At 37.9% G+C, this 143,572-nt stretch overlaps 8 protein-coding genes and 1 pseudogene across 13 annotated transcripts; 4 read left to right on the top strand and 5 right to left on the bottom strand.

Moving 5' to 3' along the window:
- Window positions 1-4,929: 4,929 nt before the first annotated feature.
- On the bottom strand, window positions 4,930-18,743 carry LOC113670490 (uncharacterized). The gene is given in 14 exon segments (XM_089209051.1): window positions 4,930-6,160; window positions 7,035-7,844; window positions 8,270-8,519; window positions 8,862-8,973; window positions 9,952-10,690; window positions 11,741-12,165; window positions 12,792-12,907; window positions 12,909-13,308; window positions 13,632-13,728; window positions 14,535-14,812; window positions 14,900-14,983; window positions 16,439-16,619; window positions 17,370-17,512; window positions 18,595-18,743. Coding segments are annotated over 12 exon segments (3,399 nt in total). The 5' UTR covers window positions 16,491-16,619; window positions 17,370-17,512; window positions 18,595-18,743; the 3' UTR covers window positions 4,930-6,124.
- Window positions 18,744-22,824: 4,081 nt separating this feature from the next.
- On the top strand, window positions 22,825-26,428 carry LOC113670488 (RAD52 motif-containing protein 1). The gene is made up of 6 exons (XM_089209163.1): window positions 22,825-22,995; window positions 23,075-23,153; window positions 23,272-23,399; window positions 23,916-24,038; window positions 24,794-24,944; window positions 25,965-26,428. The coding sequence occupies exons 1-6, from the start codon at window positions 22,849-22,851 to the stop codon at window positions 26,273-26,275; spliced, it is 939 nt and encodes a 312-aa protein (XP_089065289.1). The 5' UTR covers window positions 22,825-22,848; the 3' UTR covers window positions 26,276-26,428.
- Window positions 26,429-27,001: 573 nt separating this feature from the next.
- On the bottom strand, window positions 27,002-31,503 carry LOC113670491 (uncharacterized). Its single transcript, XM_027186638.2, has 6 exons — window positions 31,356-31,503; window positions 30,480-30,575; window positions 29,981-30,106; window positions 29,501-29,555; window positions 29,081-29,179; window positions 27,002-28,229 (listed from the first exon to the last, which is right to left on the bottom strand). The coding sequence occupies exons 1-6, from the start codon at window positions 31,455-31,457 to the stop codon at window positions 27,631-27,633; spliced, it is 1,077 nt and encodes a 358-aa protein (XP_027042439.2). The 5' UTR covers window positions 31,458-31,503; the 3' UTR covers window positions 27,002-27,630.
- On the top strand, window positions 31,468-55,854 carry LOC113670483 (WD repeat-containing protein 35-like). 2 transcript variants are annotated; one of them, XM_089209030.1, is made up of 40 exons: window positions 31,468-31,625; window positions 31,743-31,860; window positions 32,324-32,398; window positions 32,778-32,870; window positions 33,514-33,615; window positions 34,004-34,164; window positions 34,587-34,651; window positions 34,829-34,929; window positions 35,648-35,748; window positions 36,589-36,633; window positions 37,045-37,170; window positions 37,650-37,742; window positions 38,130-38,222; window positions 38,884-38,944; window positions 39,798-39,939; window positions 41,089-41,130; window positions 41,854-41,923; window positions 42,190-42,243; window positions 42,865-42,974; window positions 43,416-43,464; window positions 43,607-43,702; window positions 44,585-44,653; window positions 45,336-45,416; window positions 45,561-45,608; window positions 45,766-45,854; window positions 46,516-46,633; window positions 47,425-47,510; window positions 47,640-47,719; window positions 48,302-48,501; window positions 48,619-48,681; window positions 49,399-49,562; window positions 49,790-49,838; window positions 50,250-50,324; window positions 50,770-50,847; window positions 51,202-51,291; window positions 51,895-51,963; window positions 52,044-52,148; window positions 53,341-53,426; window positions 53,949-54,017; window positions 54,521-55,854. In XM_089209030.1, the coding sequence occupies exons 1-40, from the start codon at window positions 31,602-31,604 to the stop codon at window positions 54,684-54,686; spliced, it is 3,606 nt and encodes a 1,201-aa protein (XP_089065156.1). In that variant the 5' UTR covers window positions 31,468-31,601; the 3' UTR covers window positions 54,687-55,854. The 2 variants fall into 2 exon arrangements, with proteins under 2 accessions (XP_089065156.1, XP_089065168.1); XM_089209042.1 differs by lacking the exon at window positions 41,089-41,130.
- Window positions 55,855-59,648: 3,794 nt separating this feature from the next.
- On the top strand, window positions 59,649-67,752 carry LOC113670485 (uncharacterized). 5 transcript variants are annotated; one of them, XM_027186627.2, is made up of 4 exons: window positions 62,268-62,366; window positions 62,633-62,692; window positions 63,518-63,645; window positions 65,577-67,752. In XM_027186627.2, the coding sequence occupies exons 3-4, from the start codon at window positions 63,537-63,539 to the stop codon at window positions 66,995-66,997; spliced, it is 1,530 nt and encodes a 509-aa protein (XP_027042428.2). In that variant the 5' UTR covers window positions 62,268-62,366; window positions 62,633-62,692; window positions 63,518-63,536; the 3' UTR covers window positions 66,998-67,752. The 5 variants fall into 5 exon arrangements, with proteins under 5 accessions (XP_027042430.2, XP_089065183.1, XP_027042428.2 ...); XM_027186630.2 differs by having other exon boundaries at window positions 62,633-63,282; XM_027186629.2 differs by lacking the exons at window positions 62,268-62,366; window positions 62,633-62,692 and adding an exon at window positions 59,649-59,757.
- Window positions 67,753-69,372: 1,620 nt separating this feature from the next.
- On the top strand, window positions 69,373-114,180 carry LOC113670487 (serine/threonine-protein kinase atr). The gene is made up of 70 exons (XM_089208907.1): window positions 69,373-69,583; window positions 70,080-70,171; window positions 70,776-70,964; window positions 71,286-71,389; window positions 71,912-71,978; window positions 72,619-72,725; window positions 72,986-73,062; window positions 73,559-73,673; window positions 74,259-74,401; window positions 74,823-75,042; window positions 75,613-75,756; window positions 76,037-76,108; window positions 76,520-76,569; window positions 77,189-77,360; window positions 77,600-77,720; window positions 78,820-79,241; window positions 79,987-80,275; window positions 80,841-81,078; window positions 82,363-82,621; window positions 83,367-83,561; window positions 84,541-84,735; window positions 86,395-86,571; window positions 87,656-88,243; window positions 88,737-88,805; window positions 89,860-89,948; window positions 90,520-90,568; window positions 91,259-91,345; window positions 91,775-91,842; window positions 92,522-92,593; window positions 92,872-92,989; window positions 93,115-93,168; window positions 93,490-93,573; window positions 93,808-93,877; window positions 94,229-94,366; window positions 95,485-95,537; window positions 95,851-96,073; window positions 96,710-96,783; window positions 97,178-97,254; window positions 97,966-98,056; window positions 98,240-98,302; window positions 98,692-98,807; window positions 99,221-99,338; window positions 100,218-100,282; window positions 100,966-101,028; window positions 101,316-101,415; window positions 102,201-102,244; window positions 102,683-102,749; window positions 103,452-103,526; window positions 103,945-104,060; window positions 104,347-104,474; window positions 105,088-105,149; window positions 105,324-105,434; window positions 105,897-105,965; window positions 106,521-106,573; window positions 106,919-106,952; window positions 107,618-107,745; window positions 108,052-108,181; window positions 108,406-108,495; window positions 108,906-108,959; window positions 109,212-109,265; window positions 109,846-109,934; window positions 110,360-110,428; window positions 110,925-110,963; window positions 111,069-111,125; window positions 111,233-111,386; window positions 112,246-112,311; window positions 112,466-112,551; window positions 112,894-113,008; window positions 113,361-113,468; window positions 113,787-114,180. Exons 1-70 carry the CDS (start codon window positions 69,504-69,506, stop codon window positions 113,844-113,846), a joined length of 8,115 nt encoding a protein of 2,704 aa, XP_089065033.1. The 5' UTR covers window positions 69,373-69,503; the 3' UTR covers window positions 113,847-114,180.
- Window positions 114,181-116,209: 2,029 nt separating this feature from the next.
- On the bottom strand, window positions 116,210-117,324 carry LOC113670486 (trace amine-associated receptor 7b). The gene is given in 2 exon segments (XM_089209157.1): window positions 116,210-116,367; window positions 116,370-117,324. Coding segments are annotated over 2 exon segments (993 nt in total). The 3' UTR covers window positions 116,210-116,329.
- Window positions 117,325-118,948: 1,624 nt separating this feature from the next.
- Window positions 118,949-119,955, bottom strand: LOC149053253 (beta-1 adrenergic receptor-like; annotated as a pseudogene).
- A 1,558-nt stretch (window positions 119,956-121,513) lies between these two features.
- LOC149053252 (beta-1 adrenergic receptor-like) lies at window positions 121,514-125,162 on the bottom strand. Its single transcript, XM_089182689.1, has one exon. It carries the CDS (start codon window positions 125,160-125,162, stop codon window positions 124,164-124,166), a length of 999 nt encoding a protein of 332 aa, XP_089038815.1. The 3' UTR covers window positions 121,514-124,163.
- Window positions 125,163-143,572: the final 18,410 nt, after the last annotated feature.

Here is a 143,572-nt window from a genome sequence, read left to right as displayed (position 1 = left end):
ACCGTGGAAAACTTCGAAGGTGACGTTTCAAGCGTTGACTCTTCGTCAGAGCAAAACTTTTGCCTTTGTTTTATTCAGTTAATTTCCCCAGTTTGTCTCAAGCTAAAGGTCAAATGGCTGAACTACAAGCTAAAACAAATGGCAGACCAAGGGGAAGGATTAGTAATCTCGTCTTGGGCAGGTGAGCCTGACAGGGTCGCCTTAACTTCTGAAGCCGATAGTTAACATGGAACTTTAATATTATAGTGGAAAAATGTATTTACAGAGGGGAGGGTCTCTAATTACTTTAATCTTTAATTTCTGAGATTCTAATCAGATACAGTTGGATACACATTTTACTTTTAGTGGTGCTAGAACTGAAATTGTAGCGATGTTGACATATATTCTTAGGGATGTGGTGTTTATCTAAATCAAAAATTTTTGGAGGCGAAAAAACTACACAGTCTGGGATGGAGTTATGAAATGTAAAGGTTAAACACTTGACTAAAAAGACGCTCTTTAACTATTCATTTCGTGGGAAATTTCAAAATACCTGGTTCTCTTTCAATCCCTCAGCAAAATTTTTGACATAAACTGTATTCCCCTCGTTACGATACGGTCCTACAGTTATGAACGCAACTAAAGTGTGTGTGAATATCTCGATAATTTATTTCCTCTTGGTGATAAATACTATAATAGATATAATAACTGCACAAAAACAACAATTGCAATCCATACATTTTAACGAGGAACATTTTTCATCACCAGAAAGCTCAATTGATGTGGTTGTAATAACTATATCCTAGGTAATCAGGGTCAAACCTTTATTTACATAGAAAACAAGATTAAAGGACTGAAGCGCTCCACTGTAAGGGCAGCTACTACCGAGTATTTTCAATGGGGTAAGAGGTAAATTAGAATTATTCAGCATTATAACGTATTTAGTGGCAAACGTGGCCAATAGTAAGTAAATATTGCAAATTTGGGAGGGGGGGGAGCATCTATACTTTGTTTTCTCTTTTTCGGCAAAATATTTTTTGACATTTCGAAAATAGAATTTAATGTTTTATATCAAAATTCTTACCAAACCACGAAAACTCGATAGCAATTTATCGTGACAAAGCTTATACAAATGTAAAAAGCTATGTTTTATCTAAAGCTTACGTTTTCAGCTAAGTATATAGTCACGTGAGAAAATAATCCTAAAAATGTCGCAGTTTTCTTTACTGGTTGCCATCTGATTCTTCGTGAAGTTCTTGCCGGCTATAGCTATACCTGCCGAAAATCGTTCCTTTAGCCTGTAAAACAAAACATCAAAACGGTGCAATTAGAACACATACGAAAATAAATAAACAAGAATTTCAAAGAGGCATATTAAAGAGATGATTTTAGGTCTAGTGATTGGAATTGAGGATGCCACTTAGGAGGGAGGAAACCCAGAACTGTGGGAAAAACACTCAAAGAAAATAGCTCAGAAAAAACAAGTAGCGAAATCAAACTCAGCCCACATAAGACGCAAGGTGCAGGAAAATAAACTGGACCAAAGAGGCGCAAGTCCTTTCACCACTAAACCTTCCATGTTTCCGATGAACATGAAGTCGTTTCGATACAAGGGAGTTCGGACACCTCTCAATTTAACCATGTAAAACAATGCTCCACTGACGATGAACGTTTGTGTAGATAAAAATAGTCTACCTTGATACGTATTAAAAAAACCAGATATTTTAATATCTAATTTGTTGTTCAAACACTTTCTTCGATCTTTTCACAAAAAAGAGAGCATAAATCCTTAGTAACACTGTTGTGACTTATTATACCATCGTGAAATGCATTGGGATGAAAAAGTCAGAGAGTGAAATTCGCAGCCTAATTTATGACTCCGCACGACTTATGAAATGATAGTATTATAGTAGACTTAAAGTTACCAAAGACACTGGCATGTCGTGCCAGCAAGGAATTAGCGCGTTTGGTTCGTTACCACTGTTAAATATAAGCACGATCAAATAACTAACCATCCCAGTGACCCGAAAATAAGCAACAGTTCCTTGGTAGCCCCCTAGGTCATAGTTAGTGCCTTACGCAAAAAAACATGCGGTTTTTGAACTGCGCTATGGATAGTAATTGATATGGATAATTGATCGATATCTTTTCAAGTTGAAAAGCGCGTGATTTTTGCTTTTTCTCTTCTTACCTTGTATGGGTTGAAGACTGACATAGTGTACCTCATGAATATGTCCCAGTACTAGAGGCTTGCTTTCGTCAACAGGAGAATGTGGCCTGATGACTACATCATTGTGTAGACTGCTGACCACGTGAATGCACGTTTCAAAGCAATTCGCTGCTGCACAGAGAATAAGGTGATCTCCCCAAGCGCCATCATGTTCCACATATGTTAGGTAATCATCCCATGTTTCATGGCCATGGACAAAGTGACACAGATCTGTTCCATCCGCCTGTAAGAAGAAACAATTAAAGACGTAATTAAGACTTGAGTTCCAAATAGCATAAGGACGGGGCTAGACACAACTGAAGGGAATTTGGACCACAAAATGAACTTCCTTACAATTGAAAAGGCAAACAGTAAAAATTAAAACAAAGATCACGTGTCATACTGTTGGGTATCTGGATCGACAGCTGCAGTATCAACGTGATCTAGAGCATATTCGGCGACAAGCAGACGCGCGACGAGCGTTCATATAAATACCGTCACGCTTCTAGGAAATGATTGTCTTAAGATAGGTGACCATACTAGTCAAATGTCAACCAATTTCTTAATAAAACAATGTAAAATTGTGTGTTAGAGGAACATCATTTAGTCCGATTTAAACTGACAGTAGGTAACTGATTCTAAAAGTAATATTTTTTTAGGCGCGCAACTCACATAACTTAGGACACGCACACGCACACGCACACGCACACGCACACGCACACGCACACGCACACGCACACGCTTCTGTAGAGAGTTTTTATTAAGTTGGTTGAGAATATGGAAGAGAACGTCTGGTCCTCTCGTTCTTATGACAGGGAGAAGGCACTGAAATCCACGATAAGAGCTCTCAACGCATCTTGTATAGGGTAAAATATAACTGTATTTTTGAAGTCTAGGAGAAGACAACTCATCGGAAACGTGACTCTCTCCAACTATGAGTGTATGTGATCACAGAAAAATTGTCAGGCCAACGTGAAAAAAATGCTTGAAGGTATCTAGATATTAAGTGTGAAGAGGACTAGTGTCCCAGCGAGGTGTAGCAGCATTTCATAAAACGGAGAGAGAAATAAAAAGGTAAAGTTGGGGTCTGTACTCAAGCCATGATGGTGCCTTCCCCCCTCCCCCACTCAGCTGGAGTTTATCTCGGTTTCCAGTTAGCATAAAGCGAATGGGAGTGTTACAATTTCTCCTTGGATGGGATGCTAGTCCATCACAAGTTTACCCCCCCCCCTTCCTACCCTTGCATTTCATCAGGCTTCCCTAGCATTTCGCCAGTACCCATTTATACTCCTGGGTGGGGAGGGGGTGAGAGTAGAGTGTCTTTCGTAGGAATCAGCCTGGTCTCTAACCTGGGCCTTGGAGTCAAACGCACTGACCATAAGTCAAGCCATTGAACTGGTGAAAAAACTACTGATATTCTCTTTACGTATGAGGCTCATTGTAACTTACCAATTTTGGGTTTTCCCTAAGGTACTGAACTAAAGATTGTCTCAACTGGCCATTTTCGATTTTGATTCCTTTGACGGTTTCTAGTTGTTCTGACAGGGCATGGAACATGCAGTTTCCTGACTCTTGATTGTCAGAAATTCTGAAGCCCTTATCTGATGCAATCTTCGTTAACTCTTCTGTCAAGTTAGTGTTGCTGTTGACCTTGCTTGCAAGGAAGTGCATCTGCTGAAGATCCTGAATGATTCGCTCAAACGGCCCTAGCAGAGAAATAATTTGAGGTGGGTTTCATTGAATCATACAATGTAGTTCAAATAAAAGGTTTCACTTAAGAAAAAATCCATCAAATTTTAGACCGAATTTTGAGTTTAACATGATAAGTTTTTGTTTTTTTCCCCACTGGGATCTCTTTCGGCATCGGCATCGCAAGCTAAGTGAAACTTTAATATGATGTGGCTCGGCAACGAGTTTTCTGTCAGTGAAGCAATAACTACCCAAATTAAGGTTGCGAAGGAGATTAATCCAGTCGAGATCTCTGATTTCGTATCCATGTGGCATGCTAGCCTCAAATGAACGAGATCTTTCCCTATTACTAGGGTCATGCACGGAAAAATAATTAATGAGGACATAAATTGATCCAAAACTTTGCCGACGGGAATAAGGCTCTTCTTTCAGCTGGAAGGTAAAAACTTGAAAAATACGACAAGGAGTTCCCAATCAGGTTCTTCGCATGACAGGTCAATAACCTTATTTACTAAGCAAATTCTTCCTTCTGATTCAATAATTAGAAAAGTAACAAAATAAACTATCAGTCTTCAGAAGATAGCCGGTTATTGGTTAGAATTTCCACTAAACTTTCTGCTGCGCAATGTTTTTTCTTGCTTTCTTTTTTTGTCATAACAGATAATTATGATGCGAAGTAAGCAATACTTGCATTTTGAATAACCGGAGTATATAACTTTTTTCATGAGCTTATCGCGCAGTATAACATTTGTGCATCGGGTGCATTAACATTTTGGAATACACTCGTCTTACGAAAGATAATGAAACTTGAGTTTGATGCTATCGTTTTTGGAGTCTTTCTGTTTTTCTTTCCTTTTTTATCCTGTCAATTTTTAAGTTGTTTCCTTTTTGGAAAACATAAACAATATACACAAAAATGAATGAAAAGCCTATGTTTTAGAAACATAATTCGTGGTGGAAGATGTATTTATATCAATGATAGTGGAAAGTTACATGCCAAAAAAAAAATCAGTCTAGGAAGGAATTAATGAATATTATTAACATACCCGCACCATGAACTTTGTTCCACATCTTATAAACAAGAAGGTTACACTGTTTCTCCCAGCTGAACTGCTCTTCATAAGATGTCTGCAGTCGCTGAGTCTCTTGTAGACGCTCTGGTCTCTCCTTCTTACGGACAACAGTAATTGCCTCAGCCCACACCTTGGGGTCCTCAGAATCAACCACAAAAGATTTTCCGGACGGCACAATGCGCAGTGCATCTCCGAACCCCGAGTTTCCACTAACAAGAATGGGAAGACCAGCTGACAAGGCTTCCAACGCGGTTAAGCCGAACCCTTCGGTCCGTGATGGCATGATACAAAGATCAACTTCACAAAAACACTCTCTCAACCTCTCTCGGCATTGCAAAAACTTTCTCACTGTCAGCTGACGATTAGAAATACCACTCTGCAGCAAACGTTCTTTGACTGCCTCCTGTTTTCCATCAGGTGCACCCACAAAGATCAGATGGTAGGAGTTGTCATCCAGTTCAGCTATTGCTTTAGCAGCGATATCATACCCCTTAAGACCGAAGTCCTCAGGGTCACCACGACCAAAGGTCAACACCCTAAACTTTTCAGAGTCAACTGGAGCATGTTTTAAAGTGGAAAACTCCTTGAATGTGCCAGGGGTCAACGTAAAGATGTCTTGCTGCTTCTCGCTTGAGCGTAGATAGGCAGAGTAGGCCTCAGTCAACTTGGGTCCTACCGCTACAACTATGTTTGCCAATTTACACAAATCTACTTCAGTTGTATTCTTCTGTTCTCCTTTAGCAACGGCTCTAGGATGGGTCTTGAACATTCCGAGCTCTTCGGGTGCAGTGTGCACTACTTGCACCCATTGGCACCTGTGAGACTCCCTGATGACTTGGGCTTGCTTTCCTAACTTAGCGCCATGACCCAGGACCACATCAATGATGAGGTCTTTAGGTGGGAAGCTTAACCAGTCAAGGGGATCGAAACCAGGAAGTTTCTCTGCTTCTTTAATGAGAACATTGTGATTCCAAGCGGTCCTTTTGTCTTCTTCAGAGCAGTTAAATTTTGGGACTAGGAAGGTGACCTCTATTTCCCTGCGTTTGGCCAGTAGTATGGCAAGCTGTCGATTGATGGTGGACAAGCCCCCCATAGACGATCCCCACTCGCTAGCCAAAAGAGTAACTCTCAATGCTGACGCACATTTAGCCGGGTAAATTCGAGCTGTTGCATCTCATGATGTTTCAGACGCATCAGTTTTGCATGAATCCTTCGAAAAAAATAGAAATACATATTATTCCTTAGCACATACATACTAAGATTCACATACTGAAAAGGTGCGAAATAAATCTGCATTCACAAGCTGATCGATTACATTAATTCTCTGACAAATCAGAATCAGGTGAGTGAGTGAGTTTTTCCTCCATACCTAAACCTCATTGTATGACGTCGTATGACATCATATCATGGGGTAAAAACGAAGTGGTATTTATACGTTCTCAGCTTAAAAGACACAATTAAATGTTACAGATGGTTTGCTCGTTAATGCCATTTTAATCAGTCACTCCTCCGTTGATCACTTCCGGTGCGTGGTTAGGCTAGCGTTTTGGCGCTTGGTGAGTTATCCATCAAAATTTGAGAACTTGGGCGGTCCTTTAGATCACCTTGCACGAGTATTAGAACACTTTAGTTTACCGATGAACTTGAAAACCAGCAATTGGAACGATAAGAAAAAACATTATAATGTCCGTTAGCAATCCAGTAGTTTCTACCCATTTAACAGAAGAACCTTCAAGGTTCTTTTGCCCAGCAAGGTCACAAATGATTATTAACGAAGTGAAAAATAAATGCTAATAGCATTCTTTCTTTGATGGAGTGTATGGTTACCATGTTTACAAAACTTTGTTTGGTTATTCTGTTGCTATTTGCCGACTTGCCTGTTCCGAAATTTCACTTTCAATTAAAGATAAAAAATGGGGAAAAGTCCCGGAGAAAGCCGGACACAGTACAATTTGGCAGATGGTGTGACAGCCTTAGCTCAGCTCAACGCTTTATACTCTCATAGAGCACGCACTTTCAACCAATGACAGCGCGCGTTGTATCCGAACTTTATCATGAAACAAATTATGATATTTTAATAGTACCTCGGTTCCTCCCGATGAAAACCACAAATTCTGTCCTTGAACTGTTAAGACTTCACTACGTCCAACGCTTTCCATACAGACTAAACGTTTTCCTTGTTTAATTTCGAGAAGGTGTAAACAGTCTTCATGTGCGCACGAGGATTTTCTGTGGATTGCACATTCTTGAACCCTTTGCAAACAGTACGGACATTCAACAGAGAATTCATACCTCAGTTTGCTCAGGTATGGGAATTCTTGCGAAAAGTGTTCTAAGCTACTCTCCAAGAACAATTTCACGCTTCTTGCAACGTCTGCAGATGTTGAAGGTGAGAGAGAGACTGGAACTGCTTTGACTTCCTTTATTTCTCTCAGTAAAATTTTAATGAATCTTTTCTGGCAAATCAGGATCATATCGTGTATGCTGTTTCCCTCTAAAACAAACCAAGCTCCATTCTGGTAGAGTTTTTGCAGGTGTGATGATCCATTTCCGGCTGCCCAAGCCGTCGTCCTTGAGACAAGGCGCGGGAAAAGACCATGCGGAACGAAACCATTGAGGAAGTGAAGATACAGAGGACAAGGATCAGTGGATGAAGGCTCCATTTTACGAAGCTCTTCCGGTGAGGATCTTAGTTGACATGGTACAAAATACTTCACGTCAGGCAGAGATGGTGACGAGAACTTTGCAATCAAACCAAACAGCTCCATCATGTCCAAGATGTCTTCTTTGATAACGCCTTGACGAAGAAATTTTGAAAACACGTGATCAACAAGCTCCATGCTGAGGACACCATTTCTCTCGAGTTCTAGCCAGTGCTTTGATTCCACAGGATCCTAATTAGGAATACAATGAGCTCGCGAGGTGAGTTCTTCTTGCCAAAAATAGTAAAAAATACACCAGCTGGAAGAACAAATTCGACAACACTAGCTATCTTGGGAAGATTTCATCTCAAATAAAAAAAATAGATGTTTGAACACAAATGAATGTAAATCTAAAAAGGCATTGATGAAATCAATTTTTTTGAAGGAAAATTTTTGGAATTTTCCCTGATAAATCCAGTTTGGCTGGTACTGCTTTTGCATCGCAATATCAAGCAATTCAGTGCTTCAAAACCGTTGCCCACTTAAATTTGTTGATTTTGTGAACACCTTGAAACACGGCTACTATCTATCCTAAATTCAATAACTGAACTTATTTGATTTCTTATATTACCTATAGGACAAAAAACACATTTTAACGTGAATGACAGATTTCCTACCATTTTGTCAAATGGGGGAATGGTTATCAGCTTCCTGAACAGATCAATTAGCCACTGAGCTTTTAGAATGACCGTGTTGCGGTGCTTAACAATCATCCCCAAGTCGTGATAAAAATTAAGCATGGTTTTAAAATGTTCATCCCCTTCTATTATGTTCGCCTTCTTGACAACTGTTTGAAGCTGCTCCACGTCCATAAAATAAACATTGTTAGCCACGAAAGTCTCCACAAGTTTTTCAAAGTTGAACCACCTGCAGAAAAAGCAAGACAATAATCTCAAAGGCTAGAGGTTTATCAATTTATGCAGTGATTACCGCACGCAAGCTAACAATACTTCTTAGGTGCAATTGTCATTGATGCAAAACAAGCTTGCATAAGAATAGACTGCTTTCTGTCCTCTTATTTGCTGAGGGCACATCTACGTTGTACTTTTAACTCCTGCAGTCAAAGTCCCACCAAAGTGTTTCATTGCAAATTTGAGAGATTCTGAAGAGCAAAATTTGAAACGGCAATTGTAGGAAATCTTATTGTAATTTTCATAACTCTGCAATCAAATTTTATTTCGTCGCTCCTGTAGGCAAAACGCTCTAGACCTAATTGGTATCCTCTCTCCCATGTATGGCTCCTTTCGCAGAACTTCCATGATTTTGGCACGGAGAGTATGAATCTCATCACCAATAGCTTTGTCTTTTTCTCCACTTTTTCCTTAAAATCATGAATGAGACAAATAATAAAAACGTTACTTAGTATAGGTAATTACATGATTTCGAGTGCAATTTGGAACTAGTAAGCACCAGTAAATTTTTTCAAAGCTTAACAAAATTGCACGATCCCTTCGGGCTCGTGCAATTTGTGGTCTTTGAAAAAAATTTACAAGTGTTTATTTATTCCAAATTGCACGAGAAAACTCATTTGATTGCGTATTATTAATATACATAAAAAACGCGAGATAACAGAAGCAAAGCGTGCGCATTAAGTGCAAAAATAATTTATTCAAACTCTGCAAGTGACATTCTGCGCTCGGTCAAAACAACCGCGTGCGATCAAAACAACAATATACAATGATATTTTCGCAACTTTAAGGCACAAAAAAGTTCAAAGTCCAGCTGAACGGTTAAAGGAATTGTTCAGTCTGGTTTGTTATTTCTTTGCACTGAATTAACCCCCTTCTGCATTGAATTACCCGCAAACTGTATTTATCTTAGGTAATCAGAACTGAGTAATTTTTTTTATGTGTCTAATTAGTATCCTAAATTACTGCCCTAAGGTCACCCCGCTATTATTTGTATGTCCAAGGGCCAATTCTCCAGTCAGATCTACGTATTGAAAGGAAAGAAAGAAGCTCTCTCTTGTGCTCAAACTCTATGACAGAAATACTAAATAACAAAATGGTTTGATATTGAACTTTTTTCGTCATTCATTGAAGTAGTTATCTTCAGAGCCAGATCATTCCACAAATAACGAATTTAACCGGCTGATTGTGGTAGTTTCCACGCTTTTTGTTTTATTTCAAAAAACGGAATAACATCTAGTGACAGGTGACTTGAAATCAACTTGGTTTAATTCCTGCCCAGAACTGAGTCAACGTGGACAGCTTTAAAGACAACTGATCGTTCAGATTATGATATATTTACAGCTTGTCAAAAATATAACTTGTTTTCATTGACATCTTTTTCACTTTACCTCTCTGATGACTCCCCTGTGACTGCTTACTGAACAACCTCTTCAAGATGCCTTGCACTGGTTTGTTTTGCTGTGTTCTACCAATCAATGACTGGTGACTTTGTGTGTTATCAATGTTGAGCAAAGGTGGGATCACATGTTTTCCGTAATCCTTACCAGATACAGCCTGTTGAATCTTTTCCTTCACAGTCTCGGTATTTTCTATTGGTTGGTCAGCATGTGTGCCGACAATGAATACTGGGGGTCGACGGTAGGAAATCAGTGTGTCTGAGTTGTCAACTGGCGTTCCCTCGCCTTTCGGTTTGATACTGTGAATGGTTGCAAGCCATGAAAGCAGATCCTCTAGATTTGTTACTCTGCCAGGGTTTTCCAAGATGATGTTGTGACAACCTTGTCTCACACAAGGCTGAGCTAGGGCATTCAGTTCTTTGCTGAGGTTATGCACAAGGATATACACGGCTCTTGCAGTAAAAAATACTGAGTGAGCGGCATAATACAAGTGTTGTCCCGCGAAGTCCCACAAATCGATAGTTATAATCGATTCTTTGTCATCTTGGGGGCTTTTTTTATCCTCACCGTCAATCATTTCCTTCAATAATCTATCAGCATGTTCCACCATTGTATCTGGTATCAATTCGGACTCAAACTCCATACTTGCGCAATCGCCTCTTTTCTCTTGCTTTTCACTTGTTGACGAATAAACGTTCGGACTCTTAGGACTGTCTTCAGTACAAGGAATCTAATAGAGGGGTTTTAGATAGGCTTTTAGGTCTTACCTACGTTAACTTACGGAAATAGTTACTCTCTAATTAGGGAACACTCTTCTTTTCCGGGTAGCTGCTGTTGTTAAGTCTAAGAATTAGAGTAAAATTCATAAGAACAATGAGTAGACCGTTTTTGTCTGAAAAGCGGAGCTATGCATGTTTAACATTAAGAAGTGTACTGGCCGCAGTAATGTTTACTTCTTTCATTCCGAAGAAAGTGCTGCACGTGCAGAGATTATAAGAAGGAAGTAGAAGTACTCCTAGTGTTTTTTTGCGATAGAAATCGAGAAAAATTTTCCCGACGTTAGGACGCAATTCCAGTACGTCTTTCAACAGTAGCTCTGATATAAACCTACACAAAATAGTATTTTTAACAGTATTGTGTAAATATATTTTTAAATTTTCAACTCTGAATGGTGCATTTATATTGTTTTGATTGGTTCATTTAACACCAGTTGTCAGCTCATATTCCGAGTCACCCTATATGGAAATGAATTACGCCAACTGTTCGGAGCTGAAAAAAGACTCCATATATCCAAACATTCAGTATTTAATGAAAATTAATAAGACTATTATTCCATTAACGCTTGTTAGATATGTTGTGGTTTAATTTTATCCTTGGTTCAAATTTTGTTTTCCTTTGTTTCAAACTCATTATCATACATTACAATACCCACAAACAAAAGAAAAGAAAATTTGAACCAAGGATAAAATTGGACCACAACAGATACGAGATTGGTTATGGCCAACTCGGCGCTATGCACTTCAGTGGCTATTTACCATCTGATATCCAATGCGCACTCGTAGCACAATCGTTTAGTATTTTTTTCGATTTACAGGTAAATTATTCCTTTTATACTAATTCACATCTTAATGAAAAAAAAAAAAAAAAAGGTTTGGTGAACAGCATCTTTCTTCCTTGCAAAAATGCATCGAATGGTACGGAAAAATATGGTCATAAACTTCAAAAAATTCACACGAGATCATATGGAGTGTGTGAATTCAAAACTTGCACTACAACAAACCTTGTTTTTATCCTTGATGTTGGAGTCCTCCACGGGTTGTTCTTGTTTGGGCTCTTCATAAGGTGCTCCTTCTGATTCAGTTTCTTCTATTTTAAGAATCCACTGATACCTTTTTTCAGCCAACATTCTTGATATCTCTTCAGAACATTCACCCAAACATGATTCTTTTTTACCCGTGGGATTCCAGTTCTTAATTTGGTCAACTTTAATGGTACACTTAGATGGATCGACCTCAATTCCATCGGTACTCTGTTCGTCAGGGTCAAACGGTTGACCCAGGAGTGACTTCTTCAAACTTGTTTTGCCAGCACGATCCTGACCAATGATCAATATTCGAGCTCGGCAAACACTTACAGACCCATCCTTTAGAGCGTCTTCATAAAGCTGTTTTGCAACGGGTCCTTGGGCCAGTATTTCGGCCGGAACTACAAGATAAAAAATGAAGCAATTACTTAAACAGCAATCATATGTTATGTTTCCCTCCGTGTTAGTAATGGTCCAGCGTCGCCAGGAGTGTACTGATTCAAGAAATATTAAGAAAAGAAAACGAAAAGAAAGTCGACTACGATTCTTAAAATTTACGCTCCTTTTTCAACTTTCATGAAGAATTCAGCAATTGATAAACCAGCGTCTTAGGAGGAGTAGGAAGAGAAACTGTCGCTGTTCGTAACCATTTTTAAATTAGCTATGAATTTGTCCCGCGTAACAAAAAGGTTACTATCTCTTTGCTTCTTTTAAAGATCGCAACATAATATAATATACTCGTTAAATGTTTTGAGGAGAATAAGATAAACCTAACTGCTGTTGATATGATCATTAAAAGCGAAGGAAATATGAATGAAGATCAAAGCAAACGAGGAAAAAAGCCATTTATTGCACGAATCGCTTGTTTTAGGATAGTGGACGTCTTTTCCCCACTCTTATCAGTGTCCATGGAACAAAATTTTTTTTCATCATTGACGTCACCCTTACACGCTATCCCTCATTGCATGACAATCAATTTACTCTTAACCGAGATGTCCATAAAAGAAATTTATATTTTTACGGCCACCTGCAATATCCAAATGAATCCTTCCTTGATATTTCTCCTTTAAGTCCATCAGACTTCTGACAGCTCCAAAGTCTAAGGGGTTACCATTCACAGACAGCTTCTCAAGTCGTTTCAGGCAGCTGATATCTACATCAAGTCTTTGTAATTAATTTGTTATTCTTCAATTCCAGCACCTTAAGTTTTTGCAGACGTTTGATATCTTTCGGTAGACAGGAAAGTTGGTTGTCGCTCACGTTAAGACAAATCAGTTTGGTCATTTCAATAATACCATCTGGCAGCCGTTTCAGCTTATTTTGACTCAAGATCAACATTGTCACATTCTCCAGATTTTTCAAATATCTTGGTAGTTGTGGGAGATTATTTTCTGAAAGGTTCAGTGTCTGTACTTCCCGTAATTCTGCAACGGAGTCAGGAACTCTCACCAGCTTTTTTCGTCCAAGATCTAAGGCCTTGCTATTTTTATCTATTGCCTTCTTCAAATCTGTCACCGATATACGCGCCAGCTTTAAGTTATACCCTACGAAAATTAACCATAAACCATTGAGTAGCCAATAACGCTATAGTGGAATACCACTAGTTTACTATGCAACGTTTCATGGCTGAGACAGTAAGACAGATGCACTTGTGTAGTAGCATTACTTGTGCACTAATTTTTACCATGAACAGCATCGCGTTTACCTTTTTAAAAGAAGGTTGCTTTAAATAGCTGCTTTTGGTTTTGTTGTGTTACTGCAGAACTTCTCTAGTGCCATTTTGTTTTGCTAACACGAACGTAGCTCTTCTTTGGACACGAGTTTAATTTTCTCTTTGTCTAACGCTTGATAAACGTGGGTTACTTACCGATTGCCAATAACAATTCTTCCATGTTGCCGCCACTCTTGGCTGACAATTCAGTAAAGAGATCTATTCCATTGGATTCTGCATAGCTCTGAGCATCCTGAGTGAACAAATTGCAAATTAAAACCTTCACAAGCAGCTCCCCCTTATCCCGGTCAAGCTTTCAGTTCTTGTTGAACATATCTCTAATTAGAGTTAAATTGTAACCGTTCTAGTCTTTTCTTAAGATGTTATCAACCGGCGTTGTTTTGACAGTGATTGATCTTCTAAAAAGGCGAAATTCCTTTCTGGCCGATCATTTGTGTTGAAATGCAGTAGACAATACAAAAGCTTGACCTAAACCTTAAGATAACTCAAAACATTACTTAGTCCTTTGTAGTTTAAGCTTAAATAGAAATGTGTTTTAAAGCTTTCTTTGGTGAAAACAAGCGTAATTTTTGGTAAAAAAAAGTGTGGTACTTGGTTTCAACAAGCGTAATACTTGGTCAATTGATTTGGTCAGTATTTTGGTCAGAAATTTGGTACCTGGACGTGCCAGGAACGCAGATTACAACGTGTGTTGAAGTCAAGTTTACTGTGAAAGTCTTTTTCAACAGGCGTGATAGATCCCGACCTTTCGTGCAACTAGCGTAAGTTCCCTAGGAAGAGACATTCTAGAGAGAATTTTGTTGAATTTTCCTCATCCGTCCAAATATTTGTGAAGGCAAGAAACCTGTTTCACACTGTGCAATTTTTGTAACACGGTAAACTAAACGTTTAAAGGATAAACAAAGACCTAATCTGTGACGGAGAAGAGATCGATAGTTTCCTTTATTTAGTTAGGATTTCTAGAGGGCATTTAACACTGTGCGGCCTTAAAAGACAAAGAAAACAATTTGATGAGGTGAAAAATTTTAAACAAACTACCTCAAGTTTCACCTTCCTGTTAGCTTCAAGGTCTGCTTTGTTCCCTACAAGTGCCAGAAAAATGTTTGGGATGGCCATTTCCTGGACCTTTCTAACCCAGTTCTTTGCTCCTTCAAAAGAAGGTTCCTCTGTTATGTCATACACAACAATGATAGCATGAGCTCCATCGCACTGCTTTGAGCTCAAACTGTCAAATCTCGCTGCACCAGCGGTATCCCAAATATCAAGTTTCACTTGTGTACCATCTTCAAGATTTACTTTCTTAACAGAAAAGGAGACTGAAAGTACAGAAGTTGATATAAAAAAATGGTCAAAAACACGTACTTAATCAATTAAGTGTTTCTGATTGAAGAAGCATCTCTTACCTCCAATTGTAGAAGGGATACGTTGATTGATCAAGCCATGAACACATCTGTGAAGCAGCCACGATTTCCCTACACTGTTACCACCTATTTCATGAGATAATCACAAAAGGTGCTTGGAGGGTTAAACAAGGACGGTGTACTCTTAGGTTGCGAAGCATGAAAATTCACGCACACGTATAGTTAAACAATAAATGCCCATAACTGTATACAAATATGTAAAGACACAATTCACAATGCACGAAAATGTCACAAACATATTAGAATGATCCGGATGGTGAAGAAAGTAACAAATGATGGTTTGTGTTTCAAATTTTCCGGTATTTTTCGCCAAAGGCAGTGAGATGCAATTAGAATGTAGGGTACTGAGGAGGTAAATTCTCATTACATCTTCAGTGCGATTTATCTGTGTCATTGAGCCATGGGCTAAACCGCTGGTATTTTTACACTGAGGGCTCGGTTAATTCCTTGGGGTAATCTGTTCGGTGACCACGAAAGTCAAGCCGAAGAAGGTTCGGCTTCATTCGTTTCTTTTGACTTGAAGAAAGATGCGATGTTTGCGGGAAGGACATTCAACCGATTTGAAAAGGGAAGGACAATAGCCTAATTAAGGAACCTCAAGCTGGACAGTTCAATTCCACAGTGAATTCGTATCCTTTTGTCTACCTTTGTTCGTATAAGTACTTGAGCGAACTTGTGAAAGCAAGATGAAGATTTTTATAATTTAAGCTTTTCGCCTGATAATGTAAACATTGATTTGTATTTAAAAAAACAGAGAGTTTCGAGAGGTTTAAAATGAGATGTCGAACTACTTCTTACGTCCACTGAAAGCCGAGTTTCGATATTTCCGACAAGAAATAGCGGCTGATTTACGCGCGCGTTGTAAACAATGCACGTGATTATCTTGCATTGAGTTTGTGTCAAAAGATACCAGCGCTAGCGAGCGGCGTTTTCACTATTTAACATCTGTTGGTCAGAGCTTCATCCTTAAGATGACATGCTATCATATTTGCACAACCTCGGTCAAGCGGTCACTTCCTCTGTGGTCCCAGAGGTTTCAGCTCCTTCCATTTAAACTAAAGAAATATAACTCACCTACATCAAAGGTTTTGCGCTCTTCGGAAACGAGCCGCATCTTCGGCAAGTAATAGTTATGAATGATTAATGAGCAAGAACAATAGCTTGAATATATGAATACTTAACGACCTCGATTTTCGAGGTTCACAGATAAATCGCAGTGAAGATGTCATGTTAACAAGATCTATTGCTTAATGAAGCTTTAACGATATGTCATTAATTTTATCATGTACAAGTTTTCATATTTAGATGAAGTGCTGGTTCCCTCCGCTATATATGGTACATTTGGATCTACATCAGATTCATATTATACCTATGCATTGCTCATGCTCGGTGCGTTTGCTTTCTCTGTTTCATCTCTTTTCTGTAGACAAGAGCTAGAGAGGAAATTCTCTTTTGCTTTAAATTATACGCACCACCTTGCTAAAACCTACACACCTTTTCCATCATATTTAAAGCACTTACCCAGAAGAACTACTTTGAACGAGTTTAACACAACAGAACTGGGTCTCAACATTGCGAAGTATCGTTTGAATTCCAGACGATCAAGTAAGTTTTGTCAGCTGAACAAGAAAAAGGAAACAAACATCACCGCACCGACTATTTAGTCAAGATGGGCCCAATAATCGCATTCATCGCAACAATCCTGCAAAAAATATAGCATCAATTAATAATAAGTGTTATGCGGATCATGATATTGGCCCTTATAGTAGTCAACTGCAAATCACATCGACAGATTGGCTGTTAAAGACAATGCTACCTATTCTATCAAACATCACAAAACTAGTATAGATCTCCGAAGTTCTATTTTCCTTCGAATCTGTTGGACTGGATAAAAAAAAATATATCGATACTGAAACGGACCGTGGCTGATTATTGCAAAACTGAAGGAAGTGGGAACATTAATTAGCATATGAATCTTTAAGATGCGCACAGTGGAGTGAATATAATTACTTTAGGAGTTTATTAAACGGCTGATATTTGTTATCGTTTAGCACTGATTATATTTTAGAATAGGTTATACGAAGGGTTTTAATCAGCACCCGTCACAAATAAGAAAACGGTCTTTAATCAACCAAAATAATCCCAATTTAACTACTTTGCCAATTTAACTACTTTCAGCACTGCTTTCTCTTCCGAGTCTTTACTGATATTACCAGAGCATTATCTTAGGGGGAACAACTGGAGTAAAAACTATCATATCAACAAGAAAGACGATAAGTTATATCTTTCACTATCTTGAAGACGGCTTGTTCTCCAATTCAAAGATAATTAGGGTAGCAACCGTATGTAAATACCCATTGAAGCTTGTTTACGAATACGGTTCCGCACAAGTTTATCTTTGAAACATCACTTAGAACCGGCATTACTCAAAACAAGAACATCTCTTACCAACCTAAGGAGGTTGCTTCATTAGCGTTGTCTTGCATAGCAGCCTGGATGATCAGGACTTTTCTCATCAACTGAGACCTACCTCACAGAGCTTCCAAAATGACGCAAGTGACTCAAACGGGTTGTCAATCGACACGGATGGGTGACCTGATACGATTTAATACAGAGTTCAAGTGTCTGCTGTGATGCAAAGTTGAATCGCCTCAATGTTACTTCCGCCCGCCAAGACGGCAAAATTGAATGATACAACATTGCAAAGTTTTACGACCGAAGCTATGAAGACTAAATTTACATAGACAGAACTGAATATCTGCACGAGATATAATAAAGCCCGATCAAAGAAACGCTCAAAGGTACAACACCTGCGAGACAAAGATTTGAGTGTGCTTGACTTTCAGCTTGTGAACAGTTTGTTGAAGTGTTTTTTTGAATATCTAAAATGAAATAATTACCTTGACCGAATTTTACACGATCGTCTTTCGGATCAGTAGTCCCGGGTAAACAATTCGAGAAGGTGATTTGTTTATAAATTTAACATTCATCGCAATAATCTTGAAAAAAATATAGTATCAATTAATAATAAGTGTTATGCGGATCATGATATTGGCCCTTATAGTAGTCAACTGCAAATCACATCGACAGATTGGCTGTTAAAGACAATGCTACCTATTCTATCAAATATCACAAAACTAGTATTGATCTCCGAAGCTCTATTTTCCTTCGAATCTGTTGGGCTGGATAAAAAAAAAATATATCGATCTGAAACGGACCGTGGCTGATTATTGCAAAACTGAAGGAAGTGGGAACTCGTTTAGCACTGATTACATTTTAGAATAGGTTATACAAAGGGTTTTAATCAGCACCCGTCACAAATAAAAAAATGGCGTTTCATCAAATAAAATAATCCCAATTTAACTATTTTGCAGCACTGCTTTCTCTTCTGAGTAAAGTTATTATGGTTCAATGACTCTTCCTGTTTTGTACTGATATTATCAAGAGCATTACCTTAGGGGAAACAACTGGAATTAAAACTATTATATCAACAAGAAAGACGATTACTTGTATCTTTCACTATCTTGAAGACAGCTTGTTCTCCAATTCAAAGATATTGAGGGTAGCAACCATATGTAAATACACATTGAAGCTTGTTTACGAATATGGTTCCGCACAGGTTTATCTTTGAAACATCGCTTAGAACCGGTATTACTCAGAACAAGAACATCTCTTACCAACCAAAGGAGGTCGCCTCACCGGCGTTGTCTTGCACAGCAGCCTGGATGATGAAGACTTCTCTCATCAACTAAGATGTACCTCACAGAGCTTCCAAAATGACGCAAGTGACTCAAATTGGTTTTAAATCGACACGGATGGGTGACCTGATAAGACTTACTACAGAGTTCAAATGTCTGCTGTGATGCAAAGTTGAATCGCCTCGAGGCAGCGTCACGAACATCAACTAATTAGGACGATAATAACACGACGTTTTATAATCACAATTTTTTTCGCGTTTTTGTGGACCTCGACTTCGACTTCGTCAAATTACGCATTTGTCCTTTCAGAGGACCTTTGTTTTTAACTACCTAAGTCACACAACACGGTTTCACAAGAGATTGAGGTCCTACCCACATAAATGGAGTGTTCTGAAAAGGTATTCGTTTCTTACATCTTACGACTACTTATAGACGGGAGCTCTTGGAAACGTTGATGCGAACTGTTTCACATACTTTCGCTTTCATCCGAGTTTTCAGGCGCGAATCAAAATATGAACATTCATTCCAAAATGAAAACATAATAATTTAGACAGTTTGGTACATATAAAAGAGCTAAGCGCGGATGGGATTTCAAGAGACGGATAACGTAATTGCATTCACTAAAGGTTACTAAAAAAAAAACGAGCTCCGCAGGAAATAGAGTTAGACTATAGACCACTGGTCCCTATGTATCTACTCGATAAACTTAATTCTCTTTTGAAGAAAAGCATTCTTGCCTTTCAGGCGTGATGTCTTGATCTTGGTCGCCTGTAGAGAGACTAGAGACGTTTTAGAGGTGATACCGAGGACCACTGAAGGTAGGAAATTTGTGCGTTCAAATGCACCCGAGAGGACAGTTGATAAGGATGTGTAGAGCTGTATACTGACACGGAATTAAAAAAAACTAATAATACATTAACAAAATCAGACTAGCTGCCATTTGAACAACAACAAAAGTAAATGGCCAATAACATCTTATGAATCACTATGAAATAGCATTAAGTAGTGTTCGTTACTGCGAAGATCGCTCTAGTAATCATTTCTCAATCCGCAGTTCACATATATGATTGTCATTGATTCACAGACATTGATTCATTACTTCACAGGTTTATTACGAGCCAACATCGAGTCAGCATAGTGACCAGCTCCCAATAGATCCTTCCACGGTTTATAGCGGCCATATTGTTTGGGGGTCAAACAAAACCTCGTTGCTAGGCAACGAGCGATAGATTCTTTTGTAATTATTAGACGTGCTTCGGTACCTTCGCTCTATATCTTAACTTTATTGAAGGAAAATTGCTTATTTTCATCTCCAAATCTAGCGGGAACAAAGATAAGGCGTTACTGAAAGTAAGTGCCGAATTTCTTGGCGAAATACCGTTTTATCTCTGCGTTTTATGGGCAGATTGATATGTTGTTCGAAGTTGACTTCGCGGCCGCTATGATGCGAAAATCGCATTTTAAAAAGCACCTCTTTCGGTTGAGAAATTAGAATATATTTTTTAGCCATCGATATTGTGTAGCTTTAAATTTTAGGCTTTACGGTGGTAGCATTACAACGTACTTAAAATTTTGGTTTTGGTTTTTGTACTTTAGGTGTTTTCAAGCTCAATAGTTGTTTTTATTTCGAACCATGGCTACGCGTGTTCCGAAAGAGCCCTCTAGTGTAAATCCAGAAGATCTTTACGAAAATTTCCTCCAGAAAAGCTTGGGTGAACTAAAAGATTACCTAAGTTTAAGGGGGTTAAGTGTAACTGGTAAAAAAAGAGAGCTTGTCGCCAGAGCCTTTTCTGCTTGTGAACGTAATGTTCGGGTTGTGGTATCCGACGAGGAGTTGAGGTCGAGACTCACAGTCGAGTACCAACAACGAATTAAGAGTCTTCCTAGAGACCCCAGGCATATTGCAGAGGATGAATGGAGAAACGATATGACAACATGGCCAGCTTTAGACCTTGGGAAAGTGTTCTCTTTTATTTTGTCAAAGAAAGAATTTGACTCGGATTATGTAGGGAAGTACAAGCTTTGTAAAGCTTATTCCTTCTTTGTCAGTGGATTCGACACTCTCTCTTGACTTTCCTATTGAGAAATCTTTTCTTCCCTTCTGAACCTGTCGAGACCATGCTTCAATCAACGATTGCTTGGGCTTGTGGAACGATAACTTCTCTACATGCGAGTGGATGACCCATTTTTTCGGATATCTTCTGTCGTTGTTACAGCCGCCGACACAACACTTATCTCCAAAACCCATTTAGCCAAGGGTTTCTCTTTGCCGAGTTAATTGTTTTTCAATAGTATGTTAGCCTGTCTGGACGAAAAAGTTTTAAGGGCACGTAAACATATTTATTTCAATTTTTCCTCTGCCCAATTAAGTTGCAAAAAGTCTTTAGAAAAAGCAGTACTGTGACCTTCTAGCATTATGTCAGCCGCGAGGTCACGTTCTAAGAAAACGATCCCAGTGTTCCCATAAAACGCAGAGAATAAAAGGTTTTTCGCCTAGAGAAAAAAGGTCACTCACCTTTATCAATGTCTTATCTTTTTTAGCGATGGATATTGATTCTTGTTCCTGAACAAAGCGAAAATTTAACGAGGGTAGCGATGCGCGTCTTATTATCATAAGAGATTCTAGGACTCGTTGCCTAGCAACGAGGTTTTGTTTGACCCCCAACCAATATGTGAAGTTTTTTTATATGAAATAATTCATATTTGTACTGCGGTTGTAGATGAAAGTGAAATGTGATCATCGCAGTAAATTTTCCAATTTAAGCAATTGGCAAGAAGAAGCCTGAAAAAAATCAGGGCTTCAACGGGATTCGAACCCGTGACCTCCGCGATACCGGTGCGATGCTCTACCAACTGAGCTATGAAGCCACACATTGGGAGCGAGGTCACTTTATTGAGTTCATATCTTCCCGTGCAGTGAAATGATGTGAGGTTTTTTTATATGAAATAATTCATATTTGTACTGCGGTTGTAGATGAAAGTGAAATGTGATCATCGCAGTAAATTTTCCAATTTAAGCAATTGGCAAGAAGAAGCCTGAAAAAAATCAGGGCTTCAACGGGATTCGAACCCGTGACCTCCGCGATACCGGTGCGATGCTCTACCAACTGAGCTATGAAGCCACACATTGGGAGCGAGGTCACTTTATTGAGTTCATATCTTCCCGTGCAGTGAAATGATGTGAAGTTTTTTTATATGAAATAATTCATATTTGTACTGCGGTTGTAGATGAAAGTGAAATGTGATCATCGCAGTAAATTTTCCAATTTAAGCAATTGGCAAGAAGAAGCCTGAAAAAAATCAGGGCTTCAACGGGATTCGAACCCGTGACCTCCGCGATACCGGTGCGATGCTCTACCAACTGAGCTATGAAGCCACACATTGGGAGCGAGGTCACTTTATTGAGTTCATATCTTCCCGTGCAGTGAAATGATGTGAAGTTTTTTTATATGAAATAATTCATATTTGTACTGCGGTTGTAGATGAAAGTGAAATGTGATCATCGCAGTAAATTTTCAATAAATTTACTGCGATGATCACATTTCACTTTCATCTACAACCGCAGTACAAATATGAATTATTTCATATAAAAAAACTTCACATCATTTCACTGCACGGGAAGATATGAACTCAATAAAGTGACCTCGCTCCCAATGTGTGGCTTCATAGCTCAGTTGGTAGAGCATCGCACCGGTATCGCGGAGGTCACGGGTTCGAATCCCGTTGAAGCCCTGATTTTTTTCAGGCTTCTTCTTGCCAATTGCTTAAATTGGAAAATTTACTGCGATGATCACATTTCACTTTCATCTACAACCGCAGTACAAATATGAATTATTTCATATAAAAAAACTTCACATCATTTCACTGCACGGGAAGATATGAACTCAATAAAGTGACCTCGCTCCCAATGTGTGGCTTCATAGCTCAGTTGGTAGAGCATCGCACCGGTATCGCGGAGGTCACGGGTTCGAATCCCGTTGAAGCCCTGATTTTTTTTCAGGCTTCTTCTTGCCAATTGCTTAAATTGGAAAATTTACTGCGATGATCACATTTCACTTTCACCTTCCCCAACCAATATGGCCGCTAAAACCGTGGAAGGATCTATTAGCTTGTTAGTTCAGTTGCTAGAGCACTACGCCAGTATCACAGAGGTCATAGGAGGTCATATTCCACAGGAAGACGTATACCGCTGACCTCGCGCTCAGACCGTCGGCGGGAACTTTGAAAAACAACATGGCTGAATCTAAACATAACATGGAGGGATCAGAATTCTCGAACTCGCCAAAAGTTGAGCTCATTGAGTTTTTCCGCCCTTACAAAAACGAAGTCAATCTTTATATCACCAACATATCAAGGCGGCTTGAGAAAGAAATGGTGCAAGTGAGGTTTAATTCAACGATGATCTGTAGTCCTATTTAGGTTACATTTGATTGCAATTTATGGCTGAATTTGTTTCTAGGTGAAACTGTTAGAGATATTCTCCAAGTTCGGCTTGATCTACGAAGTACAAGTGATGGACTCATCAGATAATTCAGAAGGTATTTTACAGAGACAGTTCATTCCTCCGATCTATAACACGAACTGGGAGTTTTGTTAAACTTTGTCTTTATCACATTTTAATAGTTCAATGTTTATAAGAAATCTTAATCATTCTAGCTTCAGAGGAGATCAATTCAAACTGTGCTTCTTCATATGCATTTGTCAAGTTTTATTCCGCAAGGGCAGCAAGAAGGGCGAAGGAAAGCACACATGGAAAGCGGATTCTAGGAGGACAGTTTTTGAAGGTACAAAGGTTCTTCATGTGTTTATGATAACTGTTTGGTAGTGATTTCTGCGGCAGATCATTTTAGAAATACCGGTCCATGTAGCTGATAAACAGACCTAGTGTCGGACATAGCCTTAAAGGTTCACACAGTTGCTAGTGTAAATTTGATGTTGTCCTCGCTTCAAATGTTTAAATGGCCCAACATATACAATACTAAATATTATTATTATGATTATTGTTAACGCATGATTATTACGTTAGCGTGCACATAGTTTGAGAGTTCAAAAGCCAAATCAGAGCACTCATGATCACTAATCAAAACAAAGGAAAATTTCAGGAGCCAGTAGATATATTGTATTAAACAATCACAATCATGATAATGATACTTATACTAATACTGGAATAATAATGATAATAATTATGATTTGTCCTACTTACTTTATTATTACCAGTATTATTATTATTATTATTATTATTATTATTATTATTATTATTGTCATTATTATTAAATTTATGTATGTGGTGGGACCCACAGGTTCAATTTGCACAACGCAGAAAGTTCACAGAAGTTGTTCAAAAGCCATTATACATGGCAAAGTGTACAGTGCTAGCTAACTATTATTTAGGATTCAATGGCTGGTCAACTCAAATCATGCAGGTAAAGGTCTTTTGCATCCCCACAATCTAAACTTATCATTGCAACTAGACAGTTGGCTGTATTTTTTTTTCGCTATTTGGGTGAGTTTTTTAAACTTTGTTCTTAATAACTAAGAGCTTTCAACTGGTTTGCATCAGTCCTGCAACAAACATTTAGCTTAAGGACAGTATTGCATACCCTGAGTCAGAAATCCCTCTCTCTCAGTGGAGTCTATTGCATAAGAGAAAAGTGATCAGTGCCACATAAGATTTATGAGAGCACACAAGGGTATAATAGTATTTTTCCTTTCACTGCTAATTAAAATTGATTTTTCAGGAAGTAGAAATAATCAAAATATCTCACTTGAGCTGAGTTTTGGCAAAAATAAGTGTGGAAAATAACATGAATTCGTTTGAGGGAGGGTCATGCTTTGAATAGCTTGTCGGCAAAACCCTCACCCTCCCAAGAATTCTCCCCTCCAACCCCACCCCCCCCCCCCCTTTAGGTGGTTACTTCTGAATAATAAAGGTGATAAACCTATTTGGGAGAAAGAAACTGTTCACACTACAAGCCAGGTAATCTGGCAAACACTGGGGGGTTTGTTAGAAATGATACATCAATTGTAAGTGCAAGAATCTACAAAGAGAGTACATCTTGAAGAGGAAAATAAAGAGAGCATTGACAAACCTTGCCAGAGAGCTAGTTGTTCCATATCCCTGTGCTACAAATCCTGCTTTGTCACAAACAAGTGCTGAACAGATGTTCTGTTCTTTTAGTTGGATAAACTTGAGAATAAGTCGGAAACAGAAGAGAGCCAGGAAAAAAAGAATGCTGTTTATAGATGTGTAGTAAGGCTGGAGATAAAAGATTGTGAATTCTTCTGTGAAGGCACTGGATATGGTGGAGATAAAAACATACTGGAACAAGGTTAGAATTGAAGGGCTTAATAGAAGATAGCTAAGTGAAACTGGTTAAATGAATAAAAGGTGGTGAGTTTCTAAAGAAACTGTGGTGTTGCATTGGTGGAAGAGTATAACAGGGTAATCATAGTGCTATCAACTGAGTTGAAAACATAAATTGGCCTCTGTAAAGAGTTTAAAGGCTTATGTTTCGAGCATTAGCCCTTTGTCAGAGCATCTGACAGAGGGCTATTACTTGTAACCTTAGCCTTTTAACTCTTTACAAGGGCCAATTTACATTTTCAACTCAGTCACAAAGGGCTAATGCTTGAAACCTCTGCCTTTAACTTCTTCATGGGGGCCAATTTATGTTTTTAAGTCAGTTGATAACACTAAATTACCCTGAAATTGGTCAGGTCAATAGAAGACATCTTATTATATCTCTCAGTTAGTATGTGCACCCCATGATTGGTCATTTAGTGAGCCATTTTTCACTTTATGGTACTCTAAATTCAAAATTTTGTTTGAATTGAAATCTTTCCCCCTCTATATGAACTCAGAGATACAATAAATATCTTAATAACTTTGTTTCCTCTTCTCCATGCTGTAAGTTTATGGAACCTTGTTTTTTTTCTTGTATTAGAGAGACCTGGCCTGTTCATTCATGTTGTGTTCTTGGGAAAAATTTACACCTTTCTCTCATAGAGCCTCTCTATACCCAGGAGTCTATAATATGGTTACAGATGAATGTCAGGGAAGCCTGAAATGCTTGAAATGAAATGAAGTGAAATGCTTGCGGAGAACCTTGTGATGTACTGGCATCATATTCAGGCGATGGGGAGGGGGTGGGGAGGAATAGTAACACTCCTAGTGCTTCACTGCTTAGGAAACAGGGATAAACTACTGCTAAGTGAGCAACTTGGCTTAAGGAGGATTATGTATGAAAGTAATATTTTCCAATTTAAACTTTGGCTCACATGAAAAAAAGCTACAAGAATGTCAGAAAAATCAGCTCTGTAATTTGACAATATTATCTCCTTATTTGCAGAAAGAGACCCCACTAAAAAGATGGAATTGCTAGGATATGCAAAGAAACTTGCTCACAGACATGCTTATGAAAATGCATTCAAAAGAGTTATTATTATAAGTTTGGACAATGGTAAAGTAGGAGTCGAGATAAATATGCAAGATATCCCAGAGTGCAGTCTTGACGAATCAGGAGAGGAGGGAATAGTTCAAATAAATTATTTGGAAGAAATGCTGTTCAGTGATTCAGAGGATGAGAAAAACTCAGAGATTGAATTTCAGGACACAAGTAACACTCTACTTGATACTCATGTTATTGACGTTTCCAGCTGAAACTTTATACTTTTCAGTCAATGCCATGAACCCTTCACATTTTACCCTAATGAGTGACCAATACAGAATATTTCCTTACAAGATCAATACTATTGCAAGCAGACAAGTAACAGTAATAATAATAATAACAATAATAATAAAACAATTAGGGAATAATTAGGTGATGCAATACTAAACTCTCCAAACTAATATCATAAGAATTGTATAGCAGACAGTGAGGAGAATTACTGGTGACATCTTGGAAGTGAAAGGGTTAATAGGAAAGTGTTGAGTTGGATGTTATATTAGTGTTACTAATTTTACTTTTGATAGTTACTGTATTTCCTTGATTAAATGCCCATGCTCTGATAAGCACCTTTCCCTGAATAAGCACCCCCCTGCCATAATTTCAAATAAGCACCCTCCTCCTCTTTCACTTTCTTAAATAAGAGCCACCCCTCTCCTCCCTCACTTTCCCAAATAAGTGCCTCCCCTCCTCCTCTCTCACTTTCTTAAATAAGTGCCCCCCTCCACCTCCCTTGCTTTCATAAGTAGTAGGGTTACAAAGAAAACCTGTGTCTATTGCTACTTTATTTTCAACTTTTAAGCTTCAACTAAAGTGGAAGCACTTCAGGAGAGAGGTTTCTCTTCTATTTAAAACGATTTAGAGGAATCAGAACACCCTGTAGTACTTGTACAGAACATCAAATTATTTGACATGGAAAATTCCAATTTAATGCAACACAGTGCCTATTAAAAATTCTTTATTCCTTCCTTATCTCATTTCTCATTGCTTATCTAAGGAACAAAGGGGTCAAGCATAAAAGTGTTAATTAAAAGTAAAAAGTAAAAAAAAAAGGGGCAAGTGTACATAAATCTTAGTTGAGGTGGAAATTAGTAGTCTTTCTTTTCCTAATAAAGTAAAATTTAGCTAAGCAAAATAAAGCACAGGCAGCAAACTGCTCTCAAGTTCTGCCAAATACTCTTTGGAAAAATTAATTATCAGACTTTTTACAGGTGTAATACAAAATGTAAGTAGATCTACTTTTAAGGAACTATTTGTAAACTTAGATTTTTGTTAAACACCAATATTTGACCATCCTTTGATTCCTAAGAAAGACTAGCATCGAACTTCTTGCTTAAATATCACCTTAAGGTCACAAGAAAAAAGGAAATGAAAGAAGAGAAGAAAAAGAAGCTCTTGATTATTACACAAATTCTCCTTAACAGTGCCATAAACATCAGTATGGAGACTGCATACTCAATGGTTAATAAAGTAGCTGGACATAGTGTTGTTCTTCTTTAAATTTGCCTTCAGCAAAAATATTTTGTTAATAATATCACTCTGTAGTTAGTGGCTGATGAGATGTCACTATTTATGAGCGAGTAGAGTACATGTCTTTATCTTCAGGGTTAGATTGCCCTGTGTCTCCTTCTGGCTTGGGCACATCCCTTGATGTCTTCTCTTGAACTATCACTTGATCTTTGCCACTTCCAGTCTTATCAACAGACTCTACCACTTTGACTGACTTCACTTCATCAGCCTCACTTAGTTTTGCCCCCGTAAACTTGTCGACAAATGGGATCTTACTCCAGAATGATCCCTTGGATGTGTTTTCAGTGGACCCAACTGGTGGTTCTGCATTTGTCTCTTGTGTTTCTTGCTTCTCAATAATTTCCTGGTTTGAAGCACCTTCTCCTTTGACTTCATCCACTGAAGCAGTCTCTGCTTTAACTTCTGCTGTGGAGGTTTTCTGACCTTCCAAGGTTTTTGTTTCATCAACAGAAGTTTTAAGCTCCTCCTTTACAGCTCTTTCAGCTTGTCGTTTATTATGCTTCTCCCACTGCTCTATTACAAAGCTTTTTAGTCTGTGGTAATTTGTTTGTGTTATCAGAACTGCCTCTTTTGGATAACATATGGCTGCTGCAGTTGTTCCCAAAACTGATGAGAAGAAAATTCTCTTTATTGGCCGACCTGGAATGAAATAATAATCAATGGCAGTCAATAAAATCCAAAAAAAAAAAATGAAAAAAAAAATGAAAGAAATTACAAATGACATGTACAGAGTACACAGAGGGACATATAAGGCTAGCAAGTGAAGCGGAAATTTCTCTGAAACCACATATTTGCTTCCTGGTGGAGAGTGGCACATGCACATGTGAGGTGAATTGCCTAAATGTTGTCATCATAAGGGTAAAAATGGTTCTGCAAGCAGATGATCTGATCAAGTTATACAAAGTAGCTCTGCTATTCTTTGCAGACTGGCATGAGTGTTGTACTTCTTCACAATTCACCGTTACAACAGGAGTACATCAAAACTGATAGGTTTTTAAAAAAATTTTTCTTTGATGTGGATCATCTGTTTCTAACCAGTGAGGTTGGCACATTTACTTGTAGTTGCTCCCATGCAGTATAAGGAAATTCTCAAGGGAAGGCAAGTGCAAGTTTACGATGTTTGCTGTCAATTTGAAGTACATTAATTTGTGTTAATCACCATGGATTCAAATTATCACTAGAAAATGAGCCAATCAAACACTGAACCCAAAAATGAACCATTCTGAAATAGAAGGATCAACAGATTTGCCAAGCCAATGGATTGAATTGAATGAATCTGGGCCTTAATCCTTCTAATTTTTATCAGCATCAAGTTAATGAGAATGGAAAATGTGTCAATTGTTTTGGCTGAAGGTTGTTACACTGATATAGGACCAAATTCTCCTTTCTACTTAGTAATGTACATAAAATGTATGATGTCTGGAAGAGAGATTCAGAAAGAAAATCTTGGGAGGTAAGAGGTAAATTGCAAAAGAATTCAATGTACTTACGGCCTCTTCCTGCTAGCAGTGCACCAGCAAACACAGATGCTGTTATTCCACCAACTTTCATTTGAAACTGTCTGTCAGTATGCAGGAGCTGAACAAATTCTGTATTATTGAAAAAAAATGACTCCGTTCAAACACAGTACTAAGGCGTACACTGTTTTCACAGATGCAACAAAAAATGTGTCAGAGATACAGGACAAGGAACTTTCTTTTCTTTTGCTGTGCAGGATATTTTTTCACTGGGAACAGAGTGATAAAGTTCAGGGGCAAAAGACAAAATCTTCAAATATCAGAACCTGTAAATCTTTGAGGCTAAATGGTTTATGAGAACTGCAAGGGCATTAAAAATTGAGACCAAAATAGTTATCCTCTCTGAAACAGTTGTCTAATCTAAGAGCCATGATTTATAATATGTACATGTACCTAATGATCTTTCCTCGACTGAAGAAAAGGTTCTTCTTGTTTCCTCTACACTATTCTGTTAGAAGAAAGCAACATTATCTTTAATAATTGTTTAGGATTTATTTTTTACCACAAAAAATAAAAATAAAAATCATTGCTACAAATCAAAAATGATTTTCTTTTGGCTTTAAAGCTAAACTACAAACAACTAAAGCCCCAGTATGCAATTATGCTCCAGAACAACTGCCTTTAGTACAGTATACCTCTTATTACTTTCTACAGTCACTTGGAATTCTTGAAAAATTAACTGGTAACAGGATAACAGGATTGCTCAACTGCTCTGAAAGTTTCTTTTACCTGTCCTCAGCTAACGATAAGGGAGAACACTGCACCGACCAGTTGACAATACTACCTGTTCTTGATGGTAACTTCAGCATAGTGAGAACAAACTAGCAACTGTTATACGTAAGATTTTTGGCAAATTAAAAGTTATTTCCCAACCTTCACTTTGGAAATCCAGCCCCATACAAATCTTCTGGCTATTGAAACTTTCTCCTCAAATGCTGAGACTTTGTCCTCATCTGGCTTGACTTGTGATATCTCAACTGGCTCATCATAAATCTCCAACTAAAATCAATCGGTCAAAAATTAATTTAACCCTTTAACTTTCAAGATCTGATTGTTAATTCTCCTCTCTACCTGCTACCCATTTCCTTGTAAATTTAGTTATGAGAATTTTGTGTTAGATCAAGTAAACAACTTCTACCTGTTTGCTGGATAATTTAATGATATTATAGGGAGAAATTTCATATTGATCGCATCTGGAAGTTAAAGGTTAGAGGTTAACTTGGTTAATGTCAGCTAATGAGCCATGTTGCCCATCTGGCACCTGTGGTTTGAAGCTTGGATAATGCTATCCACTGGATTAATCTCTATCTGGTGGATAGTGAAATCTTTTAGTGTAGTAATATAGAAGTGAAGGTAAAGTGTTGCTAATTACCTCTCTGGGATGCACCTTGATGGAGCCAGCTTTAACAGTTTGCAAGAAAGGAACACCAAGGGCAGGTACTGAGACAGCAACCAAAAGTCTGCTCTTCTATTTATTTGTGTCAAAAAACATAGAAAAATGCTGTTATTACACTGGTTACAAAGGTATTTAACTAAAATTTAAAAACATTTGGAAAAGGAAGATAAATTGCATGGCCAGCCTTAACAGGTAATTAAAAAACTGGGGAGGTCAGCAGCACAAATAAAAATATAGAAGTTTGTTCCTGGTTCTCTCGATTTCTTTAGGGGCAAAAAAAAAAAGAAAAAAAAAGAAGAAAGAAAGTTGGCCTTCTGTCCCCTCAATTCCTTTTCTTCCCATCTACTTGTAGCTCACTTACAAATTTAAGAACTCTTTTTTCTAACTAAAGTGGCAGCAGGTCTAAGAGCACTACCCTTTTTCTCGGCAGAAGGGGATTTCTTTCCTTATTTATATAATAGAATTTGATTTTTTTTCATATTTATAATATAAAACCCATAAAAGTCTATCATATTATGCTTGAGATAAATGAAAACAGACTGAACCATGCAAAGTTAAAGTTAACCAAAAACATTCATTTCTTGATCGAACGAGGCTTAGGATATATCACTATAAAAATGGTATGATTAACTGATAAGAAACTTCACAAGATGATGACAATATCAAAGAACGCTGAAGGACGAGAAGTTTGTATCTACACTGAGGACGAGACACATTTGAACCCCAGGATGGGGTGGCAGGCTTCAACTTAACCCCTTCGCCTTCGATCTATATCGTATTGGCAGCATTTAAAATCTTAAAGTATGGTTCATCAACTGCATCAGCTATGTGTACATCTCTAACTGCACTAACCCAAGGAGCTGCTCCGACTGCCATCTTTGCCGCCATCTTGAACAATGGTCGACGCTTCATGTAATACAAGCAGGAACCTTCTCCAACCTTCTCCAATATCATTGCCCTCTTCGAAATGGCACATGGGAATTTTCCTGCTCAAAAATAAAATGGCGGCCAGGTGGTGTTGTTATAAATTTTCCAATATTGCCGGCAAATGAAGCCAAACTTCCATCTCTGAATTGTTTGAAACAATAACCTGTAAGCATGTTCATATATCTGAGCAAAAAGGTTTGTCACTTTCTCTCTTGTTGATTCGTTAATCTATTTTCACAGGTTTGTTTACATCTGTGAACGTTGTCAAGGCGAATTTTTCCTAAACCTCTTTACTTTTTTTTAATTTATAAGATTGCCATACCGAATAATGTCAGGCTGCGATGCCTTGCTTGGAATCGAGAACACGGGTACATTGCTTGTGGAGGTGAAGATGGATTGCTCAAAGTTCTCAAACTTGAAACACAACCAGGTATGAAGCTTCAGCCTTTCATTCCTAAGATCTCGACATCAATTCTCCTAACCATCTTCTATAGATTTCTTTTAATCATAATGAAGCTTTTAATCATAATAAAGCTTAAAACCCTTCTATTCAAAAGATCTCAACGGTACTTCGTCTAACCATCTAGAATGGTTTTGTGGTAATCTTAACTATGAGAAATTGTTGCCAAATCAGACAGTATTCCCTTGTTGATATTTATTTTTCTTCTCATCACTTGTCTGGTTCATGTTGCGTTGATATTTTAGGAGAAATTACCTATTGGTCATCTGTGGGAGAGAAAAGGTTTTAGAAAAGATCAAATCATAAATTTACATGCTTTTACCATAAAATTTGCTCTTGACATAATATTTTTTCTCATTCTAAGTAAAGACATTCTTTGTGATAATTAAGTTTTATTGTTATATTCTGTATTATTCATACTGTTATTTTACAGGAAAAGATGCCAAAGTCAGAGGACTTGCTGCTCCAAGTAATCTCTCAATGAATCAAACCCTTGAGGGACACACTGGTAGGCCAAACAAAGATGTGTGCCAGTTTTGATAATTTAAGTTCTTCTCCTTTCATCATAACCTTTACCACATGCAAGTAATAATAAAAGGTTAACCCTTCAACTCCCAGAAGTGATGAACATGTAACCTCTCCCTAAAATATCCAGACATCATACAGAAAACTGGTAATGAGAATTCTCAAACTTATCAGGTAGTAATTAAATGTTATCTTGATCTTAAACACTAAACTCTCGTAACTAAGTTACAAGGAAATGTGTAGCACCTAGATGGGGAGAAATAACAATCAGATCTTGGGAGTTAAAGGGTTAACCCTAATCAACGATTTTCTGATGTTTAGATGTCATAAATCTATTTTGTTTAAATTTTACTCCTCAACAGGTGCTGTGCAAGTAGTAACCTGGAATGAACATTTTCAAAAACTGACCACAAGCGACCAATATGGCCTGATCATTGTCTGGATACTTTACAAAGGTTTGTAGCAATACAGATTATACTGTTGTCTAATCTGCTAGGGAAAGGAACTGGCCTAACAATGCCTTAACACTCACCTTAACTCTGCATTAAGAGATTTAGATTTGAGATTTGGTCTTGTCATTATGTTGTGTTCCTGTGCAAAACACTCTACTCTTACCAAGCCCAATTGAATTGAATTGAATGCTGCACCCAGGAATTTAAATGGGTACAGCAAATCTTAATTATCTGGACCTGGATTATTCAGATTTTTCAATTATCTGGACTTGCTTCTCTGGCCCCATTATCTATAAACATTCATATCCATAGTTTTTGATTATCCTGACTCTGGATTATCTGGACTAGTAATTAAGCCCAGTTCTAAGGAATTCTGATGATCAAGATTTGACTCTACAAGCAAACTTTCCGGGGAGCCTAAAAAATTGCAGACAAGGAGAGGGGGGAAGGGGGGTAATCTGGAAAGCTCTAGCAACCACAGGCAACAGCTAAATGGTCTTAGGGGTTTTAAAATTGAATATTTATATCACTTGTCTGAGAATAATCTCTTAGAGGTGTGATGAGACCAACTGAGTTTCAAACTGAAAGAGGGCCAAGTAGAAAAGAAAAATAGACTTATAACTTTTGTGAAATTTACAATATTCAGGGTCATGGTATGAAGAGATGATCAACAACAGAAACAGGAGTGTTGTACGTGACATGAAATGGAATGCAGATGGCCAAAGAATCTGTATTGTTTATGAAGATGGTAAGTGTATTGTAGTCAGTAATTATGCGCTTCTCCTAGTTCACCTTTGACCAACCTTAAGTGTGTCATTTTTTTTTTTAATGGAACATGAAGCAACATGAATGATGATTAGCTACCTACATATGTGTGAAGAGTCCTCTATTTACTAAGCAATCTGTAATCTGGATTTTTATTGCTTTGATTACATGGACTCAATTTTCCCTTGTTTAATGATTGTCTTATGTACGTGTGTGAAAAAAGTTGAAAGGATCTTTAAGGATTCAAACCTCAGATCTTTGGATTCTGTACTCCCACCAATGATATCAAGCCAATCATAGATTACTTTTAATGTTATCTTTAATTTTTTGGGTTGTTTGTGACAATGAATCTTTTTAATATATTATTACAGGGGCAGTGATTGTTGGTTCTGTGGATGGAAACAGGATTTGGGGAAAGGAACTGAAAGGACTACAGCTTAATAATGTGGAATGGTCCCCAGATGGAAAAAATATTGTGTTTGGAATAAGTAATGGAGAAGTTCAAATCTTTGATAACACTGGAAACTTTTGTGTGAGTTCTGGAAACTTAAAGAATAAAGGAATTTCTGTCATACTCAAAACACACTTACATGTACATTTGTAAAGCTGTTGGTGGTCTATTAGCCCTTTGCTCCCTAACATCAGTATGCATATTCTCCATACTACTCCCAAGACATTTCCTAAGGTTCTGACAAGGAGAATTTGTTCAACAATCAAGAGCTTCTTTAGTTGGTGATCATCTCCATTATTCTCATGACCTCAATGTTTGATTCAGGGATGATGTTGTTAAGAGAAATTAGATGTTAGTCACTCCTAGGGGTTAAAGGTTTAAAAAAAAATTTTAAGCAAGTAAGATTTTTGTTAAATGCACAAACTACATGTAAGCATTCATGAACAGTTTACAAACAGTATAAATCATTCTAAAAATAATGTTAATTTTTTTTTTGTTTGTAGACTAAGATGACATTGTTTTGCTTGACCAATGTTACTGGAGCTGTTAAGATTGCTGGGATTGAGTGGTAAATGTTAAACTTTTTCTACAAACTTAATAATTCTGTAATTAAATGTGGCACAAAAGTAACTGTCTTAGACTACAGTAGGTTATTGGCTTGCATAGCTGAAGGATTTTCATCTGTTGTCCTTACCTGCTGAAATCTGTTCAAATTATTTTAAAAATAATTTTTCCCTGTTTCAAGGTATGATGGCCGAGAGGGATATGTTGAACCTAACTGTCCTTGCCTGGCAGTGTGCTTTGACATTGGACGTATGCAGATAATGAGACATGAACTGGATGAGAGTAAGTGATTTGAAATGGGATTGTGAAAGTTCTTAGCCTTTGCCAAGCTGATCAGTTGAAAAAAATTTAAAAGTGAGCTAGTAAGTTCAATTCCTGGACCTGTCTGGGTCTTTTTTCCCCCTTTTTTCCTTCATTATTTGTCACTGATGGCTTTCTACACTGAAAAAACACATCGGCTCTTCCAAATGCTTGACTGGCTCAATTTTCAGCATGGAACCATGAAGTTGTGCTGCCTAGTTTGGATCACAGTTTGGTTAATTAGGCTGAGTCTTGAACAACCCTGAATTACACTGAATATGTGGCACAGAGTTGCCATGGTTAAGGAAAAGTCTGCGATCAACATGAAATTTCAGAGAAGTCTGCAATGTTTTTACAAGATCAAAGATCAAAGAAAATCTTATCTGATGTTATGATGTACTATTGTCAAATTTTATTTTCAATTTCACAAGTCTTTGTGACGTTGACAAGTGTGAGTAACTAAATGTGATCATGCAAGTGCTCTTCTCATACATTAAGTGATCAAGACAGAATTTCTCCCTACACTATCAAACAGACAAGTGATGGGAATAAAAAAAAGTATAAATGAGGGGATGATTGGTTGGACCAACACCAGATTGCTGGAACTAAAATTTATGGCAGATAGTAAGGAGAGTTACTGATAAAGCCTTGGAAGTGAAAAGGCTAAGTAATACATCTGTGTATTGCATTTTGCGCTTAGGTCCCATATTGATTGATACATCAATGTCAGTGATGAATATTCAATGGAATAATTGTGGGTCTGTTCTGGCTGTTGCTGGAGTGCAGCGAGCTACAGGACAGGTAGGTATAGGATTGTACAATTGTATCACAAGTTAATCAAAACTATAACAAAGTTCTTGAATGTGACTGGTTATCACCAGCCCAATTTGAGCACTAATAGGACAGAGTACGTGTCATGCTTGTAATTGAACAGTGTAATAGGACAGTTAAAAGGACAGTGTCAGTGGACAGGACGCATCATGTGTGTGCACTGTTGTCTCACATCTCATGCAATTAGCTGTTTTTTTTATGAAAACCAATGTCTAGTTTCTTTCTCAAATTTTCCCACTTCATGGTAGTCCAATTTTGTTTATCGCTTGTATGTTTACAGACTGAATTGGACTCCACTTGGTCCTAATACCATTATTGATTGGTACCATCCGGCCTTGAATGTTATGTAATGTGTTGTACATTAAGTTTTACCCAAGCATGTTTAGAGTTGGGGCCCAAGATGTTGATAGAGTGTGAAAACATGTAATACCAGTAACTGTCCGCAGTTTGATTAGAAACTAATATTTAAGCAAAGATCTCTAACTTGAAGTAATAACAGCCTCTCTTTTGATGAAAAGGGAATGCTGTTGATGAAATGCATGTATTTCATTTATTATATTATATTTTCATGCTTAAATAATTACTTTAGGAACTCTGGATGTCATTTGGACCTCTTTTTCAGCCATGATCACTGCCCAGTATTATGATTAGTTATCTACAGTACATATACAGGTGTATTTAATTATATGCAGTTGTACACAGTCAGCTCTTTCCTAATATAAATTATTTTGAAGGCATCTTTAATAACTAAATGTGGCATGTCTTAATTGTTTATTAATTGTTTTTTTGTTTTTGTTTTTCTTCATCTAGGAAAAGGATGTTAATGTGGTACAGTTTTATACTCCTTTTGGAGAGGTGGGTGTTGGATTATCTTTCCTTTACTTACTCGCATATACCTGTAACCTCTTAACCCTTTCACTCCCAAGAGTGACCAAGACAGAGTTTCTCCTAACAATATCAATACAATATCATTAAGCAGACAAGTGATGAGAATAAAGAAAAATATTAATCAGGGGATTATTAGTTGATCCAATACCAATTCTCCAAACTAACATCACAAGAACTATATGGCAGACAGTCAGGAGAATTACTAATGAGATCTTGGGAGTTAAAGGGTTAACTCCTTGGAATGATGAACATGTGCAACTTCTCCAAACAATCTCAATTAACCAGTTACATGTAACAAAGTGTCAAGTGGCTCATGGATTTTACCTTGGTAAAGTAACAAATTCTAAGATTTCATGGATTTATATGTTGTGTTTTTAGCATCTGCGAACTCTTAAAGTACCTGGTAAACAGATAATGCAAGCATGCTTTGAAGGTGGAGGACTGCGCATTGCCTTAGCTGTGGATTCATTCATCTACTTTGCCAACATCAGGCCTAATTACAAAGTGAGTGGAATCTATAAGACTCTCAGGTTTAAGTAAACGACAATGTAGAGCAGTTGCAGCACAAATCAAGATTGATTGTCTGAAAACCAGGGAAGTGTTTGGTCTATGCTCTGCAAAAATTATAAATCATTGATTTAGAATCTGTAATCTGGGAACAGGATGTGAAGTTTCAATGATAAATTCACCCCCCCGAGCTTGTATGTTTTATTTGCCTTTTCAGGTCATGTCATAATCCTTTAGCGAACTCTTTCTTTCAAATTTTCTCTTATTTACCTGCATAATTTGCAAAAGTTGGAAGAAAGAGTTTTACCGAGTATTATTGCATGATTGGAAATGGGCAAAACAAAACAAACAAGCTAAAGAGGTCTATAATGTTACTCATTAGCAGTCTTACCTGATTCTTTTTGAAGCAGATTATTCTTGATTTGATCACCAGGAGGTAATCTTCCTATAATAAAATGTTATAACTTTCTTTTCAGTGGGGTTTTTTCTCAAACACTGTGGTATATGCATTCAACAAGCCAGACAGACAGGAACATTGTGTGGTTTTCTGGGATACAAAGAATGGAGAGGTGTGTATTTGTATAAATGGCCTTCATCTTATAAATTATGAATTTTTATTTCCATGTAATTTCCTCAGGGAAAGACTGGCTTCATGTGACTTGTAGAATATTTGGAAATTCGTTGACCTTGCAGTATGATTTTGTCCCAGTAACTAGTTTCATCCAATAGGACGGAGTTGAAATCATGGGTGTGAGCAGTGACAAAATTTTGTCGTACTGGCTGGAGCAAGAATTTCCATTCGTCACCTGATGCAAATTGTCGTTTTGACTTATCGTCCTGGTTTTAGCGGGTTTGCCCGGCATGTCAATGTTTCAGTAAGATACTTTTCGTAGATGTCCTACACTACAGATGTTTTCTATCTGTCTGTTAATCTTCCTTTTTATTTCTTTCACTAGAAATACGTAAAGTACGTGCGGAACTTATTGTCAATCACAGCCTGTGGAGAACATTGTGTGCTGGCCACTAGGGCTGATGACAGTAGTGGACAGGTACAGTATACGCTATACGGCGCAAATTTCAGTAGACTGGTAAAAGTAATGCAAAATTCTTTAGTTTAGCTCTGCCGCAGTCGGTTTCCGATTGGTACAAAACACTCGTAACTCTCTTTCTCAAACAGTAAACGGTCAACTCGCCACCACAACAAACTCGTCAACTAGTCAATAGGAACCTTTAGCAAATCACGATGGCGACGGCAACGGGGACGTGGTAAAATAAAATATCTAATGAGCCGAACAATAGCTCAGCACGTGCGTTTTAATTCTGTGTACATTTTTTAGCCGTCCTCTGCAAAATAACAACGTGAGATATCAAAATTTGCGTGTTCCGAGAAAGGAAACCCCGACGGCAGATTATTTAAGTTTCCATTTGAAACTCAACGCCGCTCTCATACGTTATGCTGAGGTTAACTTGCAGCGCCATAAGAGATAGTAGACACATCCAGTCATACGCAAGATTCCAACTATAAGTATATATTTATTTTTAAATAGACCTCTTTCCTGGTGTTGCCGTTCTAACTACTCAAGGTCCTACTTCGCCCCGCCGGTGGCAAATTGACTCTCCGTGGTGGCGAGTTGACTGTTATCCTCTTAAAAAATTAGCTCCGAAGCGAGAACCAATTTGAATTTGCTTACTCGTATTTTTATTTTTCAGCATGTTCTTGTGTTGTGTAACGCGATTGGTACTCCATTAGACTCTAAGTATATTGAAATAGGTAAGCTGCATCTACAAGAGTAATGCATGTAGCACAATAATTTCTTTACAACCTGGCACTTGCATTATACTTATAATGTACAAAAACTATCCTTATTCTGTATTCTGAATTTACAAACTCTTTAAGGTACATAACGTTTAATTAAAAGATGAGATGAACGTAGAAGGCAGGGTTTTCTTTAAGGTTTTAAGTAGCTCGAGCTTTTTTAAAGGTAAACGGTTGTTAGTCTTGAAATACAATATGGCGGACAAAACGTCCGTCCACAGTCCCCATCAGAACGTTTTTAAACAAACCTTGAGTCCAAGGTCTTTTTATGTTTTCAGAAAAGATAGGCAATGCAAATTTATATTTTTACTGAGCCCAAGTTTAGACCCGATATACATCATCTCTGTACGGGCTCTCGAAGCAGTGAAAGTAGCCGAAAGGAAGGCGAAACCTTGCAGAGAAGCCGGCGTACTTCGCCGGCTGTTGGCTCTTATCTACAACCCTGGGAAGGCAGCGGGATTTGCGTGAGTTCTGTCGAACATTCATTCCGTGCACCTTTGAGCCTGGAGGGTCTTTAGAACCTCGTGTATCTTTTATCTTTCTCACTGCCATGTTCTCCAAAATTGTACTTGCGAGATACTACTTGCGCGCAGGCTTCGGGCTTGTTTACTGATGCGAAGCCTGTTCCAGACGTTCAGTCACTAAAACGAAGCGCGATCGTTAATGGCGCGAAAATGTCTGGGCAAAAAAACAAGGGAGCTTGGGTCGAGTGACGTAATGGTGACTAAACCCAAACCTACTTCCAATTTTTTGGCATCGCTGCGTTTTACGTACTGAATGCGTACTGTTAAACATTTCTTCATTGTAGAACCTCTTTTCGTTGCCATGACTCGAAGTCACGTGATAGCTTCATCTAAGGAGGCTTTCTATTCCTGGCAATACCGCAGCCCAAAGAAACTCACTGCTCTGGAACTTCAGACTCACTCGAAAAGGAAGGATGTCAGAGAAAGGTGGGGTTTGATTTGCCGAACAAGTTAGCAGGCTTGAAGTTATTTTTTGCATTAAATTTGGATCAAAGTCAGTGTCTGAAAAACATATTACCTACCCCTCCCCTAATCCAACATTAAACCCAACTCGTTATCATTTGATCGTTTTTTCATGAGTTAGGGGAGGGGTAGGTGTGCAGTTGCTCAGATGCTTATATTCTCCACCCGCGGAAAGATTTGGGACGCGTCGGGGAGGGGTTTGCCAGGGGCTCGGTACTAATTATGGGGTTATCAGTCCCAGACCCCTCGCAGAACTCTGCCGGGTCGTGTTGCGCAAGGCCACATACTTTCTTGTGGGGTGTGCTGACCGCGTGCTCGCAGACTACCTACACTTTCTTGTCGTTTTCGTTCCAACTTGAAGTTACGATGAAACTAAAAAGCAACATTTGATCTTAAAAGATAATAGCTTAATGAGTATCCTTTGAAATTTTCTTGGGTTAAATAAACCGAAAAGAAAAAAAAAAGGTGAACACATAGGTTTAATGGTACTTAGTAATGAATTCAGTGACGACTGCCTTATGATCAGACCGTTAAGGTCACTGTTTCTTCTACTGAAAATATGACCTCCAGTAGAGAAAGAAGCCAACAAACGATTAAACAGTGAATTACATATATCATGAAACATAACATTTTTAAACTTATTAATTATTAAAAAAATGAGAAAGGTTAACATTTCAGTCTTAATTTGAGAAGGAAAGAGTTTCATTCGATCGCTTTAAGTTCTGGTGCTAAAAACGAAAACAACCCCAAGAAATTGCACAAATAAATTTCATGTATAAACACCTAGTATAATTGTGCGTAGCTTGTGTAACGGGCGATATTGGGTGTATCAAAAGGCGAAAAGGAGCTCTTTTCCGTTCCAAACCTTTCGCGAAAGGAGCTCTTTTCCTTCTCTGATCCCTCGCGTCTACACCACTCGTTTCTACGACCCTGGTGTGACGCTTTAAAGCGGTAAAAAAAAAAAAAACGGCTAGCTATGCATCCTAAATTGTGTGAAACATGACAGAAATAATATGACATAAATTCCATAAATAAACTGTAAATTGTGTGGCATAAGTTTTCTCTTCTCTGATAAACATTTATTTTAAATTTGTTAACATAAAAATATCGAAGTGATGTTGGAACCACCTACTACCCTGAGTACTCCAACCTCCGGTAAGAATTCTAATTATTTCTATTTAAATCGCGTTGTAATAACGGTCGAGATAAGAATCAGAAGTCATCCTTTTGTCCTAAACAGGGTCCTTTAGGAGTTGTAGTTTTTGGTTCGCTTCTAGCTAAACAAATTTAGCCTTACGACCCTTAAGTGTCACTTTAAGGTGATTCTTCAGAAATAACAGTTGATAAAAACGATTTTGTTAAACTTTCAGGTGTCTTTTTCGAGAACTACGGTAAAAAAGATAGGCGACCGTGCTTGCCAAAGAGATATGGGCCAATCTTACCCATTTATTTCTGTGCTAGTACTAATCACTCGCGTTATTTGATCTGTAGCAGGGTTTTTAAAGTAATACTTCATGGTTATTCAAAGAAAAACTTACAATTAGTATCAACGTTGTTTAAATCTACTTCTAATTTTAAAGAGGTGAAAAAACGATGATCTATTTTTAAAATCGGTTTTTGGACGTCGAAACAGCCTTTCGCCACAAATTTCTTTCCATCAACTTTGCAATATTTGCAATCCCAGAAACTTTTGCGCAAACACAAGGATTCGATTACTGGTGACGGATTCTTTTGGAAAAAAATATAACAAGGAACTCATTAAGCAAGGGTCAGATTTTTGGCAGGATTGGTAGGATAAGGGGATAATGTCAACGACAAGACTTAAGTTTAAAAAAAGTTCCCTTAATTTTTATTTATTATTTTTCTTTCCACGAACAGAATGTTTCACATTGACGACGTTCCGTCAGGAGCCGGGGAAGGCATAAAAGACGCGAGCAAGGCTTTAGCGGTGCGTAAATCGAGTCACCTACTATAGCCAATGACTAAAACATTTAGCTAATCACGATACCGAGAAAAATTTCTACGACCGATGTCTTGCGCGGGAAACACACGTGGTCGAGTCGTGATTGGTTTGACGACGCATGGTTATTTACCGATGACGAAGTACTCGTCACAGCTCGCAAACCTTTTTCTGTCTTTTGTTTCGGTTTTTGTATTTATTTTGTTGACTTTGGTACCTATTATATTTAGCATGTCTCACTTTTTTCTTTGCAGCCAACTCACGATCCAGTATGTTGTATTTCTGCTTCTGATAAACTTCTTATATTGGTAAGCGATTAAAGGCAGTGTGTTACATCCCTTGTATGCTTTACAACATCTTGTTACATAGGTAGGTAGAAAGGCTCACAGACAGACTGACAGACACATAGACAGACGCAGACAGACAGTCTTACACAGTTAGACTCATAGACAGACAGATAGACTTATAAATAGAAAGATAGACAGACAGTCATACACAGTCAGACAAATTGACAGACTCATAGATAGACAGACAGACACTTAGATTAGAAATAGACAGATAGACATTCATACACAGTCAGACACATTGATAGACTTGCAGATAGACAGACAGACAGATAGACTTACAAATAGACAGATAGACAGACATTCATACACAGTTAGATACATTGATAGACTTACAGATCGACAGACAGACAGATAGACTTACAAATAGGCAGATAGACAGACAGTCCTACACAGTCAGATACGTTGATAGACTTACAGATAGACACACAGACAGATAGACTTACAAATAGACAGATGGACAGACAGTCATACAAGCGAAAGTTTAGACAAGCAGACATTCAATCATACAAACAAACATACAGGCGTGCGTGATGCCCTTTACAAAACTGAGTACTGTTTCATTCATTCTTTTACTTTTCTTAGGGACGTGAATCAGGAACCATTCATCGCTATTCCTTACCAAAGCTTGCTCTGGAGATGAAAAATGTTCTCAACTGCCGTCCACATCAGCTGTCACTCAACTGCACCTCATCGTACGAAAAGCTAGAATGAAGTCTTTTTTCTTTTTCCCTTTTTGCTTTTTTCTGTCCCTTTTCAAACTATCAGAATCAAGAGAAGTGCACAAAACATTCATCGTTTACTTGATAGTGAATTCGTTACCAAAACGAGCCATAAATGTGGCTCGAAATCAGACAAATGCGGCGTTGAGTAAAGGATGTTCTTTATACATGAGACTGACAAGCGGAATTAAGCTTAAAATCAAGAGCTTTTCAAGTTTGTGATCATTTCCTTAATTCTCATGAGCCAAATGTTTGATTCAGCTTTGATACTTTAAGAGAAATTAGATGCTAGTAGCTAACCAACTAGTCACCCTCAGGGTTTAAAGGTTCAATGTTGCACCATTTCAATATTTGTCCCTCTTTAACCGCGTAATCTTAAAATACAAATTATGTATTTTTTTTCCTCTTTTTCAGGCGCTTGGCAATCATTGATATTTCTGGAATATTATCATTCTTCGATTTAGTAAGTTTTTAAAGAAACTTTACACTTTAGTATTGTTATTTAACGGAGGAAACCTCACCAAAAGTAAACGTGGATGGTTTTTCTACGGCGCATTTTAATTCTTTTAGAGTAAACTGAATGTTCTGCCTTTTTTTTCCTATAGGAAGTGAGAAAGACAGATCCGCAAAAGAACGAGAATGTGGTTGGCGAACATTTGAAGTTTGAAAGGAAAGATGTGTGGGACATGAAATGGGCTGACGTAAGTTTAAACCACCATAAGTCACAACAACCAATCAGAGCAAAGTAAAATGTTGCCAGTAACTAATGAGAGCTTAAATTGGGGAAAGCGCGGGAATATGTTGAGGAACGCAGTCACAGGAAAAATCTAGATAGCAGTATCTAGGAACAGTTGAAGAACCGCATAGTTGGCAATCAAAGCAGTTTGCAGTTCTGCAAGTCAAGAGATCATGAACTGTATTTGCTGTCCTGTGTACATAGAATTTTGACTCAAGAATCAAGACTTTATTCACCCAAAGGGCTACACAGCGCCCTAATATTATTAGACGTATTTCTACAAACACTGATAATTTTTCACAACTCTACTTTTCTTCACACTTACTGCGATTTACACTGTAATGTGCTATCGTTCGTGTCTCTGATTGGACGAACGATTATTTTCACATTCGTTCGCTGTGTACTTCACAGTGTAAATATCAGTACGTATGAAATAAAAACATCGTACCATAGAAAGTGCTTGAACGGTTTTTATTCACTCGTTACGATGCATCGAAAATCTCACTCGTTCGCTGCGTTCGCTCGTTCATTTTTTATACATCACAACTCGTGAATAAAAATCGTTCGTGCGCACTGTTTTAAGTACAGGGTAACAATTTTTATCAATTCAATTCCAATCGCGTCTTCCTTTTATTTGCGTAATCCAAACCTAGAAACTATGACAAAAATGAAGTTTCAAGCATGTTAACCAGATAGAAGCGCTGTGCAAAGGTTTTGTGGAATATAGCGGTAAATATCTTGTAGGCAAAGGGGCGAAACTATTCGAAACAAAAAATTCACCTCCTCTAGTCCCCGCTAGTGGGGCTAGGAAATGATTATAGTTAATCAACGCTGTTTTATCCCGCAGGATAACGCTGAGCTGTTTGCGATGATGGAGAAGACGAGAATGTACATATTCCGGAACCTAGACCCAGAGGTATGCATTACATGCTTAATTGATTTAAAACGTCCCTCATAAAAAGAACTTTGCTTTCTCTTAAGAATTACGCGCATACCTTGTGAATGATGCGTCAAACGTCTTTTATGGCGCCAGATCTCTTCTTGAGCAGAGCATCTCATTGCAGCGTCGAATTCGAAATAAGAAACATAAGTAATTTCCTTAGGGGTACCCGTTCTCGGACTATGCAAAATTTGATGATTTCGATTTATTGTTTCGCAGTGGGCGGCTGTGAAGTTTACAAAAGTTGAAAGTGTACCAGCTGAGCTAAAGCTCTGCTCATTAAATATTTTGTTTCGCGACGTCCTCCTTGTCTTCGTCAGGTGTTTTTCTTTTTTTTTTTGTCCCTTGTCAAAAGATTTAATGAACAAAACAATAGCTCAGCACGTGCGATTTAAAACCGTGTACATTTCGTAGCCTTCCTATCCAAAACAACAACGTGAAGTCACCAAATTTTGCTTAGTCTGTGAACAATAAAAGTTATTTCTATTTCTTTTTTAAACACATGGCCTAAAACTTCCTCTTGCTTCCAATTGGCAGTAAGATAAACTTTTCCCTCTTAAGAAACTTTTTCGAGCTAGTCAACTTTTTTTTTTAATGCTACTGTACATATATGTTTTAGTATTTAGAAATTTAAAATGTAAAAATATTCTGATCGTAGGAGCCGATTTTGAGTTCTGGATATATATGTCAGTTTAACGACCTGGAGGTGAAGGCTGTGCTTTTAGACGAGATCATGAAGGTAAATCGTTGACTGAGGTGGAAAATGTCCCCATTTGAAAACCATACCAGCCCCTTTAATTGCTGATGATGTTTCGGAGTTGAAAGTTCGGAAGACGCATGTTACTAACGTCTGCACTGATAACATGCTTTGCTTTCCACACAGGATCCTGACCATCCAAACAAAGAAAGCTTGATCGACTTAGAAGTTAAGGTGAGGAACTCTTCGAACTTCCCAATTACCTTCAAAATATACCGATGAAAGCACTACGGACTTTTGTAGAAACTGTTTTTTTAACATTTGCACCGTGATAGTTCAAACTTTCCTTGGTTTTAGTAGTGTCCCTATAACTTTTCGCTTTTGTTCGCAGTCCTTGAGAGATGCACGCGATTTGTTGGAAAAAGTCGGTATTCCAGATGCCTACCAGTTTATTGAAGATAATCCTCATCCCCGGCTATGGTAAGATATTGAGTTTATTGGAGAGAGTGTAGATACGTTATTACGTAACCGCCTTTATATCACAACGAACATAAGTAGTTAAACATGATGATTAAGCAGGGAAAGGAGGGGAGGAAGGAAAGAGCCACAGAAATTCCTGGGGGGGGGGGAAGAAGAGCCACAGAAATGCCTCCGGGGGGGGGGGGAGATAAGAGCCACAAAAATACCTCCTTGGAATACAGTAGCGTACCAGGGACCCGTTTCTCGAAGGTCCCGGTAACTTATCGGGCTCGCAAAGCTGTTCTGTTGTCATTCAGGAGAAGGGTTGAAAGAGGTTTGGAAATGATACAACTATAGTTTCGGGCCCGTTAAATTACCAGGACTTTTGAGAGACTGGCCTTAGGATACGTCATATCGTAAAAATTACGAATCGTTACTCTTTGATACCAAAGACCGGGGGAGGGGGAATGGGGAGCAGTTGAAACCCAGGTGGATGTCTTTATCATCATCGTGTCCGTAATTATTTATCAGGGGCAAGATAATTGGCTTTTTCAAATAAGTTGACGAAGTGCTAACGTTCAAAATGTCAGCTCTAGAACTGAAGTCTCTACGGTGGCCAATTTACATTACCAACTCAGTTGATAAAACCAAATTATGATTTTTTACCTTTTCATTATTACAGGCGTCTCCTAGCTGAATCGTCGCTCGAAAGGCTGGATCTTGAAGTCGCTGAGAAAGCCTTTGTTCGGTGTCAGGATTATCAGGGAATCAAGTTCGTCAAGAGACTTACCAAGTTAGACGTGAGTTTGGCGTGATTCACTTTTGGTTCATGTAATAAGCTGAATTGTACACGCATTTTGATTGGTCCTTTTTTATGATCTATTGGAGAGGAGACACATGGATGACGTAACCATTTTTGTAGAACAATTAGATTGCATGTTGCTGTGCGTCTGTACAGTAAAAGATTACAGAGGACGTTAAAATGTGATATTAGCGGTAGTGACACACTCGGCGGCACATTGTAAGCCACTCTTTTTTTGCTTTTACGCATTCTGTCTGTGATGTTTAACTCTTCAAATTCACTGCAATATGGAATCTGCTCTATTAAAGCAGTGTGCATTTCGAGTTGATTGTGGTAAATCCTAAACCACCTTCGAATCGCTGTTTAAAATTTCTGTCTGTCTATTCTTAACACTCGTTTGCTAGATAGTGCACCGTCAATCACTTTCGGGAGTTGAATTGTCAAATGGATATCTAAACGAGAGGGGATTGGGGAGAGGAGTTCTAATTACAAGCCTTAGAGATTTGACTCAAACCTGGGATGTCCAACCAGACCAGAGCTTAACCCTTTAGCCTCTAAGAATGATTAGCATTCACTTTCTCCTTACAATATCAGCCCTAAATCAAACATTTAGGTCACGAGAATAAAGGAAATGATTACCAACTAAAGAAGCTTTTGATTGTAAAACAAATTCTCCTCGTCAGTTCCTTAAGAAATGTATGAAAAAAGTGTGGAGAATATGCATACTGATGTTAAGGTGTAGAGAGTTAAAGAGGAAGTAGTTGTGAGGTGCTTTTGTATTTTTAACAGAATGAAACCAAGAAGAAAGCTGAGGTCGCTGCATATTTCAAGCGATTCGAGGAGGCAGAAAGACTGTACTTAGAAATGGACAGGAGGTAAAGTTTACAGTAATTCTTGTACCAGAGCCTACCCTATTTTTATGTTTTGCAGTGCAGATTGATTCCAAATATATTGAGTCCTCCCAAGGCATATCTTTATCGTTTTATCATTGTTATTGTCATCAGAGATCTTGCTGTTGACTTGAGACTGAAGCTAGGGGACTGGTTTAGAGTTGTTCAACTACTTAAGACCGGAGGGGGAGGTGGTAAGTAATATAAGATATGCAAGCTTTGTTATAATTCAAACAACTTTTTGTGACCGATTCAGGCCAGTTTTCACATAAGGACATTTTTTTAAAGAAAACTTTCGCCACTAAAAGGTGACAAAATATTGCTTAGTTAGTCCTTCCTTTTATACAATGTATCCAGATTATCATACCTCGATAATGACGAGTTCTCGTTGTATTCATTGTTTTTATAACAAATGTTTTTCAACTTATTTTAGTATTCATTTTTTCCCCTTTTTTAGTGATCATCATCATTAAACCATGTTGTAGTCGTACTTAGAAACTGACCGGGTTACAAAGCAAACACCCCTATTATGTCGATGTCCGAGTAAACTGTGTCAAGTTGATCATTTGAGCATGATCAACATAACAAGCATTTTAAACCACTACACGTTTCATTTGTCCCTCGATGCAGCTAAAATGTTTCCCAACAAGTTTTTAGGACCTTTGTTCACATGAAACAGCGCGTGGTTCATGCAGTCTGAGTCTTAGGTAATAACTTAATCTTCACTTGATACAAAATCCGACCCTGATAATCTTCGAAAATTGTGCCTCGTTCAGGTGATGACCAACTCCTTGAGCAGGCCTGGAACGCAATTGGTGATTACTACGCTGACCGGCAGAAGTGGCAAAACGCAGTCACTTATTACGTGCAAGGAAGAAACCAGGCTCGGCTGGCGGAGTGTTACTACATGCTGGAAGATTATAATGGATTGGAAAAAATGGTCAACACACTGCCAGAAAATCACGTCTTGTTGACGGTCAGTAGATTCTAAGGGTTGGATGAGATTTAAATGTTTGGCACCGTTCGGTGTAATGCGTAGTGTCATTTCTACTTAAATTTTGTTCTTGTGATAAATTTGTACCTTGTTTTGCAGGAGATTGCTGGTATGTTTTCTGCAGTTGGAATGTGCGAGCAAGCAGTACTCGCTTTTACTAAGGTATACATATCACGCACTCTCTCTCGCCCATTTTACGCTGGTGTACAAACTACCAAAAGCACCTTCTAGAGATCCAATCGCCGCTACTGACCTGTATCCCGTGTAAGGCAGGGAGGGGTTCACAAAGGAAAATCGTTTAAACAGCCTTAAAGGAGCTGCGTCGTGGAATAACCATCACTTGCAATCAGTGTCAATCTTTCCCTATACCCCATCATATTGACTCCCAAGATCTGATTGTTGATTCTCCCTTCTAGATGCTACACATTCAATGAGTTGCGAGAATTTGGTGTTAGAATGAAATAACAAATTCTACCTGATAAGTTTATTATCCATCAGCACTTAATAGAATACAAAAAACGCGCGAGTCGAGGACAAATGTTCTGCGATATAGGACATTTGGTTATTTTGTATTGTAAAAAACCTTTTCAGCCAATGGGCTGCGCGCGCTACGCTTAAATCTGCTTCGCTTTTCCCACATTTTAAGAAAAGGGAAAGAAGTGAAGCAGTTGAATAATAAATAACTTATTAAACGTTTTGGTATGTAGTGTTGCTGATTATTTTTACTCTCTGTTTGTATTTTGACACGGCATTCTTATTATCTATTTTCTGGATAGTGAACTTTCTGGTCCATGCATTTTAGGGATCTTCCTCCGTTTCACTCGCTAAACAATTTTTCTATTCATTTAGAGTTATTCATTGTTTATGCATTATGTTTAGACGGGCAAGGTAAAGGAAGCCATTGACTGCTGTGTTCAACTCAACGAGTGGGATCAAGCCATTAGTCTGGCACAGAAGCACAATGTTAAAGAGATTGATAATTTACTCGCCAAGTACGCTTCATACCTGCTGGAAAAGAAAAAGACTCTTGATGCCATTGAACTGTATCCTTGTAACAATGCAACAGTGTTGTTAGATTGTGACAGTAAATTTTATCTCTCATTTATCCGGCTCGACTCCGAGCCAGCGCCAAAATCACCTATTGATTACAGCACCATTTGACTGATATGTATGTATAATGGCGTCTTTGTTTTACTGTATTAAAACGTTTATGCAGCTTAGGCGTGGCTCGTGCAAAACCCTTTTTGAACCGATTCTTGACCATGTGTAGATACCGCAAAGCAAATCACTTTATTGATGCTGCTAAACTCCTTTTCAAGGTGAGGATTCGTTTACTTTTCACAGAGGTTATACTGAGACAGAGAAACAACAGAGACAAATCTGTAATAGGAATACGCAATTTTCGCTTCGTATTCTAACCGTTCAATGGAGACCAACGACTAATTTTCAACGAACATAATCTCTCTGGTGCTGTCACAAGATCTTTAATGGAACAAAAAAAGCTAAAAATGCAACAAGTCCTCTTCCAACGGGATTTTGCGTAAACAGCAACGCACGAGTTCCATTTTCGTCAGATTTTTCTATCGGTGTTGTTAGTTACAAAGTACTGACAAACTCGTCTCTGAGCATCAACAACTTTTTCTCCGTGTATAGCCCATGAAGAGACAATGCCTGTTTGTTAGAAGTTTATCTTGCGTCTGAGCCGGAACTTTCTCTTTTGTTTATTCTAGGTTACTGCCGAAGTGTCAGATGCCAAGTCAAACCCACTTCGTGCCAAGAAAATGTACGTTTTGGCTGCTCTGCTGGTATGTGTAAAAATCTCATTGTTATTATTGGTCAGCGGACTTGGCTCGGGTTTGAGAGGTCTGGGTTCGAGCTTTGTGTAGACTAGCATCCTGAGCAATTAAGGGTCGGAAGTTATCCAGGCTTGTCTCTGTTTTGCTTTGATACGCTATGTTATTGTTCCAGAAAACTCAAAATCAATCTTTCCCGCCCTTCTGGCATTTTTCTTGTTTTTACTTTGAGCTCTCATTGGCCTACTGGGATATTTCCATTGTTCTGTTTGGTTGGTGTGTTTAATTGGTTTTGGTTTTGGCGTTATTCAATCAAACTGCGCTTTATTCAACTGACGTCGGCATGAGCTCGGACCAGATGGAGTACAAGGCTGTCTTTATCTTTTTACCTTCCACAACTAAGGTAATAATGCAAAGTGTACTTTATGCCATTATCGCTATTTTGCGTTGATTTAAGGTGGAAAATTACCATGAACACATTAAGATGACAAAGATGAGAAAAGCTTCTGGAAAAGAAAAGAGAGGTGCAATAGAGGTTGGTATAGCTATATCTGATGCAGCATTAAATCTGTTTAGATAGAGGTTATTTTCGTCCGGTTACTGCAACGTTTGTAAGAAATACTATTCGGGAAAAATTTCTCATTGTTAGATAAAGGTTTCTCTGCAGAGGTTTCTTTGCTTGAGCTACTTTTTTTCTTTTCACACAAACCCCATTTTTAATAGTGCAATTATTGAACAGCCAGGTGAGGAAAGGTAGACAGTGGAACCGGGGAGGTAGAATAACAATAATTTTGCTTAGCATGTGTTTTCTGATACGTACCCTTCGCTATGTTTCTAACTTGGGGCTTTACTATCAGTCATTTTTTATCTGTTTATTTTTTTTGTTCAGGCGACGTCAGCGCTGGCTGGTTTGCTTGAAGAGGACTCCATTGCCACAGATGAGAGCAAACTCATTGACAACGCATGGAGAGAAGCTGAGGTTTTTTTTTCCTCTCACAACTTTATTTAGACCTTGGGTCGGCGACCATCATGATTGCGTCAATATAGAGCAGTTTTCAATTGAGGATAGAAAGGATAGAATTGCGCATGCTCTGCTTTGTTCTGTGATTGCTTTGAGGAACACGTACCATCCTCTTTCCTAATCAGATGCTCTACTGAAAGCAATCGCTAGTTTGTCCCTGGTTCGTCTTTCCGTGGCTCAGGAAGTTTTCTTGTTGTTATTTCGAGACCTCATTGGATCTCTTAATGTCGTTGTGATTAGACTAAGTCAACAACAGTCAACCATCAATTGACACTCGTTTGAATTATATTTCTGATTTTTCGTGTGGCTCTCGCTGCTTTGTCTCTTTCATAGATGGCCATGTAAAGGCAGTATTAGGTTCCAAGTAAAACGGCAGTATGAAAAAAATCAAGCTACCAAGTTTCCCGTGATCGGTAATACGCCAACTGCAACGACCTCGTGAAATGGTTTTGCAGCAGGGCACTGAGCTCAACTTTTTTAAAGAGTCTTCTGGGTTGCTAGTTAATATGCTTATGACTCGTACCACTAAAGCATTTTTTATTGCTTTCTCTCCTTTTATAGGCATACCACTTCTTCCTCTTGGCACAAAGACAAATGTACGAGGGAGCAATTGATGCTGCAATGAAAACGGTAAGAATTTCACGGCAGAATTTCTGCTGAACTGGAAATTGCCATTCTTTAAACTAAGCTGGTTTTCCGCCTCTCTCCAGGCCCTTCACTTGTGTGACTATGAAGATGTCCTGGATCCAGTATGCATTCACTCCCTTCTAGCACTAGTCAGCTGTGCCAACAGGGCATTCGGGACTTGCTCTAAGGTAAAAATTTTTCTTTTATGAGTGCACCGAGTATTATACCGCTGCGGCGTCGTTACGCTACTGGGACTAAAATTAAACTCCGCGCGCTCAGATTAATCAAAAACTATTGCTAATCGCACCGATAAAGCTTTAGCCATGTCACCATAAACTGCACTTTCTAGAGGTTTACCGAGCTAAAGGCGAACGATTCTCTAGCTTTTCGACTTTTCTCCTAAAAATCATGCGCGTGTTGTTACGTCGTTAGCTGCGATATGCATGTTTGGTCAATTAATTCATCACTTATAATAGTGCAGTTTGATCGTCCGGGTGAGTGTAGTCCTGAGAAGGACTGTTGTCGGTAGTGGTAACTGACGTTTCGACAACCTAAGCGGAAGTCATCATCAGAGTCAAGTGAAAGGTTGTTGTCAGTCGAATGTACTTAGTCCGGTTTGTGTACGCTGATTGGTCCATCACTGACCCGCGGACGATAATGACCTGGATTAAAGGTTTAAGCCGAGCATCCTTGCTGCCAATACCCCTGTAATTTTGTTTACAGGGACAAAATAATCTGGAAACTTGAAATGATCAAAAGCAATTGTTCAAGGCCTCACGTGAAAAAGTAAAACTTCGTGCAACGTGCTACTCAAGGAGAAAACTCTAGAACGTTAACTGGATTTAAGAAGTGGACACACATGATTAGGTCATGGCCTAGTATCCCAGATGCATTATTAAACCTTTACACCCTGACATCAGCATGCATATTCTCCATACTGTTCTCTATACATTTCCTAAGGTGCTGACAAGGAGAATTAGCTTAACTATCCAGAGTTTCTGTAGTTTTTGATCATTTCCTTTATTCTCATGACCTTAATGTGTGATTCAGGGTTGATATTATGAGGAGAAGTTAGATGCTAGTCTCTCTTAGGGGTTAAAGGGTTAGGCATCATTGTACCTGCTATTCATCTTACAGTTTTATCCCTATGAGTTGTAAGTATCATTATTTTATAGAATTATCATGTTGTAAATTAGATCAGAAAAGCCTTTAAACGAGTATCTAGTGAAGTGTTGCTTTGCACAAAAGGCAGTCTAGAGGTTGTTGTCGTAATGTAACACCAAATTCTTTGAACTTTTTGACTGTAAGAGCAGCTAGAGGAGAGAGTTACGAATCGAGGTGTGAAATTATTAGGTTAAGTTTGTTTCTGTATCTTTGCAGGCCTTTATAAAGTTGGAGTCAATTGATAGTCTGACTCAGGAACAAAAAAAATCGTATGAAGAGCTGGCCCTGGAAATATTTACAAAGTATGTGAACGTTGATTCTTTAGCGCGCGAGCCAAGTGGCACATCCCACAATAGCTTTTTCCGGTTTCCTCAGCATGAAGCGACTGGGGTTATTATTACCCCCGCCCTCTCCCTCCCCCAACCTCTCTCACTGGATAAGATGCCTGTCAATTGCAACTTTACCCTCCAACATTTCATCAGGCCTCCCTGACAGTTCGCCAGTGGAGAGAGCTACTGTGGGAGTAACGTGTTTTGCCCAAGAATACAATAGAATGACTCGGCGTCCAGTGCAATAAAGATAGGGTCACTGCTTCTCCCACTGCGAGTTCTGTGGAGAACTGATACTTAGATCTTGGAAAGTGAAATTGTTGAAATTCCACTGTTTCAATACTGTATGGCTTGGAAATTTTGCAAGAGTTTTGTTTGGGACAATTGCGTTTTTTTTGTGCTTCCCTGTTGGGAATTGGTCAAGTCTCGCATTTTTCTTCTACACTTTTAATGAAAAAGTTATGTGAAACCCTTTTTTCCGTGCTATGTTTTTAGACACTCACCAAAGGACTCACGTGGTAACAAGGCAGAGTGCACTAGCTGCGAAACCATGATACCCGATTGGTAAGTTTACCTTAATTTAGGGTGTTGTGAAGGAAAGGGTGGGGGGGGGGGGGAGTGGAGGGATGGGGATGTGGTGTGGTTGATGTCAAGCCTTATGGGCCCTGTGACTCATTATTTCCAGGGCTTATCCAGCTGTTTATATCGTGAAGAGACTGGGAAAGAGTCTGGCCAAAACCAGATCTTTCAGTCCCAGGTCCAGCGCGTATACTACCGTGTACTCCTTCATTCAGGGAGATTGTGTTCTTCTGCAGAGATGTTCTCCTTCCAACTGCATTTGCAATTTTCGCATCGTGGCATTCATGTAATAGTCGTTATTACGATGTACTCGTGCATGCTTCATGAATTTGAGTGACGATTTAGGGAAAAGAATACCTTGGGTACCTCTTAGAGAGAACTTACAGCGACCGATATTTGTTTGTAGGTTTGTAGAAAGATACCTGCTTAGTAATCTCATAAATGGAGTTGTTTGTGACATTTTTTTACACTTTCCTCCCCACACCTAGGAGCCAAATTTGTCCTAACTGTGACACGAAGTTTCCAACGTGCATTGTGAGTGGACGCCCGCTTATGGACTATCAGTTCTGGTTGTGTGGCACCTGCAAACATCGAGCCTACGAGCAAGAGATCAGTGCCCTCAACCACTGCCCACTTTGCCATGCGCAGATCTAGTTTATGTTGCATCGTTACTATAACTGAAAGACAGAGCTGAAAAACTTCTTTCGTGTTACGGAATTTTTTTAGGAGGAATTGCCATACAATGGCATTTTGATTCATGTTAGCGATTGAACAAGTTTGCAAAAAACAGCGTAAGAAAGTTGTGGCAATTCCTCATGGTGAAATACGGTAAAAGAGCTCTTTTCGATTGAGTGTCGTTAAAACCAAAACCAAGGCAATCATACCAGCCAATCATAGGAAGGGAAGTTCCACGAGGAGCCAATGAGAGCTTAAAGTAAAAACAAGCGAACTGCCTGTAACGCGGGAAAACGCGGGCGACCAAGTCGTGATTGATGTTAGCTTAAGTCTGATTGGTTGAGAAGGTGGTGCGAGTTTTCTGGACCACTCAGCAAACTGTCTGGACCAATCACATAACGAAATAGTCCTGGATTACTTTCGACGCTCAATAGAAAATTGCTCTGATGAAGTATTAGTGTTGATCCTAACCCAGCCTGCTGCTTTGCCCCACATTTTAATTATATCTTCTCAATGTACATACAGTGTAAACATTAAAATAGATCGCCGGAGAATAAGCAAAAATCACTCGTTTTGGTACACAGGTGTTGATCCTAGTTAACCTTTTTAAACATATCGTTTTTTTGGAGTTGTAGAGAAACACATGCGGTAAATTGTATAGTCAAGGCAACTCTCGCTAATTTGCACGTAAAGGTAAAAAACGAACTTGCACTCCAGGTCGTAGCAGAGACAAATACATCACCCTTGCTTGGTCAGTTTTTAATCTCGTTACTTCCCTACAGCAAGTAATTCAATCCTAGAAACTCATTTTAACAATTAGATTTTCCACTTGCACGCCACGGCAGCCATTTGCTTTCATAGAGTAACTACTTGATACAATTATTCAAAGAAAGGTGGATTAAACTTCAGTTACCTCTTCAGATAGTTATAAAAAGTGAATTGCCATTTTGTATTTTTCTCATCTCATTAATAGTGTATAAACCTGATGTACTATCTATGCTCAAAGCTTGAAAGCCTTTTTTCCCTTTCGTTCGACGCGTTTCTGGGCACTCTCATCGAACGCTGTATTTCGAAATCTGGTGAACAGAATTCATTTCAACCAAGCAATGTTGGAAACATGAATAAAGGGGTAAGTTTCTAAAAAAAACTGTGGTGTTGCGTCGGTGGGAGAGTATAACAGGGTAATTTAGTATTATCAAATGAGCCGATAACGTAAATTGACCACCGTAAAGAGTTTCGAAGATGAAGTTTCGAGCGTTCGCCCTTCGTCAGAGCAAATGTGAAACGAATGCGAATTGGAAACGTCGCGTTAAATAGAGAGAACTGCTTCAATTATAGTTACTGTGTAATGCTCGTAGACAATGCTTACCCTTTTAACTTCCAGGAGTGATTAACGTGTAACGTCTCCCTATAGTATCTAATCATTATCCGGCAAACAGGCGATGAAAATACTCCAACTTATCAGGTTTAAGTTGCTATCTTGATCCACCACCAAATTTTCGTAATTAATTCACAAGGAAATGTGTAGCAGCTAGAGGGGAAAATTAACAACCAGATCTTGAGAAGTAAAGGATTAAAAGACTTTCTCTGACTTTGTCTTTCTGTGAAATAAATCTATAGAGGGCTGTTAGTTGTGGTTACTTAAGGAGAATTTCTCGTTGAATATCATCTGCCAAAATTAAGCTTACTGCGTGTTCATCGATCATTCTATGTTTCGTCGTTGAGTTATAGGACCTTATACGTGCTATTTCCCAAGCGTGTGGTCCATATGGCCTTACGTCAGCCAGTTTCTTTTCATTTTGCGCTTTTGTATGAAAAAAAGAAGTTTGTCAGTTTCAGTCCAATTCGACTGAGAAGGGGTTGGTCAATAAAAGATTTAATATCTGACTAAAAGATATCCCAAAATGATTCATGAATCAAATCAAAGGAGTTCGCTGTACAGTTTTCGTTGTTTTGAATGTCTTTTGGACAGGCGGTTGGTGTGTTTGTGTCACTTGTTTGCTGTGAAATTATTTTTCGAAAGTTATAGTGTGTTAAAATCGCGAAGAACTTAGCAGGGTGAAGGCATTTATTTCGATTGAGGAAAATTCGCTTGGGTACCCAAGGAGAACAAGGGCTTTGCGTTGCTTCGCTTCGCTCGGTAACACAGCCAGTCAAAAATCTAAGAAAGACAAAAGTATGCCCAGCTTTAGCAGCACTTCAATCGCAGTGCCTGGCTTTGGGCAGTTGTTCAAAGTAATTTCTTTGCAGTGATTTCAGCTGTAAAGATTGTTATGAAAACTAATCGTCACTTTAGGGATCTCATCTGAAAAGTGAATGGAAAACGTCGCATAATGTGAAGTTTTGGATTGGTTGTTGTAACATACCATCTGCTTATCCGTGTCAAAGAACGAGATAATTTAGGAGACACATCAAAATTTTGTAACAGGGATCAGTAGGTCTACTCGAAAACCTCAAAATGCTGTGCAATTGGGCCATTGTTTCATGTCCCTAAGACACTCGTGTGCAAAATTTACGAGGTTATCGTCAACTCATTTGTGAAGAAACGTCTAACAGGTATCATATTTTTCTTGTGTATATTCATGTAAAAAAACAATTGAAAAAGTTTGCGAAGGATGATGACAGACAAATGAGGATCGTTGGTCGGGGATCATTTAAATTTAGGATTCATCCGAGACATTGCCAGATAAAACTTTGTTCATCACATACGCTGAAAAGTAATGTGCCGCAGTAAATGACGCGCAAGTCAGGTTGAGGCTAAAGTAAGCACTGTTTATACATGCAAGTATGTAAACTTCCTCAGCGTCATTCTTTCTTAAGTTCCAGTAGAAAAAACTCGATGAAAAAGCGGACTAGCAGAATTACTCAGATCTTTTTCGGGAGTTTAAGTTGATTCCCAATTGCCGGGATGAAAATTTTTTTCCATTTCAGCGCCTCAGCCCATTTCCTGGGATAAAATGTGAACAAAAGAATGATATTTGTCCCACGCTGCTTTACCGAACTCAAGCTTTACCATCTTTTTTTATTCTATTTACAAAAGTGCTTATTTGTTTTATTCAGCGAAGAGAACTTTATTCCTGCCTCGTCCATCCTCATAGGAGCACAAATAGCTGCTAAAGAACCGTCAAGCAAACTTGCTGAAATGTTGGCGGGGGTAGCCTGAACTAGACAGTTGGTATAATGAAACGCGATATTAATCGGCGCGCGAGAAGCGGAGGAGTGAAGAAACGAGAGAGGTCTGGGTCGGGTTGCTAAACCTCCATCGCTTTTTCACTTCTCCGCTTCTATATATCGCGCAGGTTATTATTTCGCTCCATTTTGCTGACTCGACGTCAGGAATATTCTAAGAATTCCAAAACCGTCCCTGCCCTTCTCGAGCAATCAGATCAAAACAGAACCGTTGGTGACCAGGTCGTTCGCACTGCAGCGCGTTAGAGATTTGTAAAGTGTGTTTAAATGAGTTTTCCCCGAGTCCTGGTAGCGTTGACCTTTTCTCTGCTGAGTCGTTAAATAAACATTTTATTTTTAATGAACCTTTTTAATCATTTTGGTTTCACAACGGTCAACCGTAAATACGAGGGGAATATTTGGAGAGAAAGAATAAATTAGTATCCAGAAGACCCCATATAAGGGAGATTGAGGCAGCTGCACGTACACGCGTGTTAAAGGTGCGTAATTACCATTGTAGGATCGTTACACGACAAGCTATTTTCTCAGTATGATGGGTTTTTACGATATTTTCATCTTTATAAAGGCTATCTTAGAAAGCCACCGAAGTCTCAGTGTAGGTCACTAAAATTAGTTAACTTTCATGTTCACTAAGGAGTATAAATCGATACACCAGAGGTGCTGAGGCAGGGAACAGCTTCAGAATTTTTTTCCTTCGTCATACCTCATGATAATTAATGTTTTCAAAATTTTTGTTTTGCTAAAACATCTTTCTTGAACATGAGTAATATTGATTGAATTCTAAAGCGAGTTGAGATGGCAATCGGAAAAAAGAAAAAACTACGTGGGGCGATCATTGCAATGTCAAGCTTGGTTTTAGTACAAAGAAAAACACTCTTTAACCGAAATGACAGCCACTACTATTACTGCCATTAAGTGAAACAGACAGAATGTATAAACACTGTCCGAGAGCTGTGCAAACATAGAATTAAATTGTTCATAAATCGACGCTTTTATGTACGGGAAAAAAATTTCAATTGACCGGAAAGTAGTTGTCCTACGGGGTTTAGCAGCTGATTTCATGAAACAGGGCTTTAGGAGTTGAAACGATACGCGAAACTCTTATTCGCCGCCTTTCAATTGGCTGACAACGGTGAATCAGCTGTTTAAGTGAGAGCAGGTGAAAGTTACTTGAAAGAAACAAGTTCAAATTACTTTCAATAGATGGTTTCATTTTCCCACGACACTTGATATGTTTTGCCATGCCGCGGTTCAACATTCACGTGAAGTTTAGGTAAGATTGGCGTTCGACGAAGACGCTGTGGAGGGATCGAGCAAAATTCAAGTTCGTGACTTCTAAAGCGTTTTCAATTATTCAAGAATCACTGAGATGAAATTTACATAAGTGGACATTTCGCCGCGAACGTCTCTTTTCAGCGAATCAGTAGAGCTACATAAACAAAGGCACCTCTCAATGTCGACTTTGAATGTGTGATAAACAGGTAATTGATCGATGAAATAAGAGGCAATGAAATAACTAGCTCTTTAGGAAAAAAAAAAAAAAAAAAGAAAAAAAAAAGGCAGAATGTGCATCGAAGAAAAAAACGTGAAAATGAAGTCAACTTATTGCCGTCTTTCCTGTGGCTAAAACATAGCGCTCTGTTTAAATGCTCCGTTCAAAATATATTTTTGAAAAATAAAGGTTTCCATAGCGATATGTTACCCCGTGTGCCATTGTTTTCACAGCCTTTTATCGTACGTAGTTTCTTTACAAAACAGGCGTGTGCTAATCATTATTGAACCAACGTCTAGAAATTGAATATCACATTGAAAGACCTATTTGCCCTTGACTCTCTTGACTTAAAGGAGTTTCTCCAGAGAGGTAAGGATGTTATCTTTGGTTGATCATTCCACCAAGAGTTCACACGTAAAAAAAAAAAAAATGTATCACACTTGTATAAAATATTCAAGGTGAGCCAAGAAAAAAAATATTCTCAGTGTGGTGGGCGTGCATGATAATTCTGTATGGCTTGTATATGAATGAATGAATGAATGAATAGAGACGCGATCCAATTTAAGCTTTTTGATTTTCTTCGCCAGTATATCGTGGACCAAACGTACAGTTTTTTTTTTTAAGCAGATCGTTAGGGTGAAGGAGGCCCTAAATCATACTAAACGTATCAAATTAGTTACACTTCTCTCAGATCACACCTGCTCCGTAAGTACTCCCTTGTACCGCTAAATAGATATTTTGCGTGTATCTTGCCCTAAAAAACCTGAGTAAAAGGATGTGAGTTGGATACTAAAATTTACGGGGAAAAGATAGTGTTAGACTCACGGTAGTTTCCAATTACTAAAAAAGCTTACCAAGCTTTGAATTAAAAGTGAGGTTATTACGTCATCTGGCGCGTGTTTTGGTCTCTCTTTGCTAAGTCAAAAATATACTTTGGACTAAGAACGTTATAAGAGGAATCGAATCGACACACAATTTCATTCAGTTAGCCCTAAATAAGTGGAAAAGTCAAAATACGAATAATTTATTATAATTTTTTTAGCTTTATAATTATTTTGCTACTTTTTCTTGGAGAGAATACTTTATTTACGGCAGAAGGTTTTATTCACAATAACAACTAGCCGGCTTTTTAAAAGAGCTTTTTATTTGTTTACATAGAGGGGCTTAAAACTGCATCATACTTTAGTGATACCATTATTATTGTATTCTCATTTCGAACAGATGGAATATTTTGTTGTGTATCTTAAAGACCACTGATGATCAAGGTTTTGATAGCTTTTGTTAATAATACTGACATGTGCAGTCAGAAGTAGATATCTTAGCGTCATGGCGTCATGGTCGAGTAATTATGATTGAACTGTAGATTTGACAGAAAAAAGAAAAGTTTCCCTATTTTCAGCTTTTATTAATATGATTTGCCACAGAAAAACTCTCCTGAATCAACTTAGTAATATTTCAAGTTTTGTTTTCACTGCGCTTTCGTACAGGGTTTTATTGCATCATGAATGCTCTTTGAGAATGCGAAAGCACACAAGCTGGCAATGACCTACAGAATCGAGACAGAATTTGAGTCTTCGGTGAATTCATTCAGCGGCTAGTTACTAGGCGACCATTTTGAGTGGCTATTAATGTATTTTACTCAGAGTATAAAACCTTTCTTCTGCTGTGATCTAAATCACTTGATAGTTATTCTTTGACTGACAAGGCCGAAAAAAAAATTGACAAAAGTAACATTCCCAATGGGTTGACCACTGAGTAGCGTGGAACGTCATGTGGTATTAAAAAATATTTATGAAGCCTATTATTTTCTCGGTAATTTTTTTTTTTAATGAAAATAAATTTGTATTGATGATAATACGTTTTCGGAGGCTAGAGTGCAAACCACGTCTAAAAAAGTAATTTCATATTTATGAGAATTTGATATTGATTTTCTTAAACTGAGCCAATGACTGGAAATTTTGTTTTTAATTTAACGGGTGTGTCGTCGTGCTTCCCATCTTGACAACGAGTAAAGCTAAGTGACGCACGAAAAGTAAATTTCAACGCGATTCGAAGTCGGTTCTGAGTTTCAATTCGTCAATCTCTACTATCCTAGTACAGTTTTGATAAGAACACCAAAATGCAATTTACTTGGTCAAGCAAAATCAATAAATCACTTCATGTTTGCTCTAAGCTTTCGTTTGATGGGCAAAAGCTCCCGATAAAATTGAATGCATGTAACCGTCGCCCCGTAAAAACTATTCACACTCAGATGAACGCAAAGGAAGTTGACAAGAAAAACGGTTGAAAACTTTCCGCCCGGCCGCCAGCTAGTCTAGATTTCTTGCCGCTGCTAGGAACTTCAAATCTATGTAATTATTCCAAATAAAAATTAGCTATACAAGAGAAAATTAGCTCTTTGTTCCAAAATATCAAATACAAAGTGTAAAAATACTGAATTACAATGAAATCGGTAAATGAATTCTTAGGTTCAATAACGTTATTTAAAATTCGTAGTACTGCTAAAAGAGCTTTTATATTCTTTGTCTAAGTATAACTTAGTACATAAAGATATTTTTTGATCGAATCTTCTTTTTGTTGCCAAATGCCGATGACTTGAGTTGAAACGCCAATGATCTGATCAAGTTAAATATTGGATTTTAAAGAAATATCTCCCTCGCTTCTATTTTAATGTGCTCGGTAGTGTGAACTAAAATCGTTTGAACAAGAATTTGTAAATGTGAGCTGTTAAAACTGAAAAACCTCGTTCGGCTTTTGTCGCAAATAGTATTCAAAGAACAATGACATAATTTAGATTCGAATTTCGCAAAAGCTGAGCAAACACCAAAGTATTTTGCATGTATTATATCCATGTAACCAACGAGAAACAATCTGTAAACGTATACTTGATGTTCCTGTGAGACAGGCAACACCTTTGAACTCGTTCATATAAACGAAAAAAAATTATTAAGGCTGTGAAGAGATCTTAAGAAGTGAGGGTAAGTGGAAAACAAGTTGTTTTAAGAGAATATTCCGCTTGGTGACTCTTCTGAATTTATCTAGGGCTTAAAAAGGTGACATTTAGCTGCTTCAAAAATTTCGGCAACATCGCCTACGAAAAAAGACTCACTCATTGTTTGTTGGAGACTTTCGATTTCACCTGTGTGTGTTCCATCGATCATAGTTGGACTTAATTATTGAAACTTTCAGGAGTCTCAATAAAGGCGGTACCTTCATGACTTCTAAATTCAATTTTGATTTCTAGAAATCAAGTACACTTAACAAGTGATCCTTTGATGCTGTAAGCTGAAAGGAAAGACTCTAGGTTGGTCTGAAGTTGATTAAAAGTTTGAGACAGTGAGATCGCGGAGGTGAGAGCGTTAAGATTTTTCGGCGTCTCGCAGACTGAACCTTTTCAATCGCACGAAAGAAGAAAAAAAATTGTCGTCTTTCTCAGTAAAAAATGGAAATATAGCAAAGTAAATAACATGCCGAAAATTTGCAAAGCATATATTGCTAGAAAAAGAACAGCGAATTACCGAGTTTTATCTCCAAGTAACTGTCTCCGTAGCCAGAAATATGTTCTTTCATTTAACAAAGAGTTATAATTATTTGCCTTTTGGTCCGATTATATTGTTGTCATGAAAGAGAATTGTTAATTAAGGGATGCCGTGCTATAAGTAACATGAATTAACGACTACTCCTGTAAATGAAAGAGGTTTCTTCATTGTCCACAAATTAAAGAAAATGTGTTTAAACTCTTCCGCCAATCGCAGTGTCCAGTAAATCGTTGTTATGTCAGCTGATGCAGATAAGTAAACACGGCTTAACCAAACTTGTATCATTCACCGTCGTAACCTTCTGAACTCCAGTACAAATCCGCAAGACAAAGAAGAAGTTTGCTGGTTTTTTCCGGTAAATAATAATCTGTAAGGGTTTGATAGGCTTTTATATTTCACAAGGGTCAGCTTTTACGAAAGGGCAGAAAGTGAAAAACTTCGAGAAATCCGGAGAGAGAAAGAGAGAGGGAGAGAGATCCGTCGGCTGTCCTGTGAATATGTTTGTGAGGTTTCATTTCATTCCCATGCCAAAATCAAATATGCCACGTTAAGTTTGGAAAGTAAACAGCCTTTGCTTTGCTCTTTTGCAGTTCAAAAAGATCCATCAAGATGCCAAGATCCTTTCTCGTAAAGAAAACGACGCAAAACTTCAATCTGAAAAAGAGGTCTTTCGATGTTGGGAATTCCTCAGTGGAAGCAACCTCACTCAGTTCTCAAGGTTAGTCCAGGAAGCTATTTCTTGATGCATAGAGTTTTCCTTTGTGGTTTTTTCGACTATGCATCTATCACCCTAGTCACCCTAGTCTGGTAAAACGATATAAATGAACCCCTGGCCTCAAAAATTTGCTCTAGATCTACTGATTCACGATATCAGTTCTCCTCCGCAAGTTTCATGTGCGAGCTTGGAGGTAGCTCAGAGTAAGACCGCGTGGTTACAGACAGTCTTCAAATCTTTATACTTAAGAGTTATGATTTTAAGAGGAAAACTGATACTTAATGGGTTCCCTCGGCCTTGTCTGGAATCCAAATTTGCTATAATTACGCATTTAAAGATTTATTTGAAAGCCAAGTGCACCACGGTGACAATTTTTTGACGAAAGAGCGCATTGAACGCATGAGAAGATCAAATGCAAGAGCGGATTTTCTTCTGATAAACGAAAGTTCCGAAAAAGTAATCAAAAGCGAGCGGTTCCATTTTAGGTAACTAATATTAGCGTGACAAACTACGAATTAATTTTGAGAAGAAAGTATTTCAGGTTCTGTTCCACTTACGACTGTTAATGAAAAGAGATTATCCTGAAAAAAAAATTCCGTGTTTTCTTTTTAATAAAATCCTTTTCAATTGATAGTTACTTAAAATCAGAACCGTTTTCATTGAAAGAGGAACTGTTTACTTTTATGATAGATAACGAAATTCTCGCCAATGGCTGATAAGGCAATGTGCGCCAGTTAGAGAGGAGAATCAACTCTTTGGTCTCGGTGGAGAATAGGTTAATATCAAATTAAATGTAAGCCGATTTTCCAGTTTATCCATTCGGTTAAATAAAGTTCATTAAAAAAAAAAAACCGGTTTAAAGGATAAGCCGCTTAACGTTTCTGGTTTTATACCATATCTTAAACAATGACTAAATTTTTAATTTAATTTCAAAGAAAAATCAAAAGGTTTCTTCTAACGATTTGAAACGGTTCCAAAGAATATTTAATCACTATTCACCGAAGTGGAGATGAAAAGCTGTTTTGGTAGACATGTACACTAAAAAAGTGAAATAACATAAAACACACACACACACACACACACAAAAAAATTATTTTAACTCATTTATTTGTGCAATTATTACAATATTTTCGGGCGAAAATCGCGCGCAGTTAGCTCAGAGGTGAATAACCAAAGATATTCGGAGTTTGAGTAACCAATCAGAGCACGCATTCAACGCCGTTTTCCATTTCAGAATATACTAAATTTTGATATTTGATATTTGACATTTTTTAAAAAATTGTTAACATAGTTAACACTTTTACTCCCAAATCTCATTAGTAATTCTCATAACTGTCTACCTTACAATTATTTTGATAGTGGTTTGGGGAATTGAAATATTTCCTTATTCTCATCACTTGTCTGTTTGACATGGTATCGATATGATATTTAAGGATAAATTCTGTCTTGGTCACTTATGGAGTTAAAAGGGATACGTCAACGACTCCTTTTACTCCAACAGTTCAGAAAACTTTGAAGGTTCTTCGAAGAAAAAAATAGCATGAAATGCACTCTTCCATCGAAAATATTTTCTGGGTTTTATATTTGTGTGTTTCCACATGCAACATGCTCTTAGATGTAGCGCCCAGTTTTTTCTACCTATGTTTAACACCCTTTAGAGTGACTGACATCTAATTTCTCCTCAACATATCACCTCTGAATCAAACACTAAGGTAATGAGAACAAAGGAAATGATCACCAAGCAAAGAACTCTTAATTGTTCAAAGGAAAATTCTCCTTTTCAGCACCTTAAGAATTTATGGAGATTAGTGTGGAGAATGTTCATGCTGATGTTAGGCTGAAAATATTGGTCAATGGAAAATTATGGTAGAAATCTTTACTCCATGATAGTCCAACAGAAGAAGCTTACATTTTCCTTTTCTTTATCTGTACAGAAGAAGCATTCATCGAAAAGCTGCCGCATGCTGAAGTAAAAGCGACCGAGATCGAAGACCCTCACACAGTTGACATCCAAGGCCCTTTCCTGAAAGAGAGAGGGTTGGAATTGAATCATTTTCAAAAGTCCTCAAATCTTGAGTTCCACCAATCAAAGGAGAGAATTTTCACAGCCAATCAGAGCGCCTTCCAGTACCTCAGCGCACCCATGAAGGTTGAGCGCGACTCTGTTGATATAAACTTTCACGGTGAAACCGTTGATGACGTACAACTGTTAAAGTCAAACAGCACTTTTGTGCCGTTGAGAATCAAACAAGAAGTCAGGGATGATGGAGACGATTTACAAGACGTAGAATTGGAGAGAGATGGCTGGGAAGGTCATGTTACTGAAAGTATTTCACGAGAGTTCTTTAACGAAAAGTTGGTGCGCCATCAATCAGATGCGGTAAACAGTGTCTCACTATGCAACTCTGCCTTAAGTGTCAACTTCGAAGAGGATGGAGACGGAAAGTTCGAACTGTCTTCTTTCCTTCAATTCAGCGACCTCGGTAGATTTGTAAAACAAGAGAAAACATCAGCAGTTCTTCCCGAGTATTCCACGTTCCTCCCGTCAAGTTCTGAAGAAGATTTGAAACTGGGTCCGCAGAATGGCGAAACTGCAAGCAATGTAGAGACGAATTTGCAACAAAAACCTGCCAAGACAAATGCTTCCTCCAGCAAGAAATACCGCTACACTTGTGATGTATGCGACAAATCTTTCAGCCGCTCGAATACGTTAACGACTCATAAACGCATCCACACTGGAGATAAACCATTTATCTGTGAGCAGTGTGGCCGCGCCTTCAGGCAGCCGGGAAACCTGACACGTCACCGACTGACGCACACCACCATAAAACCGTACGTGTGCGTGCAGTGCAACAAAGCCTTCAACCGTGCGTCTAACTTGCATACACATATGCGCACGCATACTAATTACAAGCCATTCGTGTGCGACTTCTGCGGAAAGGGATTCCATCAGAAAATTGACATGAAGATCCATCGCTACACTCACACGGGAGAGAAGCCCCACAAGTGCGACAAATGTGGGCGGGGCTTCAAGCAGTTGACACATTTGACGTACCATCTGAGAACCCATTCCGAGATGCGCATGTACCAGTGCGAGTATTGTGGAAAGGGTTTTAACCAGAAGGGAAACTTGCAGGCTCACATCTATGGCCATACCGGTGAACGGCCTTTCAAATGCCAGGTCTGTGGGAAAGGATTTACACTGGCTTCCACTTTGAACACGCACAAGAGAACACACGCTCCAAAGAAACCTTTCCAATGTCAGTTTTGTAGTAAAGCATTTTATCAAAAGAACGCCCTAAAGACGCACTATATTGCATCGCATCCATATGCCAACGGAGTGAGCCTTCTTTAAAATAGCGTTTTAGAGACTCGAAGTGCTCTCGTTTCCAACATAAACTGATAGAATCAAATCATCGTTAAGTAATAGCAAAACATAAATATATCATTAATTAGCAGTAAAAGCGCAGTTAAGATATAAAGCTAGTCTAACTTTAAGTTCAAGATTTAATGTCAAGCGTTTCTACTTCACAAGCAGAACGTCAAGATATTCATGGCACCAGTCCTGGTCACGAGTCTGACTTAGATTTGAGATACGCATGGACTTGAGCACCTTAGTGAATTAATCGATATTTCGAGCGATTTGGTAAAGGTGATGCTGTTTTTCTCTATTGTACAAATTAGTCGTAAGAAGAGCTTATTATTCCTTTAATCCTTAAGAGTGACTGGCTTCAAATTTCTCCTTACATTGTCTTCCTTGAATCAAATATAAAGTTCATGAGAATAAAGATAATGATCATCAATTCCAGAAGCTGCTGATTGTCAACCAAATTCTCCTTTTCAGAACTAGAGGAAATTTAAAGAGAACACTGTGGAGAATATTAATACTTAGGTTAGGGTGTAAATAGTTAACGCGTTTCATGTATATTTAGGGGAACACGTTTTGCACAACGAACATTTTTTGCGTATTAAGGCAATTTTTAACTCTATATTTACGAGAGAGTGCCAGCCATCGGGCCAATAAAGTAAATTAGTTTAAGTAATTCGACATCCTTTCACGCTTCATAAATCATCTCCACAACGAATGATGGAAATAAAATATTTGAACAGTTCTTCAGCTTCATTTTTTTAGTTATATTGTGTACCTGGGCCCAGTTTTGAAATCTGCATAGTAATTGTTGGAAAAATTTCAAACAATTGAAAAACTTGGCTTGCTAATTTACATCACTGAAACCTTTATTTTGACGTTTTTTAACTATTGATTCACCTATCACAATGCAAAATGTTTTGGAAATGTTTCAAGTTCATTTGAACGAACATTGTATTTCGTTTTTTCTGTAACAGGTAGATTGCGGGTGTCGTTTACATATGTCTAGTAAGCTCGTATTCGGTGGAAAAACTCAAGAATCAAAACAATTCTCAGTGGTGACTGCACGTCTATCTCCAGAAGTTCGAGGAAATTAATTTGCAAGGAATAACGGGAGCTTGTGCTGTTTACTTCAAGTACCAACTGCAAGCAGAAAAATCGATTTTTCATGCCAAAACAAAAGGATCACAGCCAAGAAAACTGGGAAGAAGATGAGGAAATGGTGCTCAGAGCACAAAGAGGTGAACTTTCGGTGGATTTCCTCATTTGTTGTTTCTTTTGGTGCTCCTGTATTTGGTGGGTCTAGAAACTGCAGGAATCAAAGAGCAGGGAAATACAGAAAACACCTCACCCACGATTTAACAAAGCACCTTTTGCAATATCACTCAGTGGGGATAAATGTACTCGTGCTAAAACCAAAAAGTTAATATCTCGTTGAATTCCGAATGTGGCAATTATTTGAGCTTTAGAAATGCAAATTATAATGATACTTTATTTCGCTGCCCGTCTTTAAGCCGTTTTTGCAATAATGTAAATTGAAGAACTTTTGTTGCTTGATTGGAAGTGTTTTGTATTTCTTCTTCGTGAGATGTATTTACAATTGCTGATATATGTACTGCTGTTGTGGCTTCATACTTAGCAAATCACACTATTTTGAATAAAAAAAAGTAACAACATTATTTTCCATTAGCCTTACATGGACTGTAGATGACAGAACATTAGTTCATGTCGAAGAAGATATCGCTAAAAATTTTTCGCCGAAAATTTTCACTTAAAAAAAAGCCGGCAGATATGTAACACAATCCTGATTTGTTATTCAAAGTTAACACGAGCTCCTATAACCTTACTTTAAAAACGTACGCGAAATTAAAAAAAACATGAATTTTATACATTTACTTTGAGATATTAAAGTAAAAGCAGCGACTAAATACATTCTAATCACATTTTTTTTGACGTACACGTCCCTTGATAGTGTAGTCTAATCGTCTGGGTGAGTGAATTCCTGAGAAAATTTCTCTGGTGTATTCCTCCAGATCCTACTGACCGCGCCTTCCCCCTTTCGTGCCTCCCTTGGTATTCACACCCCGCAGGCATATGTAATCTAACGGGTGTTTTTTTTTTTCCCGTGAGTTGTTTATCAACAAATGAATGACGTTTTTTCAAATTTCAACAGTTTTTAATTTTATTCAAAGCCTTTCTTTTATTTTGACGGATAGATTTTTATACCTTTGACTTTTTTTCTTCCTGAGACAGCTGCGTTGTAGTGGAACTGGTATGAGCGAAAACACATGTACCTTGCGCATTTTGCACGCCATGTATTCCTACATTTTATAAATGCTGGGGGACTAGAGCGAGTCATGCCCAGCATTAGCGCGGTATTTTAGCAAGATGGCGGGAGAATTGTAGTGGAGTGTATCATTATGCTTGGGTTTGTAGCAAATTGTTTCTTGAAAATGAATAGCCAGGAGAAATAAAGGAAATCTACTATTTAGGAATGGCGAATACTTCTAGTTCTATGAGTGAGAAACTCGCACCCATTATGGCGACATTAATCGCTAGACGAAATCCCGAAAGGTACGTGGAAATCGGTTTTTTTAATTTACCATGTTGATTTCGTTACATGTAGCTACCGAACATCAGTATTCATATTCTTCACACTGATCTGTCTACATTTCCAGTGGTACTGACAAGGAGATTTTGCTTAAGAATCATAAGCTTATTCATCGGAGATCATTGCCTTTATCGTCATGGCCCTTACATTTGCAGAAATTAGATGCTTGTCACCCGCAGGGGTGGAAGGTTTAAGAACGTGACTTGGGAGATGATGTCGATTGATTTGAGGCTGACTGTCGAAGGTGCAGACACAAGAGTGTTGATGTAAAAAAATGGGGACATGGGATTGCAATGTTTTAACTTGTTAGACAGTAATCCCGACGTTTGTAATAAAAACTGCGATTTAGTGAAGTAATCTTGCTGTATACATATCAAGTATTGATGAAGTTAAGTTTATATTTTGCTGACTCACGTGAGGTTTTTTTTTTTCCCTTTTTTCAATTCCATATTTATCCAGTCTTAGTACTCAAGAACACTATACTTCAGCAAACCAAATGAAGAAACTTCTGTGTGAGTTTGTGAATAGCATATTGACTGATCTTGACGCTGGTATGTACAATTTGTTAATTGGTGTAAACTTTTGCACTTTGATTAGTATTAGAGCTATAAGCAAGAGGGCCTATGAACTTAACTCTAAAATGCATCACATTTTCTGTTAGTCTTGAAAAAAAACTCAAGTGGTTTGGCTTGTTTTTTTTCTTCATCTTTTACACAGGCCATATTTGATCAATACTATGCTCAGATAGATGTATTTCTTATAGTACAGAAAAAGAAAGTGGAATAGAAGTGGAATTAAGAATCCCTTATTTACCAGTTTAACTTAAAATACAAGTGGAAATCTTGCTCATGTCTTTAATTTTTCCTTACTTTTGTAGAACTTGGAAAAATGCTACACAATTTACAATATATCCATGCAAATAAGGTGTATTTAAACTGATGTGGAAACTTGATGATTAATGGGGGAGGAGGAAAAAGGGGGGATGGGGGGTGGGGTTTTGAGCCAATATCCTATCTCCCACCTCCTACCACAGGAACTGGAATGGGCTATGAAAGCTGTCATTGCATTCAGTCTTTACCTTAATTACTGTTGTTATGACCAGTACAATCTCATTGGTTGCAAATATCTTTAATTTTTGTGTACTTAAATTTACAGTTGCTGTCCAGTTATCACGAAAGACTGGAGGTACACCTCATTCTGAGATCTTTTGGCAATTCTTACATCATTGCCTGGATGCATTCCCAGAATGCTTTGTTAGTTTAGAACCCCAGAATACAAATGATGGGATACTTGTCATTGGAACATCCAGTTCACAGGGTAACAAGATCTGCAAATCAGGAAAAGGTAAACAGAAATTTAAAGATTTCATTATTAATTCTTACTTGATTTCTTTTACAAACCCCAGTTTAATAAAACTGTGGCCTTTATCATTGCAAACTCCTAGAAAACCTAAAAATTTGTTTCCAAACTACTGTTAGGAAAACATAAGATGATAAATAAGGGAATGGTGTTATCATTAGTTTTTCTACCAATGGTAGACCTTGGGTCAGCTGTGTCATTACACACAAGTCTCTCTACACTGATGCACAAGCAGATATAAAGTAGTAAAAAATGATATTTTTAAGAGTTTGCATCATGTTACTTACCTAAATCTTCTTCTGACAGTTTTTACATCATGGATCCTCTCAAGAATTCTTTGTGTTCTTGCTGAGCCAGATTGCTCTCAGTTGCATGACAAATCTGTGTCTGCCATTCTGTCATTAATGCAGGTGAGTATGAGAAGTAGCTGTTTGTCTGGTACATGTAGATGCACTCTGCACCTAAATGCTTTATCACTGAACCACAAAGGATTTGATGGTGAGTTAGGCTGTTGCTAGGTTTTACACTGGTCTATTTGCTCAAATCAGACCAGCTAATTCTAGTATTATTTGGGACACATGCCACACACAAACCTACACAAATAGTAATGGCCAAACTGACTGTAGAGTTCTCTAACATATATTATAAAATCAATTTTAGAAAATTGAAGTGCCAGAGGTCTGAGGTTTGAATCCATATATGGGAACTCTGTATTTTTCCTTTGTCTATAACTTGTGACAAACCAAATAATAAATATCCTTATTCTACTAGCAAGCCAAAAATTCACCATCTTTCTAACTATATTGAAAGATAAACATTTAGTTAATGATTGTTTACATTGTATAACTCTCAATAATGAGTTATGTGTATGACTGGCACATTTTAAGTTATTGTGTTTACCATCACTGATCACCTCTATTTGTCTCCAACAGCTTGTGAAAGGAAAAGACCTTGTATATTACAACACATGTCTTACAGAATTTGTTTCACTTTGGGAGGGTAAGTAATAAAAAAGTCCAATGAAGATTGATTATCCAACAGCACTGTGTATCCAATGTCTTAATGTCCTGATAGTGGACTAACTTTTCAACTGTTAAACATGTTGGCTCTCTGACTGTGGATATATGAAAATCATATTAATATGTGAACTGTGGATTCTGAAATGAATTTGAAAGTGATCTTTGCAGTAGTGAACCCTATTTAAGCTGTAGTGAAAATAATGCCTGTTAACTCAGTTGATAGAGCATTGCACCAGTATGGCAGAGGTCATGGGATCAAATCTTGTACAGGCCTAAATTTTTTTTCAGGCCCTATTTTCACTTCTGCTTGATTAATAAGTAGTGTGCATTACTCTGAAGTTAATTTTCTTATTCATTTGTTGGCTCTCTGTTGGTCACACAGGTGGCTTACTAGCCTTGGACTTTTGACTAGTTAGTGACCAAGTATACACCAATTATTGACTGACTATTGAACGACTTATAGCTCAACCAATGATCACTACATTGGCCAGTAAATCAAGTGAGACCACAAATTGTACACTTGATTTGATTGTTGGGAAGACCTGTACATTTACTAGCTAAGGGTAAGACTTCTGTTTTGACTGATTGTTTATGATCATTTTATAAATTTCTCACTTCAGATCTTGTAATGATTGATGAAAAATTGTTTTCATCTGGCACCTGTCCTGTTGATGCTTTGCCTCTCTATCTTGGCCATTTTCAGTACATAGAAACTTGTGATAAAGAGGTATGGTTATTGTATTTGAGAGGTCCATCACATATTTCTAAGATCAAGAATGAAACAAGTGGTGACTCTCACATCAGAGTAATAATAAAAGGTTGTTAAATCTTAAACTAACCTGAGTAATTAAATGCAGTTAAGTTCAAACCTACATTGTACATTGATAATAATTGATACTGACTGGTTATGAGCCTTTAAGCTGGGTTTTTGATTTTATTCACATTATCATTTCACATTTTAAAATAATTATGTTTATCTTTTTATAGGAGGAGCTCAACATGGTAAAGAAGTTCATTTGTATCAAGCATGCAGAAGATTGCCATACTTTACAAGAAGAAACAAGGTTTGTTGTTCACTGCAGATGTTAGTACAGTATATAGAGTTATAGTTTCGACTCAGTTAGAAGTAACGGTTCATGTGAACTTCTCATCTTCCTATCAAAGAAACTGAGGTCAACTGAATGCATGTACTGATGAAATTTGATACTAATTTTTTTGACTGACATAATGGAGTTAAAATGCAGTTTTATATGGCTAGCTATAAAACTGATGTTACATTCAACACAAATCAAATAAAGTAAGATTACAATTGACAAGAAAAAAAAGACAACAACAGATAACTTTATAAGATCATGCATGACCAGTTGACCTTGTTGCTTAAAGAAGACTAGCAGTATGCAGTTGAAACATCGTGATCTACATCACACATGACTACATCATGAGACAAATGAAAAACAGTTCATTTTAGTGTTTGCGGATTTCATGAGACAAATTCTTTGAGAACATTTTTTTTATTCCTATCTAAAACTAAAAATAATTTTTATTTCTTGATTCTTTTAGTAAAATTATCAGCCATTTGGTTTGTGATATGTACCAATATAATCACTGCAGTGTGACAAGTTTATGGACCATCTGCTGCCACCTTCTTCAGACTGGTCTATTTCGCATTAAGCAGGTTTGTTTCCATGAGTAATCATCTAAAATTAGAGTTCATTTTCCCATCCATCCTTTCTAGTAAAACAATTTATGCATAGTATTAATAGGCTGCTACAATTCTTTTAAGACTTGACCAAAATTTGAAAGGTGTAAATTTTTTTTTCTTTTCTTTACAACAGTGTAGGCTACTGACAGTATACAATATATGATTTATTCATTAACTCTCTTGCAACACATTACTTACAATACATTACTTACAATGCATTACTTACAATACACTACTTACAATGATCTGCTTACAATGAATTTCCCACAATTATCACCTACTTGCAATGCTAATATTAATCAAATAATTCATTACTAGCATCAGGTTCATAATTTTTAACTCTGTTAAAGAGTTGCTTGGCATACTTGAAAAATGCAGCAACAGAAAATTTATTGCTTAGCATCCATTACAAAATTTGATCAAATGTTAATTTTAATACTTCTATTGTTCCATTACCTGTAGAAGGTATCTTTCTCACCCTTTTTGTTGGCTTGTTGATAATGTAGAGTTGTCAGGCATTTTATTTTGATTAAGTGCCAGTAAATCTTTTTAATTCAGGCAGCACTAGATATAATAACAGGTCTGCTACCTTGGAGTGGACTTCCCAGTGTACCTCTTCTGGACAAGTTTGTCAAATGCCTTTGCTCTTTACTAGAGCTTTTGGTATCAGGAGTTGTCTCTAAAATCCCAGTAGATGGGCGGTAAATATGTTTTCATGTCTTGTTGAGTATTAATATAGTGAAAGACAGTTTTTATATTGTAATAAAAGAATGTGGAAGCCCTCTTATCATTCTCGTAGACCCTATTGCTCTATTTCTAGGAAAGCAGGTTTAAAAGAAGGAATCAAAATAATTATCTCAGCCTTATTTTATCCAGGGCTCTTTTAGGGTTAGCTTAGCAAACACATGTATTTATTTTGGAAGTTATTAAGGTAATGCACTGGAGTTCCTTTTCTTACCAAATATTGGGAAAGATTGACTGAAGATATCCATGAGGCTGCACTGGACTGCCACTCCATTCATAAGGGAACCTCATACTTGCTGGAGAACCATGTATAGTCTTATGTAATCTTCTAAAACTGTATGCAGACTTAACTTTCCTTTCCCCTCTTAATGTCTACAGAGAAAAACTCACCACATTGGAGGTCAGTGTAGCTAATTGCTTAGATGTCCTATCAACAGACCTTCCATCTGGGAAAAGAGATCCATTGCAGCTCACAGGCTCAACATCAGAAAGATCTCTCAATGCATTTCCTGCATGGCATGTAAAATATTTTCTTTTGAAGCTTAGAGGTGTTTTTCGTGGAGGTGGTCTGCAGAAATTTCTAACCAAAGAGTTAAAGGTGCAATACTTTTTTTTAATAAAAGTTACATGTAAATGAATGGAACCAAGTCAGTTTCAAGCAGTGCCTGAGTACCGTTTGCAACAGTTGAGTGACTTTTCCTTCTTGCCGAGAAGTCACCTGCTATGGTAGTAGCTGCAACCCTTAACTAGTATGCAAACTATCAGGTCCCACTTGTAAGGAAGGTGGATGATACTATTCAGTGGATAAATCTTTATCCAGTGGATAGTGCAGTGCATTTAGTGAACACTTAGTTGTTGGATAGGTATTTGTCCATTAACTCTTTCACTCCAAGGATCTCATTAGTAATTCTCCTTACAGTCTGCTATACAATTCTTATGTTGTTAGTTTGGAGAATTTGGTATTGTATCAGCTAATCCCCTAACTGATATTTTTCTTTATTCTTTTCACTAGTCTGCTTCACTAACATTAATAATGTAAGGAGAAATTCTCTCTTGATCACTCATGTGAGTTAAATGGTTCACGATATCTTCCCTTTAAATTACTAGGCCCAGTTGCTTTGTCTTACACTTGCTAACTGTATGATTGTGTTTATTTTCATGTTGTCAGGTGGCTGTATGTCAGTTTATTTCTGGCATTTACAAAGATGTGCCCACCAATGCTGGAAGGACTAGTCTTTTAACGCAACACCATGTCATAGATGACATAAATAAGTGTATGGTTAGTTACCTTGGCACTGAACAACAGCAACAGGTAAGTGCTTTTATTTGGAAAAAGTTCTGGGGAGATGGACATGCACATTCAGCACCAAACATGAAGGGAAAAGAATTCATTATGATATTCTCATGATTAAGCCATCTAAGTCCAGCTTGTGACATCTTATTTACAAATAAATTTTCCATTCAGGAGAAATAGCATCGAGGGATTAATTTTTTTGTTATTATCTTGCACCATGTAATTCTTTCACAACACCTAGTGATGAAGCTTTAACTTTTTTTTTGAGAAATGTCATGATTGTATTTTTTTCCTATAGTTCTTGGTTAAGTGCTTATTTGAGGCAGTGATTGCAGATAGGTGCAACAAGAAGGGCACAACTTGTGTCAAGGTAACTGAAAACAATCCTTGAATACACATGTACATATTGGTCACATTTCTAAATGTCAGTCTATCAGGGAGAAGTGACCTAAGGTTTTAAGCCATAAACTATGGTTTGAAAGAAATTCAAGTATACATAACACCAAAACCATTTTTACTAGTAAAATGGGCATGTCATTGCTATAATGTCTATGGTGTTATCTTCTTCACCCGTTCCTTCTTCGTTTCTTTTATTCATCGTCTTTGTCTCCTTTACCAACTTTTTGTTGCGTCTCCACCTCCGATTCTTCTCTTGTCCCAGTCTTCATTTCCGTCTTCTTCGATGCCTTTTAAAATATCAGTCCTCAACCATCCCTTTTCTTAAAGTGTGAACAAGGAGTATTTATTCCCTGTAGCCAATGTTTTCTTTTTGATCTTTTAGTCTGATGCCTCAGGAACAAATGAGGTCTCAAATGAAGAAACAATGGAGAGGTTTGTGACAACGTTCAATCATTAATATCTACCTTCATCATATAGCTTGGGTCGTCTGTGGGTAATATGAAGCGAATCCCGTCGTATCATTGGCTACCTGAGCAGGCAAGACATCCTCTCTTGCCTGCTAGCGCAAGAAATAAAATTTAGTGTGGAGCGGACTTAAAAAGTTCGCAAGTTTTGTACAATGTAGGCGATGAAGTCCCTAAAGGCAGCAGGAGTCATTGAAAACAAGCAACAAACATAAACGACTCTCGTGGGTTTAGTGTGCTACAGGTACAGGTGGATTTCTTTCCCGGCTCTCGAATACTTGATTCTAATTAAAGTAAAATAATTATGCTATATGATACAACCTTTATTGACCAAGTTTGATCGTCAAAAATTTCTGGATATTACCCTCGTTTCCTTTTGGTGTTTTTATGGCCCTTGACTTCGTCTCGGTGCTTAAAAACGACCGCGGTCAATATTCAGTCATCTTGACCCTATGCTTGCTTAGTAACGCGTACTGTACCTAACTATCCAGTGGTGATGTTGTAATAATTTGGGTGCAGTTCAGTGGCTTTAAGTATTCTTGGCACAGTTTATAAATAGTTTTGTAAATGCTTTCTCTCTTGCACAGTAAGACTAGCTCATCAAAGAAAAGAAAAATGACCACCAATTTACAGCCTTCTCTGCCAAGCAAAAAGAAAACGAATGACTCAAGTTCAGGAACAATGAGAAGACTTCTTGAAAGAATCAAAGCACTTAACATGTCTATAATACGTAAGGGAGATGAAAAGGTACCTAATTTGGTAAGTTCGAATTTATTTGCTTTTTGTTTTGCGTGGGATTGGTTGGTGGGGGAGGGGAGGGGGGGGGAGGGGGTGGGTGGTAGGGCGGAGTCAGAGGCAGAGGATTCTACCAAAAATTGCAAACGTATCTGCTATACTACAGCGCTGGTCTTACTTTATTTCGAGTGGAAACTAAACTGAAACTGTTTAAAAAAAATCTTTCTCGACCCTAATTTGTTTGTGTACATTTTTATCGTAAGGATGAGTTCGCCTGTGAGCTGGAAGGCGTCAGAGTCATTGTGGAAGTGATGGTTCACCTTTGTAGTCACCAAACAAGGAACCTCAGCGCGGAAAATCCAAGTGGCTTAAGTGAGATTAAAGGTGATCTTGTGAAGCACACTATATGGCAATTTGGGAAATTAACAAAAGTATCATTCACTTTTGAAAAGTTCTAATCTCGTACTTTTCATTTACCATTATTGTATCTAAATCAATGTCTCTAAAGGTTTTCATTTTTTTTAAAACTTGAAAATACATTTTAAAACTTGAAAAGGCACTTGCAAGATTATTTAGCGCGGGAAAGATATCTGATGACTGGCGCAAAAAGTCGCAGCCTGTTAGTCTCCAGCTATTAAACCTTTTGCCCCCTAAGAGTGACTAGCATCTAATTTCTCCTTACAATATCACTCCTGAAACACACATGAAGGTCATGAGAATAACGGAAATGATCACCAACTGAGAAAGGCTGTCGATTGTTAAACAAATTCTCTTTCTCGGCACCTTTGGAAATGTATAAAGAACAGTATGGAGAATATGCATACTGATGTTAGGATGTAAAGGGTTAAGTTGCACAGGGGAGTATTGTTATGGGTTGACGTCATTTATACGACTCTCCTCTAGAAGATCATAAGTAAGAACCCCTCAAAATTCGTACGTGATTAGTTAACCCTTTCACTCCTAAGATCTCATTCGTAACCCTCCTTACCGTCTTCCATACAGTTCTTGTGATGTTAGTTCAGAGAATTTGGTATTGGATCAACTAATAGTCCCTTGACTGATATATTTCTTTATTCTCGTCACTTGTATACTTGATATTGTATTGATATTGTATTGTATCGTGTCTTCTGATTTGCTTTATTGTTTTGTAAATAGTTTTCGAGTTTGTCACTTATTATGTTTAAAGATGCAGACTTTTCTACTTCTGGTGTTCACTATGATTCATGTTGTTGGCTGTCGAGATGTAATGTCGCTGTTATGCCGTTAAACTTGTTTTTACCGCAAATTTTGAGCAAAGTCGCCTTCATCGAAACATCGAACATGTAACTGAACAAACACAGAGTTGACACAAAACATCCTTAAACCATGAAACACACCGTCCTCAATGGAATATGGCAGCTGAATTACAGATAATTACATTTAAGTAGATACATAAAACAACTTTGATTTCCGTTTGAATTGAAACTGAGTTTTTCTTTTTTAGAGTTTTTTACAAGCTTGGATCTCGGCCACCTTTTCTCCATGTTTAAAATATCTCTTCAAATCATTGTCCAGACTGCAGAGCTGTCGCCGCAAGACACAGGGAAATTTGATATCCTTGATTCGTCTTTTAGAAAACTTGTACAGCTCTGCGGAGCATTGTACAGCATATCAGATGTCATTCACATCCCTCTGGCATTATGCCAGTTCTTTATATTTCTGGTATCCATTCCTTGGCTGTCAAAGAGTGATCCTCCGTGGGTCGATCTTCCGCATGGGTTTGGTCTCTCGCTGGACGGCATGGTCAGAGTCGGGAGGTCACTTGATCCTGTGATTGACAGAGACAGTAGGGTCGATTGTCTTCATTTAATGGCAGTTCTGGATGCAGCGCCAACCTGGAGAATGCAAGTGCTTCTTCTAGTTCTTGTAAGGGGTATTTCTTTCAAAGATTTCGTGCGTGAATGATATTATTAAGTGATAGCACTCATTTGTTTGAGGTTCAAAGGAAAGTTTTTAAATGAATGTGTAATGTTCAGGTGGCTCCGACAGGTATCGCCTCCGTTTGATTGGAGTGGCAGACTTGCGTCACTCTCACGGCAAATTACAAGTTAGCATGAGAGTAATTATGATTTGCGCGCTGGTATTTATCGACGCTTAAGGTCTTCTACGTCTTCTCACCTTGGCCTTCCGTTGGCGCCTTTAGATCCTGGCAGTAGCTTTCATTAGGATAGGCCTTAATAATGGTGATTTGTGTCTTTTGAAAAGATTCTCGTTACTTTTTACTCACATTGTTTCCCCTTACAAAACAGTAATACATTGCACGCTACAATTTATTTTCTCAAATGAAAGAAATTTCAGTTGACCTACGGATGAAAACTAAGCAAAGAAATCATAATCTTCGCATTTCCTTTGCTTGGTTTTTATCTGCAGCTCAATTGAAATTTATTTTAATAAAAATTACGATCAGATTCCTTTATGAGAAAGATGAGCCCTCGAAAATTTATCTCCCTTCCATCGTGTGGCTTTGCAGCTCAGTTGATGGTAAGCCCAATCCCGTCGAACCATGAATTTTTTAGGCTTCTTTTTCTACAATTACTTAAGTGCAGTCCACCTGCTAGGATCATTTCTTTACTTGAAATTCAACATTGCTGTCGTTTATTCTTTTACACAGAAAGATACAAGTGACATGAAGATTGTGGCTCTCAAGTATTTACCTCTGTTGCTGTCCTCTCTTGGCTCCTACTCTTTCCACTTGATCAATAATATTCTTCCTGGGCTCCTCTCCTGCGGTGAAGGTGTCCAAGTAGAAATTGCCAAAACTATTGGCTCATTAGCCTGCGTGCTTACAGAGAATACAGTAATAAAGAAGTTGAGGAACGAACTGCCTTTTCATAAGTCCATCTCCGGCAGCATCACATTTCTTTGCCCTGATTGTGATTCTGTTATTCAAAACAAAGCAGGTAACAAATTGAAATAGTTTTTGGTATAACGAAATAGTTAATGCTGTAAAGAAAACTCATGACTTAAACGACTTTAGACTTAAGAAAGCTGCTTTTCTGACTCAGAACAGACTCTTTTCAACAGATTTCAAGCATTTTTATGCCTTAACCTCTATGCAGAACCAACTTCTTGACATCAAGAACAACGGTAACCAACGAACCGAACGAGGAATCTTGACCAATCAAACTGACCAATGAGTTGAAAGAACGCTCTTGAGTGTATCTCCAAGGCAGAAGGGGCCAATCGGTTTTAAACGAATTGGATCTATACTATTTAACTAAATCACGACATTTACATGTCATTTGACTGCGGAAAGGGACATGTGACTATGCTTTGCAGTAATGTAATTTTGCCACCGCGAGCCCTTTGTTCTGACGAAGGGTTCACGCTCGAAACGTCAGCTTTATATTTACAGTGGCCAAGTTACATTATCAACTCAGTCGACAAAACCAAATTATCATGTAACATCCACACTGACGTAGCACAGAAGTTTCTCTAGAAACTTACCCTTTTATTCCTTTCTAGATGACATGGAGGGAACTAAACCTCATGCCATAGTAAATGCAGCAAACTTCATTCCTTACCTTCAACTTATCTCTCCTGAAGCAAGCTCTTCCGTCAAGTGTGCTTTCATTAAGAGCATGAAAAGAATGTTTACACACGTGGCTGTGGCACCTGATAATGAAGCTCAAAGATCTATAGTTAGTGCAACGTGCTTTGATCTTATCGAGGACCCCGATTTTGAGGTCAGGATGCAGTTTAGGTCAGTGATAGAAACCTGTAAGCTTAACTGATGGGAGATGTGGTGGCTAAATGGAATACGCGGTGAACTTCAGATTAAACAAATGAATAAAGGGGCTAAGTTTCTAAAGAAACTGTGGTGTTGCGTTGTTGGAAGAGTATAACAGGGTAACTACAACTACTCGTTTCAGTAGTGTTCTTAGCTGCGAGGATCTCTTAATTTCATCTCTTCACCGCAGTGCAAATATATGAATTTCATATATCTAAAATCATAATTCATTACTTGGATGGTTTATTTGGACCCAACACATTGACCAGCTCCTAGTTGGCTTGTTAGCTCAGTTGGTCAGGTAGAGCGCTGCACCGGTATCGCAGAGGTCATGGGTTCAAATCCCGTACGGGCCTGAATTTTTTTCAGGTCCTATTTTCAACTACTCGTTTGAGTAGTGTTCTTAGCTGCGAGGATCTCTTAATTTCATCTCTTCACCGCAGTGCAAATATTTGAATTTTATATATCTAAAATCATCATTCAGGGTAATTTGGTATTATCAACTGAGTTGATAACGTAAATTGGCCACCGTAAAGAGTTCAAACGCTGACGTTTTTAACGTTAGCCCTTCGTCCATTGTTCCGAGGAAGTGCTAACGCCTGAAACATCAGTTTTTAAACTCTTTACGGTGGCCAAGTTACATTATGAACTCAGGTGATAATACCAAATAATCTTGTTCAGATTAAACAATCTCGACTTGTAAAATGTTCTTTACATTTGAAATGTTGGTGGCTACCAACGTCAACGAAGTGGTCAAATGCCTGCGGATGCGCGACGGTTGTATTTGCAAGGAGGTGTACTCTCACATAGACAGTCAGAGCACATTTGTCTCTCAGGAGTGATAAACAGCCGCACAAGACAATGATCACGTTGTTTTAAAACAGTATAACTTTTTTGATAGTGCTCAAAACGAGTGAGAAAATCAACAGGATGGCATTAATTAAAGAACTTTTGAGTTCGACAAGTGTCGAGGTTTATTTTCGTATTTTTTTACTTAATTTTACAGTTATCTTTTGAATTTTTTTCTTATGAAATTTGCGCGGGGAATTGGCGCACGATCGGCCAAAATCAATCCAGCCGCGCATGCCCGACATTTGGCCGCTGAGTTACTTGCGTCTAATAGGCTCTTACCTTATTGTTATAGAAACAGGAATAATCGGTATTAATGCACTATCGATCACTATACCTGTGTAAGACTGTAAACATTGAAATTCAATATACTCGACAGTTGCAAATAGTTTTCTTGATGTTTGACAGCAACGTCGTCCCTTATGTTGTTAAACCTGGAGGAGCCGATTCAGATGAGAGCACGCAACAAAATGTCATTTCCAAGCTGAAAAAAGTGTTCCTTGAAGCGTCCTCGCAAGGCAACTGCAAACTGCAGGAGACGGTAGTTTTAACAATTGGTCAACTGGGAAAAGTTGCCGAAGGGGAGCTATTGCTTGTTGTTATTGTGAGTTTGCTAGAGAGCCTGACTGCGCACTCTCAGCTTATTAGAGCTGCAGCTTTCAAACAGGTATGTATACGAACAAAGGGGGTAAGTTTGTAAATAAAATTTTGTATTGCGTCGTTAGGGTATAACAAGACCATTTGGTTTTATCACATGAGAGGGTAATGTAAATTGGTCACCGTAAAGATTTTCGAAAGTTAGCCCTTTGTTAGGGCAAATGATGAAGGGCGAACACTCGAAACGTCAGGTATGGATTCGCTTCTTTGGATGTTGTGTTCATCCAAAAATCTGCAACTGCGAACCCATTTTGGATAATTCTATTAGTTACTTTGGTTTTATTGTTAAGTTAATGTGGTTTTCTTCAGGAGAAGAGACATTTAGTGCGTTTGTACATGTAAATCTTTTCGTAACTTTGCTACAGCAAAGCTCATGTCTCTATTCGGCGTCTACTTAATGAAGAAACTTTGTAGCCTGTACTATAAGATGATTGATCCTGAGGATCGATTCCTCACGGGGACTTCAATGTCTTTCTTTGTCTCACGCTCTTGATAAGTCGAATAAACGTTTTCTCAGGCTCAAGGATAACGCCTTGTTAACGTCTTTTGTAAATCCTAAATTTGCTAAAAAGGAAGATTGTAGCCTCCAAGTGGTCGCGATAGAACACTGTCTAATTAGAGAATTTCATATTAATTGTAATTCACTCATGGTTAATGACTATGATTGTTGTTTCTTCTAGAAGACAAGCACAGTTCAATGAGCATTTCCAACGTTACGCTCAAAATTAACCCTGGCCTTTTTGTGTTTCTATAAGGTCCAAGAGGTGGCCAGGTTTCAGGGCAAACAACTCAAGGATTTGTTTGCTGGATTCAAGCAACCGATTTGTAAATTTGTGGTAGATGCAATGGATGAAATACAAAGCTTGAATCCCTCTTCTAAAGTTTCTTTGGATGTTGTCTCAGAAGTTGCCAGTGTGTTTGAGTTTAGGGATGTCCATTCATTTCTAAAGGTAATACAAACATTTCACGCTAGAGCGCTCTTCGACTGAGTGTTGTAAAACCGAAACCAGAGTTATCGCAACGACCAATCAGAATAAGGGAAAATACCCATAAGAACCAATGAAAATTCAAATTAAAACCATGCAAACTTCCCAAAGCGCGGGAAAATGCGAGCGACCAAGGCGTGATTGGTTTTCGTTTGCATCTGTTTGGTTACGAGAGTAGCGCAAGTTTTCTGGACCAATCACAGAGCGGAGTAAATTAAAACCCCACGCAATTCCGGATTACTTTTGACACTTAATTGAAAATTGCTCTATCATGACCAAGTGCGAGAATTGTGGTTTTATTTTTCTTTTTTTTTTTTTTGTCTAACTTTCATTATTTGGGATCTATTCTCCATTTTTTACAAGGCTTAGAAAATATTCTCTTACTATTGTCCTTTACACTTAAAATGATTCACTGAGTTATGCACACATTTTGATTGATTCTTCCCTATAATCTATTGGAGGACAGACACATAGATGACGTCACCTTAACCTTTTACATCTAACATCAGTATGTATATTCTCCATACTTTTCTCAATACATTTCCTAAGGTGCTGACAAGGAGAATTTGTTTAAAAATCAAGAGCTTATTTGGCTGGTGACCGTTTTCTTTATTCTCATGACCTTAATGTGGGATTCAGGGGTGACATTGTAAGGAGAAATTAGATGCTAGTCACTCTTAGAGGTTAAAGAGTTAAGTAAAATATATTGCTTTATTGTATAAAATAACTAGATTCTATGTTGCTGTGGGTTTGTTCTATAATAGATGGCAGAAAACGTCAAATTATGGCAAGAACATCAGCGACTCACTCAGGTGCGCCTCATGTGCAACTTTTCTGTCCTTACCATGTTTTTACGTTGTCTGTGATTTATTACAGAACGGACGCATGGCAACATGGAATCGATTTATTCAATACTGCATTTCTAAATTTCTCTGTCCTACAGAATACACTGCGTTTTGTAATCCCCTACTTGGTCAAGAAAGCATCGCCTTCCTCATCGGCAATCTTAAGACATATTGCTAAAGAGCTGAAGATGAACAGAAGGGAGATGCTGTTGGAGAATTTCAAGTTTATTTTTTCTTTCCTTGTGAGAACATGTTCAGCATCTGAGCTAGAGAAAGCTCTGGGTTATGTACAGGTAAGTCAGTGTAGTATACATTTGGGGACCTACAACTGGGTGCAAGCGAACAAATTTTTTGATAAAGCTTGGAACAAAATGACGAATCAATAGGATATTCGTACTAAATGAGCTTTATGTCCGTCAGATCTCGAGTTTCCTTTTCCTAACTTTATAGTTGATGTCAGGGGATTTAAAAAAAAGAGGCCTAAGAGAGGCCTAAAAAAGGTCTCGAGTTTCCTTTTCCTAACTTTATAGTTGATGTCAGGAGATTTAAAAAAAGAGGCCTAAAAGAGGCCTAACAAGGGCACTAAGTAGCACTCTCACTACACTTTAGGATTGTCATTAGATCATGATAGGCTAATACCAATAGCTTATCGCTACGTCAGTCATAGTCACAAATCGTGGGGTCGGTTACTTGCTACACACTGATTTTAGAGGTAGGGAAGGTGTTTTTGGGGGTACCGATTTGAATGGGTTCAGAAACGACAAATTTACGGAACTGCTCAACCAAATATTATTATCCATTAAAAGGTGGGAGGTTTTATCAGAGCTCATTGACTCCCCGATCGACCTATAAACTTCTTGCAACTGGGAGCTCTTATCAGAGCAGCGCCATCTTTATGTCGTTGTTTCCAAAACCTGTGGAGTTGAACTCTGTTTCTTAAGTCTGCTGAACAGGACAGGAAAGTTTTTCGATGTATCACTTCGCAGAAGGTACTTATCTCTACTCTTTTCTGTGGTAGATTCCTCACAGATTGTGTGTGCGGATATTACGTTGTTACTTTCCATTGCAAACTACATTAAAATCTTATGTGGTATTACTCCGCAAAGAGAAAGCATTGGGACCGGGTTCTGTGAATACATCTTCTTCCCTACTCTCTTGAAATTTCTGGGCTATTGCAGCTAGAAAGCTGTACTCAATATGAAATCCTCTAAAGAAATTATAACTTTCTCTCACCCTTCAGGGTGTCCTCTGAATTTCATTTGCCTTTGTATACAAATCAAGACCAATGGTAAGGTATTTTTCGAGTGAACAGCTTTTTTTTTGCTATATTTTACAAAATCTCGATTTTACTTGGTTTCCATTGCAACCTTTGCCATAGTAACGGTCAACCAACCAAAGTTACATCACCTTCCCAATTTTTTTTTTTAATTTGGTTGAGTAGTTCCGGATGTATTACTGAAAAGTTATTGAAAACTTAACTATTAGCCGCCCCTAATAGCAGGTCACTGACCCACAATTTGTGTCTACAACGAACGTAACGATGATCTCTCGGTATAGTGCTATGATAATCTGAGGTCTGACCTTTTGTGTTTTGGAGCCTCTACGAGGTCGACTTTTGCCGGCTTTTCCTTCACTATTACATGTAGTTCACTTCTAAAGATTTCTATGAAACTTACCATATCTTTTTTCGTACTGATTGCGTGATAGTTGTTTCTAAAATTTTTCCTTTGGATTTTCTGGGCGCGCCTGGCCAAAAATACTTTACTTGCACATGACCGATGTTTGATCATTACGTTCGAAAGACCAGCATGCAATTCAGGAAAATCAGCATACCTCCGGTCGCTTCATGCAATAGAAACCGAGATAAGCTCGGGCAGTAATGCAAGTCATTCTCTAAAGCAGACTGACCTTGCTGGTACAGGATATGTTTTGTTATGCGTTGTTTATTTCAGAAAGAGACGGATGTAGAGCTTGGTAGCCTATTGAGATCGGAGGCCCAGAGTGTTTATAATCAGCTTTTACTGTATCTAAGTGTTAGCTACAGCAAGGTGTTTAGTGGACTGGCAATGCTGGCCTCGAAGGATGACACTTACTCTGGGCCAAAGGACCTTAAAACTGATCAACATCTGGTAGGGGCTTTACTATCTAAGTGTTGTTGAAGCCAAACCACAATTCATCGTTTATATAAAATAATGCTAAGAGAAAGTCAGGCTACGATCTTCAATCGGCAAAAGTGTAAGACCACTCTTGCTTTTTTTGCTATTAGCAACAACAACTTCTTCAATCTCCTCCCTTCCCCATACCAACAGGGAAATAAAGGAAAATATTACGGCGACGGCAAATAAAAGATCTAATGGTCAGAACAATAGCTCAGCACGTGCGTTTAAAGCTGTGTTCATTTTTAGCTGTCCAATGCAAAACAACAGCGTGAAATCACCAAAATTTGCGTGGTCCGAAAACAGAAACCCCGAAGATAAATTATTTAATTTTCCATTTAATCAAAATATAAATTCATTTTTTATTTGACGTCTTCCTCGCCGTTGCCAACCTGATTGCCCAAGGTCCCTAACCTGGCTTAAAGGGAATTCCAATAGAGTATACTGGGATTTTATCATTTATCTGTACGTCGCAGTGTGATTAGTCCAGAAACTTGCGACTCTCTTTCGACCAAGTAAATGTAAGACTTAAACTATTCGTGACCTGGTCACCCGTGTTTTTCCGACCTTCAAGCAAATTACTTTTACATACTCGGTGGGCGTGTCCGAAAACTTAGACGGTAGACGATAGACGATAGACGATAGACGATAGACGATAGACGATAGACGATAGACGATAGACGATAGACGATAGACGATAGACGATAGACGATAGACGATAGACGATAGACGATAGACGATAGACGACAGACGATAGACGACAGACGATAGACGACAGACGGTAGACTGTAGACGATAGACGATGGATTGTGTGACAGAACATAAACACGAAATTCAAAATTGTCACGCGATCTCTTGGCTCCTCTTCCTTGTCCTATTTTTCTTCGCTCTTATCTAGATGTTCAGAAAGGTGCTTTCGCAATCAGAAGAAAAATGAAAGAAAAATTTTATTTTCCTCATTTTCCCATAACAATATTTGACCGTACCATGAATCTTGACGTTTTAACCAAAATTAATAGTTTGTGTGCAGAATAACACCTACATTTTCTTCCTCTAGGCTAATTTTCTGCAATCTAGACTGCTGGGTATCCTGGCCTTCTACAACACTGTACTTCTAACAAACACTGATCTGGAAGAGAAGAGATTAGCTCTTCAGAGTCTCACCAAACTGATGCAAGTGATGGGGCGGAAGTACATCACTTACGTACGAGTGAAAGTCATGGGTATCCTGCGGTTGTGTCTGAGATTCCAAGATGAAGGCTTTCCTGAGCTATCGTGTGATGCATGGGAGAACTTTGTGCGGAATGTTGAACTCTCAAATCTTGGGCCCATGCTGAGCCAGATCATTGTGACCCTTTTACCATATCTGAACAAGCTTCCAGCAAGAGTCACACAGATTTTCCACTTTCTGATTGTTGAGAACAAAGCTGCTCTACAAGGTTATTTTCATGAGATCTATTTTCTACCCGATATTCCCGAACTACGCCGAGTCAGTGCAGTGCTGAGGACGTGTAGTGGGAATGCTGCCAAAAAAATGGACTTGCGAGCTCAGTTGAGACAATCCCTGAAAGGAATATCTCATGAAAGTGTTGATGTGCAAAGGCATGCATTGTCAAAACTCAAACAGCTGCTTCATGATAACCAGGTAAATTTTGCTTTTCAGGCTTTTCCCATCCAGATCGTCGCATCTAAAACCTTCAATATTGATCTTACACCGCTAAACAAACCCTCAGTTGCTCATCCCATCGGCTCTTTTTCTTAAACTTCTGAGCAACCTGTGGAACCTGCGGAACCCGTGGAATACGATTTTTTTTAAATTAATTCCAGAAAAAAAGTTTGATCAATATCAGTGTCAAAGCAATTGGGCACCTACTCCACCCCTAACCCAACAACAGTCTACTGATAACAATTAGGGTTGATGGTGGGTCAGGGAAGGGATAGGTTCATAGTTGCTCGGACATTGACATTGACCGAAAAAGTTCAAACTGTTTTTTTTAAAATTTTTTTTTTATCTATTGCTCAGCTGTTTGATGCGCCGTATTTTCGCCGACCCGTTTTTCAAAAATTCAGCCACAGCTGTGTACTTACATGTGTGTTCATACATGAATTTGTCCATGGTGTTCTTTATCTTTTTCCAGGCCACCTTACATGGTTATGTCCTTAATAATGAAACCGTCGATCCCATCATCCCGCAGCTTATTAGTGTGGTAAGAAACGATAGCTTGTTGACAATCCCTACAACTCCTGTTTGTAGTTTTAACCGGATATAAAAAATGACTTACATCGCATATGATAAGAGTTTTAATTACCATGGTATAACTGTCGATTTTGGACATTTTTCAAAATGCCCAGTTTTATTTAAGTGAGTCTTAATTCTTCAATTCCCCGCACCCAAAAAACTGACAACCAGAAATGCGGTGCGGGATAAGCAGACAATTCTTAGCCCATTTATTGAACTAACCAACTAATCACAAGACAAAAACAACTGTTTACACTGTTTAGACACCAAAAAATTAAACAAACTCTATACGTTGGACGCGGCCAAAGTAAATTGAATAAACAAAACCACTTATAATGACTGTCAATCATCAGGAAAGCACAACTAAAAATCGTTACGAGGAAATGGATTACAGGATTTCAACCAAAAAAAAAAGAACAAAATTTAACCGTCCGCTTGTAAAAATCCACAATGAAACTTGTTTACTGTTCAGCGAATATATACTTGCTAGTTTACATATCACACTTCTTTCCCATAATCTCACGCCGGCACTTAAAACACACTGCCGACAAATGCACTCGTGCTCGGGAATTCAAGAAACCATTTATCTTTTGTTTCATTACGCTTCGCTACATTCAGGCAAAGATAAATGAACAAGTATTTTTGTCAAAGATGCGACTTTTAACTGCACGACCGGTCTTGATTCTTATTCATAATCAGGCGACAAAATACACAATGAAACATAGAATTATGGGTTAGTTCTTGATTATCTGAGCTCAAATGATGTGTGTAATTTGCATCATTAATTCCCATGGCTGACCAAGAAATAATTCCTCTTAACAAAATCAATACAATAACAAACAGACAAGTGATGGGAATATAGAAAATTATCAGTTGGGGAAGAGTTATCCGAACTAATATCAGAAGAATTGTATGGCAGACAGTAAGGAAAATTACTAACGAGATCTTGAGAGTAAAAGGGTTAACATGATGTAGAAACTGAACAACATCTTGTATGACAAAGAAATTTTGATTATGAACAGCTCATGTCCAGTTGTCGTGTGACTGATGCTGAAGTGAAAATTCTTGTCGCTGAATGTCTCGGTGAGCTGGGGGCTGTCGATCCTGGCAGGTTAGTTTACATTTGATCTTGTTCATGTGTCTTTCTTCCCAAGCTAGTTACATTACTTCATACGTATGTGCTTAGATCTGCCACAGAACAGCACGCCCCAGTTGTTCGAAGATTGGATAATGTTTTCCAACGGATAAATTGCTAACCACTGGATACGTGTTAAGAAAATGTTCTGTGCTATCCATCGGATAGAGATAACATTGTCCACTTTTCGAACAACCAGGGTGGTTACTAAACCAGAATTGATTAGTTTTAATGTATACTCCGGGTGTGGCATGATGTGAAAAAGAATCCCTAAAAATAGACACACACCTCGCTATCATTAAGACGGTGTTCTTTTGTGTGCATTCTGAGAGAACCTTACTCACCGAAAATTCCAAGATCAAGCTTTGTAACCTTCACCATTTTTGTTTCGTCTAATTTATCGCTGATTTTCAGCCTAGTTAAATAGTACTTTAAGCATTGTTATTAAAAGATAGCAATTGCTTTCCTATGTCAAACTGATGAACCACAAAGTGCTTGTTTTTTGCGCCATGATTAAGATGATTAAGTTAATGTATTTCGTTGTTAGACTGGATAAGCTCACACACGATCCTGTGGATGAACAAACAGTTTTTGAGGTAATGGACATTTGCTGTATGCCCGTTTGTAGAAAGTGCTCCTCAAGTACTCAGAGACACACATTGCATGATTATTGTATTATGGAATTATTGTATTGTGGTCAGGAGCGGTGGCTCTGTTTGAAAGGTAATGTTTCCTCAGTCAGTGACACGAGCTTGAACGCTAAATTTACCTTGTCCAGAAACGTCCGGCACAGTATTTTATCACACAACGAATTTACGAATTATACTCAGCCGAATTAAAATATGGAAATAATTGTTGATCGGCGGAAGCTGGAACAGCTTGGCTTAGCGGTGATGAATTTAGCGTTACGGCCCAAACGCCGTGGTAGGGAGAAGGGAGGACTTTTCTTTTCTCTGCGTTCCTCTGGAAAAACTGAGTGGGAATGAAGTGAACGAATTTTCTTGGTATTATATTGAGCTCTAACGTAAGCAGTGCGAGGAATGATCACCAAGCCGATAAAACTTAGATGTTATTGCGTAATTTAACTTTGCATATCGTTATGAGCGTTGAGAATAGTGACAGAATTTAAAGTTAAAGCTTTGTTTTCTTAGAAATGATACTTTTGATTATTACCGCCTCAGGTATACTTGGACAGAGGCATACTCAGAATAAAATACCTCTGTTTAGCTAGTTCCTTTAGTATTTATGTAAAATTGATTTTTTTCTATCACTAAATCTGTTTACAGAGTGGTTGTGATGATAAGGAGTTTGCCGTTGAGCTTATTAATAAGCTGGTACAGGCCTTCTTAGCAGCTCATGATACAAGAGCACAGGTAAGAGGAGGCCACAGGAATTACCAAGAACAATTTATGATTGCGTTGCTTTTTCTTCACTTTTTCCAGCGATTAGTTAAGACCACCTGGGTCATCTTTTTTACTACAGCAATTTTCAATTGAGTGTCGAAAATAATCCGGAATTGCTTTGATTTTGCTTCACTTCGCTCTTTCAGTGGTCTAGAAAACCTTCATGCTACGAATCAGATGCAAAAAGATCATGACTTGGCCGTCCGCGTTTTCCCGCGCTTTAGGCAGTTTGGTTGTTCCTTATCGGCTAAAGTAATCGCATGATTAATTTTTTGTCCTCAGTCCTGAGAGAAACTATAAACGTTTCCACTGTTTTTTGTGATGTTCTTGTATTTACAATTTAATCAGAAATTCGTTTGGTTGTTTTAATGCACGTGCGTTATGCATTTTTGTTACCAGGACTGCTCTGCCTATGCTATTCAAGAAGTTCTGTTAACGTATGGCTGTAGTGAATCAAAGAAGGACGGGTGAGTGTTGTTAAATTTTACATAGCCCACCCTTCTGTATCGTTCTTTTAACAATCGCTTTCAGCCCAAACGACAAGACTTTCATGAGATACAGGTAAATGTTGGTTATATGAATTGGTCTAAATTTTTTCAGTGAAAAACGAAAATAATCCGAGATCGCATTTGTTTCGCTCTCCTTTCGTCAGTGACAGGTTCAACCCCTAGATCCCTAAGAGCCGTTGACTTCTTTTTTATCCTAACAGTATCACTCCTGAATTAAACATCAAGGTCACGAAGATAATAGAAATGATCACCAACTAAACACACTCTCGATTGTCACGTGAATTCTCCTTGTCAGCTCCTTAAGAAAATGCATAGAGAACAGTATGGACAATATGCTTTTTGATGTTAGTTTGTAAAAGTAAAACTCATGATGACTTGATCTGTGGCGTTTACTCCCGCTACAGGCAGCTTTCCTTTTTATTGCTTTTTATTCATACTCACCTTGGCTGGCCCATCCTTGTGGTATTCTATTATTTTCTTACATTTCATGTTTTGGTTTTTTGCGGCACTAGATTAATCCGGAATTGATTGTAGAAATGATAACACGATATCTCCTTGGTTAGCAAGTTGTAATTAAATTGCTTTAGGTCTCTAAGGAAACGTATCAGGTTTTCATAAACCTTTTTACTCCACATAGGGCTGGCTATGACCTGTGGCAGAAATTTCCAGAGCATATCCAAGAAGTTCTTCGGCCTCACTTATATTCAAAGTAAGTAACATTTTTATTTGAAGAAAGGACCATCCTCTTTCACTTTTTTTTAACAATTTGTTTTTGCCTTAAGCAGTTATAAATGTCAAAAACCGTTAGTATGATTAAGATAATAAATTGTAAATACATTGTACTGTAGATATTAAAAAAACAATCAGATCGTCAGACGTAAATTTATATCTTTGGGTCATATTTGTGAACAAGTGGCAATTCGATTCATATCTCTGTAAACTGTCATCTCCTATCCTCTCTGAATTAAGTTCTTGTTCCAATAACAGATACCTTAGCTCCAGCACTCCCAATTGGTCTGGTCTCCCCAAACCGATCTACAGAAGCACTAAGGGCAGAGTGTATAATGAGTGGGTCAGCACATGGACATCATATATGATCACCAAGGTATGCTTTTAACAGATGCCGACTTTAAAGGTATATCTGTTGGTTTAGACCAATTTTGGGATGGGAGACAAATTGAATTGTTCGTCATTTACTCTGTTTTGATTCATTTGTTGGTCTTTTTTTAGGTCAAAGGCCAGAAACCATCCCATACATTCCAGGCTTGCAGTAAAATTTTTAAGGTAGACCCTGTTCGAGTAGAAAATTATACCGGTCTGTTTTCCAAACATGGAAACTTTTTAATTTGAAAGCGATCTTCGCAGTAATGAACACTACTTAAGCAGTAGTAAAATAAGGCCAGAAAAAAGTTCAGGCCTGTACGGGATTTGAACCCAAAACCTCTGCAAAACCGGTGCAGTGCTTCCACCAGTTGAGCTAACAAGGCGTATGATTTCATATGTGTAAAGTTATATATGGAAATTTCTGTTAACTTCTTATATTTTTGTCAGATGACAGAAAGTATGTGAAAATCTGTTAATCCTTTGCACCCATTGTTTTTGCAGCACGACGTTAAGACCGCGTTATTCTTGCTTCCCCACGTGCTGCTGTATGTTCTGTTGGATGGCACAAAAGAGGACGTCGAAGAGGTGAGTAGGAGGATGCACAATCAGCTATTAGCAGTCGGATCGGGGAAAAAAAGATAAAGAGAAGTTCAGCGAAACAATTTCTTGTTCGCAAAAGTATCTAACATAGAGAAAAAAAAACTGATGAAAGCGCAACTTGTCCTTAAGAGCTAAGAAAGTCTCTCTTCACTTGTAAACAGAAAAGCAACATAAGAGCCTCTTTCAAGCTCGGTTTTACTTACGTCATTTCATAACCAGGTTTACGGAGAGATCATGGCAGTTCTCACTCATCTCCAAAGAAACGAAGAGCTTCCTGCCCCATCCTCAGGTAAGTCTGCCTGAAAGAGCGCAATGCTCTTTTTGTGAAGCTTTGTTTTAAAGAATAGAATACCTAATAGTTAGCGCGCTGGAAGCTAGATGTAACGGTGCAGGTATGTGCATGTATGTGCCTAAGATGGCTTGTGTATAAAGTCCTTGAGAAAGGCACCTTTCTCTCACAGTTCTTCTCTCTACGCGGGATCTACCAATTTTTTTTCTTTTTTCCTTTTATGGCGGAGAATTCTACTAGGGAGGTAGAGGGGGGAGGGGGGGGGGGTGCAGTACTCTGAACTTTAGAAACCAGATTTTACTCCGACAGCTATTTATATCTGGCTCTATTAGAGTCTTTGTGTGTTTGAAGATTTCCGCCAGATGAGTGCTCAGACAATATTTTCCGCCTTGGATTATTTGAACCGTTGGGCAAGAGCAAAGGCTTACAGATTGGTCTTAAAGAAACAGTTGGTGACTTCCAAACATCGAAACAGTCCGTCAGTCTCAGGTACCTATATATCTTTAGCTTTCTTTTGTGGAATATGTGTCTTCGAAGAGAAGGAGCAATTCTCAAAAGAGAGGGATTTCGTAAGTTTTCTTCAAGTTTCTCTCTGATTGGTCTAGAAAACTTGTGTTCCTTCTCGACCAATCAGACGAGTGACAAGCTTCTAATTTCTCCTTACATTATCACCCTTAAATCAAATGTAAAGGTCACGAGAAGAGAGGAAGTGATCGCCAATTTAAGAAGCTCCTGATTGTCAAACAAATTCTTCTCGCTAGTACTGAGAACAGTGTGGAGAATGGAAATTCTAATTTTAGGTGGAGGGGCTTAACAGTGCTTGATTGTATATATTAATACTGTTAAGTTTAAAAATCCCGTATTTTCCACTAATTTACTTGCCAAGTTGTTATCGATCAGTTTGTTACGGGACAGTTTGTTATGGAACAGTTTATTGTCAGACAGTTCAATAAGCCAAGCACATGCAAAGTTAAAGTTGAAATCAACCAATCACATTCAAAGTTATAGTTTTAATCAGTTGTAGTTTAAGTCATTTAATGCAAAATTTCCCTTTCTTTCATAACTTGGCTATTCTTCTCAGAAATTGTAATTTTTATGATTACTTGGTGTCGTCTTATTCGGTCTGTAATCAAACTCGTGATCAACAAATGTTATCACTCGTACCATTACAGACCGCATTGGACTACACTCAGTCCTACTACCATTACAAAGTATGTGTTATGTATGAAGGAACCTTGATCAGCCTAAAATGTACTTCCATCGTGATGCTTTCATATCTTACGTTATCGCTCGGGTGAGGATATTCCCGAAGAAAAATGTCGTAACTGTCAAAGAGTTATATTTTCGGAAACTGAGCGGAAGTTTTCACCACACTTCGTCCCGATTTGACTTTTAATCAAGGAATCAAATCGTCAGTAAGTGTTACCGACAACAGCTCTATGACCGCTCCTACTTGAAAGTTGACATTACACATTCCGTCATGTCTTTCTCATTTCCGGGTTCACGGGAGGCTAAATAGTGTGAATAAAAGAATATGTAAAGTAAATACAGCCGAAAAACTGTTAATCGTAATAGTTCAACATGCCTATTATTTTATGCATTTCAAGGTATCCAAGATGAGCAAAAAGCCGTGGAAAAGTTCCTGGAAAAAATTCCCCAGGTAAATCAAAAAGTGGCTCACATCCTTTGAAGGATTTAACTTTCAACGGAGGCATTGGTATCACAATCAAAGAAACTTGAGAGTTTGTCTTGGATTATAAATTCACCACTTAATGATGCTGAAATTCGAAATTAGTTTGTGGGTGAAGTGAACACGTTCAAGATACAAATGCTTTATCCATGGATGGAATCTGTGGGAATTTACTTGATGCGGTTTGGTCGCCAGGATTGGGAGGAAAGCGAGTGAAATAAGAAAGGCTTTTTGATGTTTGTGTTTGCAGTAAAAGTAATTTGAAACCTTTATTGTGTTACAGGATGTGCTGGCCTACGCATCATTCCACTGCAAGGCATATGCCCGTGCTTTGATGCACTTTGAGGCATTCATCTCAAGTCAGAAGCAGGATGTCCACCGCCATTTAGGGTTTGTTCAGAAGCTTTACATAGTTTTGGACGAACCTGATGGAGTAGCTGGGGTTGCAGCCAGCAGGAAGCAGGAACCCACTCTCCATGAACAGATCCTCGATCAGAAAAGCTCAGGTAGGACCCAATGAAGTATAGAAGACTCCACAGCTTCGCGCTTGTAAGAAGCTAAGATGAGGTCATACAAGGTCATTGTTCTTAACTTGACCAAGGCAGACTTTCTTCCTTCAAGATCAATGAACAACAAGCATAGAAGTGATGTTGAAGAGAAAAATGTCAATTTGTGGATTATTAATTGATTCAATACCAAATTCTCCAAACTGACATCATAAGAATTGTATGGTAGATACTGAAGATGTTTGTTTTGACGTTGGTTGTTGAATTCCATGACTGAATAAATCCATCTTACAAATGTTGGTTGAAAGTGCAAACCATTAAATAGAAACTTGCACAGCAAATTTGTACCAGTATCTAGATAGGCATTACCCTAAGGCGTTAATTTTACAAAGCGTTTTCTGGTCAGGTGCTGTTTTAGTCGGTAGAAAGTGAGTTTAACTTTGAAAAGGATGAATCAACATATATTTTTGTGTTTAGGCTAGCAACCTTTCCTTCTTAAAAACTGTAGGAAAACTTTGTGATGTTTCCGCCCGTTATGAGAGAGCAATTAAAAAACGTTGGTTTAAATTTAAAAAGGATTAATAAAAAGATATTTTTATGTTTACACTAGCCTACTTTCTCATCTGAATGGTGTAGGGAAGTTGTGCGATGTTTCTGCTCGTTATGAGAGAGCGATTCAAGAAGAACCAGATGAGATTGGACATCACAAGGTGAGGATAGAGTTTGCTGAAGCTGGAATTAACAGTCTTTCATCTGTTTCAAAAACGAGTTCTGTTTCTGGGCAATTGCAAAGAATAGTTGACACCGTGATTTTCAAGTGAGGACAGTAAATTAATATTCATCATCCTAGGTAATTTTTAACTCTCAATTAACACTTTTAGAGTCGTTGCGAGTGTTAAATTACTAATCTTAGATACATGTTATCAAAGAGTCGCTGCAGTCCAGCTGTTGTAACATCGGATAGTGAAATCAGAGCTGGCTGAGGTTGGAAAAATCAAAGGGAACTTATTCTATACTTTGCCACACATTGGACCACATTTGTAGCAACTTTTCGCAAAGAGCAGTTTTGATTGTCATTTACACTATTCCTCATTCTTTTTCAAGGGTCTGTTACAGTGTTTTATTGATCTTGGTCAAGTGACGACTGCTCTCACTCATGTGGATGGAGTGGTTACTCGCAGGTTTGTTGAAGCAGTAACTCAGATGAAAGTCTGCGTTATGTGAACTGTGCATAAGCTGCATTTTATATTGCAAATTCATACTCCCACAGTGAGTAATCGCGCCTGATTTCTCACCGTGGACTCCACACTCATGGCAAAGGTATAACTCGAAGTTTCAAAGCTTTTGCAAGCCTGGTATTTTATTGGTCTCAGAGTTAATACTTTATTTATTCATTTACTTAATCATGGGCAATTCATGAACTATTTACAAAGAATTAAAAACTATTAATTATTATTGATTATAAGAATACTATTAATTTCACTATATTATTGCTTTCCATGAATACCGTGCTTTAGAGAGCTTCGTTGATTTTGTCGTTTGAACGACACGATGGATTCCATGCACCTAGCCTCGCGAGAAAGATTATTCCACGATGTGGCGCCACCATGACTAAAACTATTTTTGAAATAATTTGCGCGTGGTACATTAAGTCTGCGCTCGGATTACCTCAGGTTTTATCCGCTGTTAAGGTGTTTTGTCTTTATATAGTCTAAATACTTCCATAAAATGTATTCAGCCATTCATGACCTTCCAAGTGAAGCTACCCCACCTACTAATTTTTTTCTTATTATTTTTCTTACCACTCTCTTGTAAGCTGACCATGATGTGTTACTTTGTTTGTTTTTCTATGTTATTCGGTATCTAATGTTTTTTTAATTCGTTTATATTAGACCTGAATGGGAGAAGTCCCTGAATGCGTACCGTGTTGAGGCTTCTTGGAGACTAGGACAGTGGGACTCACTTGAAAGTTATCTTAAACTGGTATTATTCTTACTAATACAGAATGGAACTCCTATGTACAGAACTTGTACAACAGTAATGTGCTTTTTAGGCCACTTTATTTTACTTTTGCATTCCTTTTTTTTTAATGCGCTTATCTATGCAATTACTTAGCTTTTTTATGGTTATTCTTTCATGGATTTTATAATCTTTACTTGTATTTAGGAAAGAGGTGTTGGTGACTGGGATGTTGGATTAGGACGGATCCTGTTGGCTGCTAAAGAAAAGGTTTGAACTAAATTTTCGCGATGTGAATCTGTGAAGGAATAGTAATTGTGTTTTGGGTTTTGTGTCGACTATTACATCATTTATCAGCTTCTTCTTAAAAGGCGTTGGCCTCGTAGTTACTTTCCAGGAAGTTGTGGAATAAGCCCTCGACGTATCATGGTGTTGTGTTATTGGGAAGGGCTCTTTATTCGTACATTGGTAAGGGTATAAATGGCACTAGTGATCTGTCAGCGAAATTGAACCAAGGAATATTTATTGCTTTCAACAATCCAATATTCAAGTTATCTTGGGCGTAATGAGATATGTATTCAAAAGCGCCTCAATATTTGGAAAGATTTATTATCCTTTTCTTTATTTATTGATATCTATATTATTTGTTTTGTCACCAGAATGAGAATGAATTTAGACGTCAACTAAAGGTAGTTCGCAGTCAACAGATGGGATTCTTGTCCGCGGCAAGTATGGAGTCTGGGTCCTATCAACGTGGTTATGAACACATTGTGAGGTATACAGTGATAAGTTACTCGAAATAAAATAAATAATATTTTGATCTGCGGACGGAATAGAAAAGAATTTAAGCTGCTGTGAAAGAAATTGCAGATGAAAGGCCTGGAAAAATTAAGGCCTGAACGCCTCTACATGTAGAATCTCCTCGAAGCACGAGTTTTCTTGGGCTGCTTCCCGACGGTTTTTGTTAATCGCAGCTCAAATGCAAAGATCAGTTCTGTACACTGAATAGCTGTGAATATTGTCTAAGCCTTCATCTTGGTCGGAGCTTCTAGGGAAACTCAGCTGAAATTTTTCAAGATCTTCCTTCTCCATCAATTTGTGTGTGCTATATTTTTCCGTTTTAAAAATGCTCCGATTTTGACAACAATGTTCACTTCTATTTCCTTCTCAACCGAACGGAACGCTAAGGCTGCACATGCTTCGCGAGGTGGAGGAGGCAGTGCAGAGGAATTTCCTTGTAGCAGCTGATGGAATCGATACCATAGGCGTGACAAGTAGCTGGCAGTCACGTTTGCACATCTCACAGGTTTGTGACAGCAGTTCATCATTATTACAGTTTATAGAGGAGATGGTGAATAGGTCCGAGTCTCCACTCGGTCTCTAATCGCACATACGAGTGATTAACTAAATCAGACATCTACGAAGCGAGAGTCCAATTTGCTTATCAAGAATATGCTTACGGACAGAATTGGACGACACAAACCCCTGTTACTAAGAAATAAAAACTATGGTAGAAACACTCATCGATCAATCGTGTTCATCGAAAATAAAACATAGCAGCTGGCTTGTATGTTGTTTTCTTCTAATGAGAAAATGAACTTAATAGTCTCTCCAACTGCGGCCGTAAAGGTCCCGTACCGTCCAATTACATAGAGAGGTAAGGTAAAATGAGGTGCTCGGCCATTGGAAACACAAAAGGACAATATGGCAAGTTTGGACAACACATGCGTAAAAAGTATTTATAAAAACAAGAAAAGACGCGAGAATCTCGTTAAGTTTTCGCTATGGAAAATCTAGTATTTCTTGCAACGGTAAATTATGGAAATCTGTTAACTCTTTAAGGTCGTATGGTTCGTATGCAGTAGAATTATTGAAAGGTGATGTTATTCAGTGCATGACGCAGGCGTAATCGGAGAAAAAGAGCCCCTAGTGCTCCGAACAGGAGTCGAACCTACGACCTTCCAACTAGTAGTTCTTTTCACCGAGTATCCCTGTGACATTCAACGAATACATTATCTTTTACTGAAATCACATATTTACCATTCTCGTTATGTCATCAGCAGAATTATTGTTTTCTTATTTTTTTGTTTTTACTCAGAGTACTTTAGAACTGCTTGTGATATTTTAGTTATGAACCTTTTTACATTTCTTTTTTCTCATATACCAACTGAATGACCTACTGTAGACATCATTTCGCACAAGGGAACCAATCTTAAATTTGAGACGAGTTGTTTTAAAACTGTTACCAAGGTTAGTGTCTCCTTGAATTAAGAGTTAAGTTTTCAAAGAAACTGTGGTGCTGCGTCAGTGGGAAGTAATCCCAGATAATTTGGGGATATCCATTGAGTTGATAATATGAATTGGCCACGGTAAAGAGTCTCTAAAGCTGACGTTTGGAGCGTTAGCCCTTTGTCAGAGCAAACAGAGGAATTGTGGGTTGTGTGCGTGCTTATATGCCGAACATGGAGCTTCGCTATTGGTGGGAACATTTAAGAGTTTTACGGCTTTCCTAACTACCAGGCAGACGAAGTTCTAACGCTCGAAACCTCAGTTTCGGAAACTCTTTACGGCAGCAATTTTACATCATCAACTCAGTTGATAAAACCTAATTGTCCCCTTGAATAGGTTTATCAGCATATTGTTGTTAGCATTGGTTTTACTAGATATCTTAACAAGGGAATAACGTAAACGAAACTTCCATTTAACATTAATGTTCTTTCCCCTTCCCACTGATTTTGTCTTTCTCTGTAAGGTGTTTGCTGGAAACCAGTCTTCTACATTTTGACTATAGATTAAGACTGCTTTTATGAGCTGAAATTATATACCGGCAGTTGAATATATCACACAGCAGATCCCAGAGGATGTGAGGACGATTACCAAGACAAAGAGTGAAGTTTTTGAAATGATGTTTTGTGTTTTTAAATTGTCTTTAGTTCTGAGGAGTTACAGAAAGAACAAGGAAAAAGCTGGCTTCAAAGTGCAAAAGCAGCTAGGGTGTAAGTGTCGCTCCATTTTTTCAGTCAGTTGCAGTGTATTTAGGGAGTATGCTGAAGAGCCTCTTCGTGTCATTTTTTTTTTCTTTTAAAAAGACGGAATCTCTACTCTCGGGTTTGGTTAAACTTCTACTAAACGACCACTCCCAAGTTATTATCCTTGTAATGAATGTATCGGTCGACAGTTACTTCGAAAAGTGGAATTTACTCTTTATTAATGTTTTCTTGTGAAGAAAAGTATGATAGACTTCAGTTTACAAATGATGAGGACATTTTATTCTTTCCTTTAGAGCGGGTCACGTCCAAACTGCTGACAGTTCGCTTCTAAGTGCTAGTGCCTTCGCTTTGCCAAGTTTATGCATTGAACGTGCGAAATGGATGGCCAGCCAGGTAGGAACAGCGAATCAGTCTTCTTATCAGTCTTCTTATCAGTCTTCTTATCAGTCTTCTTATCAGTCTTCTTATCAGTCTTCTTATCAGTCTTCTTATCAGTCTTCTTATCAGTAAGATATTTACTTTGTGGATTGTATACTAGAAATGCAAGACTAAGGAGGGGTCGCTTTTGTTTCTTGATCACTTGAGAGTCCCGAAGCTCAACCTCTTCCATATGGCGACCTAAAGTCAAATAGCATTTTAGTCGTCAGAAAAAACCACATCGCCTGTCTTTCGGGTAAGCATTATGCCTGCCATTCGTTTTCGCTGATTCATGTGACTCAAGGCATATATAGAATTCGGGGAAGCGAGCAGAAAGAGGCATTTTTTTTTATAGAAGGAACAAAGGAGATTGAGCAATAATTTTAATTAAATATTTGTCCCTCTTAGACTTCAGGCCATGAAAACTAACTTATGAAAACGTCGAAACTGAATAATGTACATGACCGCCGAAAACAGATCACGAATTCGACGACTTATGCTAAACTCCCCGTCGCCAAAATTTTATTGTATTCCCCACGGCGACCAAAATAGCCGCTCCATATACAAGAATCTTGGAATTATAAACTTTTGCATTCCGTCACGTTTTTATTAGTGCCCTTTTTCGACAACATTCGATTACAAGAGGCGAGGGAAAACGTAAGGGTTCTATCACTGTACAGTTCCATGTAGAACATTAGTAATCATATTTGGGTGTTATCTTTCTAACTAAAGGGTTGGGTATCCCTTTTGTTTTGTCATAGGGTGATGTTCATAACGCTCTGATAAGTTTGCAACGGGCTGTCAGGTAAGCTCTGTAACATTTTGTAGTTATATTTGAAGAGAGTTTTTCCCTGTTTCCGAATAGTTGGTAAATTTGTAGTCAGTTTTAGGATAGCCACTCCTGTATGCGCAGTAACTTTTTGAAACACCTTGCTGGTACAAAAAACGATGTAGAAGGATTCGGGCAGAATAAAAGCTATAAATCCAGAGGTTATGAAAACAATATTCTCCGTTCGCTTTCCTAATTTGGATTAATTTTTTTAAAAAGTAGACTCAACACATCGAACGAAAGTTTAGAAAATTATGGAATAAAATTCACGGAATCACGATAAAACAAGATATTCCGCACTATGCCATGAGGCCTGGCAGATTTTTTCCTTTTCTATCATGATCAGGCGATTTCACTAGTCAGAAACATCCTTTCAAAATAAACATTATGGTTTTTGGTCTTATTTCTTAACAGTGAACAGTGGCCACATGGCAGCAGTACAGTGTCAGATGGGGGACTGGACAGATTCATCCATGCAAAGGTTGGTAGCTTTGTGGACTTCGCCTCTCTGTTTTGCGCGCGTGTGCTTCATTCCTTAGTTAGAGCGAGATATTATTAAAAGTCTAGCGCTTGTCTCACCTCGTGGTTCCTAGAACGAAATAATCCTCTGGTGCCCTCTTCAATGGATAACGATGGAATCATGTCGAGTGTAAGCTACGTGTACCAATGCTTTTTAGCGTTTCATGGTGTTGTCAACTTTTTCGTTTACATTGCCTGACGAGTTCGTGACAAGTTAACCTAGCAACCTCGCCTCATGCAAATTAGTTTACCTCAAGTTCAAACATCTCGGGGACGTTTTCGGGTTTTGGAAGCGAGGAAGCAAGAAAGTTTTGTTGTTAAAACCTGATATTCGGAGACCTTTTGCAGTGAGTTATTGGGTTTTTGACTAAATCTCGTTATACAAAGACCGGAATTATCACAGGAGCCGATGAGAAGGAAGGAAAATACACAAGAAGCCAATGGTAGCTTAAAGTTAACACAAACAAACTGTCTGAAGTGCGGGAAAACGCGATCGACTAAGGCGCCATTCGTTTTGGTTTGAATCTGATTGGTTGGGAAAGTGGCGCGAGATTTCCGGTCCAAACAAACAAACAAACAAACAAAAACTGAAAATCAAACTGGATAGAAAGTTTTAAGCTATGAAAAAGCAGACCACAACATTAACATTATTTTTTTCGTCCAGGCCTTGCTACTTATCGGCCGATGGATAGAGGAGACGGCTCATTATGCAGCTAATCGTGCCATTCAACAGTACAAGGTAATGTGATGCCTTTCACTTGGTCTTAATGAGTAACTTGCCACGTCCTAACACTTACGACCATCTTTTCATAACAAAAAGATACAAGCCGATAGTTGAATCGGTATTGGGTCACTCATTTTCAGATTGGATTCAGTAAATGCATCCCAACCGCTATTCAACCTCTGTCTCCTTAAAGACAGGTCGGAGGATTTGTTGTTTTTGTTTTTGTTTTGTGCGAGTCCTAAAGCTCTGCAAATTACTTTGATTGCAGTTTATTAATGTGTATATAATTGCCCTTACACAAATTACTCCTCCAATAGACCAGATTAAGACTTAATTTGAGTGTTAACTGGTTCTTGCTCATGTGCCTACATTGTGCACCCGTTTCTTTTTTATGAAAACCCTGCAGAGGTCATTGTTACCGCTTTTATCGTAGGAGGTGACTTCACTTCATGGTAGCTGGGAAAATGGCCATTTCTATTTGGGAAAATACTATGACAAGCTGATGTCAGCTTGTCCGGAAGGAGAAGAAAAATCGAACAAAGTTTATGTGTAAGTAAAAGTAATTTATGTGCTATTGGTATCGTAATTGTCTTCAGTTGTTTTACTCGCTTTGTTTTATAATTTATGTTCCCCGCCATACCATCAAGATCTACTAGAGGAAAAGCTGTGGTGTAGTTACCATGGTGACTTCCTCGACGCTATAGAAATCGCTGTCCTCTCTTCTGCTACCTTAACGACATCTACCCTGCATTATTGTTGCTCCGGCCTTTTAACCTTGTTTAACAGTTTGAATCTCTTTAATGCTTATTCTATGCTTGAATCATTATCTTTCCAGGGACTTCATTCCATTTGTTCTTAAACATTACGGACTGTCTCTTCAGTTTGGAAACAAATTTATCTATCAATCCATGCCTCGTCTCCTAAGTATTTGGCTTAACTTTGGCGCTACAGTTTCTGATCAAGGTAATGCGTCTTTATTTTAAAAATGAAAAAATCGATCAATTAAAAAAAAAAAAAAAAATTATGGATACAAATTATTATACAGCAGCGTGCGGGTTGGAGGGCAGCTTTTCACAATTGATTTTTCAATTTTTCTTTTTCATTAACTTCATGTAGATACAAGCTCACAATAAACTTGACGATTTTGACAGAAAGGCGCTTCCTTTTTTGGCGTAGAGGAACACTCTCTATGGCTCAAGAGGTTTCAGCATCTCTATACATATACTGAATTTACATACACTGTATACATGCACTGAATTTATTTGATATTCACCCATACTCATGCTTGAATCCATGGTAGTGTTGACGAGAAATGCACAATTGTTTCAAAACAGTTGATTGTTTAACGTGAGTTCCTCTGCCACAACTCTTTTTTTTTTCTACTGTTCATACCTTTGTTACTCACTTCAGCGACTGTTTCCCATGAAGCTCAAGTTAGTAGTTAGTAGTCCACAAGACAGCTACTTACGCCATGCCATGATGGAACTGTTTCTTGTTTTGAAAAGATAAATAATTTTGATCTACTGTGTGAACTTTGCTAATGTCGAACTTGCCAACATTTTTATGCTCAACGAAGGTCGACAGACCAAAGCATCTGATAGAGGAGGAAAGAGGCAAAAGTTGGCGGATTGCAACGAGGTTTGAATGACTTTTGTTCACCATCGTTACTTTTTCGGTATGGGTTATATTTTGAAACAATGGAAAGCAAACCGTAAACCATGAATGAAATTTAACCATGACGCCCGGTAAATTTATTAAGACATATCGTGATCGATTATTCCTATATTTTTTCTTTCTTGCTCTTTACTACAGATCATGTCAGATCTGACCAACAAACTGCCGGCGTACCAGTTCCTCACAGCGTTCTCTCTACTTATTTCTCGTATTTGCCATGCGAACCAAACGGTCTTTCATAAGCTCGAGGTAAGTAGCAGTGAGAAACTGGCTCAATATTGCCCTTCTCTATTCAGTAGTACATCTTCCGTACTGTTCTCTATCCATTTACTAAGGTGCTGACAAGGAGAATTTGTTAAACAGTCAAGGGCTTCCTTGGCTGGTGATCATTTTATTTATTCTTGTGGCGCTAATGTGGGATTCAGGGGTGATATGGTAAGGAGAAATTAGACGCTGGTCACCCTCAGGGGTTGAATGGTTAATTCACCATATCGTATAAAACATGATGTAGCCATGCATATGCTTGAGCAGGGTGGGTTTTACTAATGTACCATTTTGTGTTGAGTGGTATAACATCTCGTTACCCTATTTCATGTCCTGTTATCTTTAGACGCAGTATTTTCAATCATTAGCGCTATTAATTTTTTTGCTTTGTTCTTCTGTGGAAACATTTTTGCTTTGTTGTCCTCATTCTTCCTTTTTATTGTTTAGGAGATCATCGCCAAACTGTTAGTGACGTACCCACAACAAGCGATGTGGATGATGATGGCTGTTTCAAAGGTTAGTCATTACAGGGAGAAGTTCAAGAAATTCCATGACCCTCGCATTTGGAAATAACTGTGTTTGGAGATCATAATTTGAAGTATCGATGTAAATGCTGTATCTTGAAGAGAACGTATGCGCATAATCGTCTGCTTGAGGGTCTTCTAGGGGTCTGGTACCAACAATCAATTGTAGACCCGGTCCAGACCTCTTGTTGGCTCACGTTGCTCACGGCCTCATACTAACCGCGGCGGAGAAACACGGTTGCGTTTATTATTAGGAAGAAACACCTAATTATGAGGAAGAAACACCGAAGCGGTAATTATGAGGACCTTCTCATAAAATATTGGCAAATGGAGAAGATGCTATCATAAGAGACAACCGAGGAGTTGTTTTGAACAGTTTGTCACTCGATTAAATAAGTCTTAGCGAAAACTGATTGTCAAGTTTCGCTGCATTAACAAAGTTAAGTTGCTCTCTTTTTTTCTTGATGATGGCTTCATTTCAGGTTATCGAGACGTACGTAAAGCCAAACAGCGCGAGTTAAAAATTATTGATTTGCTTTTTCCACAGTCTTCTTTCGCCATGAGAACAAAGCGTTGCTATCAAATCTTTCATAAGGCAAGGTGAGCTGAGTTTCACTGTTTCTCACTTACTGGAACCACGTTTTATTTTTGTTTAGTTGAATTAAAATATTGTGCGCATTTTTTGTTCAGAAAAGTGGGGTTATGTTTTGAAATTTTTCCACGCTTTCTGATTAGGTGATGAAAATTCATAACCTTCTCATCCAGAAAGTTACTTTGATATTGCAATAAATTATGTTACCAATCGATAAGTAAATGTGTAACAGTTAGGCAAGAAAATTTTTCATCAGATCTGGGAAAGTAAAGGTATAATGCATAGGTTTATACTTTGCCATCAGTAGTGTATGTTTAACGAGCAGTTGCTCTTTTTTCATGATTTTTTTTTAGTTCGCGCGACATTACGTTGAAAAAGTTCCTTGAGGTGAGTTTTTGACGTAGCACTCAACCATTTTTGTTACTCTGCTTGCTTTGACAATGAGTCGGAAATTCCAATGCAATTAAGTTTTTACCTTTTTGTATTAGCTGTATACACAAGGCCTGTCCTACTTGAAGTTGGTGTAAAGGCCAGCACACTTGCGAACTTTCTGAAGCTTACTGGTAGCTTACCCAGCGGTAAAGGTCTGGGTCCGAGTTTCCATCGTTTAGAGAGAGTCCTAAGAGGGAATTAGACCATGGATTTTCCTTGCTTGTGGCGAACGTGTAAAATAAACTCAACAATTTACCTCAACGTTTCTTAGTCTTTCCCTTAAAGATACAATTTTTGTATCTGAAGGGCCAACGAGTGAAAGTTAAGTTTGTCATTACCTCTAATAAAACGAAGAAGATTATTGAAGTCACCTTAAGAGAGACACGTTTCGACTGTACCATTCAGTCGTAGTGATTTTCGTTGGTGAGATGATAGTAAAACACCAAAACGGGAAATAAGGTTGGACAAGGTAAGCAAAGACTGCAAATTACCTAATGAAAAATTTACTTTAAAGGTGGTTCAACTGATATGTATTGGTTTGTCTATGTCAGTAAATGTACGTGACCTCCTGGTGAAGTTAGTATACCTGTGGTAACATGCTTTTCTTTTCCACTTCGCAGCACTCCACAAGACTAGCTGACAGACTGCTTGAAGTTTGCAACAAGGAAGTATCTACCAAAGGTCCTTCCAAAGACAAGTTGAGCATGAGTCATGACTTCTCTGTTCTCAAGAGGCTTGTGTCTGATGGGTGAGATGTTGAACTCTGCTTCCTCGTTATCATACACTTGCTGGCACGACCTGATCGCGTAACTTTGTTAATCATTTGCCATTTAGTTATGATAACAAAAGCTTTGACTGGCCCATCTAGTGGATAAGCTTGTCCGATGTGTCAATTTACCTTGCATAAATCAAAGAATTAAGTTTTTTATCCTTGTGAGCCTTTGAGAAAAAAAGCTTAAATACCCCTAGAAAATGGAAATACTTGTTTGGTGAAGATTATAGAATTCTAAATTGAAATTATTTTGATTTAGTCTTTGTTGTATTTCGTTTTCAGAGATTTTAGTCCCATTATAGTTCCTCTCCAGTCTGCTATGACTGTGACCTTGCCTTCGGGAGCCGGAAGCCATCACGATCACAATCCGTTCCCAGGCTCGCTAGCTTGTATCATCGGCTTTGAGGACACGGTTAGTATGTGTGTGTTGCGTTCCTAGCCAAGATACGTTGCAAGTCATTTTAATTTTGGAGCGACGAAGACGATCATTACATTTCAGTGATAAGCATTTTGGAAGGTCGTTTCTTTGTTTTTGTTTGTTTTGTTGTTTGTTGATTTTTTTCCTTTGCTTTTGCTTTACTTTTGCTCTTTCGTACTTGTATTTTTTTTTTCAATTTTTTGTATCTTTTATAATAGGTTGATGTTCTAGCGTCTCTACAGAAACCGAAGAAAATCACTATTAAAGGCAGTGACGGAAACTCGTACACCATGATGTGTAAACCCAAGGTTTGTTCTTTGTCCTTTTAACAAATTTAAAAAAAAATGTGGTTTTATAGCACAGGTATGAATATTACCGTCCCTTTGGATAATATCGAGGCAGTTTTATCAAATTTCTCAAATAAAGGTCCGCCGTTGCATTTTACAGGGAATGATTTCAGTCTGAGTGGAGAGAGGTACTATGTGATTGTTATGGAGGTTTTTAACCTGAGAGAATAAATTCATCATGATAAAATACAAAAAAGACAAATGTGCTATGCTAGTTTTTTTTTTATTTTATTATCAATCTTGTAGCTTAATCTCACGTAAGAAAATTGCACAGTGACAAAACATTTAACATAGCTCAAGCGTCTGTAGTAAACAAACTCTAAATTCCACCATCCTCTCTCAGTCCTTATTTGCTCTGTATTCTATGACAGGATGATCTTCGAAAGGATTGTAGAACAATGGAATTTAACGCCCTCATCAACAAGGTTTGATCTTTGCTATAACAATTGTCGATCTTTGTATGACAAATTCAGTACAGTCGGTTAGTCAGTCATTCAGTCAATCAGTCACTCATGCAGGCATTCATTCGGTTCATCGGGTAGCCGTTCATTCATCGAATAGATTGTAGCTTTCTAGTTATGTATCAAGGATTATTTGCAATTGATTCTGTTTTGTAAGTATTCGTCAATCTCGGTGTGATAAAAAATATTTTCATAATATTTCTTTTCTCATTTTAGTGTTTAAGAAAAGATCCTGAATCTCGAAGAAGGCAGCTGCACATTCGTACTTATGTAAGTCGTGCTGTTTTAGGTAAATTGAAGGTGTTTTAGAAAGGAGCAATCAAAAGAAAAATCAGTGTGTTTTCCTCGAAGTGCAAATTTAGTTGCTTTCATTTTTTTATGGAAGTTGTTATGGTAATAGTACTGAGTTGAGTTCAATTCGGTCTGTAATCATCCGAGTGGTTGACAAAATCGGAAGACCAAGAAGTGAACGACATTCAGTCCTGTTACCAATTTATCAAAACTATGACAACATCTAAGAAACAATTTAGCCATCGGTTATGCGTTTTCGTTAAAAAAAAAAAACAAAAAACAAAAAACACCTGCATCTCAGCGAGGTGCGTGATAACAGTGCGCTTACATGCGACCTATTGAGAAATTACACAAGCATGACACAAACCATTCACGTTCGATATTTCTGCTATAGTCTTGATTCCTTTAGTTAGAATGACTGTCAGCTTCTTGTTGCTATTGTCATTGATGTTGTGTATGTTATTTCAAACATTTTTTTTCCTCTCTTTTATGGCATGCCACAGCGGAACATTCGCCATACTTTTTCCCAGTTCAATTATGAGTTCCTTTTTTTCCCCAGGCGGTGATTCCTTTAAATGAAGAATGCGGACTGCTAGAATGGGTACAAAATACTCATGGCTTAAGAAACATACTCACGAAAATTTACAAGTAAGGACGTCGTTTCTCCATTTTGTCGTTTTATTCCTTTAACCCGTGAGTGACCGAGGCAGAATTTTTCCTTACATCATCAATATAATAATATTGTAAATTTGATAAATATTAAAAATATTATAATTAAAATTTAATATGATCAAGTATGCAAGTGTTAAGAATACAGAAAAATATCAGTCAAGGGATTATTAGTTGATCCAATACCAAATTCTCTGAACTAACACCACAAGAACTGTATGGCAGACGGTAAGGAGAGTTACGAATGAGATCTTGGGAGTGAAAGGGTCAAGCGTGTCTTAGTGGTTTGATCCAATACTCACGAGTTGACAGAAGTGCACAGAGGTTCATGATCAAATAAATCAGGTTAAAAAATTTGGTCAAGGAAACTAAATCACATCTTTGACTACTTTCTATTTTTACAGAGAGAAAAATATGTATACTCGAGGAGCGGAGCTCAAAAAATTAATGGACAGAGCAGGGAACAAACCTGAGTGCGTCTTTTGTTGGTGTTCATTTTTCTGCGTGACTGTTTTCTTGTTGTGTTCTCTCTTTGGTTTTCTTTTTCTTCATTGGTGTTGAGAAAAAATTCTGTTTCTAAAGAAAATCCAAAGTAAAAGCAAGACAAAAAATAGAATAACAGAAACAAACAGTATATAAAATTATTGTAATCATTTCTTCTGACCAATTGTTTCATAATGTTTTCATGTGAGGAACATCAGACTAGTTCAACCTTAGGGGAAATGATATCTAGAAGAGAGTTGAATTGAGTACGAGTTGATAGGAACTCAAAGTACATACTTGTCGACAGCCTGAGGCACAGATAACGCAAGTGATCAAATTAATATTGCTTAAGTTTTGAATCTGATCGATCGAGATAGTGGCCTTAGTTTTCTAAACCAATCACAGAGGAAGGAAAGCAAGATCAGTGTAGCCATAGGTTACAACACTCAACTGAAAACTAATTCGTTATATGCTTGCTAACTTTAGGGACAAGAAACGTGTCTTCTTGAATGAAATCCTTCCCAGGTGTGTATCTATGTGAACTTTCTCTTGTGGTTTGTGTAATTTTTGCAATTTACAGTACATGAAGTGAAATGATGACATTGCCATTCCACCTTTGTTCACAAATAGGCACCCTTCCGTTTTTCATGAGTGGTTTCTGAAGACGTTTCCTAATCCAACCTCGTGGTGCGTATTTTTTTTTAAGTTCTTTATGGCATCATTCGATCCAGAGGTTCTGTTCTTAAAATATTATAAAATGCAATTAATGTCCATTTCTCTCTACTCTTTATTAGGTACATGAGCCGCCTGGCATACTGCCGAACGTCAGCGGTTATGTGTATGGTGGGTCATATCCTAGGTCTTGGTGATCGCCATGGTGAGAATATTCTGTTTGACGCTACCAGTGGGGCCTGCGTCCATGTCGACTTCAACTGTCTGTTTAAAAAGGTCAGTTCCTTTTATTCCATATGCGAGTTCTGTCACGTTACGTCTTACTGGTTGTGCTAATGACAATATTGAATCTCATTGATCCCTCGTTTACTGCTTGGCACGGCTGCTACTGAACCAGAATTGTCCGATTCAACCCGTCCGATGATCAGAGGCTAATTCTGATTGGACAGGTCAAACCAGGTAGTTTTAAAACTGGCCAATGAGAGTTAATTGCCTTGCACATGCTTGTCTCTACTCTGAGCGCTTTGTTTAACTCAGATGTTTAACCAACTGTTTAACACTTTTATCTTAGAATAACAGTTATAATTTATTGCACTTTTCATTGAGCTTATTATCTGGTAATAGGATTTTGTCCCTTGCCTTTTAGGGATAATCCTGCGGTAATTTTAAATGAGCCGTCCGATTTACATTACTAATATGAATTTGTCATGTGGGTCAGACTTAAAATGGTCACCCGAACAACTGTCCGTAGTTGTACATAAATATGGTGCTCACAAATTTTGCTCTCTAGCTTGGTTACAAAAATATTTTGGTTGCATCGTTGACTGTGATGTAGGCGTAATCCTTGTATGCGTTGTAGTTCAATTTTATCCTTGGTTCTTGTTATATTTTCCTTTGTTTCAAACTTACTATCATACTTTGCAATACCCAAAAACAAAAGAAATAAAATTTGAACCAAGGATAAAATTTAACCACAACATTTGCAAATTACTCTCAAACAGAAAGAGAGGAATATTAAGGAAAAATGTGGAAAATTCAATTTCTCTGTGACTTAGGTGTACTTCGTTTGATAGGGAAGGTTCACCGCGGCAGTAACGCTGATCTTTTTGTGCGCCATTTTTTTCCTTTTTCGCAGGGAGAAACCTTCGATTGTCCGGAACGCGTGCCATTTCGATTGACACATAACATAGTAAATGCTATGGTAAGCGATTCCAAAAAAAAATGATATCTTAAAAAAGGATACGAACAAGCGAACGAAATATGGCAAGTGAGGTCTCGGTTTTCTGATTTTGAAGACAGCCGTAGTGCTTTTAACTGAGATTTATTTTTCATCTTCATATTTTTTCCTTTGGTAGGGTCCTCTTGGATACGAGGGAGTTTTTCGTCGCTCTTGCGAAGTTACCTTGCGTCTTTTGAGAAATCAGTGCGATTCTTTGCTCACGTGAGTTCGAAAATTTTTTGTAACACTACTCAGGCTTTACGACCGAGTGTTTGTTGAAGTAAGTCCTGGGTAATCACATTGGCCAATCAGGCGTGTTGCGAATAAACAAAGATGGGTTCAATTAGAAACCAGAGTACATACAAGTATTGAAATTGCTTAAAGCTCGGGAGTGACTGAGTCGTGTTTGGGTTTCGTTTTGAATCTGAATATTTTAGAAAGTGGCGCGAGTTTTCTGGACCAATCACAAAGCATAGTAAAGCAGGATTACTTTTGACCCTCAACTGCAAATTTCTCTTAAATGCGCCGATGAAGTGACGCTCTAACCTTTGCTTCCTTTCATAGTGTCCTCAGAACCTTTATATATGATCCACTTGTGGAGTGGCAGAGGACTAAGGGAAGGGAATTACTTTCCGAGGCTTCAAAGAATAAAGAAACAGGGGAAGTTACAAATGAAGAGGCGAGTATCTTAATTCACAATCTTCGTGTAAAGAATGTGCAATTTTATGATATCTATAAGAAGATAGACAGCTTCATTTAGTAAATACTTGTACAAGAGATAGTCATATGTTATTCAAGGTAGTCAAATTATGGAGCCAACAAGCATCTCTTCTTCCAATAGGAGCCTATTCCATTTTCCATTTAAAGTAGTCCATCCAAATATTTCCGTTGAACCCTTGTGAGTTAACATATAATTCTTAAGAGTGCTGTAAGACTGATTTTCGCAAAAGCAAATGCAATGTAATTTTTAGCGGCCGAGCAGGAGAAAGAAGAATGTCAGACGGAGCCAATTGTCTCTTCTCCATTTTCAGGGTCTTAAGATTCTGAAAGATGTGGAAAGGCGGATCAAAGGCTTTGAAGGAACCAGCAAGATCATGATTCCTCTCTCGATAGAAGGACAGGTGCATTACCTGATCGAGGTGAGGTCGCTTGATTGTGTGTTGATTTTGGTTTGTTGTTTCATTCCCATTTTGTTGTTGTTTTTTTTTTTTCCACGAATAAAAGCTGCTTTTTCCTCAAGTAGTTGAGCAAAGTGTGGGAGAAAAACTGCGTGTGAATCATTCAAGCGAAAGTTCTAAAATTATTTGTGTTATAGTTAGGAAACTGGAACCTTCTAGAGAGGTCTGGTTTCCAGACCTTATGTCATGTCCCTTGGGTGGACCCTTTAACCTAAATAACCCTTCCACCTACTTTTCTGACGTTATCAAGATGATGGATGTTTTTTTTCCATTTTGCAGGAGGCCACAAGCGATGACAACTTATGCCGGATGTACATTGGATGGGCTCCTTTTCTCTAACGAAAAAGGGAAGATATGTAAACAAGAGATCTTTGTAAACCATGGTAAAGAAGAAGGTTTTTTTTTTTTCAACGAACTGACTTGAGTAGGAAACGCGTTATCGGAATCCAAATATTTGTTTGCGATATTTTTAAGATAGCGGCGATACTGTAGGTTGAGTTCTAAGGGCAATGTTTTCCCCACATATCTTCATGCCTTAACGAAAAACTTAAGAAAGGTCACCGTGGATAAATGTTTTGTGACAGAATTGTTCAAATGATTATGACTTGACTTGCGTTTCTTGCTTCTTGTTAAAGAGATATTGGGTTATAAAATCACAATTCTAGAAAAATAATCTCTGCTTACCTCATTTATTTGAGTTACAACAGTGCGCTGATATTTATTTTCTAGTTGCCCACTGTTCCTTGAAAGCTTCACTCAGAGCGAGGATTAGGGCCAAGTCAGGGTTCCGCGTGGCGCGCCGACCACATTTTTTTCTTTTTTTCTTTTTTTTTTTTTGCGCACCTTTTTTTTTATTTATTTTTTTTATTTTTTCGGACTCGCGCGACAGACTTGACCGAAAAGGAGAGACTGCCTAATGTTTAAGATTTGATGCGTTTGCTTCCCTTTGCGTTTTTGATTTTTTTCCCTATCTCGATTTACTTGTTTTTTTCGAGAATGACTCGATGTTCTAAAGGAAATAGAGGAAAGCAGCTCGCGAAACGGAATAGCGGTAACTTATCTTCTCGCAGAGGGTCATGGGTTTTTTCTTCTATCGATCAATTTTTGGAGAATTTTTTTTTCTATCTTTGCGATAATTTCGCAATATCTTTGTTATAATTTCGTGATCTCTTTTCCGTCGTCGACAGCACATTTCAATTGAATACCTCATGAATTCAGCGTCATTTTAGCGTCATGTCTTTCAATCAAATTACGAACAGCTGCTCATGTATTTTTTGTCAACACACTCGCAGACACACGCTTTAACACTCTCGTCAGGTTTGTTTTTCCTTAAGACTCTTAGTCATCAGTCTACAAATTATCTAACCCGGAAAACTGTCACCATTTCTCGACAAGAATAGAAAATATTTCTAAATGTTTTATGAAAAAGTGTTTTTATCCTCTCTTCACACATGACTAATTCAATGCACTGTGCTATTTTTAATTAATTTATACTGGAAAAAAAAAAACGATAATATAAACCATTTCTTCTTTTTGTCGGTTGATCTCTCAAAAATGTATTTAGACACATTTTGCCCGCGGGAGAGAGAGATCTTGAGCGCCTTAGCGTCTGGATATGAAATTAATAATTAGATTATGGATTTTATAGACGAACTAAAGTTACGATTACTAGAGTTTTATTACAGTTCTCTTTCCTGTCGAGATAACCGGATACATCTGTGTGCTTGAATGAATTTGTTTACTACAGTAAGAGACATTTTCTTTCCTACTCTCCACACTTGAAAAAAATTCGATTACTTATCAACAATTTCCACTCCACTAGATTTAATTATGTTGCCCGTGAAACTGAGATCATTCGAGGCGTAGGGGTACTTTATATTCAAATCTATGTCCTATTGGAAACTGTCGGAAAGAACTCAGCTGTTTTCATCGTCCTCTTGTACAAAGTTGTATGATATAGATATCGATGAAATATCAGAATTTCTGTTTCGAAAACATAATATCTTTACCAAGCACGGTGAACGTTCCGCTTATCTCTTTGCACATGCAGATGGAACTGACATCATGGCAACCCGCTTTACCAAAATGGCGGTTTTACTTTTCACGAAGGGCTTTTTTTGTGTTATGAATATCAAGCCTGGTTCAACCTTAAGTTCATTGGAAAAAATTATTTCGTGATATTTTTTCATGTCAAAATTAAAGTTTCTTGTCCACGGGCTGAGTTACCGTGCAGGTGTCTTGTGCATTCGGTGCTCTTCAAGTATATTTTAAATTATATGTGATCTAAATGAGCGATCGTTATCCTTATAATAAATGGCAAAATAACTTGATTAAACTTTGCTTGATTTTAGTTTGGAGGCAGGGACAGCTGTACACTCTTCATTCATCTTATTTTTATTTTGCACTATTGAGGGCGCGGTCCGCAAGAAGGCCACTGACTTGTTCTGACAAGCTCAAAAGTATAGGTGTGTTAATTTGAGCAATAACTTTAGAGCTAGAACTATCAGATTTGTAAAGAGTTTATTTTTTTCGTAAAACGACAGGATATTTTGCTTAGATAGGATAAAGGAAACAACATATTTTTATTATTGGATGAAATTCAGACTTAACATGTGTGAACTTATGCTGCAAAAAGCAACCCTATATGACAACAGGGCTCTGTGAAGCATGAAATTGAAAATGTAAGAACGTTATCCTATTTTCTTACAATACTCCACATTTATTGCTCCTGCCTCCTATGAATGTCACTACTCAGTAACAACGCCAGCGGTCCTCCTATCTCAGCTGACTAACAATTAGATTCCGTATCTTCTCCCTCAACCTCAACCAGCAGGCGAGTGGGATCGGTTCGTAATATTCATAGTTCTATTTCTGGCGTTCGGCGGTTTCTTTTTTCGATTTTTACCATCTTAATGGCTGGTCCCCTCTTTGTACAACACAAGCGCAGCGCTTGCTGAAACTCAGGAATTCTGAATACATAGACAATCGGATTGACAAAAGAGTTAGAATAATTTAGAATGATCGCCATGTGATAAAACTTCCATGGTATTGATTTCTTAGTTATATAGATTAATATGTTCAAGATGATTATGGGAAGCCAACATAATAAAGCCAGTACGGACACCAGAAGTAGGGTCTTTGTTAAGCGTCTGTTTCGGGAAGCTCCATTTCGATGCTGTGAGTCAACACTCTTGTGTTGAAAATTTCTCCAGATGGCGATGTTACAGACACGTATGATGACTGTTATACCCAACAGAACGGGGACAGAGACATACAAAGCCAATCCAATTGAACTTGAAACATAGAACAAAGTTATTAATGTAGACAACAAGACAGCGAATGTCCAAAGAAAGAAAATGGTGATGCGGTATGTTCTGGTGGATAATAAACGGTGTTTAAAGGGCCAAAATACGGCATAAAATCTCTCACAGGAAATAGAGGCTGCAGATATGTACGAACCAAACAAAAACATGTTATCGATACTTGTGTAAAATATTTTGTAGGCCATGTGTTCAAAGTCATATTTCGCTGTCCAAAGCTGATAGTAGCTCCCGACAAAGAAAATGTAAAAGGGCAGACTGAAGGCTCCTAACATAAAATCAGCAAACGCCATATTCAAAACTAGGAATAAACTTTTCCTGCGAAGTGGTTTGGCAACTGCAAAGAGAACCAAAGTGAGCAAGTTTCCTGCAATGATTAGGACAGAAGATAAGATGAAAGCGCTGCATAGTGCGAGGCCTTCTGATTTGGAAGGAAAACTTCTTGTGGATGCAGATGCATTCTCCAGGGTTTTGTTCACTTCCCACGAGTCAATCATTATTAACTTATGACCAAATGAATTATGGTAAACAATTTTTTGTCTGAATAAAATGCTTTTTTTCAAAGAAGAGGAACTCGATCTTCTGCAACAAAACCAAACAACAGTAGCTGAAAAGTTATTTGTATCTCGCGGTAATGGTATTCAAGGTATCACGTGGTCCGGATAGACAAGACATCTCAGGTTAAACGAATATCGTCAATAAAACGGCTGTTCATCAAAGAACGTATCAGCATGTTTTTTCCTGCTATAACGACAAGAACTGCACAGTTTTACGCTTGTTTAAGTTTTAACAAATTTCTTGTCTGGCTCAAAACTACTGCACTAGTGGACTGGAAAGTTATCCTTTCTCAATGAGATAATCCTCATTAGTGATAGACGAAAGGTGTAATAATACTTCAGGATAATTAGCTCTAGACACATGCTGGTAGATGCACTGTTTAATTTTGCATAAATGAATAAAAATAAAGGAATCGACAATCGTACATTGCGTTGGCGCTAAGGCTCAAGATGGAAAAATGCGTTGAATCATGATTACAAAAGCAACATTGGGGGTCATTTTCAATTTACAAAATTCTTATTTATTGAACTTGGCCTTACCGACAGGTTTTCAGGTAGACGGCCAAAATCGGCCTGTGGCAAATCGCAAGAAACGCTATTACCAAAGCCATTGAATACGTAACTTTCGGTTTTTCTTTTTGTAAATTGGTTTTCTTCCCCTTCAATAGGAGGTTGAACGTCAATGTCCTTGAGCAAAACGGATTTATAAATGTTCTAGTCGCCATAATCTGAGGAATTTCCGACAAACTACCTTGTATTGAGAATCGTGAAGGCTTTGCCGTTTATTCATCAACCTGACCGAGTGGTGCGAAAGGCGAGTGACGTGTCAGCAGCTGATTGGTGATATCAAACACACGTGAAAAAATATCGTATTTTTTCACATGTGTTGTCGCGGCTTTTCTCAGGGCCGGAAATCTTATTATAACACCGTAGTTTATTTGATAAATATATTTATCGACAAATGGAAAATTTGCCATTGGCTGATTTTGGCCGTGTTCTTGAAAAGATTTCTTTCAACCTTAAGTTCAGAGAAAAAATATTATTTCCTGGTATTTCTTTATGTTAAAATTAAAGTGTTTTGTCCGCGGGCTGAGTTACCGTGCAGGTGTCTTGTGCATTCGGTGTTCTTTAAATATGTTTTAAATTGTACTTTATCTAAAGTCGGTAAGATGGCCATTGACGTGTCCTGACAACCTTAAAAGTATAGATGTGTGAATTTGAGCAATAACTTAAGAGCTGGAATTATCATATTTATAGAGATTTTATATTTTTATAACATGACAGGATATTTTGCTCAGATAGGATAAATTAAATAATATATTTTTATTATTAGATGAAATTAAGACTTAACTGGTGTGAACTTATGCTGCAAAATGCAACCCTACACAACAACAGGGCTCTGTGAAGCAAAGAATTTAAAATCTAAGAACGTTATCCTATTTTTTTTACAATACTCCACATTTTTGGCTCCTTCCTCCTATGGATGTCACTATTCAGTAACATCGCGGAAGGTCCTCTTATCTCAGCTGACTAAAACTTAGTTTCCATATATTCTCGTTCAACATCAACTTGCAGGCGAGTGGGATCGTTGTGGAGTATTCTTAGTTCTATCTCTGGCGTTCTAAGTGCAGCCGTTCGGTTTCTTCCTTTGAATTTTACCATCTTAATGGCTGGTGTCCTCTTCGTGCAACATAAACGTAGCGCTTGCTGAAACTCAGGAATTCTGAATACATAGACAATCGGATTGACAAAAGAGTTAGAATAATTTAAAATGTTCAGCATGTGATAAAACTTCCATGGTATTGATTTCTTAGTTATATAGATTAATACGTTCAAGATGATTATGGGAAGCCAACATAATAAAGCCAGTACGGACACCAGAAGTAGGGTCTTTGTTAAGCGTCTGTTTCGGGAAGCTCCATTTCGATGCTGTGAGTCAACACTCTTGTGTTGAAAATTTCTCCAGATGGCGATGTTACAGACACATATGATGACTGTTATACCCAACAGAACGGGGACAGAGACATACAAAGCAAATCCAATTGAACTTGAAACATAGAACAAAGTTATTAATGTAGACAACAAGACAGCGAATGTCCAAAGAAAGAAAATGGTGATGTGGTATGTTCTGGTGGACAATAAACGGTGTTTAAAGGGCCAAAATACGGCATAAAATCTCTCACAGGAAATAGAGGCTGCAGATATGTACGAACCAAACAAAAACATGTTATCGATACTTTTGTAAAATATTTTGTAGGCCATGTGTTCAAAGTCATATTTCGCTGTCCAAAGCTGATAGTAGCTCCCGACAAAGAAAATGTAAAAGGGCAGACTGAAGGCTCCTAACATAAAATCAGCAAACGCCATATTCAAAACTAGGAATAAACTTTTCCTGCGAAGTGGTTTGGCAACTGCAAAGAGAACCAAAGTGAGCAAGTTTCCTGCAATGATTAGGACAGAAGATAAGATGAAAGCGCTGCATAGTGCGAGGCCTTCTGATTTGGAAGGAAAACTTCTTGTGGATGCAGATGCATTCTCCAGGGTTTTGTTCACTTCCCACGAGTCAATCATTATTAACTTATGACCAAATGAATTATGGTAAACAATTTTTTGTCTGAATAAAATGCTTTTTTTCAAAGAAGAGGAACTCGATCTTCTGCAACAAAACCAAACAACAGTAGCTGAAAAGTTATTTGTATCTCGCGGTAATGGTATTCAAGGTATCACGTGGTCCAGATAGACAAGACATCTCAGGTTAAACGAATACCGTCAATAAAACGGCTGTTCATCAAAGAACGTATCAGCATGTATTCTCCTGCTATAACGACAAGAACTGCACAGTTTTACGCTTGTTTAAGTTTTAACAAATTTCTTGTCTGGCTCAAAACTACTGCACTAGCAGACTGGAAAGTTATCCTTTCTCAATAAGAGATAATCTTCATTAAGTGATAGACGGAAGCCGGTGTAATAATACTTCAGGATAATTAGCTCTAGACACATGCTGGTAGATGCACTGTTTAATTTTGCATAAATGAATAAAAATAAAGGAATCGACAATCGTACATTGCGTTGGCGCTAAGGCTCAAGATGGAAAAATGCGTTGAATCATGATTACAAAAGCAACAATGGGGGTCATTTTCAATTTACAAAATTCTTATTTATTGAACTTGGCCTTACCGACAGGTTTGTCAAGTAGACGGCCAAAATCGGCCTGCGGCAAATCGCAAGAAACGCTATTACCAAAGCCATTGAATACGTAACTTTCGGTTTTTCTTTTTGTAAATTGGTTTTCTTCCCCTTCAATAGGAGGTTGGACGTCAATGTCCTTGAGCAAAACGGATTTATAAATGTTCTAGTCGCCATAATCTGAGGAATTTCCGACAAACTATCTTGTATTGAGAATCGTGAAGTTTTTCCGTTCATTCATCAACCTGACCTACTTGTTCTGAAAGGCGAGTGACGTGTCAGCAGCTGATTGGTGATATCAAACACACGTGAAAAAATATCGTATTTTTTCACATGTGTTGTTGCGGCTTTTCTCAGGGCCGGAAATCTTTTTATAACACCGTAGTTTTTATGATAAATATATTTATCGACAAATGGAAAATTTGCCATTGGCCGATTTTGGCCGTGTTCTTGAAAAGATTTCTTCTCATGTAGTGAGAAAGACAGTCACCGGGAATTTTGAAAGTTACGCGCATTGTTTGTTTTAATTCAACGCATTTTGAGCCTTATTGCCAACGCACTTTATCACCTATCTTAAGGGAATGTGGATCCTACCTCAATAAATTTAAAGTTGACTTCTCTTTTCAGTAAAGGGCCATTGTGTTTATATAATAAACAATATGATAAATGGTTGCTTGCAGATATGGAATTTCTTCTCTCATGTTCAACTAGAAATCTTACAAGTTTACTGCGCTCACTCGTGTTCTATCGAGTTGAACACTCGAAAAAAATTCCATATTTATGCGCACCCTGGATTATTCTCTAGAGATATTGATGAAATGCCAGAATAATATTCATCTTGTTTCGAAAACAGAATATCCTCACAGCGCGAATTACCATAGCATTTTTCTTTTCACACACGACGACACCTTTACTCATGGCAACCGGCTCATCCAAATGGTAGTTTTTTTTTATTTATTTCAAGATGGGTTTTATTTTCATTATTATTTTGCAAACAAAGTTTTGGCTTAGATCAGCTAACAGTTCGGAGGAAAAAGTTTATCGTATTTTCGCAAAAAAACCCCATCTATATGACTTCAACTTTTCATGTCTCTCTCTAAGTAATATCAATACCGGGGGTCATCTCTTCCCCTTTCAAACTCTTCTTACAGGCGAGTGGATCGACTCCTACTATTCTTAGCGTTATCACCGGCGTTCTAAGTGCAACCGATTTTTTTTCGATTTGTTCCGTCTCAATGGCTGCTCTTCTCCTCGTACAGCAAGAACGTAGCGCTTGCTGAAACTCAGGAATACTAATTGCATTGTTAATAGTTGACCTTGTGGACATATCCCAAAGTGTTGATTTATATAATTCAGAACTACGAAGTATATTGGATTTCCACACACCACTCTCGACTCGCACAGTGACAGTTCGTCCAGCCGCACCATGGTACTCCAATCAAATCAAGATTAAAGTGGGGAAAAAAAGACAGCTGGAAAGGCTTTGGAGGAAAAGTCGATTACCGCAAGATCGACTAAGTTTCACTGGACATACAGCAACATACAAAGCAGATTCAAATGTAAAAAACACCAATAGAAAAAAAGTAATATTGTAAACAACAAGGCAGCGAATGTCCAAAGTTTGAAAAAGAATCATAATAATTATACGGCAGACAGTAAGGAGAATTGCTATTGAGATCTTGGAGGTGAAAGAGCTAAACGATCATGACTCACCTTGTGTTTACTGTGTAAAGAGTTATTGGGTTATAAAATCACAATTCTAGAAAAATAATCTTACTAAAGTACCTCATGTATTTGATTTAAATCAGTGCGCTGATATTTATTTCCTAGTTTCCCACTGTTCCTTGAAAGCTTCACTCAGAGCGAGGATTAGGGCCAAATCTTGTTCGCGAGTCCAGAGTTTTTCGAACAGACTTGACCGAAAAGGAAAGACTACTTGTGGTCTAGAAGAAAGCCGAGTGTCAAAGATTTGATAGGTTTGCTTCCGTTTGCGTATCTGATCGTCTTTCCCTTTCTCGATTTTCCTTGTTCTTTTTAGAGGATGACATGAGCTTCTTAAAGAAATAGAGGAAAGCAGCCCGCGACACGGAATAGCTATCTTCTCGCTGAGGTTTGGTCATGGGTTTTTTCCTCTATCGATCAATTTCTCTTTTCCGTCGTCGACAGCACATTTTAATCGAATACCTCATGAATTCAGCGTCCTTTTAGCGTCATGTCTTTTCATCAAATTACGAACAGCTCCTCATGTATTTTTTTTTACACATTCGGAGCCACACACTTTAACACTCTCGTCAGGTTTGTTTTTCCTCAAGTTTCTTCCTTAGTCATCAGTCTAGAAATCACCTAACCCGTAAAACCGTCACCATTTCTCGGTGAGAGGAGGAAACATTCCTCAATGTTTTATGGGAAAAAAAGCGTATTTATCCTTTCAGAGAAAACGTGCTTCAGACATGTGTAATTCGATGCACTGTGCTATTTTTAGCTATTTTTACTGAAAAAAAGATAAAACCCACATCTTCTTTGCGTGAGTGCCTCAGGGTCTGGAAACATGAAAACAATAATAAAGTTATGGGTTTTAAAGATGAACTCAAGTTACGATTACTGGACGTTTTATTAGAGTTCTCTTTCCTGTTGAGATAACCGGACATATATGTGTGCTTAAATGAGTATATTTATATAAATAAGAGATATTTTATTTCCTAGTCTCCACACATTAAAATAATTCGATAGCTTATCAACAATTTCCACTCCACTAGTTTTAATTATGTTGCCCGTGAAACTGAGATCTTTCGAGGCAAAGAGGTACTTAATCTTCAAACCTATCTCTTATTACAAACTGTCGGAAGGAACTCAGCTGTTATCATCGCCCAATTGTACAAAGTTTTATAATATAGATAGCGATAAAATATCAGAATTTCTGTTCGGAAAGTATGATATCTTTACCACGCGCAGTGAACGTTCCACTTACCTCCTCGCACGTGCAGATAACAGTGACGTCATGGTAACCTGCTTTATCAAAATGGCGGTTTTCCTTTTCACGAAGGGCATTTTTTATATTACGAACATCAAGCCTGATTCAACCTTAAGTTCAGAGAAAAAAGATTATTTCCTGGTATTTCTTTATGTTAAAATTAAAGTGTTTTGTCCACGGGCTGAGTTACCGTGCAGGTGTCTTGTGCATTCGGTGTTCTTTAAATATGTTTTAAATTGTACTTTATCTAAAGTCGGTAAGATGGCCATTGACGTGTCCTGACAACCTTAAAAGTATAGATGTGTGAATTTGAGCAATAACTTAAGAGCTGGAATTATCATATTTATAGAGATTTTATATTTTTATAACATGACAGGATATTTTGCTAAGATAGGATAAATAAAATAATATATTTTTATTATTAGATGAAATTAAGACTTAACTGGTGTGAACTTATGCTGCAAAAAGCAACCCTACACAACAACAGGGCTCTGTGAAGCAAAAAATTGAAAATATAAGAACGTTATCCTATTTTTTTTACAATACTCCACATTTATGGCTTCTTCCTCCTATGGATGTCACTATTCAGTAACAACGCGGAAGGTCCTCTTATCTCAGCTGACTAAAACTTAGTTTCCATATATTCTCGTTCAACATCAATTTGCAGGCGAGTGGGATCGTTGTGGAGTATTCTTAGTTCTATCTCTGGCGTTCTAAGTGCAGCCGTTCGGTTTCTTCCTTTGAATTTTACCATCTTAATGGCTGGTGTCCTCTTCGTGCAACATAAACGTAGCGCTTTCTGAAACTCAGGAATTCTGAATACATAGACAATCGGATTGACAAAAGAGTTAGAATAATTTAAAATGTTCACCATGTGATAAAACTTCCATGGTATTGATTTCTTAGTTATATAGATTAATACGTTAAAGATGATTAAGGGAAGCCAACATAATAAAGCGAGTATGGACACGAGAAGGAGTGTCTTTGTTAAGCGTCTGTTTCGCGATGCTCCATTTCGATACTGTGAGTCAACGCTCTCGTGTTGAAAGTTTTTCCAGATCACGATGTTACAGACACAAATGATGATTGTTAGACCCAACAGAACTAGGACAGAGACATACAATGCAGATCTAATTGAAGTAAACACCGATAGTAAAGTTAATGTTGTAGACAACAAGGCAGCGTGTGTCCAAAGTATAAAAATGGCGATGCGGTACGTTTTTTTGGACAGTAATCGGTGTTTAAACGGCCAATATACGGCGTACAATCTCTCACAAGATATAAAGACTGCAGATAGATATGAGCCGAACATAAAAATGGCATCGATGCATCTGAAGACCACAAGATAAAAGCCGTATTTTGCTGTCCAAAGCTGATGGGCATGTCCAACAATGTAAATGTAAAAGGGTACAGAGAAGGTTCCCAACATCAAATCAGCAAACGCCATGTTCATAACTAGGAATAAACTTTTCTTACGAAGTCGTTTGGTAACCGTAAAGAGAACCAGAGTGAGCAAGTTTCCTGCAATGATAAGGACCAAAGATAAAATAAGAGCGCTGTATAGTGCGATCCCTTCTGCCTTGGAAGGAAAACTTCTTGTAAATGTAGATGCATTCTCCATGGTTTTGTTCACTGCCGACGAGTCAATTACTATAAACTTATCACTAAATGGATCACGGTAAGCAGTTTTTTTTTTTCGGAAAAAAAAGCGTTTTTTCAAAGGAGAGGAACTCAACCTTTTGCAACAACACCAAGCAACAAAGGCTGACAAGTTATTTGTATTTCGTGGTAATTATATTCAAGGAGTCACGTGATCGAGGAAGACAAGACATTTTGGGTTCAACTAATACCGTCAATAAAAATGGAATTTACGGCGTTTGAGTGGGTACGAATGAACCGGAAATGAAATATTTCTGCGGCACGGGAGCAGTGGGGACTGTTGCAGTTGAAGTGCAGCATGGGTAGAATGGAGTGCTTTAAAAGGGATGTTTATCACGTGGGAAAGCATTCAAGGCCCGACACCTCGTCTCGCTCACATTATTTTTTAGTATATACTTGATTTACTAGTGACAGTTCGAGTTTCGCAAGGGTTTCTTAGCTTGTTTGCGTTTCCTAAAATTATTTATAGCTTTCCGTGCTTTGTTGGAATACATGTTTAGTAAATAAGGGCAAAGACCTTCCAGCCGTGTAGCCTTCGTAGGATGGGCTTTTCAGAGCATGAGCCTGGGTCTTACCCAGATTTCCTGCTGTGTTTTTTTCCCTATTGGGGTTTTTTCCGGCAGGTTATTTCTGGCCTCTGTTCTGACAGTATTCTGTGTAAACTGTCGCTCAGCTCTGTTCTAGTTTTTCCACCACGTGTTTGAACGTGATAGAGGTTGTTGTACAACGTGTTGTTATATGCGCGGAGCTCGGCCGAAACAGCCATAATAAACCTAATGGTTTTTCTAATCCATGTTGTACTGCGTAGTGGAGCCGAAATTGGCTGTTTATCAAAAAAAGTAACAGTTGTTCATGTGTTTTCCTGTTTAAACGGTTAGAACTTCACAGTTTTACGCTTGTTAAGGTTTTGAAAAATTTCTTGTGTGGCTAAAAATCTCCACACAAGCAGACTAGCAAGTTATCCTTTCTCGATGAGAGATTATCAATTTTTGAGCAACGTACAGTCAAAGAACCTAGCCCTTAAACACTACTCCGCTTAGCCAAACTAGTGCTAATAATAGCTTCCAGTTGAAGTTGTCAAATATTTTTCCAATTCTCTTAACCCTTTACCTCCCATAAGTGACTAAGAGAGAATCTCTCCTTACAATATCAATACAATATCAAGCATAGAAGTGATGAGAATAAAGTAAAATATCAATTGAGGATTATTAGTTGATCCAATACCAAATTCTCCAAATTGACATCATAAGAATTGTATGGCAGAAAGTATGGAGAATTACTAATGAGATCTTGGGAGTTAAAGAGTTAGGTAGCCGGTGGGATTACTCAGTACATACTCAAAATATCAATAGTAAAAGAAGCTGGGCTTTAAAAAGCGACTTGCTGATGTCGAGTTTTCTAATTCTTGCTGGGCGTGTATGATACTGTTGAAATCGATATTTTTAACTGCCGCGCTATTGATCTGTCTCTATTACTCTCGACAAAGTATAGCTCCATAAGAGCTCTATGTGGCAGGCATTGTGAGGAACAGGAAGTGATGAATGAAAAGAAAATAAACCCGCGGCTCTATTATAATTTACTCGTTTGCCAGTTAATTTAAAATTCTTTATTAAGAATCAAAGTTAACATGAACTGCGACTCTCAAACGATAACAAAAAACACAAAAGCCCTTTAGTGACAAGAAAAGCCGCCTTCATTAATGAATGAAAAGAATCGACAATAGCTCACTGCCTTGGCGCTAAGGCTCAAGATGGAAAAATGCGTTGAATCATGATTTCAAACACAACAATGGGCGTAATTTTCAATTAATAAAATTCTCATTTATTGACTTTTTCCTCACCGAAAGAAGAAGTCTTTCAGGAAAACGGCCAAAGTCGGCCTGCGGCAAATCTTCCAGTTGTCGATTTTCGTTCCCAGCCGCGAGAAAGGCCATTACCAAAGCCACTGGATATGTAACTTTTGATTTTTCTTTTCGTATTTTGGTTTTCTTTCCCCTTTAGGAAAGTTTGAACGTCACGCAAGACAGATTTTTCAATGTTCTAGCCGCCATAATCTGAGGAAGTTCCGACAACCTATCTTGTATTGAGAATCGTGAAGGCTTTGTCGTTCATTCATCAACCCGACCGAGTGACGCAAAAGGCGAGTCAGATCGTAACAGATACTTCTAAAAATAATGTTTAACAGTTTGTTTCGAAGCCTTTTAAGTCACCCTTATCATTACGCAAATGACAGTGTTTCGATGAAGCCTCTCTCTTTAATTTGCATTACCTCTGATCTATTATAAGGTTACTTCCCACCTTTAGAGGCCGAAAAATCGATTTTTCTTTTATTTAACAAATCTGAATTCAAACATTTAAACTTACCATTTACTCACTCAGAAATTGTTAAGTTTATGGAAGATCTTGCCGTAATTTCGAAAAGAATTTCGTTAAGTTTATGGGAAAAATAAAAATGTTATTCACCAGCCTAGGTCGGTCCGTATTTGGAAAAACCTCTTTCTTCAGTACCGCCTGAGGCCTACTCTTGACCTCGGGCACAGTTTTTCCCAATACGGACCTCCCGCCTGGCAAATAACATACTATTATCTTGTTTCGAGAACAAGATATCTTCACCGTGCGAATAACCATAGCATTTTTCTTTTCACACATGAAGACAACTGTCGTCATGGCAACCGGCTCATCAAAATGGTTGGTTTTTTTTTTTCCAAGAAGGATTTTATTTTCATAATTTTTTTTTTTTTTTTTGCAAGCACTGTTTTGGCTTAGAGCAGTTACCTCTGAACATTCCTCTTAAATCGATTTTATTTCTTTGAAAAAGGATCTTTAGGAGTTTTGAAGGCGCCCTTTCCACTTGCAGGCGATTAGGAAGGTCCAAAGGGATGTTATTTGAGTAATTACATTGGGGCTAAAATTAGAATACTTGTATTATAAGACTGTTATTCGTTGGTAGCATGGTAAATATTATACTCAGAAAGGATAAATGAAACAGCATATTTTAATCCCTGAGTGAAATTCAAACTAAATGTTAACAAACAGGTAAGAAATTTACGTATTTTCGGACAAAACACCATCGATATGACTTCTACTTCTAATGTATCTTACTGATTAGTTTCGATGCCGAGGGTTCTCCAGCGTCAGCTGATTGAAAATCTTTCCCTTTCAAACTCTTATCTTAGGCGAGTTGGATCGACTCGTAATATTCTTAGTGTTATCAATGGCGTTCTAAGCGCAACCGTTCGATTTCTTCTTGCGATTTGTTCCGTGTCAATGGCTGCTCTCCTCTTTTACAGCAAGAACATAACGCTCGCTGAAACTTAGGAATTCTAATTGCATACACAACTGGATTGACAAAAGAGTTAGAATAATTTAGAATGTTTACCATGTCATAAAACGTCCATGCTATCAATGTCTCTGCTAAATAGATGAGAACGTTCAAGGTGATTAAGGAAAGCCAACATATAGTAAAAGCCAGTATAGAAACAAAAAGTAGGGTCTTTGTTGGAGGTCTGCTTCGCGAAGCTTTGTTTTGATGCTGTAAAAAAACAATTTTGCGTTGAAGTTTTATCCAGATCCCGATGCTACAGGCACATATGATGATTGTTAGACCTAACAGAACAGCTACAGCGACATACAAAGTAGATTCAGATGAAGTAAACACCAATAGCAAAGTTAATATTGTAGACAACAAGGCAGAGTATGTCCAAAGTATAAAAATGGCGATGCAGAATGTTTTGGTGGACTGTAATCGTTGTTTAAACGGCCAACATACAGCATTAAATCTCTCACAAGATATAATGGCTGCAGATAGATATGAGCCGAACACAAAAATGGCAATCATACATCTGAAGACCATAATATAAAAGCTGTATTTTGCTGTCCAAAGCTGATAGACATGTTCAACCTAGTAAGTGTAAAAGGGTACTGAGGCGGGTCCCAACAACAAATCAAAAAACGCCATGTTCATAAGTTGCTTGTTAAGTTTTTCAAAAATTTCTTGCCTGCCTCAAATTTCGTCACAATCCAACTCGGGCGTTACCTTCTCACAATGAGACATAATAGTTGTTAAATGATCCGGATAATTTTCTCCAGACACATGTCCCTCAATGCAATGTTCAATGTTTAATTTTGTAGTCAACAGTCATCCTTCACCGTTCAATTTAAAGAGGCTACAGCAAAGAGAGAGAGAAATTTACAATCCTTGTGTGAAGAATGTGCAATTTCATGATTGGTGTATTAGATAGACGGCTTCACTTAGTAAATACTCGTACAAAAGATAGAGTCATGTGTTATTCAAGGTAGTCAATTTATGGAGCCGAGAACCACCCCTTCTATCAATAGGAGCCTATTCCATTTAGCTTCGGAGACGCCAAACTCGCCATATTTATTTGTTTCCCTAAACAAGGAAATAATTCCACCCAACTACTTCCGGCATATAACCCGTGAAAGTTAACCTACAACTATTAAGAGCGCTTTAAGCTTGATTTTGCAAAAGCAAAAGCAAATGCAAAGTAATTTTAGCGGCCGAGCAAGAGAAAGAAGAATGTCAGACGGAGCCGATTGGTTGGTTGTCTATTTTCAGGGTTTTAAGATTATGAAAGATGTGGAAAGGTGGATCAAAGGCTTTGAAGGAACCAGTAAGATTATGATTCCTCTCTCGATAGAAGGACAGGTACATTACCTGATTGAGGTGAGGTCGCTTGATTGTGTGTGTTTGTGTGTTGGTTTTGGGTTGTTTTTCCACGAATAAGAGCTGCTTTTCCCTCTGGTAAATGAGCAAAGTGTGGGAGGAAGATTGCGTGTAAAGTATATAAGCGAAAGTTCTAAAATTATTCGTGTTAAATGGAAAAAGGAAAATGGACCCTTCTAGAGAGGTCTGGTTTCACGTCCTTTGGGTGGACTCGTTAGCCTAAATAACCCTTTCGCCAACTCCTGGCGAAAGGGTTATCAAGATGATAGACGTTTTTTCATTTTGCAGGAGGCCATGAGCGATGATAACTTATGCCGGATGTACATTGGATGGGCTCCTTTTCTCTGACGAAAAAGAGAAAATATGTAAACAAGAGATCTTTGTAAACCATGGTAAAGAAGAAGGTTTTCTTTCCAGCGAACTGACTTGAGTAAGAAAACGCGTTATCAGAATTTAAATATTTGTTTGCGTTATTGTTAAGATGGCGGCGATACTGTAGGTTGAGTTCTAAGGGCAATGTTTTCCCCACGTATCTTTATGCGTTAACGAAAAACGTAAGAAATGTCACCGTGAATAAATTTTTTGCGACAGAATTTTTCAAATGATTAGACTCGACTTGTGTTTCTTGCTTCTTGATAAAGAGATATTGGGTTATAAAATCACAATTCTAAAAAAATAATCTCTGCTTACTTCATTTACTTTTATTTCGAACAAAAACAGCAATACCAGTCCGGTCAGTACAAAATGCAGACCGGGTACAAAATGCAGATTGGGCACAAAATGCAAACTGCAGACTGCAGACTAGGTAAGAAAATGCAGACTGAGAATTTATACTGTTTTTTCGGTTGATACTTGATAACATGTCATTTTACAACTTACCGAGCAACACGCAATCGCGCTTTCCCGCGATCATCTTTCACGATTATTTGCACTATTGTCAGGCTGCCTGCACTATTGTGGAATAATTACTGACCCTCATAAAATCCTATTGTTCTCTCTCAGCATTATATCGGCGATTTCAGCCTGAGAAAGTATTCATATTCCATATCAAACTCTTTCCACAGCGCGAAGAACATTTGTTTTTCTCGGTTCCAAGTGTACGCGACCACTAAGCCTTAATGCATAAACATGTTCTCTGTTGCGAATTTTCAAAATGGCGGACAGGCTAAAGAGGGAAGTAAAAAAGGCAAAGCGATTTTTCAACAAATACTTGACATAAACCCCCGTTAGAAAGGCGAATCCACAATAGAAAGATACAAAACTGTATGATATTGAGATTAGGGAGGTTGACAAAATCAACAAGAGAGGTTGAAAATTCATGACGTTGGCTCACATGCTTCGATGAATGGACACCCTTGAGGGCCGATAGAGGATCTGGATATTTTCCGTTTGTTCGCAGCGAAAAGCTGTTCGTTCCCTCGGAAAACTCTCTAGAGGATAGAAAAGAATCGTTCCATGGCCAACTTGCTCGTGAAATAAAGAAAAAGCTTTGGTCTGGACGGCGAGAGGACCCTGATATAAACATAGACCTTAATGTTGACCAAGATGTTTTCATGGAAGGTGTTGGGAGTGTTTTGCCCGGCGTTCTTCAACGAGGGAAGATAGTTTACCAATCGGAGTCAAATAGGGTGCTTGATTCATATCTGGGGCTGAAGTGGGATGAAAGAATTTTAAATGTAGCTGAAGATTTTGCCTATGTAATTCCAGGAACTATTTAGTATCGGCTGGGACAAAGAGGTCCAATCATTGAATACGAGCTCATCGTTGTAGGTGTTCTTAAACCCTTTCATAACCTGTTGCCTCCAGGAACTGAATCCTGTTTTTCTTCAGAAACAGTTGTTTGAGGGCATCAACCCCTTTGTGAATTGTGGATCTGAAGAAATCTTTAGAAGCTCTATTATTGTATTTTTCCAAGCCTTGCTGTGTGTAATATGCTATGTTCTGATAAAGTGACAGGAACTCAGGAACATGATAACATAGTGCATGTATGTAGGGAGTGACATCTTTTGCTTGGTAAACTTTGAGAAAGTGCTCAAACCATGATTTGCTATTTCTTTGCAGTTCAAGAATACCCTCTTCAGATGTAAAATCTAGCCTCAAATCACCAATTATGTCCATAAATTTAGCCCAGATCACTTGTATGTCTTTGTTTTGACAAGCATAGGTCAGAATTTTTATATTCTGAAAGAGTTTCAACTTTTCTGGTTCAGTAAGATCTCTATATTCCAGCTTTTTGCTCTCTTTGTTGATTCTAAAATTAAAAGTGATTCCCATACTTTTGATAAATTCTTCATAACATGCCATGTGTTTATATTTATCTCTTGGGAATCTATCAGAGGTTTTTTTTCTTGTAAACAAGTTAATCAAAACATCTGAAATCCTCAGAAAAAATGTAATATATCTATGATGACAAGGTCCATAGGTATAAAATCAAATAATGGTTGTGCCTTACAGTTTAATTTCCTTCCAGTGGAAAACCTTGCTATTTCGGTGACAGTTCTAGCACCAAATTTGGGGTCATTAATTGACCATGTTTTGCTTGTGTCCCACCATTGCTCCCTGGGACACTTGCACCACACACAAGCATAATCCTCATTTGCCCTGCCTAAACCACATACCAGTGCTAAAAATTTCAAATCTCCACCTAAAAAGTATTCAATTTTATAGGTGCAATTATTTGCACTTATCTCCTTTAAGTTTGACATTTCCATTTGAAGGTCTGCTAGGCTGTCTCTCAGATTATGATATGTCTCTGTAGTTTTTATAACAGCAAGTACATAATTTCCCTTCTCAGCCATTGCCACATCCTTTTCATTGAGAATAGTAAATGTGAAGTTGACAACTGTAAGCCGCTTTCCAATATTTGTACCATCACCGCTAAGCTTGATCTTAATAGTTTCTCCATCATTGATTTCTCCATTCTCCTGAAGCCTAACAATGTGCTCTTGCAAACTTTCTGCAAATCCTAACTGAACACCTTCAGCATCTCCTGGTGTTGGTTTCAAGTTCCATTTACTGTTTAGCTCATTAATTCGCTTCTTGATGGAATATGTATTGGGGAGACCATTAGCCTTAGTGGCAATTTCGTGCCAGGCCTCATTTGAAATATTGAATTTATCTTTGAGGTAGAGCCACATATTTATGTTATCAATGTCATAATTATCAAGGGCCTTTGGGTCAGACTCTGTAAATGGTAGCTCTCCCTCTCCAACAAGATTGAAAGTTTCATATTGATTAGTCTCAGTGTTGAGGACTTCAATTTTGGTTGCAACAAAACTGTACAGCCCAAGAAAAGAGAGTGTAGTTTGGCACTCGTCCTTCAGTTGGTTTTTAATTCTCTTTTGATGGTGCTTAGAATAGTCATAAAACTTCTTCTTAGCAGGGCCTCTACCTTTTTTCCCATTTTTAATCACTTTTTTGGCCAATTGAATAAATTTTTTCTTGTAGAAGGCCCCTTTCTTCTCAGCTTTCTCGAGAGCTTCTCGGGCTTTTTCATCCACTCGCAATCGCTTTGCCTTCTCCTGTACCAAACATTCTTCTAATTTTCTTTTTTCTCCCCTTAACTGGCTGTTCTCATCTTTAAGCTGATGCACATCAACCTCGTTGTAATACACCTTAAATCGATACCGAGGGCCCGCTTCCAAATTGCTAAGAAGTGCATTTAATTGCCTTCCGCCACGATTACTAGCTTTCTTGACAGCTTTCTGAAGGCTGAATATTTTCTTTCTGAAGACTTCTGAAATGCGGCTATTGATTATTACACCTCGTATACCTGATTGCTCAAACACTTTGTTTACGATTGTTGAAAGGACCGACTCATGGTTTTCTCCGTCTTCGTCTTTACATTGCTTTGAAATAGTATAGATTAGTAAGCTGAAACGAAGAATTAATCGGGGAAGTTTACGAAAAATACAGCCAACAAGCTTAGAAGAGGCATTTATTTAGACTTCATACTGCGACAAACTTCACAAATCTTACTTGTTTATCTCGTAAGTAAACGATGGCAGATTAATTCCCGAAGCGCTCTCTGATTTTCCAGAGCCCTCTCCTACTGCTTTCACGCTTACAAAACAGGAAAAAATCAAAAGGAGGAAGATACAGCTGTTTTGAAACGCCATTTGACGAGGGTAAATCTGCTTTTTGTTCGGCACTATACATATCAAAACAAAGGAAATTTGTTACTCTTTTTGATTCTGGCGGTACATTTTTAATTTGCGCCTGCGTAAAAGAGGTATCGTTTGAAACCTTTCGCTTGGTTGTGTTTTGATCAAAAACGCCTTGTTAATTTCACGCAACAGCTCGGAGAAAAGGTAAAAATGACGGGGGTAAATCTGCTTTTTGTTCGACACTTTACATATCAAAACAAAGGAAATTTGTTACTTTTTTTTATTCTGGCGGTACATTTTTAATTTGCGCCTGCGTAAAAGAGACATCGTTTGAGACCCTTCGCTTGGTTGTGTTTTGATCAAAAACGCCTTGTTAATTTCACGCAACCGCTCGGAGAAAAGGTAAAAATGACGGGGGAAAAACTTTACCTTCAAGTTAGAAAATTAGCGAAATAGAAAGCCAAAATATTATAGTTTAAAATTTCAGAGGTACATTGAGTGCTTTTTCCGTAGAGAATTCGCACGATGGTAAAATATTCGAAAATTACACTCGATTTGAGTGGGGCGTTAAACTGGGCGTGGTCGCTATATTCATGTTAAGACTATTTGTACCCCATGAGTTTGATATGGTCAAGTCTAACTGTCTGAGGAAAACGGTGGCGGTCCTTTTTGGTAGCAGGGAAATTATCAGGGGTAATCCTAAACGCACTAAAACGTTCAATATTGCAGTGGGCTGGCTGCACTGCAATATTTTTAATAATGCAGCCTGCTTCCAGCAATATTTTTAATATTGCTGCATGACTGTGGTATTTACTTCGTTACTTTTCCACTCAGTAATTTTTGAAAATTCGCGAATGTCCGTGCATAATTTATGATGAAGATCTGAAGTTAAAAAGTAAATGAATACACCATGAGAAGTACCATTCCAAGAGACGTACAGACGAAAACATTTTACAGTTTATTTAGGGCACATCTGACAATGACAGTCTTTCTCACTTGTAAGAAATAGCAATTTTCGTACTGTGAGTACTAATTACAACTGACTGATTATAATCTTCGCTCTGGTTTTCGTCTAAAACCTTTTCGCTTAACCCCTGTAACCCTGTTTCTTCCCTTTGTCCATCATATTTTTGCTCAACATCATTGTTAAACAGTTTTTCATTTTTTTCCTTGACATTTTCCGACCTCTGGCTCTGCGTTATGAAAATGGCAGATTCGTCTTCCGAAGAATCCTCCATCAAGCTTCAAAACAGTAGCAACTCTTTGCCTTCCAACAAACAACTCAAATAACCAAGTGCATTGCGTTAATATACAATGCAAATTACGTTTGCATGAAATTCAATCACACACCTGAAAGATGTGGAAAGTTACATAATATTTACAAGGATTTAGCAATGACTAAATTCCGGGAAATGAAAAGGGTTATGTAATTTGTATAACTACTAGACAATACGTGCTAATTGCATTGTTGGAGAGAGAAAATAGTAGGATTTCATGAGAGTCAATGATTATATCATCTTTGCAAGTAGTTAACAATGGCTGAATTGGGGAATGAAAAAGGATTATGCAATTTGTATTATTACTGGACAATGCTTGCCAGTTGCATTGTTGGTGTACCAAAACATCAATATGAAGGGGCGACTGAAATCGTCGATGTAATGCAGAGAGAGAACAATAGGATTTTATGAGGGTCAATAATTATAATAGTTAATTACTGAGGTTCGCAGCATTATTGGGTATATATTCCTTCGACTTAAAATACAACATTTAGGGGTGTACACATACTGATTTTCACATATGTGCTATATATTGTTATTGGCTTACAAGAGGAACCAGCGAATTGTTATAGGGAAAAGCGAAGCGTTGCTTTGGTGACTGGCCATTTGATTACTTTTCTTGTGGTTTTATCTCCCATCTGTTTGATGACTGGTGATTGGCTTACATGAAGAACCGGCGAATTTTTGTAGGGAAAAGCGAAGCGTTGCTTTCGTGACTAGCCACTTCTTTACTTTTCTGGCGGCTTTATCTCCCATCTGTTTGGTGACTACGCAACAATTAATATGTGAAAATCAGACGATGTGAAGGCTTAAAATTCTATTAAGAATGATTGTAGCCGCTTTGTTAATGACCAAATGCAATGGCCGCTTTGTTCAAAACAAAAGATGTCAAGAAACGGGCAAGGAATATTTCACAATAGTTGAAATGAACGTAAAAGAGCAATATTTGATGCTTGATTATGCCAAACCCAGCCCACCCTACGCCCCACAAACACACACATACCAACAAAAAGGACACTGTCTGCCTAATGATCTCTGCCCATCCCACACCGCATTTTTTCGGTTCCCATCACAAATAAAAGAAAACATTTATTTTATTCCATAAGTAATTCAACTGTATCTATGTTCAAAAAGTCCAATAAAGCAATACAAACTTAAGCCGTGACATGAATGAGCAGGATCAAAGAGCCCTTTGATTTCTATTCCATTGCCGACGTTGTCGAAAAAATTACGAATTTTGTCATTCCGCGACAAGCGTTTTTGTTTCTTTATTTTCTTTCTTTCTTTCTTTTTTTTTTTTTTTTTTTTTCACTTTTTTGGACTCGCGCGACAGACTGGACCGAAAAGGAGAGACAGCTCGTACTCTGGAGGAATGCTTATGTCGAAGATTTGATGGGTCTTCTTCCGTTTGCGTATCTGATAATTTTTTCCCTTTCTCGATTTTCCTTATTCTTTTCCGAGGATGACACGATATTCTAAAAGAAATAGAGGAAAGCAGCTCACGACACGGAATTACAGTAACATCTTCTCGCAGAGGGTCAGTCACAGGTTTTTTCCTCAATCGATCAATTTTTGGAGATTTTTTTTCCATATGTGGTGGTCGTGATAATTTCGTGATCTCTTTACCGTCATCGACAGCACATTTTATTTGAATACCTCATGAATTCAGTGTCCTTTTAGCGTCATGTCATTTCATCAAATTGTAACAGCTGCTCACGTATTTTTTATTAACACACTCGGAGCCACACACTTTAACACTCTCGTCAGGTTCGTTTTTCCTTAAGACTCTTCGTTAGTCATCAGTCTCCAAATTACCTAACCCGTAAAACCGTCACCATTTCCTGGCAAGTAGAGAAAATATTCCTCAATGTTTTTTGAAAAAAACGGCGTTTTTATCCTTTCAGAGAAAATGTGGTTCCCGCATCTGTAATTCTATGCAGTATACTATTTTCAGTTATTATTTTATGATATAAACCATTTCCTCTTTCGTCGGTTGATCTGTCAAAAATGTATTTAGTCACATTTTAGCCGAGGGAGAGATCTCGAGTGCCTCAGGGTCTGGAAATATGAAATTAATTATTAGATTATGGGTTCATGATAGACGAACTAAAGTTACGATTACTGGACGTTTTATTAGAGTTCTCATTCCTGTCGAGATAACCGGATACATCTGTGTGCTTGAATGAATTTATATATTAAAATAAGTGACATTTTATTTCCTAGTCATCACACATGAAAAAAACGATTGCTTATCAACAATTTCCACTCCACTAGTTTTCGTTATCATGCCCATGAAACTGACATCATTTAAGGCGTAGAGGTACTTAATTTTCAAACCTTTGTCTGATTGGAAACTGTCGGAAAGAACTTAGCTGTTTTCATCGCCCATTTACACAAAGTTTTGTGATATGGATATCGATGAAATACCAGAATTTCTCTTCGCACGTGCAGATAAAAATGATCTCTTAGTAACTTTTCACGAAGGGCTGTTTTTATATTACGAACATCAATTCTGACTCGGCCTTAAGTTCAGAGGAAAAAATTATTTCGTGATACTTTTTTTATGTCAAAATTAAAGCGTCTTGTCCACGGGCTGAGTTACCGCCAGTGCAGGTGTCTTGTGCATTCGGTGTTCTTGAAATATGTTTTAAATTGCATTTGGCTAAACAGGCGATCGTTCTCCTTATAACAAATGGTAAAATAATATTTTTAAACTTTAGTTACAGCAGTTACAGCTGTGCGGTCCTTATTCTATCTTATTTGTTATTTCACACTCTTGAGGGCACGGTCCGTAAGATGGCCATTGACTAGTGACTGGGATCGTTTCGTAATATTCTTAGTTCTATGTCTGACGTTCTGGGTGCAATGTTTTGGTCTCGTCTTTCGATTTTTACCATCTTAACGGCTGGTTTCCTCTTCGTACAGCAAGAACGCAGCGCTTGCTGAAACTCAGCAATTCTGAATACATACACAATCGGGTTGACAAAAGAGTTAGAATAATTTAGAATGTTCACCATTAAATAAAACTTACGTGGTATTGATGTCTTAGTCATATATATCGATTAATATGTTCAAGATGATTAAGGGAAGCCAACATACTAAAGCCGGTGTGGACATTAGAAGGAGGGTCTTTGTTAAGCGTCTGTTTCGCGAAGCTCCATTTCGATGCTGTGTGGCAACTCTCTCGCGTTGAAAATTTCTCCAGATGGCGATGTTACAGACACATATGATGACCGTTAGACCCAACACGACGGGGATGAAAACATACAAACTAGATTCAAATGAACTCGAGACATATTTCTGAGAAAATATGCTTCACACATGTGTAATTCGATGCAGTGTGCCACTTTTAGTTATTTTTACTAAAAAGAAAATGATATAAACAATTTCTTCTATTTTGTCAAAAATGTATTTAGTCACATTTTGGCCGAGGGAGAGAGAGATCTCGAGTGTCTCAGCGTCTGGAAATATGAAATTAATAATCAGATTATGGGTATTAAAGATGAACTAAAGTTACGATTACTGGACGTTTTATTAAAGTTCTCTTTCCTGTCGAGGTAACCGGATACGTCTGTATGCTTGAATGAATTTATTTCTTGGAAAAAGGGAGGCATTTTATTTCCTAGTCTCCACACATGAAAATAATTCGATTGCTTATCAACAATCTCCACTCCACTAATTTTAATTATGATGCCCGTGAAACTGAGATCATTCGAGGCGTAGAGGTACTTCATCTTCAAACTTATGTCTCATTGGAAACTGTCGGAAAGAACTCAGCTGTTTTCGTCGCCCACTTGTCTAAGGTTTTATGATATATACATATATATATATATATATATATATATATATATATATCTATGAAATACCAGAATTTCTGTCTCGAAAACGTATCTTTACCACGCGCGGTGAACGTTTCACTTATCTCTTCGCACGTGCGGATAAAAATGACGTCATGGTAACCCGCTTTAACAAATTGGCGGTTTTACCTTTCACGAAGGGCTCTTTTTTATATTACGAACATCAAATTTGATTCAACCTTAAGTTCAGAGGCAAAATTAATTTCGTGATAATTTTTTTTATGTCAAAGTTAAAGGGTCTTGCCCACGGGCTGAGTTACCTACAGGTGTCATGTGCATTCGGTGTTCTTTGTATATATTTTAAATTGTATTTGATCTAAACGAGTGATAATAAATGGCAAAACAACATGATTAAACTTTACTTGATTTTAGTTTGGAGGCAGGGAAAGCTGTACGCTCTTTATTTTATCTTATTTTTCCTTTCACACTCATGAGGGCGCCGTCCGTAAGATGGCCATTAACATATTCTGACAACCTTAAAAGTGTAAGTGTGTGAATTTGAGCTATTACGTAAGAGCTAGAATTATGATATTTATGAGGAGTTTATTTTTTTCCTAAAATGAGACGATATTTTGCTTAGATAGGATAAATAAAACAGTATATTTTTATCATTGGATGAAATTCAGACTTAGCTGGTGTGAACTTCTGCTGCGAAAAGCCACCCTATAGAACAGCAGGGCTCTGTCAAGTAAAAGATTGTAAATCTAAGAACGTTATCCTATTTTTTTACAATACTCCACATTTATGGCTCCTTCCTCCTATGGATGTCACTACTCAGTAACAACGCGGAAGGTCCTCTTATCTCAGCTGACTAAAGCTTAGTTTCCGTATATTGTCGTTCAACATCAATTTGCAGGCGAGTGGGATCGTTGCGGAATATTCTTAGTTCTATCTCTGGCGTTCTAATGGCAGCCGTTAGGTTTCTACCTTTGATTTTTACCGTCTTAATGGCTGGTCTGCTCTTCGTGCAACACAAACGTAGCGCTTGCTGAATCTCACGAATTCTGAAGACATACACAATCGGATTGACAAAAGAGTTAGAATAATTTAAAATGTTCACCATGTGATAAAACTTCCATGGTATTGGTTTCTTAGTTATATAGATTAATACGTTCAAGATGATTAAGGGAAGCCAACATAATAAAGCGGGTATGGACACGAGAAGGAGAGTCTTTGTTAAGCGTCTGTTTCGCGATGCTCCATTTCGATACTGTGAGTCAACGCTCTTGTGTTGAAAGTTTTTCCAGATCGCGATGTTACAGACACAAATGATGATTGTTAGACCCAGCAGAACTAGGACAGAGACATACAATGTAGATCTAATTGAAGTAAACACCGATAGCAAAGTTAATGTTGTAGACAACAAGGCAGCGTGTGTCCAAAGTATGAAAATGGCGATGCGGTACGTTTTTGTGGACAGTAATCGGTGTTTAAACGGCCAATATACGGCGTACAATCTCTCACAAGATATAAAGACTGCAGATAGATATGAGCCGAATATAAAAATGGCATCGATGCATCTAAAGACCATAAGATAAAAGTCGTATTTTGCTGTCCAATGCTGATGGGCATGTCCAACAATGTAAATGTAAAAGGGTACAGAGAAGGTTCCCAACATCAAATCAGCAAACGCCATGTTCATAACTAGGAATAAACTTTTCTTACGAAGTCGTTTGGTAACCTTAAAGAGAACCAGAGTGAGCAAGTTTCCTGCAATGATAAGGACCAAAGATAAAATAAGAGCGCTGTATAGTGCGATCCCTTGTGCCTTGGAAGGTAAACTTCTTGTAAATGCAGATGCATTCTCCATGGTTTTGTTCACTGCCGACGAGTCAATTACTATAAACTTATCACTAAATGGATCACGGTAAACAGTTTTTTTTTCGGAAAAAAAGGCGTTTTTTCAAAGGAGAGGAACTCAACCTTTTGCAACAACACCAAGCATCAACGGCTGACAAGTTATTTGTCTTTTGTGGTAATTATATTCAAGGAGTCACATGTTCCAGGTAAACAAGACATTTCAGGTTCAACTAATACCGTCAATTAAAACGGCTGTTAATCAAAGAACGAATCAGCTGTTCATATATTTTCCTGTTGAAAAGGCAAGACTTGCACAGTTTTACGCTAGTTAAGGTTTTAAAAAATTTCTTGTGTGGCTCAAAATCTCCACATCAGTATAGGAAGTTATCCTTTCTCAATAAGAGATAATCTTCAATTAGTGATAGACGGAATCCGGTCTAATAACACTTCAGGACATTTAGCTCTAGACACATGCTACCAGATGCACTGTTAAATTTTGCATTAAAACGGTCCTTGTACACCGTTGAAATTAAACGAGTCATAACAATTAGAGAGAGAAATACTAAGAAATTATAATCTTGAGTTAAGTACATATATGGCTCCTATCGTCAAAACTTTACCATCATATATTAAAGACAGCCAACACGCACTTGAAATTGTTCTTGAATTTCATTTCCTTGGCCAAGACAAACTTCTTTTCACTATGGATATCAAACATTTTTTTGATTAACGTACTGTCAAAGAACCTAGCTCTTAAACACTACTCCGCTCAGCCAACCTGGTGCTAATAGCTTTCAATTGAAGTTGTCAAATATTGTTCCAATTCCTTTACCCCTTTACCTCCCATGAGTGACTAAGAGAGAATCTCTCCTTACAATATCAATACAATATCAAGCATAGAAGTGATGAGAATAAAGTAAAATATTAATTGAGAGGATTATTAGTTGATCCAATACCAAACTCTCTAAATTTACATCATAGGAATTGTATGACAGACAGTGAGGAGAATTACTAATGTGATCTTGGGAGTTAAAGAGTTAGGTAACCGGTGCGACTACTCAGTGCGTACTCAAATATTAAAAAGAAAGCACTATTCGTAATTTGCGTGTTACATCGGAATGCACTCGTTTTCAGCCGATCAGAAGTGCGTAATTTTCTTATAGACGTTATTTTAAAAGTAAGCAAGTTTACTGTTATAATTAGGACAGATGCCTTCTGCTTTGGAAACTTCTTGCAAATTTGGACTTATTTGTAGGATTTCGTTCATATGCCTCGAACAACGTTAACTTCTAACTAAATGGTTTACGGGATGAAACGTTTGATCGGGAAAGAATGTGCTGTTTCAAAGGAGAGGAACTCGATCTTCTGCAACGACACAAAATAACGACAGCTGAAAAGTCATTTACGCGTCATATTAATTTTACTCAAGGCAGTCATGTTGTCGAGGTAGACGATGCATTTCGAAATAATACCGTGCACGTAGAGCCCTTCATGTCACGATATACGTCTGTTCATCAAACAACGTGACAGCTGTTTGCGTGTTTTTCTGCAAAGTTTTACCGCTTCATAAGGTTTTAAACAAATTTCTTGCTTGGCTCACAATTTTTTAACAAATCGACTCGAACGTTATCTTTCAAAGAACAAAGAATATGAAGAACGCTCTCGAAATAATTTGCCCCAGACGCATGTTATATAATACGCTCTTCAATTTTTAATTATGCATCAAACAGTCTCCTACACCGTTCAATTTTAATGAGTTTTAGGAGAAAGAAATGATCCGAATTGTTATCTACAGTTAATTGTATTTACATTAACTGATCCGTTCAAGAAAACCGTACGATTTCCTTTACTTAAATCATAAAAATATATTTTTTTCGGAGCGAAGAGGCATATATGGTTATCATTTCTCATTGAGAGATAATGTTCGTGAAGGTGATGAACGAATTTTGTCGTGACACATCCAAGATATTTTGCTTTAACTCTCTTCTAAGTGCGTAGATCTATTTTCAAATTTGCATTAAACATTCATCCTACTGTGATAAATTTAGCTCAGAGAGGGAAAGAGATCTTTGGCGCCTAAGCGTCTGGAAATTTCTTACTTCTGTACTTGGCTCAAAATTTCTTCATAAAGCCACTCACGTGTTGTTATCTCTTAATAAGATATAATCTTCGTTAAATTGATAAATAAACAGTGTAATAACACTTCCAGGATAATTTACGCTTGACTCCGGCATGATCCATGATGCACTGCTCTAGTTCTAATTTTGCCTTAGAAATTCATTCTACACCGTTGAATTTAAGAGAGCCATAGCCAAGAGAGAGAAATAATAATAAATTATTCCTGTAAAGTTCATTGACATTATTGATCCGCTGACTTTTCCGGTGCAGTGAACCTTGTGAATTCTTTTTACTAGAACTAAGAAGTTATTTCTTGGAGCGTAAAGGCATGTTCTTGTATCGATTGCAGTCTCATTCAAATTTTTCTCTGCCTTTAATACTCTTTTCTCTTAAGTATTTGATTTTCGGAAAGTATTACAGCTCTCACGCGCTTGGTGTAAATGCACTACATATTTCCTAATGTTATTCGTTATTTCAACAAATAACGAATATCACCAGGAAATATGCAAGTTGCAGAATATATGAGGG

Source organism: Pocillopora damicornis, chromosome 1 (assembly GCF_964200805.1).
Source record: "Pocillopora damicornis chromosome 1, jaPocDami1.2, whole genome shotgun sequence".
In the NCBI taxonomy this organism is placed as follows: domain Eukaryota; kingdom Metazoa; phylum Cnidaria; class Anthozoa; order Scleractinia; family Pocilloporidae; genus Pocillopora; species Pocillopora damicornis.
Note: the sequence above shows the minus strand (reverse complement) of the source record. Positions and strands in the feature narration are given on the sequence as shown.

Bases quoted from the DNA above. Each gene is read 5' to 3' on its own strand.
- LOC113670487 (XM_089208907.1), top strand. From the start codon at position 69,504: ATGGCGAATACTTCTAGTTCTATGAGTGAGAAACTCGCACCCATTATG. The intron at 71,979-72,618 runs GTAAGTAATAAA...TTCTCACTTCAG, and splicing joins ATTTGTTTCACTTTGGGAGG to ATCTTGTAATGATTGATGAA. The intron at 98,808-99,220 runs GTATACAGTGAT...CGGAACGCTAAG, and splicing joins GGTTATGAACACATTGTGAG to GCTGCACATGCTTCGCGAGG.
- LOC113670483 (XM_089209030.1), top strand. From the start codon at position 31,602: ATGTTCATATATCTGAGCAAAAAG. The intron at 49,839-50,249 runs GTGAGGATTCGT...TGTTTATTCTAG, and splicing joins CTGCTAAACTCCTTTTCAAG to GTTACTGCCGAAGTGTCAGA. The intron at 53,427-53,948 runs GTATGTGAACGT...CTATGTTTTTAG, and splicing joins GCCCTGGAAATATTTACAAA to ACACTCACCAAAGGACTCAC.
- LOC113670488 (XM_089209163.1), top strand. From the start codon at position 22,849: ATGGCTGAATCTAAACATAACATGGAGGGATCAGAATTCTCGAACTCG. The intron at 23,400-23,915 runs GTACAAAGGTTC...TGGGACCCACAG, and splicing joins TAGGAGGACAGTTTTTGAAG to GTTCAATTTGCACAACGCAG. The intron at 24,945-25,964 runs GTTAGAATTGAA...CCTTATTTGCAG, and splicing joins TAAAAACATACTGGAACAAG to AAAGAGACCCCACTAAAAAG.
- LOC149053252 (XM_089182689.1), bottom strand. From the start codon at position 125,162: ATGGAGAATGCATCTACATTTACAAGAAGTTTTCCTTCCAAGGCAGAA.
- LOC113670491 (XM_027186638.2), bottom strand. From the start codon at position 31,457: ATGATATTGGAGAAGGTTGGAGAAGGTTCCTGCTTGTATTACATGAAG. The intron at 29,180-29,500 runs GTACATGTACAT...TCAATAATACAG, and splicing joins AGTCGAGGAAAGATCATTAG to AATTTGTTCAGCTCCTGCAT. The intron at 28,230-29,080 runs GTAAGTACATTG...ATTTCATTCCAG, and splicing joins ACTGCTAGCAGGAAGAGGCC to GTCGGCCAATAAAGAGAATT.
- LOC113670485 (XM_027186629.2), top strand. From the start codon at position 63,537: ATGCCAAGATCCTTTCTCGTAAAGAAAACGACGCAAAACTTCAATCTG. The intron at 63,646-65,576 runs GTTAGTCCAGGA...TTATCTGTACAG, and splicing joins AACCTCACTCAGTTCTCAAG to AAGAAGCATTCATCGAAAAG.